We start from the raw sequence: 144,179 nt of genomic DNA, 5'->3' as shown, positions 1-144,179 counted from the left end.
CATTTGAACTATATCAGTCTGTGTGTAATGAATTAATATAATATACAAGTTTCACTTTTTGAATGGAATTAGTGAAATAAATCAACTTTTGATTATATTCTAATTATATGACAAGCACCTGTAAATGGGAAGTCGTGGCCTAATGGTTAGAGAGTCGGACTCCCAATCGAAAGGTTGTGAGTTCGAGTCCCGGGCCGGCAGGAATTGTGGTTGGGGGGAGTGCATGTACAGTTCTCTCTCCACCTTCAATACCACGACTTAGGTGCCCTTGAGCAAGGCATCGAACCCCCAACTGCTCCCCGGGCACCGCAGCATAAATGGCTGCCCACTGCTCTGGGTGTGTGCTCACAGTGTGTGTGTGTGTTCACTGCTCTGTGTGTGTGCATTTCGGATGGGTTAAATGCAGAGCACAAATTCTGAGTATGGGTCACCATACTTGGCTGAATGTCACTTCACTTTCACTTTCACTAAATCTGCTTTTGTCAACAATGTAATTTTACTGTTGTTCTGTAAAATAAAATAAAAAAAGACAATAATAATGATAATAATAATTACAACAGTAAAAAGCACATTTCATTTATGCAATGGTGAAAAAAACTAGCAAAATACATGGGGAAAAAACTCGAAAAAAAAAGTTTTCGGCCTTTGGCCCAGTGTTTCATTTTGTTCAGGCCCAGCCAAGAATTTTTATTTTGATGCATCCCTAATTTTAAAATTATAATAATTTTATTAATTAAAAAAATATTTGCATATTTTTAATAATTTGAATTGGTTGCCTTATTGATGACAAAATTAAAAAAAGCCTTTGTGAGCAAACGTTTTAATGAATTAATGATGCATTTATATAGTGCTTTAGTATGTACTACTGCGCTTCACAATCATATCAGTGGGTCTCTCCTCTGCCACCACCAATGTGCAGCATCCACTTGGATGATGCGATAATAATGAGTAATAATGGTTGAGTTTAACACTTGTGTTCATATACACATGTATTCATGAATCCTTTACCATATATTTCACATCATGTTTTTGTTCTTTTTTTTTTTTATTGTTTTTTACTTTTATAGTGTTGTGTCATGTTGTGTACATTAATAGTAAATGGCATTTATTTATTTTAGGTTCAGCTCCTGGTGACCAGTCAGGATGTGGAAAATTACAAACAGATCAAGTCAGATTTGGATCAGCTAAGGTCTATAGTAGAGAAATCAGAGCTGTGGGTGTATAAGAGGCAGGGGTCAGATTCAGGGCTGGACACAGGAGAGGTCGCCACTGAAGCGCACCATAAGGTCAGGATATGCTCCTGTTATTATTTGTCCATAATTAACTATGAAGCAATATAATTGCTCTTTTCAGAAATCTAGTGAATTATATTATGATTGTATATTGTATATTGTGTTACTATTATTATATATATTTTTCTGCTCTTAACAGGGTGTCATCAACTCAAGTAGATCAGACAAACCCAAAGTGGAGAGTACCAGCAGCTCAAACTACAGAGTTGTGAAGGAGGTGGAATGTGTTTATGTTTTATGGAATTTGTAGGTTTTGACAAGCAAGACAAATGTTCTGTGAAGTATATCTTATGTTTGTTGTTATATTTGTGTGTGTAGATCCTTCTGAGGCTGAGCAAACTGTGTGTTCTGGAGGGCATCTATGGCAAGAAGAATAAGAAACAGCAGCAGCGGCTCCTCAGGAACATGGGAGCTCACAGTGTAGTCCTGGAACTGTTGCAGATCCCTTATGAGAAGGTGTGTGTGAACCTTTGTGTAACTGAAAGGGTTAATTAATCACTGATTTATGTGTTTCCATGTTTATTTGTTGACATTTTAGGGGGAGGATGTTCAGATGCAAGAGATTATGACTTTAGCTCATCAGTTCCTTCAGAATTTTTGTGCTGGAAATCAACAGAACCAGGCACTTCTACACAAACACATTAACCTGTTCCTCAACCCTGGGGTGAGAGCATGAATACATAAACACACAGGTTTTTATCTGTGCATTTCAACTGTTAAATCCTCTGTCCCTGGCTTTCCGTTTTTAGATTCTAGAGGCGGTGACCATGCAGCATATCTTCATGAATAATTTCCAGTTGTGTAGTGAGATTAATGAGAGGGTAGTGCAGCACTTTGTGCACTGCATCGAGACGCACGGACGCAGTGTCCACTACCTCAAGTTCCTCCAGACCATCGTCAAGGCTGAGAACAAGTTCATCAAGAAATGCCAAGACATTGTCATGGCTGAGGTCTGTGGGCCAGATGAACAATTTTTGAGATTAGTGTTTTGAAATACAAGTCCCAAATTGCTACTTTTGCGTCCTATTCTCCTCAGACAAGTGAAGTCTGTTCTTATTGAAATGATTTGTGTGTACTTAGTTGGTGACAGCAGGTGAGGATGTGCTAGTGTTCTATAATGACCGGGCATCTTTTCAGTCATTGGTTCAAATGATGCGTCTTGAGAGGGAACGACTTGATGAGAGCAGTGCACTCAGGTATAGAGGTCTATTGTCCTTGTTTCCACTCTATTAATACTTCAAAATGTAAAAAACGCTATTTTAAAATGCAAATACTATAAAAAAATACAAATAGAAGAATGTAATATACTGTAATATAACCTAATATAAATAATTTGCATTTTATTTAGTAAAATTGCATTATTTATTATATAATTAAATATATAATTACATAAAAAATTTGAATAATTACTTATATACATATATAATATAATTTGCATTATATCTAGTGAAATTGTATCTATGTTTTTTTTTTTCGTACGTGTCATATGTTATGTGTGTTACACTGGAGTGGAATATATTTATTCATTTTATTTATTTTTACGTAAAATCATACAAATCATACGTTTTACAAAATCATACAAAGTTTGTAACTTTATGTTCTTTGAGCTTGAATGTTCAGTGTTGTCCATTATAGGTATTAGATTTGGTTTCACTGACTCTTGCAGGTATCATATTCACTTAGTGGAGTTGCTGGCTGTGTGCACTGAAGGGAAGAACGTTTACACTGAGATCAAATGCAACTCCCTCCTCCCCCTCGATGATATTGTACGTGTGGTCACTCATGAGGACTGCATCCCAGAGGTCTGTGCACCAAGGGAACACCAAGGGAATAAATCCCAAAGTCTTTGACGAATGTGTTGAACACTTTTAGATTTAGGTTGTTAAAAAGCCATCTGTATGCAACTTTTTAATATGTGAATGTAATACTTCATATGTAGGTGAAGATGGCCTATGTGAACTTCCTGAATCACTGCTATGTGGATACTGAGGTTGAGATGAAGGAGATCTACACCAGCAATCACATGTGGAAACTTTTTGATGATTTCCTGGTGGACATCTGCAGAGTAAGACTAAACAAACACTCACAGATATACTCAGATTATGGTATTGATGTTTAGACATTCAGCATGGCTTCCTGTAGGTGTGCAATAACACGAGTGACCGTAAGCACGCTGACACAGTTCTGGAGCGCTATGTTACTGAGACCATCATGAGCATCGTCACCACCTTTTTCAGCTCACCGTTTTCAGACCAGAGCACAAGTTTACAGGTAACAACACGGTGTCTTTCAGCAGCCTAGTACACCTCAGCATCATTTACATGTGACATCTCTCTGTGTCTCAGACCCGGCAGCCAGTGTTTGTGCAGCTGCTGCAGGGAGTTTTCCGTGTGTATCACTGCAACTGGCTGCTCCCAAGTCAGAAGGGCAATGTGGAAGCCTGCATCAAAGTGCTGAGTGACGTGGGTAAGAGCATCATTTCCACCAGCTGTTTTGAACTTTCATAATACTAGCTTTAGTTGTATAATTGTATAAAATTATAATCTTAAAATTGGTGATGGAAAAGTTCCTTGAAAAGTGGTTCTCAACCTGTTTGACTCAAAGTTCCCTGAACTACCAGTGGCACCAAACAGAATAGCAAAAAATAATAAATGCTTCCATATAGATTTTTGATATAAAATATATATATGTTGAACCTCCTTGCTTGTTTTTCATGCATAAATGCATAACCCTGAATTTATGTGTCTTTGTCTGTTTATTATTGTGCAGCTAAAGGCAGGGCCATAGCCATTCCTGTGGATCTGGACTGTCAGGTGAATAATCTGTTCATGAAGTCCAACAACATAGTGCAGAAAACAGCCCTCAGCTGGAGACAGTCCGTTCGTAACGCTACTCGAAGAGATTCTGTTCTGACCACCTCCCGAGACTACCGCAACATTATTGAAAGACTCCAGGTGAGAGAGTGATTTTGCCTCTGTTTTCAAAACCTAATAAGCCAGCTAAAGAGCATAATTTCAGCCAAATTCTAAGGCAGTGTCACACGTATCCTTTCATGGAGAATGCAGTCCCAGAATGCATTGCAGTTAGGTAATTGATTTTTAATTAATTTTATTCAGTACTAAAATGTTTCAAATATCAATTAATTGTGTGTGTGTGTGTGTGTGTGTGTGTGTGTGTCTGTCTGTAGGACATAGTGTCTGCATTGGAGGAGCGGTTGAGGCCTCTGGTTCAGGCTGAGCTGTCTGTATTGGTGGATGTTCTCCATCGTCCAGAACTGCTGTTCCCAGAGCACACTGAAGCCCACCGCAAGTGTGAGAGTGGAGGCTTCATCTGCAAGTAAGATGAACTCTTGTTGTCTCAAAAATGACCCTGCAGTATCTTTAATAATTATTTCATATATATATATATATATATATATATATCAATAAAAATTATTATTGTACAACATAATATTACACTAGTACACTTTTATCTGCTTTTTGTACAGATTGATAAAACATACCAAGCAACTTCTAGAGGAAAATGAGGAGAGGCTTTGTATCAAAGTTCTGCAGACACTCAGAGAGATGATGACTAAAGACAGAGGATATGGAGAGAAGGTATTTACCACAAAAAAAGCATTAATAAAAGGACTAATAGAAGTGTTTTATCTCTGATTACAAAAAAATATATTTTCTTAAGATGGAATACAGATGTGATAGCAAAACATCTTAGGTGTTGTGAGAGGTTGATTGTATTGTCCTCTACACGTACTGTCTTTATTTATAGTGTCTGCATGTGTGATCTTAATCACAAATGCAAGTCCAGTAAGAGCACCTTTGATGAAGTTTGTGATGATGATCACATTTCCCCTGTTATGTTTTCCTGTTAACACTCAGGTCACTAATAGTTACTGGCTTAATTTGAAGTATGTCCACTCTTTCATTAACCCTGCCCTTCGCTCCTCTTTTTCAGCTACTGGGATTTGATGATGAGATGGATGTCACTGAGGTTGTCCTCTTTTCGTCATTCATCCCATCTTCCCCTTGTTTATTTACCTTCTTTTTCTCTACTTTCATCTTCTATCCATGAGATTCCGAATATGAAAACTGACCTAAGTACACACATTTTGTTAGATGTGATATGGATGTTGATCTGTTGTGGTTTAGTGTTTCCCCTAAAACAACTTTTTACCACTAAAAAGTAGCAAGTCTTTATTTTGCCAAGCTGTGGTGAGAAAGAAAAAAGTATATATAAAAAGAGCAGGCCCTTCAATATGTATGCCCTATTTTGAATTCTGTTTCAATAAGAAACACATAAGAATTTGTTCTTTATTTTGTGGTTTTAATAGTGCTGCAGCTGCTAATACATTATGATGTTATAGCAAAATGAAAGATTGTTTTGAAAGATTTAGCAACAATCTTTTGAGTGTAGCTTAATATTTACAAAGTATTTAGGTAATAACTGAATTTTTGGATAGTTTGGGTATTAAATGTTTTGTTACAGACCATTTATTCTGACCATAACATTCTCATCTATTTATTCTGTTTACACTCTGTTCTGTTTAATCCTACTGCATATAAGGATTTGCTTACGTAAATCACTTCCATAGCATAACTAACTACTTAATTATGAACTAACCCAGCCGGCACATGACCAACCTTCAACGTTGAAATATGTTTGAAATAAGGTCAGTTGTTGTTTTAACGCTGAAACAACGTTGATACAACAGTGAATCAACATTACGATATCAACGTTGATCCAATTTGCAAAATCGAAAGGTAATTCAACGTTGATTCAACCATGGTACCAATGTTGTTTCGACCTTCAATCAACGTTGAAATGCCGGCTGGGAAACATAATTTTAGTCATTTTTTGTCCACTTATATTGTTGCAACAACAAGCATGCTGCTAGGATAGAGCTGGAGATTATTGCATGATGATACTCTACTAACTCTGTGTTAGTGTTCTGTTGTCCACTCTGCTCACTCACTCAGGTGGTGGATGTGAGTCTGCCACCCAAACAGCTGGAGGATCGGAGGAGGGTAGGTCACTAACTTCACCTAACCCTGCTTTCCAACCACACATCTGTACCTCTCAGCTGCCCTGGTTCAACTATATCTATTCCTTTAATATTTATTTACAGCCATGCGATGCACAAGTCAAAGCAACAATCAAATGCACATTGAAACACACACTCTCATACTCATCACAGGGGGAGGCCCTTCGGCAGCTGCTCGTCAATCGTTACTATGGTTTCAGGAGTGGTGGGCGAAGAGAAAGTCTGACCTCCTTCAGTAACTCCACGTTGACACCTGTAGGACTAGTCAAGAGCCAGCCTGGTGGGTTCATTCTTCACTGTAGCTTCTGGGAACATTTGTGATATAAATTAACATTTGTTTTTGTGTGTTTGTATGACTTCAGGGGGTTTGAGCAGGGCTGAGATGTCATTGATGGAGGTGCAGTGCCATCTGGACCGTGAAGGAGCATCTGACCTCGTCATTGATCTTATTATGAATGCTACCAGTGACCGTGTCTTCCATGAAAGCATCCTATTGGCTATTGCACTGTTGGAGGGCGGGAACACCGTCATACAGGTTAGAAAGGCCTGTCAGTGAAATGATAAAGCAATAGAATTGAATGTTGTGGTAATAAGTTATTTAATGTTCACTACAGTTTAAAAGTTGGGGTCAGTAATTTTTTATTTATTTTATGTTTAATTTAAATGATTTTTATTAGTTTTTTATTTTTATTATTTAAAGAAATCAATGTTTATTCAGCAAGTATGTATTACATTGATCAAAAGTGACAGTAAAGACTTTTATGGTGTTACTAAAGATATTCTATTTCAAATAAATTATGTTCTTTTGAAGTTTTTATTCGTCAAAGAATCCTAAAAAAAATTCAGATTCTTTTATGGTGTTACTAAAGATATTCTATTTCAAATAAATTATGGTCTTTTGAAGTTTTTATTCGTCAAAGAATCCTAAAAAAAAATCAGATTCTGAGCTGTCCACAAGCAAACCTCATTGAGGTTTGAAACCCCCCAGGCCTAATACAATTACTTGAATTTAACTATGCAACAGATATAAAATTCCATGCAGTAGTGATACAGGTCTGTAAATGAGACTGGACAAGATTAAGCAATGATTAGCTGATAGATTATTTCTGTAGACAAGATGCCTTTATAAGGAGGAGTTGGGGATGGAGGAGGGTAAGTGCATGTATGTGCGTCAGACTAAGGCCAGTGTGGGTACGGATGAACTTACATATCGTATCGGGAAGTCGTGGCCTAATGGTTAGAGAGTCGGACTCCCAATCGAAAGGTTGTGAGTTCGAGTCCCGGGCCGGCAGGAATTGTGGGTGGGGGGAGTGCATGTACAGTTCTCTCTCCACCTTCAATACCACGACTTAGGTGCCCTTGAGCAAGGCTTCGAACCCCCAACTGCTCCCCGGGCGCCGCAGCATAAATGGCTGCCCACTGCTCCGGGTGTGTGCTCACAGTGTGTGTGTGTGTGTTCACTGCTCTGTGTGTGTGCATTTCGGATGGGTTAAATGCAGAGCACAAATTCTGAGTATGGGTCACCATACTTGGCTGAATGTCACTTCACTTTAATTATTGTGGGAGTAGCTACAATCAGCTGAGAGTCAGCTGATGCTGGCAGTCATGCCGTGGTCTGCCTGAACTATGCTTGAGCTCCATTCGTCCCTCAAATTCCATTAGTTCTCCATAAAACATAACACAAACATAATGATAGATTTTTGTTTTTATTCTTATCTCGTTGCAGCATTCCTTCTTCAAACGTTTAATGGAAGACAAAAATTCCGAAAGGTTTTTCAGGGTGTTTTATGATAGAATGAAAGCAGCCCAGTTGGAGATCAAAGCCACTGTTACCGTCAACACCAGTGATCTGGGCAACAAGCGGCCAGACAACACACCAGACAAAGAAACACCACAACGCGGGAGAGGTTCGGGTTGTCAATACTTCATCATTCATCATATGCTATCTTTCTTTGCAATAACTATAACTTGGTTTGATACAATGACATTCATGGTTTAATGTCCAGATACTTGTTGAGATCACTGCATAATGTTATAAAGTTTGATATATCATTTTAAGAGAAGATATTTCACTATGAGATTATAAAAAATATATATATATATATATATATTTCTTCCTCTCCAGAAAAAAATTCAGGTGTCGTGGTGACTGATGATACTCGTGAGCAGTTGTTGGAGGCATCTGCTGTGACTAAGAAGGCCTACGGTTCGTATCGACGAGATGCTGATCCTGAGGAGGCTTATGGCACTGCTGATGGAGACAAAGGGGGTGGAGATAAAGGAACAGAGCAGGGCGAGATGAGCCCTGTCATCCTCATCATGCAGCCAATCCTGCGCTTCCTACAGCTGCTGTGTGAGAACCATAATCGAGACCTGCAGGTGTGTGTTTGTGTGTGTGGTTGTCTGCCTCTCCGTCTGTTACATTTATAGCTTTTTTTGTTGTTATTCTGGCCTGATTAGAGGTTCACTTTCAGACCTGAGGCGGAAGGAAGTCAACTTTAGGTTGGATTTCAGGATGGGTCTCATACTTTGACAGTAACAGTATTGGGTTGTGTCATGGGGACTTGTTTATGAGCTGATATACTGGTTTGGTCTGGTTTATATATCATCTATGTTTATACCTTTCCCTTTTCTCCTGCAGAATTTTCTGCGCTGTCAGAACAACAAGAACAACTATAACCTGGTGTGTGAGACCCTGCAGTTCCTGGACTGTATCTGTGGCAGCACAACAGGAGGCCTGGGACTGTTAGGACTATATATCAACCAGCATAATGTGGCTCTCATTAATCAGACTGTAGAGAGTCTCACTGAATACTGTCAAGGGCCCTGCCATGATAACCAGGCAAGTACACAATCATTCCAGTTATGGTTTTCCTGCAAACCTTTATTTTTCCTCTTTTTTTGCACTCATAATCTTTCCATCACTCATAAACATTTTTTCAGCATTAAATATGTTCTGTTATGCTTTTCTTTCTTTTTTTTTTTGCAGAACTGCATTGCCACCCATGAGTCTAATGGCATTGATATCATCATTGCATTGATTCTGAATGATATTAATCCACTGGGCAGAAAGAGAATGGATCTGGTTCTAGAACTTAAGGTACATCACTTCACTCTTAATTGATAAAGTAATAACCTTCTCGTTTCATGGTAACATCGAATTTGACTGTGCAAAGTGGTCAGGCCTCAAGTCCAATAAAACAGTGGTTCTCAACCTTTTTGACTTCTGGTACTTGATGACAAAGTTGGTCATTTTTAGACTTATTTACAAAAACTAGGAGCGCTATTATAATAACATAACTAATTATATTCCATAATTCCAGTTTCAATAATTGGGTGTTATTCTGGGTTTATATTTCTGATGAATTACATGACTTTTCTAGGCACTTTTTGTGATTACAGGATTTTAAAAAAATACTTTTTACTCACAAATAGCTATTTCTACCCACTAACAGATTTCTTTGAGCTTAACATAACTAGAGAAATGTATATTAATTATAAGAATTTCCTCTCATATTCTCTATAATTAATTCAATAAAGAAATACGATATTGTCACACACCTGGACTCATTTTGTGTGTTTTTGCCCCTGTGACCCAGTTTCTGTCTCTATGTGGTTTGATTAGTTCCTAGGTGTGTCTAGTCATTTCCGCATGTGTTCCATGTCCCTGTTAATTTAGTCATTCCATCCACCTGTGTTTTCCCTATTATCCCTTGTATAAAAGCCTTGTCCTTTCAGTTCTGTTTTGTCGGGTCTACTTGTTACTTGTCCACTTGTTTACTTGTCCGCTTGTTACCTGTTACTTGCCACTTGCCACCTGTTATTTGCTACTTACCTTGCCTATGTTTGATTAAATAAATCCTTGTTTCGTTTATCCCTCGGCTCCGTGTTCCTTCCAGCAGCGTAAGCCGTGACAGATATCAGCTTACATACTGATTTTTAGCTGTTTTAGCATTTTTTTATAATCTTATTTTAAATATTTTGAACACATCTTGCTGCTCCTGTTTGAAAACCACTGCTATAAAGTCAACAGAACCTTTTATGTTAATCTTTTAGAGGAAGTCGTGGCCTAGTGGTTAGAGAGCTTGACTCCTAACCCGTGGGTTCGAGTCTCGGGCTGGCAATACCATGACTTAGGTGCCCTTAAGCAAGGCACTGAATTCAACTGCTCCCTGGGCGCCGCAGCATAAATGGCTGCCCATAGCTCCGTGTGTGCGTGTGCATGATATGGACAAAAAAAAACCTATCACGATTTTTTGATAAATTTTGCGATTTCGATTTTGACACACACAGGCATGCTTTACAGTCATAAATGCATTCAGTATAAATTTTAAACATATTTCCAAAAGAAAACCAATGAGAGCTTTATCAAAAAGTTGTAACATGTCTCTAGAACAGACTTAAGTCAAAATAATCACTAAGATGTCAAACAAAATCTAGACATATGGCAAAAAATTATAATAAAAAAATAAAATAAAACCCGTAGTTCAGGGATGTTTTTTTTTTTTTTTGCCATGCATTGGTCATAAAGCTCACTGTAGCAGTGCCTCAGGTGTTAAATGTTTTGCCCAATATATTTATTGCCCAAGGTTCACACGTACTCCGTCTGCAGTGCGTATACAGTAAGTTATGTGTACACGGTTCAGAAGCAGCAACGAGAGCGCATTATTGTAACGCGAAAGCACAATAAAATAATGCACAAGCCCGAATCTATCTGCTCGCATGCAGATTTCCTTTGCTCTGTTAACAAAACCAGATAAGCGTGCTCAGATCATAGACTGTATAAGGCTCAGATACACGCTGCCTTACAACGTGTCTCCTCTCGCTCAACCATTGTCCTGTGCACTCACAACTCTCTCTGTGCTCATGCGCAAGATATTAAATCTTTTCGCACCTTTCCATTTATAACCTTTTCTGTTCTCATCTTTTACTGCGTGCAGTGTAAACATTCTGTCCCATTAACATGGGCTCGAAAAAAAAAGGCTACGCATCAAAGACAGAGTGTGTGAACCTGGAGTTAGGCATATGCCCAGTCTGCTCTGTTCTCGTGCTCCACTTAGGTGCGCTGCATCCTGATAGGTTCAGATAACCAATCAGGGCTGCGGAAAATCGCGCTATAAAGCGATTTAGAAATCACGCACTCTCAAATCGCGATTTTATTTTGATTTTGATTAATCGCACAGCCCTAGTGTGTGTGTGTGTGCGCACATTTTGGATTGGTTAAATGCAGAGCATGAATTCTGAGTGTGAGTCACCATACTTGGCTGAATGTCACGTCACTTTTTTTTTTTTTTTTTATTTTATTATGTTAACATGACAATGTTATATTTAAGTTCATTTGAAGTAGAACAGTGTGAAAATGTAATCAAGATGATCAGTAATTTTTTTGTTTAGATGTAAATGATGTGAGAGACAAGTGACAATCACATCACAGTCGTATTCTTTAATAATGTGGCCAGTTAAACTTCATGTGGCATTATTTGTCCTTTTTGCCTTAGAATAATGCATCTAAGCTACTGCTGGCCATCATGGAGAGCCGTCATGACAGTGAGAACGCAGAAAGAATCCTGTACAACATGAGACCAAAAGAACTAGTGAGTGTGTTAGTTATCCTCCCAGTACATCGTGGTTCACTCATTGCTTTAACTGTATCTTCGAGTCATTCTGTGTTGACAGATAGTAAACCATAAACATGAACCTTGTTTGGCTACAACATCTGCATAACCCCAGCTGTGTGTGTTTATGTTCAAGGTGGAGGTGATGAAAATGGCCTACCAGCAGGGTGAAGCAGAGTTTGAGGATGAGGAACTGGAGAATGGAGAGGACCATGCTGCGTCACCTCGCAATGTTGGACACAACATCTATATCCTTGCACATCAGGTACACACACACACTCCTGTACATTGTCCTGCCAGTGTATTGTATAAGGAGAACATTTGTTACTCAGAGACTGTCACTGCCTACATCAACAAGTGTATTGATGATGTAATGGTCACAAAAACCATCACTGCAGACTGAAGGACAGCTTCATCCTTTAGGCTGTAAGGAAGCTGAACTCCCTCCTGAATTTGCCCCCCTCCCCTCTTCTGCCCCAGGCACCACTGAACTATGAAACCCACCCCCCAGATCCCACATCCCCCCCCCCACTAATATACCATGACACGCACCAGTCACTTTGTGCATCATTGGTCTGCTCACTACCTCATTCAGAATGGAACTGACGTCATTCCACTACCTCCTCAGTCAGTTAAATAAAATAACTGCTCTTGAGCCCTTTGTCACTTTAATCAGACTTAATAAGTTTTTTTTTTTTTTGCACTAAAAATCTTTTATCTGCACTGTTGTTCACTTCATTGATTTGCACTCTATCTGCCATTTGCCTTGCGCTGCTTTATTTAACTTTATTTTTAATTTTATTATGTCTTTTTTTACATTCCCTTATTGTATAGTTGTATCTACATTTTATATTTGATCTAGATTTTTTAGGCTTTAATGTTAATGTTATCTGTGTGCACCCGGGTCTGAGAGTAACGCAATTTCGATTCTCTGTATGTATTTACTGTAAATGTGGAAATTGACAATAAAGCTATGGCGTTATTTCCCTGTCAAATGTCGAGAGCGCATAATTGTAGCGCGAAGGTACATTAATATAATGTGCGGAGCGCGAATCTCTCTGCTCGCTGCATCACTCTCGTTGGCCGCGGCGCTGGCAGGGGATGGACGGCCCGGCATCCTGGCCCGACGGCCGTGTAAACGGGTGCGGTTCCCATCCGGATCGCGGGTCCGGCAGCTCACGTCTCTGGTGGCGCGGGAGTCCCTCAACGCACCCTTACTGGGCCCACGATGACACCAGTGTGCATGCACGGGGAAGAGACTGGTCTCCCGAGGAGAGGCACGTTGGGCTTTTAAACAGCGGCGGTGATGACGCTACATTTCCTTCAGGTGTGCCCCTCACACGCCGCCACCTTGACTCGTCCAGCGCCCCTCCTCTCACACACCCACTCCAGTCGGGAGCCTGGTGAAGGGCGGCGATTTAGGACAGGGTGCCGGTGACAATCAGGGAGGAGGCAGCTGACTCGTCACAGTATGTGTGTGTGTGTGTAAAGACCTCTAACACTAGCTTGCTCTATTCTTTTTTTTCTATTCTGTTTTCTTTTTATTTATTATATTATTTAAAAGCCCTTGCTACGTGTACTGTGTTAACCTAAGTGAGACTTGTTATAGCACTTATATATCATTGCTCTTTTTGTTGTTTTTGATTGCTTCCACTGTCCTCATTTGTAAGTCGCTTTGGATAAAAGCGTCTGCTAAATGAATAAATGTAAATGTAATGTTCCATGATGTGCGGTTCAATATCAACCAATAAGATTCCATGTACGATGTCGCGTTTTCATTGTTCAGTCGTTGAAGCCTATTCCTGATTGGTTGTTGCCATTTTGACAGCGTTTATGCCAAGAGCAAAGAGAAAGAAATCGAAGAGTACTTGGCCATGCGCGAAGGCACAGGATGCAGTCTAAACACATACACACTTACTTTAAGCGAAGAGGAGAGATTTTCGCGATTGCACTGAACATGTTTAAAGTGCAGGCATACTCTGAGCGAGCCCAGAGAAGATTCTTACAAGAGCAACATGTATCTGAGAGCGCGCGAGCAGAGAGATTTGCGCACCGCACATTATATTCCGCACGCGAGCAGAGAGATTTGCGCTCGCGCATTATATTAATGTACTTTCGCGCTACAATTATGCGCTCTCGACATTTGACAGGGAAATAACGCCATATAAAGCAGACTTGACTTGACTTAAAACTGTATTTCGCGATAAATGATAAATTTCACACTGTGGCAAATGAAGCAACCCACAACAGATGTATAGTTTGAATTATGCACCACTTCCATCAGAGAATGTTAGATTACCATTCTGTGTTGCTGGCTGACTGATAAGCATATATAATAAAATTTTATTTAATTGGCAATTTTAACTTTTCGCAGTTGGCAAGTTTTGGGCCCTGTATCAGAATAGTTTAATTAGACTGTGGCCAACCACAACACCAAATGTATATCTCTTTATCTAAGCAATTCATTAAATCTGTAGTGTGATCTGATTTAACCTGCTATTTCAGCTGTCACGTCACAATAAGGAGTTGCAAATACTACTGAAACCAGGTGGAGAGGACCAGGCCCTAGAGTATTACACGGAACACACCGCACAGATTGAGGTAACACACACAAACACTTTTAACATATCTTTTGTATTGTTTTTAAAATCCCATCTTATGCTCTTGTATGTGTGTGTGTGTGTGTATACACAGATAGTCCGCCAGGATCGCACTATGGAACAGATTGTGTTTCCCGTACCAAATATCTGCTCTTTTCTCACAAATGAGTCCAAGCTGCGTGTGTACTATGGTACAGATAGAGATGAACAGGGCAGTAAAATAAATGACTTCTTCCTGCACGCAGACGACCTCTTCAACGAAATGAGGTGGCAGAAAAAACTAAGAGGTAGATTCATTCTCTGGTGTTTGAAAATGATTCATTTTAAATTAAATTGTGAAACTTACTTTATCATAATTTCTGGAATGTATCTCTCTTATTCTGTTTTCAGCACAGCCAGTGTTGTACTGGTGTAGCCGGAACATGTCGTTCTGGAGTAATGTGTCTTTTAACCTGGCTGTTCTCATTAATCTGTTGGTGGCGTTCTTTTACCCTCTGGACGGAATGAGTGAAAGTGAGTTCCCCCCTCTGTACTGTCTTCACAAGTCTGCCTTTCCTTCCACAATATCCCTGGCCTATGTGTGAACATTCACGTGTGGTGTGTGTGTTTCAGGTTCACTGGACCCTTCTCTTTCTCTGTTGCTGTGGGTGTGTTTGTTGGGCTCGTTGGGATTTGTGTTGATGTCACCGAGACCGAATGCAGTGCGAGTGCTGGTCATCTGCAGTGTTCTGCAGCTTGGGTTCTCAGTGGGGCTGCAGCATATGCTCACGCTCCTGGGAGCTTTTAATGTAAGGTCACACTCAAACACACATGGGAGGTTAGATTTTGAATGCATACAAGTTCACATGCAGTCATACACTGTACACACAGTTTGTTTACTAATAGTCTTACATGGTGTCAGTCTCTACTGACGATCTGATCTTGTTTGGTGTCTGCGCAGGTTTGTAATAAGATAGTGTTCATGCTGAGCTTTGTGGGTAACCGTGGGACATTTACCCGTGGTTACTGGGTGAGGGTGATGGATAGAGAGTTCCTGTTTCATCTGCTGTACCTTCTCATCTGCACTCTGGGCCTTTTTGGACACGTTTTCTTTTACAGTCTATTGGTAACCTTACACTAGCACATTTTTACAAACTTATGCCTAACAGAAAATTGTGTGTGTGTGTTTATATATATATATATATATATATATATATATATACAGGATTTGAAATGAACTCAAAATGCCAAATGCAGGTAAAAATCAGCTGTGGCGGTTAATGTTGTCAAATCACTAGCGAATTTGGCGGGTTACTTTTCTTCATAATTCAAATTCTTGGGGACGTTAATGTAAGTCAAATCAGCACAAATACTGAACTCATGAGTCATCATGATATATTAAATACAGCATAATTGCTGTTACCATGGAAATGGCTATATTCTGCTGCTCCAAGAGCGCCTCCTGCTGGCAGAGAATTGATGTGCATTTTCAATAAGCCTTTCTGCTTTTTTTGTGCAGACCACTGAGAAAATCGACCCAGATTTTTACACAACAAACACTCAGTTGTAAATGTGAACCAGTGGATATACAAGAAGCTAATGCTAGAGCATTTAAAAATTATATACAATTAAGACATTAAGATATATGTATATGTAATTAAATTAATAAAATAATTGTTTAAATTAATGTAATAATTGATACTTCTGAGTAACCCCTTTTCTCAAAAATAGTTTAAAGCCTGTTTGCTTGTGAGAAAACCCATAACTGTATGTATGGTATTAATTTTATTTATGCAAGCTTTATAAAGGTTGTAAAAATACTTAAATTTGATTTTAAAATCCTGCAGATATTCAGATGTTATAATAAATATATTAACTGTATAGTTGAATGTGATATGGTTAATCTGGTTTATTTATTGATTTATTTACAGTTTAGCTAGTAGAAGTTATGAATGGCCAGTAACATAAAAATTTTGCATCCAAAAAGGATATTTTTAAAACAAATATTGTCCTAACTTCATGATGTATTTAATCATTAAAGATAGAATCAAATAATTGTCAGTGCAAATATTCACACCTCTATTACACAGCTAATTGTACATTTGTGTGTTTGTAGTTGTTTGACCTGGTGAACAGGGAAGAGACTCTTTTGAACGTTATCAAGAGTGTGACTCGAAATGGCCGCTCTATTGTCCTGACAGCTGTTCTGGGTCTGATCTTGGTCTACCTCTTCTCCATTGTTGGATATATGTTTTTTAAGGATGACTTCATCCTGGAAGTGAATCGCATCCCCAACAGCACTCTCGGTAACGTACATTCACACAGACATATCAAAGCAAATCACAAAGTAATGTTCATACTGCTGGGTTTGAAAAATATTTTTGTTGAATTTGAAAATGTGTGTGTCAGAGGAGGGAGTAAACCTGGCTTCTAGTTTCCTGTCTGAGGGAGTCTGCAATGGAAAAAATGGGTCCTGTCCGCTTGCAGATGTTGAGGAGGGTGAGCAGTAAAATTCATCCAAACTATTGCATGATGTGCTGATTATTTAATCCAAATAATCACTTATTTTCCCCAAATTAAATTATTGTGAGCATAATTGTCATATGTCTATGGCAAGTAAAACATTGAATATATGTTTTTAGTTAAAATAAATACAAATAATGTGTTTGTAATAGCATACAGGTCAGGGGGCATGATTTAATCTGCTTTTTAAAAAGCAATTTATTATTATATTAATTGACTAATGTACTAAAATAACACAAATTATTATCAATTACTATTAAGTATTATTAATTAATTTAGTAATACTAATATGACTCTTAAACCCTAATCCAGCCCAAAGTCCAATTACTTCAGTCATGTTATCCAAATATATAAGTATTAAATTACTTTTTAGAAAATATTTTGTAGTCTGACGTTCAGTTGTACACTGGAAGTGACTGGAAGCAGAACTTCTACATGGTTTTGTGTGTTTATAGATGATGTAGAGCGAGCGTGTGATTCTCTGTGGATGTGTATGATCACTGTACTGAGTCACGGTCTCAGGAGCGGTGGCGGAGTTGGAGATGTTCTGCGCAAGCCGTCCAAAGAGGTATGGACATGCATATATTTACAATAATATTTCATTTTTTATATAACAACCTTAAGCAAAACCTGAATGTGTGCTTGCAGGAGCATCTGTTCGCTGCACGGGTTGTGTATGACCTTCTGTTCTTCTTCCTGGTGATCATCATTGTGTTGAATTTGATCTTTGGTGTTATCATTGATACGTTTGCTGATCTGAGAAGTGAGAAGCAGAGGAAAGAGGAGATCCTCAAGACCACATGTTTCATCTGCGGTGAGATGAGATGCACAGTTATACTCAAATAAACATATATGGAGAGACAGTATTAACATTAAGTGACATGGAATCTGACTTACGGAAGCCATTAGCACATGCCACTATGCTCAGTGGCACATTCGGTGACACAAATGTCAGTGGAGAGTGGCATGTGCCACTGACACTTGTGACATGTGTCAATGGATTGTGTCAGTGTCAAAACCAGAAGTGTCACCGGATGTGCCAATGAGCATACTGCCATGTCACTTAATGTTAATACCGCTACTGGATATATATGCCTTCACATGCCTTCCCCCAGGTTTGGAGAGAGATAAGTTTGATAATAAAACAGTGACATTTGAGGAGCACATCAAGGAAGAGCACAACCTGTGGCATTACCTGTACTTCATTGTGCTGGTGCGGGTCAAGGATTCCACTGAATACACAGGCCCTGAGAGCTACGTCGCTCAGATGATCAAGGTGAGAACATACATGGTGATGATTGTCTACTTTGACATTAACAGCAAGGTTTTATGAGAAGACATTTAAATATTTTCATGTGCAGTCTGTTACTTGTCAAGCTGAACCTCATAGATATATATATATATATAGTAAATCTATATTGTGTGTAAAGCATAAAGAACATTCTATGCATATATTCTTAGTGCATAAAGAATATTCTTTTTGCATAGTGCATAAAGAACCATTTAGAAATATTCATGACAATGAAACAAATACCATCCCCCTCAATTCTCATTAACCTACTACAACCTGAAAAAATATGTATTATTATTAGCAGTAGAATTTATATATTATGGTAGTACTTGGGATTTGTTTGTACTTTAATTTTGTTGTAATTTAACAGCATTACAAAGAGGATAATCTTTTTTTCACATTACAGCTCTTAGAATAGGGGAAGGAAAATCAAGATTTTATTTTTGTTTGTAAAAACAATTTTCATGATGTCACAAAGCAAAAAATCTTAATGGTCCTAGAAAATGCACTTCATAACCTTTATTCCATAGATAAATAATAAAACAAACAAATTATATTAACCTAATCTCTCTAATCATAAAAAAGAACATCCTGGTCATTTGTCGACTTGAAATCTATATATTCACCCATAGCATTTTTTTATTGCACCTTTTCCACACAAGGCAGGCTTTGATAAAATCATAACATCATGATTTATCCTTTTCATATTGTTTATCGGTAGCGTGACCTCTTTAACCCCATTCAGGAACACAATTTGGACTGGTTTCCACGTATGAGGGCCATGTCACTGGTCAGCAGCGATGGTGAGGGTGAACAAAATGAACTGCGTAGTTTGCAAGAGAAACTTGATTCCACAATGAGACTGGTCTCCAACCTGACCAATCAGCTCACAGAGCTCAAAGAACAGGTTTGTATTTGACTAGTTTTATAAAGGCGTGTGTCTACTTACTCTATCAAATTATTCTTAATAACAACTGGAATGCTTGCACTACACCTAAATTGCAGAGGTGTCATAAGCTGTCAATTTGTGGTATGAGATGTGTATAAGTTAAATGCGATTGACTGAGCTCATCCCTGTTGTCAATCTTCAGATGACTGAACAGAGGAAACACAAGCAGCGGATTGGTCTGCTGGGAAACCCCGCCCACCTCAACATCAACCCAGCCTGAGGCCTGACTAACATTATGGAGCATCATTCCAGCATATATGCAGTCATACCGTCACAGCCTTAAAACCACATGCTATTATATTATCTTACTATGGACTTGTAATATGACCATGAGGTCATGTCTGGTGATACTTCGACATGTACACTAACTAAAGGACTCCAATCATGACATTTTGAGCCTCATTGCTGTATGAGGTCTGTATGTTGTATGCTATATTAATTTTTCTAAGCACCGATGTGATCAGAAACTATCTTTGCACTGTGTATGACTGTAGTATTATGGGTTGCCTTCACAGAGTGGTTCTTAAGAGTTACGTACGTATGGATTTCTTCACACCTTTCTATCAAAATGGATTACGTTTGAGAATACTAATATAATGCGTTAAGTTTTTATATATATTTTTAAAAAATAAAGAAATTTAGATGTTCAGATATTTCGTTATTTTAGAATTTCTAAAAAACACTACATTTAAGTTTCTAGAACAAACAATGAGACTGAATTGCCTTTAAAAGATCGGTCGTTCTTCAATAATTCAGGAGAACTTGGTTGATGAAAGAATGTTTTAATGACAATACTTCCAGAATTTGTGATATTGTGCGTCAAATTTGAGAACCATGAGCTTCACAAACAAAACCATAGTCAGTCCTACCAATCACAGAGACCCACAGGACAGATTAAATCACAAATTCACAGAACTCTTCATATTCGGTTCTCAGTTCAAAAAATAAAAAAAGACAGCCCTGGTAATAAACATGAGAATAATTGAGATGAAAACGGTTCACTCTCCATAAACAGACCGTATAGACCACAAAGTAAAAAAAAAAAAAAAAAACTACCGTTGTAACAAGGCTTTAGAAACGTAAACATTTGGCTTTTTTCTGGAAACATAACAGATAATATATTAGAAATTTTCCTGCTACATTTTAAGCTTCCGAATTGACAGTTGTTTTTTTAACACCTGTCAAAATTCTGATAGGACCTCCCAACATCCAGGTGGTTTCAACACTATACAAAGTAAAGTTCATGTCTGCAGATTAATCTGTATTTATTTTTTTTAAACCAAGTCATGTATTCTGTTTTTTTACAAATCGCATTTAGTGTTAGATGACAGCCAAAGCACTTAATTTAAACTCTAGTGTGTGAATGGTTGAGACATAACATATTGCTTAAGGAAATGTGAACCCAGGAAGCAAATCAAATAAATTTAAGTTAAATAAACCGCTCTTATTATTTAGTCTCAAATACAAAATGTTAATCATTGCAGCAAATATTTTCAGTAGAAAATTATAGAAAGGAAACTTGAATTCAAGCACAGACCTACACATGTAAATACGTGCACAAACACCCACACTCGCACCCCCAACACTAGGGTTCTTAATCAATAACTGGATTCCAGTCACCTATGTGGCAATTGAGAAGAGAGAAAATACATATATGAGGCCTAAAGTTGCTCATCTTCAGGACTCAGAACTGACTTTCTGCCCAGTGTTTTCAAACACGCAGAGGAGTCACATAAAAAGGATGGAACAGCCTGATGGAGTGTTGCTGATGTACAGGATGTGAGGTCATAGGTCAGTAGTGGGGTGGAACAGTGAGAAGAGCCTCTTCTGGCAGACGGGAAATCTCCACATTCTGTCATAGTAAAAGGATGAATTTATTATATATATATATATATATATATATATATAAAAATTTAACCATTAGAATGAATGTTTATATATGTAAAAGGACTGCATGGTTTTCTCACCTCAGGTTTGTCTCTGTGAGTGTTCACTGCCTCCACATTAAGATAGACTGACTCCACTTTACAGCCTAGTGCAGGACAGAATCTAGGTTACATTCAAGTACATTTCAAGAGTTTCCAGGTAATTAAATAAGCTCTTCAACAAATAAAACACTGGTTGGAAAAGTGCGTCTTTGAACTGGTTTCATAAATCACTGCTGTAACGGAGTAAAAACCTCTTAGATTCATTTCTGGCTACATTAAACTACTACATTAAGTTCGGCACTGCTTGTTCTGTTCTTCGTTTTTAATTGCTCAGTGGTTTTTACTGTCAGTGCTGTTGTTTCACACAGAACAGGACAGTGCAGAATGACTTGTTACTTCTCATTTAGAATCAAGGTAGTCTTACAGGAACAGTACAATAAAAGACAGAAAATCAGTGAATAATGACTTGATTTCAGACTGTTCTTTACAAAAAGCTATCATACTAAGTCAGAATTATTGACTACATAATGCATGAGTAAAATTTCCGGAATTTTTTAATTCTTTGATAATTAATTGGTTGCCAAAATACCTTGTTTGCCCCCTTGCATATAACGTGCAGGGCTCTGTACACATGATCAATGTTAAGTTGAATTTTTTTGCTGAAGCACCAAGTGCACGCCGTGCACATGCTCAGCGTGTGAGAGAGATGAGTTTCTCACCATATGCCACAGGAGAAAGTTTCAGGACTGTGTGTAGGGGGCATTTCAGGTACGGCAGCTCTTCTGCAAGGCAAAAGAAAAGGTTAAAGATATAAATAACATGTTAATATTTTATAAACCACAGCATGTCCCTATCTACACACCTGCACTCTTGTCCAGAAAGTAAGCAAGCAGACAACGCATAACAGCCTGGTGACAAATAACCAAAACATTCTCCTGGCGTTCAAGCTCCATAATGACGGGCTCCAATCGCTGGACAAGATCGTCATAAGACTGTAAAGAGCAAGAATGTTAGAATTTCTCAGATTTAATGAGGTTACTTTCTAGTTAGTTTCAACACACCTCTCCTTTAGGGTATCGGTAGTGATATTTGTCCTGGTCTCTGAGGGCAAACTCCAGAGGATAATGTTCCTGGATCTCCTCATACATCATCTCCTCACAAACACCCTGCACACACATCGAAAGTCACTCACTTAGCACTATTAAATGGAATTACAAAGACAACACTGTCATATAATGCTTACAGCATCAATCTCATTGAGGGTTTTCCATTGTTCATATGGTACACCCAACGCTTCAGCGGTCTGAATGGTCCGCTTCATCTGACTCGTCCACACCTTGAGATCCTTTATATTCTGTTCCTGTATAAACCTCCCTAGACACTGAGCAAACTGAGACATGAGAAAAGAAAGAGATGGTTAAATCCAAACGACCAATGAACAATCTTTCCAAGGGGAGACCTATACAATAACGCACCTCTTTTCCACGGGATGACAGTCCTGAATCCCCTCCGATGCGACCTCTGACGTTAAGGTCGCTCTCTCCATGGCGACAGAGGTAGATGGAGCGTGGTGTAATGTGGATGTTCATCAGATAATAAACGATTCTGCTCTGAATGTGGTCCAGTACACGGTTCACCAAATACCGCTGACCCACATCCATTATTTTAATGTATGACAATTCTCTGCAAAACAACATATACAGCATTAAAGCAACTACACACACAAAATGCATAAATCATTTGATGCTAGAATTATTCTTAGATGGAATAAAAATGGAAACAAATGAAATCAGATTTCTGACCTGTCTAGGTCTTCATCCAGTGGCTGGTAACTGTTCTCATAGCATTTGATCCTCTTCATGAAGTCCTGGATGGCTTCTTCTGTGTTGCAGTCAGTGTAGTCTGGGCTACCCAGCTTCACCTGCTGCTCTCCCACACACAAGAAGGGGAGAGATTAATACTGGGATAATTTAATAAATAAATATTAATGTACTGAAAAATAATGCTTGAGGTCAAGACGTCATTGACTAGAACAAATGATTAAAACATTGGAAATCACTTGTCAATATTTGAATCACTTTCTTACCACAATGTTCTCTGCAATAACTCTGGGGTCTTCACACACAGATTCCACGAAAAACACCTAATTAAAAACATCAAGACTTGAGGATGGTGAAATCAAATGGAAATTAAAAAAAAGTGAAGAAACACTCAACTACTCAAACCTTATAGCCATTTTGTTCTGCAAATCTCATGATGGTGGCCCTCCGTTCTCTGGTTGTGTTCGTGGCGTCAAACACCTGAAAAACAAACAACATACTCATAAGTTTCAACGTTTAAAAAAAAAAAAAAAAGTCTCTTATGCTCACCAAGGCTTTATTTATTCTAACAAAAATAAAGTAAAATTTGTGATATTGTGAAATATTACTACAATTTTAAATAACTGTATTCTGTTTTAATATATTTAAAACTAATTTATTCCTGTGATGGCAGAGCTGAATGTAATTACTCCAGACTTCAGTGTCACATGATCCTTCAGAAATAATTCTAACATGCTGATTTGTTGCTCAAGAAACATATCTTATTCAGATTAATGTTGAAAACAGTTGTGCTGCTTGATATTTTTTTATGCCTTTTTTTTTTGAGTAGAACATAAAAGCAACAAATAAAGAAGAAAAAGAAAGAGCAGCATTTATTTGAAATCATTTTTTTTGTAAAATTATAATTGTCTTTACTGTCACTTTTCATCAATATAATGTTTTAGGTGCACCTTGTTCTTGATTTTATGAATGGTAATATATAAATTATAAATCAGATGGAAATGCAAAACTACTCACAGCAACATGGCCACCTTCAATACTGAGATACTGTCTGACATCATTGAGCGCTGCCAAAGCACACTGCCTGAAAACAGAAAATAAAAAAATAAAGTCATGACAACACAAAACACACAGTAACAGCAAAAATACATGAAAACAACAATACATGCAGAAATGAAATACACGCTGACTCTTACTTTCTTATCTTCAGCCCTTCCTCATTATCAGAGCGAAAGAATTCAAAGCTCTTGTAGATTTTCACACATTCTCTCCGATACTGTCCCACATTGAACTCTGCAAAAAAAAAAAAACAGATTTATCCAGTGTATACTGAATGTATAAATGTTTAGGGGTATGCGTGTATTTTAATGTACCTTTTGTTGGTACACCAATCCAGTTGAGGTAGCGTGTGAGTTTTTTAGAAATGTAGGTTTTTCCTCTCGCTGGTAGGCCCACAGTCACAATGAGAGTGGGACAGTTGGTCATACAAACTACCATGAGACAGAAAGAGACAGAGAATACAAATGTTTCTGTAAGTATCAGCTGTTCTGTGTACAGCAGAAACCAGTGAACAACTCCGTTTCATTTTCAGTCAGTATGAAAAATCTGACAGAGTAAACCATAAGACAGAGACTATTGTTGGTCGGGGGAATATATGGAATATTCAGGCCTCTGAAGGAATCTTAACTTTTTCTTATTTGATGAGAGTAAATGTATTCTGGTTATTCTGGTTATGGTGAAATATTATGAAATGGTCTTTGGAAACACGGATTTCATCAGCTTTATACTTTTGACCTTAACCAAATAGAGCAAAAAACTATATTCAACCAGATACTGGCATAAACCAAATCATTTCTGCATTCTGTTTTATCCATGTTTGTTTGAGACAAAATTATTGATTAATATACGAGATAAAAAACTTATCTAAATGCTATCTTCCATACATTTGTGTCAGTCCCCCTGATGGATATTATTCAGATTATAAGATCTTTTTATTGTCTGCATTTCAACAAATGTAATTCATGACTCATCGTGGTTATCAAGCTCTTCTCAATGTCTGCCTCATGAATCAGGTTCCTCAATACTGAGAGATCATGTGCACGGTGTACCTGATGCAGTCAATTATCTGCTGACTAATCAAATACGGATCCTACTGAGAGTGTGTTCAGCATCTGTTTTTGCTGCAAGTACAGCTCTTTCAATGTAAGTGTCATGGAGTTCAAAACAAATCTGCCAATTACACAATAATCAGCATATAATTAAGCATGTGCATCCTTGCAAGTGTAGGGAGTCTTTGAGAATCGGCCTCGCTCAGCAAACCTGCTCTTTAAAAGGCTATAAACCCTCAGCTTTTGCACACTTACCTTTCACCCGTTTGAATGGAATTTAAAGGATATCTCAAAAGACAGATCACAATCCTGAAATCGCTCCCACACCACATCATTTTTCAACCACAAAAGGAGAACATTTCATCAAAATATGATAGGATAGAATGGCATAGTAGTTTTTTTTATATATATGCTTGAGGGAATCTGAGTGGGGAAAACACATTAAAACATCTTTCAATCTAAACAAGACAGCAGGGGGGGGTGGACGCCTGCACAATTTCCACTGTGAGATATACTGAAAAATAACATACAATTTACTTCCCAGATTTTTAGTGTGGACTAGGAAATTAAAAATACATAGTCAAGAAAACTACCAGACTGTAATGAATTGTTAAAATGTGTTTATCAAAATATGAAATAAATGTAAAAAACTACGTCACATTCTCTCAAGACAGGAACAATGAACTGATCAACATGAGTTTTAGACAGGGCGAGGGTCTTCAGCTGTTCACACGCTGCACACATGGGCCGCGAGTGTTGATGCGCCATTGACCAATCAGAAAACGCCTCCGGTCAGGGCTCAGCCAATAGAACGACAGCGACGCAACACAATGCACGCGGCTAGCTACTGTACCGGTGACGAAAACAACATGCTCGAGCTGTGCGGGTATCTCACAGCACAAAATATTCAGCTGATATGCTCATGATGCAGAGTTGATATTAATAAATGAAGTAAATACGCATACGGAGGGGGAGGAGTTTAATAATGATACAGCACTTTGGGCTTAATGTGACACATTGGACACGTTATTCATAAACACTCAAGTTTTTAACATTACTCTTGCAAGCTTTTTCCTAAACAAAGCCTGAGAAGACACTGGGAGAAAAAAATATGTTGCTGAATACCACAGAGCTTAGATCAGAGATTCAAGGTAGCATACTGTACAAAACCTAACCAGGGGCTGGTGCATTCTGGTTGCATCATTCCTGTCTGCGCCTAACTTAGTCCGGGTTTACTTACATTTTCGTACTTGATGTGCTAGATGCATGCCCATAATGTTGATCATGTAATTTATATAAATATTAATAGAAAATACATGATAAATCAATCAATGAGAAAATAAACAAGCACATGTGGTCAAAATCTTCCTAAATAACCGAACATACACCATTACTTCCGCAACAGACACCACTGTATTACTCAACTCCAGATGATGACTTTAACAAACTCATAAGACGCAACACGCTCGAATTCTGCCAAGTTTGTACTTACACTAGAGGTAAACCCTAAAAGATGCGATTGTTACCCGGCAGGTATTGTGCAATTTAATAATATGAAAGCTTGGGACAGCTGCATCTAAAACAAACCACATAAACTGATACATATGACCGCATTGTCTCTGATCATGTGTTGTCGTGAAACGCTGAAATTTGCAGAAAGCAAATGTTAACGTTACCTTTCTTTTGAGAAATTTGTTTTTCCGGTAGCCCGTTCTTGCATGGCATCCATATTTTTCGCAGTGGGTTTTGTGTGAGCTCTCTGGGAATCGCCATTATAATATCTTCGGTGGAACTCATCCTGGCTGTATGATCATTACCAGGTTCTTCAGAGATGAACGCTTGTTCTCTGAGAGAACTGAGCTGGTCACGGTGGACTGTGTGTCATATCGGCTGAGCGATATCAATGACCGACTGTACCGTAAGACCAGTAAAAATCGCGCGCGCTTATATAAAATAATCGATTTATTTTAAAACAAAGTTGACAGTTTCATAATTAGACAATGCCTAAATATCGTATGAACACATTGGTTTTTAAAATCCACATTACATTAGCAAATAAAAATTAGCCACTAGTGAGATTAAAACAGTTATTAAGCGGAATACTGATTACAATGAATAATGTTTTGAAATAATAATGTTTTCTTTAAAATGACTCTAAATGGTTAATGGCTAATGATATTAATTGCACAACAATGCAAGCTCAACTGGGCTTTATATTCACCGTTTTTTGATTTATTTTTTGTTTTCACTGAATAACAAGCGGTATGCAAAAGCATAATAATTCTCCGACATCGTTAAACTCGTACAAGTGTGATTGGTAATTATAGTATTTGGAGAGGGAATGCGCTGAAAATTACACAGTTTACACTAGAAATACAACATTTTATCTAATCTACCGTAAAACTACTCAATGATGTGGCCAACCTAAAAAAAAAAAAACAACAACAAAAAAAAAGGTGAGGAAAGGGGCAAACAAGATTATTGCTCGCTCGTATTGCTCGCAGACGTTTGAGAAAAACATTGCTGCTGCTGTTCACGTGAAGTGCACATGGGTTGTAAATGTTGAAGTGTCTTTACCCAATCAAAGCCCCTCGACAGTAAAGCGTCAACCAATAGAATATCAGAGAGACTGCACGAGGAGACGTGCGCTTAGAGGAGCACAGCAAGGTAATCATCTTTAGGTTTGAGAACGTCCTGTTCTGTTTCGCCACCAAACACCCACATAATATTAATAAGACCTTGCCCTATAAATATATAAATAAGAAAGTACAGGTTCACCAATGGAAGCAGAAATGTTGTGCTTTCAACAACAACAACACATTTTCTATGGCCTTACATAGCTGTTTCAAAGTGCGAGATGCCTGCACATCAGAATCATGTTCATTTGTTTGATAATTATGAGCACATTCCTTTCTTAAAACCTGGTTTTAGGAAATACTGTAGTGCCAAGTGTGAAAACTGATATTAGATCATCATGAGCAATATTTCTGGCCATGCATATAGCTTATGTATGTTTACTAATATAATAAGGCATACTGGCTACTACATTTAACATACAATACCAGAGTCTAGATACATCTATATCCATTAGACATGTTCCCATATGTTCCTATCACTTGTTATTCTCTGCTACTTTTCCTGCATCATCCAGTCCAATTAATTTAAAAAAGGTCAATTCAAATTTGGCTTATAGTCTATAAGCCTGTTGATCAAGAGGTCAGCTGTATCCAAACATAGGTTTAGTGCTAGTAAAAGTGTATTTAAATGAGTAAAAAGGGTGTGTTTTTTTTATTTAATTTTTTTATCCCAGATGCTGCAGGGGACAAGGGATATCCTGGTTTCTCAACAGAAAATGGTTCAGCACGACAACCAGGGCAAATAGGGCCATCTTGTGGTTGAATAATGAATCATACATGTATGTAGCCGTTAAAGTGAAATCAAAGAAAGGTAGGAAAGAAATCAGTCTCATTAAATAACATAGACCCCAACTCAGGCTCTCAACCAATCCGGGAACCCAACTATAAATTCTTGGCAATATAATATAGTTATATTATCTTGGTATAATATAATTATAAATTCTTCTTAATAATAACTAAAATCAGAACTTGTTTGATCCAGGACATATTTACATTATGTGATTAAACTTTATACATTATATAATGTTTTATAACAATAACTTGCATGAATATATTACTAATGTAAATTGCATATAATGAATATATATATATATATATATATATTGTTCATAATGTTCATTATGTTTAGAGTGTTATCAACAAGTTGTTTTAGAGGGGGAAAAGTTCAGTCTTTATTTTTAGCATGATACAGATAACATTATCAAGTTCAGAAGAAACAAGTACAAGTCGTTTAACAACATCCTTCGGGAAATAACTAGAACATAAATATAACAGAATCATTGATAACTACAGGAAAACAAGCAGTGCTGTTTCCTGAATGTTATGATCTGATGGTTTTTAATATGCACATTTAGAAAAATATTATTTTTAGTTTAACAAAATTAATGTTTTCTTTGTTTCCTTAAAATTTTCTAGAAAACATATTCTGTCATAAAGCATGACTCTTAATCCCAGTACAAGCAGTTTGTTTAAAATGACAAAGGGTTCAGTTATTAACCAAATAAAATAGTTTTCAGAGTAATATCAAGCATTGTTTTTCAAAAATAGATTTTTTTTTTTCCTTTCCCCTAGATGTAAACCACCCACTTAGCAGCCTGTGACATCACAGCCTTTTAAACTCAGAAACAGATGAGAGCATGGGAGCATTCTGTGTATGTGAGTGGGCTGATATGGCATCAAGTATGCAGCTTGTAATTGCACATACAACATACAATTTCAATAGGCATGGCACATAAACTCATATACACAAACGCAGACAGATACAACAGAGCCAGACCTGAATCCTTAAATGGGATTGGAGGAATGGAGCTGAACTTCACACAGATAACCAGGGAGGGAAAGAAAGCAAGACAGGGATAGAAAGTGTGCCACACATGATCAAGAAATAATCAACATAAGGAGAAGGAAAATGAGAATGCACAGGAGGAACAGTTCTCTGTGGATATACAGCACACAGAAGAAAATAAAAATATAGAAGGAAGGAGAGAACAACTAGAAGAAGACACGGATATCTCAGGGAAGCATAGATAAACACAGAAAGAGATTAAGAAGCATGGGTCACAGAGCACAGAAAGGTTTATTAGCACTTACATAAAGGCCTGAAATATTTTGCCAGGGTGTGTTACCATAGTAACCCACCCACCAATAGGGTCATTACTGACACACCCTAATCAGATCTGCTCCGAAAACCACTGTTACCCCTTTATCTCAAACTAAATCAGCATACTAAAACAGAATATATTAAGGGGGTTGTATGCACAGTACAAAGTAACATCTGTATTGTGGTTTGGTTTTCTTTTGGGTGACAGTGCAGCTGCAACTCTGACTAAGCCAAGCAGGCATACCATGCAATTTGGTCTAAGAAAGTGACATGCACTCACTCACTCACTCACTCACACACACACACACACACATACAAACTTCCCAAAATTTCTCATCACCCACTTTAACATCCATCACTTTGACCAATTTGTCTTGCCTGCATACTAATGCTATCTGTCTTACCCCATAATAAGACCAGGACCGTCTGCATTTCATCATTGCAAATACTAAACCCACGTTGCTAAATATATTTGAACATAATATAACGTAATATAACGTTACGTTAACAAAATACATTCGTTTGTGTATTTTAAAATCAAAATAATATCAACCAATAATAATTTGTGTAATTACTCAATTTCCCTTTCATCTTCTCAGGAAGTGAATATAACGTTTGTTTACCCCATGCATTACAACAAATTAAGTGAATAGTACAATAACAACCATGCTTTCAGCTACTGAATACAGTACATGTACATTATGAGTGTTCACAAAATCATTAGTTGTAGTTGTATTATTATTTTTGTCAGTTGCCAACAATCCCATATCCACTGGCCCCGCAAAGAAGCACGGTTGCTGCAGGAGAGATGCCGTGTCTTACCTGTCCCTTCGAGGTCTTGTCCACCTCGAAAGCGGCTGGAGTTCTTCATCATCTAGGTTCTAATAAAAAGCAGCGCTGCTAACGTGTTCAGACACTGGCTTTGTAGAAGAGCTTGTGCTTGTTCCCGTTGGTTTGTGGAAACATTATTTAGTAGCGCACCGGTCCGCACTGCTTTTAAACACAGGATTTGCGTACGTGTTTATTAGATAACATACGCGCGTCTAAAAACAGCCACATGGGAGTCCCATACTTCAGAGAAACAGATTGAGGACAGAGTAACGCCTATAGCATTCGCTTTCATTATGTAATGCCAGATGAGTTGCTTTTCAAGTGTAGATTAATTAAAATGAGCTGTGGATAATGGAGAAGTACGGTGCCAACACGTTCTCTCCTTTTCTACACCCGCTTATTCTAATCCACTAACAGTAACTGTACTGTACATGTACTGTACTGTACTGTTTATCATTAATTAACAGTAATGCACACCCAGTGGGTCAACTTAAAATAAAAAACCCAAGGGCAAAATGTGATGATAATGTGGTCATTTATTGTTATAATTTATCAGTGAGGGACAAAATCTGAAAGCTGTGATTTATCAGTCACTATCACTACAAACATGATACATTTTGTTCTGTCATTGACACTGTCATCAAACCTCTAACAAAATACACTACTGATTTTACCGATGTAAATGGAGGAAGCTAAATAATATCCTAAAATAGTTGGTTAGTTAAGCCACACCTAAAATGTGTGAATGTCATTGTGCTATATAAAATATTAAACCAACTGTCAATTATTTTTTAGAGGCATAAGCGTACTCCACCAATACATGAAACTTCTGTCATCATTTACTTCCCCCCATGTTGTTCTAATCCAAAACTGCGTGACTTTTGCAGAATATCAAATATTTTGATGAATATTGGGAACCAAACAACATTGAAACACAATTACTAAAAATATATATGTTCAACAAAAAAGAAAGTAAGTCATGGAGTTTTGGAATGCAAATGATGCCAGAATTTTCTTTTTTGGGAGGAATATCCATTTACAACATAACACAATACACTTTCAAGCAAAACATTTCACAATAAAAAAAAACATGAATTTATTTAGGTATTAAATTCTAAAACGATTAAATTCTAAAACGAAAGACAAAGTATTTGGACACTTGCTTGTCCAACATAATAAAATGCATCGTAAGAACAAAATAGTTTTATAAGAATAAGTGAAATTAGATCGGAGAAGAGGTTTATCATTATTTGGTTTGATATTTTGGCCCGGTTTCACAGACAGGGCTTAGACTAAACCAGGATTAGGCCATAGTTCAATTAGGACATTTAAGTAATTTTTATTAACATGCCTTAGAAAAAAAACTTTTCTGGTGTGCATCTTAAGACAAAACGAAGGCACTGATATATTTTAAGATCAATTCTTTCAGTTGAAACAGCTCAGATTTACATTTAACTAGGTTTGAGCCTTGTCTGTAAAACAGGAGGTAAGTTTAAAGAAACAGTTTGAGCCACTGTTATGTTTTTATTAGTTTCAATTACATCATTAAACATTCTTTTAAAAAGTCTATAGTTGTTCTGTAGAAATTACTATGATTTAGTTAATAAAGAAACATATTTTCCATGTGGAAGTGTTGTGTGGGGTAACATGACCACATCAATGAACCTCAGTCATAAAGTCCCATCTGATGAAAAGTATGGAAGTTTTAAAGGTAGTCATCATAGCCAGATTCATCCTCGATCCTAGCTGCAAATATAGAAACATGTCTGACATATTTAGTATTTCTTAAAGAGAAAACTGAGTTGAACTACAATTAGACAGATGAGTTACCATTATAATGAACATTTTGCTTCATTCCAGCAGAGTAGGGATCTTTAATCTACGACAAACACATTCAGATATAATTACATTAAAAATGTATTTAAACATTTCTGTATTTCATACAATATAAGAGCACAAACTTACAGCTGAACTTGGAGGGGCTGCAGGGGCCTGGTAAGATGGAGGGGGTGGCACCAATGGTGGTTTGGGAATAGTGGAGTCAAAGTTTTGTATGCTAGCATTGGGATTAAACTTCAAGGTGGCTATTCTGGCATGAATGGGAATAGGTGGGAGGGGCCCTTTCCTCTGGGCGAGCGACATAGACTCTTCATTAACACCGGAGAGAGTCTGTGATAAGTCATGTGATTGGCTGGACATTGTGCTAGCAACTGTTGGTCTGCTCTCTGGAAATGCTGCATTTGAATCAAGACGGTGTGGAACTCTAGATGAACTTCTAAGGGAAAAACTGGGGCCAGAATTACACAAACAGAAAACACAAACAGTCAGAATCCAACTAGCCTCCACGAAAAAAAAGAAAAAGATATTTCTAGTTAATCTTACAATTTTAGAGAAACGGCAAGTAATACATTGAATTAAACATACATTTTTGAAGAATAAAGATAAACAGTTTTTTCTTGTAAAACACTCTAAAAAGCATTGTTTTATTTACAATTTAACAGAGTGTCCCTGTTTTAGTTCTCACCTCTTGTGCACTTCATTTCCTTTAAGACAATTGTTAAGTTTTTCTTTCCAGTCAGAAACACCCCCCACACTGTATCTGCGTGTAAGTCCCGAGTGAGATGCTGGAAAAGAGAGAAATATTCATTGGCACAATGTTCATTATTTTCATGCAATTTGCAAGGAGTATTCAGAGTGTCAGACCTTTGTTGTCGCTGATCTGTTTCTGCACAGCAATGTAGAACTGCTTGGCTTCATCTTCATCTGCAAAGTTTATTCCTATCTGACACTCCTGCATGCACACACAAGGTTTTTATCATGATGAAGACTTCTATTACTATTCTATAATATGTTATATCCCTAAGCCCAAAACCTCAACCTTACAAAAACTTTTTGCCAGATGTGAGATTTGATATGTGGTTGATCTCCATAATTAGAGCAAATCTCGATCCATATGCACTTATGGATGCACGGATGCACATAAACAAGCTTGCACACATACATGCAATGCAATGGATTTGTCACTCACATCACCAGGGAAGGTGTGGAAATAAGGGCAAGTTTCTGAGTACTCAAATGGTGTATACAGCTCCTGTTCCCATTGCAACTTGGCTTTCTGCAAAGAGAAAAATAAATACCATGGTCACACAGCGGAGAAGACATGGGCTAAAAATCAAAAGCAGAACCACTGCACATGAACTAGTGGTGGAAATGGGTCAAAAAACAATAGAAACTTTGTAGAATAGATTTCTGAGAATGTGCAGAATATATAAATAAAGCAAATGAGTAATCCCACTAACAAGATTGTGTGAAATAATAAAACAATAAAAGCACTATGTGTGTGTTGATATTTGCAGAGAATGTAAAGAAATGTACACAAAATCATATACGAACACTTTTAATTATATATATATATTTTCTGAAACTACTTCTGCTGATTCCAAGAAATTCTGATTCCAAGGAAAATAGCTCTTTCTGTAAAATCTGTTAGCTTCACCTTAAGACAGTAGAGTCTCATGAATGTTGAATGTACAGATTTATCTTGCGTCAGACATAAAACTCCAAAACTGTGACTTTTCCACTCATTTTTCCGAGGGACTGCCATTACCAGCTGGACAATACCACATGCTAAAACCTGTAATGTACACACACACACACACACACACACACACACACACACACACACACACACACACTAATATATATACAGTGTGTCTGTAAACTTATACTTTGAATGTATATGCGTAAGTGCATATTCACACAGACACACAATATCATTTTGTTTTAAAATTAATACACATTTAACCGCAAATACAGATCCAGACACACTGCTGACAGTGGTGTGATTGTACAATGTCTTTTTCTTTGTACAAATATGCAGTTTTGTCTGAAATATGTGGTTTGCATAAGTTTGCATAGTTGAAAAACAATTGTATGTCTGTCATATGGCTGAACTCTGCAGCTATATATATGTCTGTGAATCATTTAAATAACCACTATGTTTTCTGTCTACAAACCAGAAAAACCAGTGGTCAGTGGTTAGGATCAGGTGGTTTATTCCAGATAAATCGACAAAAGAGCATGAAGAGCATGTATGGATGTCCCAGTCACAGTTATTCTAGTATTATTCAGATACTATTATATATTTTGATATTTCTATATTCATTTCAGTTAAAATTGTACTAATGTTGTTGTTTTAGTTATGTTTGCTTAAATTTGTATATATATTTTAAATCTCCTTTGTAGCTTAAATTATTTTTGAACATCAAGTTAACTGAAAAAATAAATAGAAATGCTCCTATGACAATTAGCTGAAGCAAATAGTATAAAAAATAAAAACTTATGTCACAGAATGACACATATCTCAAACAACACACTCTACTAACAGTGAATTATGGAAGCGCAATAACAGTAATTCTTGTGCACAGTATGCTTTATTGTATGTATGGTATATAGATCTGGTGATATATAAAAAAAGAAACAGGATAAAGGGATGAGGAAAAAAAAAAGTAAACTCACACTACAGTCATGGCTTAGTAAACTGAAGAGAAGACCGTTCTCGCGCGTCGACAGGAGCGAACTCGAAATTCGTGACATCTCTTTGTCCTCCATCTTTGCTGCCTCTCGGTTACAGTGTGCTCTTTCTGGTTTTTTTTACTCACAGGTGTTCTGGTCCTGATCTATATCATCAAACTAGTCACTCTGCTTTATACTTCCTAATGCAAATACCCTGGTATCAGGAATACAGAAACAGGGCTCTATTCACACAACACACACAAGTTATTTGTACATTCACACTTCATACTGTAAAAAAAGTATAGAGAGAAATATTAGAATAATATAATATATTTATTAAATCAAACATGACTGTTTTAGTTTAATCTGTCACAGATTAGATAGAATATGTTGAGTGACAAAACCTCTAAAACACACCTATTACTTCAATGCTTGTGCATGCAAACTAATGGTAGAAATTTGCTTTTTAGAAAGTCAGAACAACAATGTCCTATTTAATACAGACATTCAATATGGTACAAGTTATTCTAGAGGGTGTACGTTTTGCGAGCTTCTATGTCTCCAGAGGTTGAGTATCCTAAATGATTTACAGGCCAGTGGCCAGGACTTGGCAAAACAGTAGTTTCGATACGCTGAAATAAAACCATTGCAGGAGAGCATGTCATTACAGGCAGGAACAAGCGCACATTATCTTCCCTTCCAGGCCAGAAAGCATTAGGGTCCGCCCAGCAAACAGGCTGCTTCTTCCTACAACACATATACAGACATAACCAAATTCAAACATTCTTATTTAAAACATACCTGGGATCTGTACGTTTTTTTAATATCTTCTTATCTGAAAGCATTTATTCGATCAAAAATACAGTACAAAAGAAAATTTTGAAATATCATTGCAGTTATTTAATATATCTTTTTTCTATTTTAATCATTTGTATTTTATTCCTATGATGGCAAAGCTGAATTTTACTCTGCTCTTCAGTGTCACATGATCCTTTAGAAATCATTTGGAAACATTCAAGATTTTTTTTATTTTATTATTATTATTATTAGCCTATTAACAATGCTGAAAACAGCTGTGCTGTTGAATATTTTTTGTGGAAACCATTATCCATCTTTTTCAGGACTCTTTGATGAAGAAAGTTCAAAAGAATATCATTTATTTGAAATATTAATCTTTTTAACAATGTAAAGTCTTTACTGACCCTTTCAATCAATTAAATATATGTTTACAGAATAAAAGCATTAATTTCTTGAAATTTTTTTAAATACATTCTTACTAACCTCAAACTTTTGAATGTCATAAAAGTTTACAAAAATAAATAAATAAAACCAGTCATAACAAATAAACCCCTCGTCCTGGCCCTGATTAGTAGATTTTTCATCATACAGTGACTTACATCTCTTTGTGGCCCTTATGTGCATCACCTTCAGCTTGATGAGTTTTGGGTGTCCCGAAGTGACCTTTCCCTCCCAATTTAAAGATGCTTGACATGCTCATGTCACCAGGGTGCAACAGGACTTGGAGAAAGATAGATTTTCAGGTTGCATTTTTATTTATAATTATTTTTACAATGGTTTAATATGCCATCTTAGTATGTGCTTGTGTGTACGTATGTGCAGTTTCTATATTTTATATATAACATACCTTTCTGTAGTGTGGCCTGGCTCACATTAAGCGCTTGTCGTTGGCATTGCTCCAGTGATTTCAGATATTCTCTGAAACAAAGTCTCCTGAAATGATCCACTTCTCTGCACATAGGTCCACTCAGAGAAGAAGGGCAGGAGGTCTTGGTGGCTGCCAGAACTCTCCGCATGATCGCTAACACCTCCACATCCTGCATGCCCTTCTAGAAATGTTTACATTCAAAGAGCTCTACTGGATCTTATGTAGCATAATTCAACAGACATAATTTGATCATGTAATTAACAAGTTATATTCAAAAACTATTAAGAATTATAATTATAACAGCTTTTATATATATATATAAAAAAGTACTTTGGTATAGGAACATGGAACTGTGACGGTCTCTGACAGTAATGCAGTGTACTTTGATATTTGTTTTTATATGTTTATGTGTTGCTGTACCTGGTCATCTTTCTCCCCTCCACGTATTGGAAGATAATGTCTTGACCCAATCCTTTTCTCACAGTCTGCATTCCAATAACCTAAACATCAAGACACTGTACCTTATGATGTTACACACTGAAAGCAATTATTGTTCATAATTATACATTTCACACAAGTTTTTGTCCCTATCTTTAACCCCGGACTAAGATATACCTGGGTTTGATTGCTGCTCTTCATTTTCCTGATGCTTTCTGCTCCAGGCCTGAATACCAGCAGCCAGGTCTTCCACAGTTACTGAGTTTCCATCTTTAGTATTCAAAGAAGACATCAGCACATTCAACCGCTCAGGTTGTATGAAGAAGCCTTCCTACAAACAAACCAAAACATATACATTCTGTGTTTTGACAATTTTCTCAATTTTAAGTCAAAAAATATATGTACTGCCAGAGATGTAAATGCACACCTTCTTAAATTGATTACAGAGGTCTACACGCTTTAATTGACCAGTCTCGTTCCAGTCCAAGAGTTTGGAGAGGTTGCAGGGTTCGCACATGCACAGAAAGCTGTTCACTTCTTCAACTTCATGTCTAAGCTCGCTCGGAGACTATAAAGACAAATTTGACAAATTTAAAAACCCTCTCAAAAGTAGTATTCGGATAAAATATTTGGTTGAAATGAATCGTGTTTTTTTTCATAATAATTTTAGTTGTGGCATTTCTAGAGGCACTACACATTTCCATCCAGTTTTCATTATCAAGTTATGTTCCTACAGTGACAGCATCTGGTGCTGATGGAGCAATGCTTGTTTCTGGAGGGACTGATGACATCCGCTGAGCTTGTCTGTCTCGTTCCATAACGAGAACCTCCGAGTCGGTAAGAATGGGTTTATTGTGGAGCCATCTGCGCAGGTCTCCCATCCTTTCAAGCGCTTCTCTGAACGCTTTCCTGTCCCGGATCCAGTCCGGGTGTTCCGCGGGTTTGCCTCCAGGGAGACGCGAGGACTCAGCAGCGCCTCTGCGGGCAGATGCAGGTATAGCAGGTTGAGCGTCAAGTTGTTTCGGCTGTGGACGAGTTGATGTTTTTATCTTATCCATCATAGGCTTCCTCAAGTCACCACCACTGCAATTCTGTTGTCCCAAAGAACCACATGCCAGTTGGAATAGGTACGTCTCTGTCAAGTCTCGTTTTTTTAACCGCCTGAATTCCTTTTCCAACGTCGGGTCACCCAGTAAGCACTCCGTTCCGAATACTGGACTTTTTGGCATTATTTAAAAAATAGCTATTCAAATAAAATTAAGCTAAATTGTAATATGGCAGGATTTTATTTCAACGCCACTCGCTTCTGTAAAATGTAGCTGTGAAATAACTAAGTCCATGGGTGGCATGTTTACATGTGTATCCATGACATCCATTCTTCTTCCTCAAAGGTCAAAGCTTCTGTTCATTTTGACTTAAGACAGTCATGGACTTTATTGAAGCATCTTTTACTTGAATTAAATTATATTATATTCTAACATAGAGAGAAAAACATTCAGTTGCATCTCAAATACTTTTTATAGCATGATACAATACCATTTGACATGTACTATTGCAACACTAGTGCCAAAAATGTATTTATAATGCTAATATTTTGCCCCCTTTGCAACTTACATTCTGAACCATTTTTAGCTTCATGGAAGCGTATTATTTTATAAACATATAAAACACACAAAAGGTTACTCCATTACTTCAAATACTTTATTAAAAACAATAGAAATTAAAACGGAGCAATTTTTCTAATTTATAAAATACAAAAGTATCTGTAAATAATGCATTAGTTCAGTGTAATCTTAGACTTTAATATATTCAACTATGTATAATTTTAAACAGTAAGCATTCCTTTGTCTAAACTGATTGAATAGAATTACTGATTTTTTATTTTTTCCTGGTTTGTGAACATTTGTTCATAGACACACATTCTGTTGGACTCAAATGCATAATCTCATATTTCAATTAGAGTTTAGTCTATCCCTGCAGTGCAAGGTCCAGAATTTGATCTTCCTGTACTGGTTTGGGCATTGTGATTTTCAGCTGATGCTGGTCCTCCATTGTACGTTGAATTAAGCACGAGCTCATAAGCACGAGGGTCGCCAGACCAGCATCTCCGTGACACCTAATGATATACATATCAGTATTTATATATAACAGTATATTCAGTGTATATATAAACACACACATAAAGTTACTCACCCCATTAGAGATATCCCAGTTTAACATTAGTTTAGCTCTTTTCCCTGCTTCTTCAGAACCATCCAGAACCAGTCCAAAACCACCATTTATAACTTCCCCCATAAAAATAAAAATAATGGTCAATAGTTTAGAAGCCGCATACATATGCTGCTCTTTTTTTTTTTTTTTGATAGATCTCACTTACATAAATCAGTAGAGCCTTGAGTGACAGAACTTTCTAGAAAGAGATCATTTACCCCAAAAATGGTCACTCCCCGTCATATAATTCCAAACCTGTAAGACTTTATTTACTCTGTCATGTGGAATACGGATGTGACACAGTAGGTTTTGAATCAAAGACTTTAACTTTCAACTTTTCTAAGTAATCTCAAACTTTTGGACCCATTATCCTCCCTTTAAATTACTTTTATACTGTTTGACTAAAGCAGCACACAATTATAAACATATATTCTTAAATGGTCAAACATTATAGTTGGTGAGTCTATAACTTTTAATCAAAATATGATCTCACATTTTAAACAAATACGTCATATGTACTCGCTCTAGTACCATGTTTGAGACGTTTGTCTCAGTAGAATTAAAATCACACACTTTTGTAACAGAGTTACAATTGGATTAAGATAATTGTAGGAAAAAAATAAAAAAAATAAAGAGAAATCACGTTATATATTTCAAGATATGACATTTAACCTGATCATTAAATATTTTGGAAAAATATACAGTCAATATTTCGTTCTGCATTTATGCAGTGTCCCGGTTTCCTTTATGTCTCATCTTAAAACAGATATAAATAGATTAAAGTAAAACAAACAAAAGTGGAATAAGAGGTGGAAGTTGGTTGCTCTCTAATTTTATCTATGGCAGCTGTGAAGGCATATCATTGGTCTCAGTGGGCAGAGAGTCAGACTCTTTGCTTGTGCTGAAGTCAGAGATGGAACGGGAGTCTTTTTTTCTGCATTTGACGGTCTGACCCAGGATTTCCACTTTGAAGGTCATCTTTGAAAATTGAAAACAATTTGAGAGTTTTTAAGTATTTATGTCAGTATTCATCCAATTACGACAAGGTCATCGCTATCACTCTAGTCTTATAGCTAGAACCATGCTTCACAGATCTTACGGACAACCAGTTATTGATGACATAAATACATTTAAATACGTTTAAAAATCCATTTCAGAAATTAACTCTGAATTACCTTACCCGTTGATTGCAGTAATTCTTTTTTGTTACACACAAATTGTAAAGGAAATTGAGCAGAAGCAAATATAATGCAGCGAGCTAATCCAGCGCTTTGTTAGCAACATCTTGCGGTATCAACTCGAAAAGTGCCCTGTCCAGCAGCAACTATTAACCGCCATCTATCCATCCTAATGTAATTAATTTGGTCATGCCGCTTTCAAATCAAATACCATGACGTAATAAACAGTAGAGAACACCAAGGAACTATGACGTCAGAATCCGGAAGAGTAATTCGCCGCGGGGTTCCTTCGAGATTTTCCTAGGGGGTTTTCCCAATTTATGAGTAAACTAAAAACCTGTGGTAAACACCTTTGGTAAACATAACTTGACGATACCTTTTCGTTTTGTTCTACAATGTAAACTGATGTAAAAACACCCCAAACATTCTTATCTAGTTACTTAACATTTTCAAAAATGAACAAAACCGCTTCAAATTTTATCCACAGCACTGCACATTTTGTATGTCTCCCCGTATCTGATAGAGTCACTTCAGGTCCTGCAGTCTCCACTGATGAGATGAATCAGGTGTAATAGATGAGGGAGACATACAGTATGTGCAGGGCTGGGGTTACTCCAGGACACGTCTGAGAACCACTGTTTTAGAGAAACTGCATAAAAAAATAAATTTCAAATTTTACCATGTTATGTGTGAAAGGAGAGAAACAGAGCCATGTTTACATACACATAAGATTGTGTTTCATGGTCTGTATTACTAAAATTCCAGTAAGCCATGCTCACAAATAAAACACAAAATAAACACAAATAAAAAATCTTACCTCCCAAAAATGAGTTATTGAGAAGGATCAGTCTTTGCTGAATATTTGTTCGCAACACTTCTTTTTACATAGTAAAAAAAAAAGAAAAAAGAAAAGGGAAAGATTTATTTTACATGGTTGCACACTGCATTAAATGTCATATATAGACACCCAATGATACAGTAATAAGGGCTTCATTTTGAAAGCAAACTGACTTCAGGTGCAACCAGTGCTGTCTGCCAACAACAATCATAAAAATAATAAAAGTGTTTTATAAGGTGTCAGCAAGTATGTGTGTGTGATCTGTGAGTGTCTTTTTTTTCTTCTTTTCTTTAGAAGAGTAGCGCTCCCATGCTGCCAACTTCACTCTGTTCCTTAACAAATATTTCAAAGTACTGATAGATGATGGTAACAGCCAATAAGATTCCTGTTCCAGAGCCGATGGCACCCAAGAAGTCAGCCATTACTGAAAGGCCTCCAATACACAGTCCACCAAATGCAGCCGCTGTGGGGATGTACCTGAGCAACAGAGAAAGTGTGAGATTAATAAAGGTCCTCACAAGCAAGTAAAAGTTAATGTGTTTTTAGCTCACCTGTTGAGTTCATGAACCATGGAGGTCTCTCTGTGTCCCCTCATCACCATCTGCTGTTCTTTCAGCTGCTTGGCCACCTAAAAACACACGGACAGCCCTTACAGCTTCTTATCAAATATCCAAAAACAATGTTGCTAACAACATGAACAAGAACTAGTGACGAACATCTTTTGCGGATGATCCAGAAACTTCAATCCAAGTCTTAGAAAAGAAGGCACAGGATCCCAGCATGAACACAATGTAGGTCACCGTATGGACTGGGTCTTCAAGCACAGAACCAAATGACTCCGGAGGAGACAGATAGTAACACAGACCGCCAACAGGGTAGGCACGAAACGGACCACCGGATGAGGTATCCTACAACACAACAGAAAATATGCTATTAGGAAGGGTTTCCCTTCCATATCTAATTCTGTTTGGTTTCTGTTCTGATTTGCAATATAAATTTAGTGGAAGATGTCTAGCACTGGTGACACTTACAGACCAAGTCCCCAGGAGGTTGACCAGGAAATTCCCACTGAAGCGAGTGGAGAGCATCTGCGAGATGACGTACACGTTAGAGACCAGAGCAGACTGCAGCATGATGGGAATGTTGGAGGTGTAGAACAGCTTGATGGGATATGTGTTGTACTGGCCACGGTAACGTGCAGATTTGATGGGCAGGTCAACTCTGAAGCCCTATACAAAACAAACAATTTCTTTTTTTTTTATTGAATTTTTTATTTATTCAATTATTCAATTTATTTTAAAGCACTTTGTTGGCATGACTGTGTTTACGAATATATTCAATGTTAACATTCAATATTAACCTAAGCATTATACACAAAAAAGTAACAACATTCAAAATATCAAATCAATATAAGTATTAAAAGTGCTAAATTATAAAAAAAATCTATCTATACACAATTTACAAAACATTATGAACAAAAATAAACCTAACATACGCACATGGATTTGTTACTAAATAAAAGTCTTGCATCTTATGGCTCTAAAAAAAAAAAAACTAACCTGAAAATATATGACCACAGCAAAGACAAAGACTGTAGAGATGAGGTTCAAGAGGTTGGGCAGGTTCTGTCTGTAGAAGGCTTCTCTCAGAGCTCGAACTTTATCAGTACGAGTGGCCAACAGGTGGAACAGAGCAATAACGGCTCCCTCAAACTCAGTACCTGTACATACACAAACAAAATTCAGTCATCGTCGTCATCTAAGTTCAAAATATGGTACAAAAGGAGATACTGTGTCCTGAAAGCATACCTCTGCCTGTGTTGACTGTGGTTGGGCTGAATGCCTTCCATACAATTGTCTCACAGATGTTGGTGGCGATGAAGAGCGAGATACCAGAGCCCAAACCATAACCTTTCTGCAGCAACTCATCCAGCAGCAACACGATCAGACCGGCCACAAACAACTACAGGAAGAGCACACAGATCTAATTAAATCTCTTATCCATTTACAAACTCTTGAATCACAAAAGACACATTGATCACTGGTCCAAACAAAATCCAGAGTTGTGTGTGCACATGATCTCTTACCTGAATGATGATCAGCAGACAGATGCCAGCACCCATCTCTGAAGGGTCTCCATACATTCCAGTCATGACGTACACAATAGCCTGGCCAATGGTGATGATCATACCAAACACTGGCAATTTTTTTTTATAAATTCCCATCAACAACATTACAATCATAACATCTAAAACTACTTAATTTTATTTAATTACATTTACATGCAATACACTCAAATCAAAAACAACAAAATCGTACATTTCTGAGCTCCGTTGAAGAGCGCTCTGTCTTTAGGTGTGTCTCCAACCTCAATGATTTTAGCTCCAGCCAGAAGCTGCATGATCAGACCAGAGGTCACAATGGGAGAGATACCCAACTCCATCAAAGTACCTGAAAAACAGGATCAATAATAAACTTCAGACCCACAATGTTTTGCTGAATAAAAGCATTATTTTTTTTTTTAAAGAACTTTAAATTACATGCTTGAATAATCTAGCAATAAATAATTAGGTGGCAGTGTAGAGAAATAATACACTCTTTGAATTAAACACTACAAACTACACCATAACACGTACAGAAACAGACTTACCTCTGTTGGATGCCATGATGACTCTCATCCAGTAGAATGGATCTGCGGAATCTGAAGACATGATCCCAAAAAGTGGGATCTGAGAGAGGGAGAGACACATTACATGATCTCTTAACCTCATTTTTATACACTGAACATAGCTGGAGCACTGAAGTACAGGCAAGTGCATTTTCATTCATTTAGAAACCAAACTTACCTGACAGCAAACAAGAAAGATGAACAATGTGATGGCGGTCCATAGCACTTTTTCTCTGAACTGGATCTGAAAGATAAACATAGATTCGAGTTTAAAATGCAGGTTTGTGTGTAAACTAACAGAAAAAAATATATATAGTTTTTTAAAACGCATGTGATATATGTGGTGTACAATGTTATACCTTTCTTTCCGGTTTATGGATTTCCGGCAAAACTGCACAAAATGGTTTTATAACCTCCAAGAACTTGACTGGAAACAAAAAATAAACAAAAAAAAATGGTCAAAAGGGGTTGGGTGGTTATATGTTAAGGAGAAATTAAACATTTGGTCCCACAAAATAAAACAAAATACAATTTGACTTAATGCAACATTACATCTACTAAACCATATACTCGCGTTTTATTTTAGCACCTCAATATGTGGAGCAAACTGTAGAGATGTTTAGAAGCTGTAATGTTTAGCAGCAAATTCAAATTTCAGACTGAGAGGAACAACTGATGGAAAGTCATTTTCTTCCCAAAACCGTGTTGAGCTACTCAGTCATAACATTAGCCAATCTAAAGCGTCGTCATCATTAAACTGATGAGCTGAAACTCTTATTTCCGACGTTTTATACAATGTAACACTCTGTCACAGGAGATCAGACATAATAATGCATCGGTTTGCCGGATTTTGTATCGTGAGTATTCATGAACTGCCAAGTAATTATCAAGTGAAACACAGATTTACATTTGATTAACTAACATGTCTGTTTTGCTACTCTCTGTGGTCTGGCAATCCAACATAATACTAAACAAGTTTTTTTGTCCCAGTATTAGCCATTAAATATGTTAAAATAAATATATGAAGTGGTCGTTTACAATTTTGTAGTAATACAAAGCGTTGCAGACGTATTAAGAAAGTAGCTAACAGGCTAATGGGCTGTCACCTCATCCTCTCAATGGCTTGCGCCGCGCAAGTACGTTTTGTTGCTGCGTCGACCAAAAGCGCAAGCGCAGCGGTGCGCATCATTTGCGTGCTCGCGCGCACGCCGCGGTCAAAGTTCAAAATAGTTCAACTTTTGCCGCTGCGCTCATATGGCGCTTTTCCATTACCAGTACCAGCTCGACTCGGCTCGCTTTTCGCTCCGTTTTCCATTGCAGATAGTACCTCCACCATAAACATATGACCTCCACAATAGTACCTGGTTGTCATAGCGACGCTGCAGGAAACTGCCGTGACGTAATCTTCTACGCGACACACACCCGCTACCCACACACACAGGACAATGGAGGAAATCGAGTGCATGTTGTTTTTGATCCTCGGGATATATTGGATATATCACGCAATCTCTGGCCAAACTTTTTAAAAATGGCGGGGTTATTCTGGATAATATCTGGATCGGATACTATTGCTGGCGCGTGTAATGATGACGCAGTGAATAGTGACTATTCTCTCTGACCAATCAGCAGTCTGCTGTGTTTTCACGTCACATTATAGTATCGCCTCAGCTCGCTTGGTTGGAACCTCGCCGGAGGTGGTGCGAAAAAAAGTACCTGGAAGCCGGTACAGGTACAACTTTTACACAGTGGAAAGCCAAACAGAGTCGAGGCGAGCTGGTAGTGTGTAGTGGAAAAGCGCCAATAGACAGTAAAAGAAGGCTGCGCTCTGTGACGATTACCAGCGCGACCAATAGAATCGGGGGATCCAAACAAGCACGGAAATCAAAATGGATGAACGGCTAGTACTGTGTGTGTCAGAATTTCCTGAGCTGTACGATACAAGTTTGAGGTCGTATAGGGACATCGTCAGGAAAGCTGTGTCATGGAGACATATCTCCATTCAAGGAACAACAGACTATGATAGAGCTCCCGCTAAAAGTTTTTAAAACTCCGCCTACGCCATAGCGCAGCGCAAATCGCGTTGTATCTGAAGGGCAACGCTGAACCCAGCGGCAAGCGCCGCGCATACCGCGTCCTGTGTGAAAGGCCCATAACGCTAGCTGTCTGAAGAATCCAATCATTAGCCAACAGAAAAGCAATGCAAATATTAATTAACAAAGAAACTAAAGAGGGACTGAAACGCATTTTATTTGCAGTAAAGTACAGAAATAAATGAAAAATAAGTCTTAATCTTACATCAGCCTCTCAGGTTTCAATAAAAGAAAGCTGTCTGGCTAGCCTGTTAATGGTGCTAACAGAACTCTAGAGTGATATAACCATTAAACACACCAGAAACGGTCCAAAATATTGCACTCACTTCCCATGGTGACGGTCTCCTGAAATCCCGGTCACTATATGAAGTCCCAGTGAGCTATAAACAGATAATCCCGCGCTGCCGGTGCGCTCCGCCGCCCGGGTGAGAGAGAGAAGCGCTGAGCTGAAGGAGGAGAGCGCTTTAGAGACACGTCAACACTACACTACACGCAAGAGGAACAGCGAGCCGCGGTTGATCTTCCGGTTCACCTCCTATAATTTGATCAAGTGGCTAAATAAATTTACCTTTAGGTACATTTCCCTCAAATGTTTCCAAGCATGTTACTTCGATTTTACTGATGTTATGTACAACGTGAAAGTAATGTGACGTGTAAACCTAAAAAAAGTGATATAAACGTAAATAAATATATAATTTATAAGATATGTTAACTTATCTTACCGTTAAAGTGGTTAAAATAGTATTTATGATTTATTATTAGGATTTATTTTTATGTAATGTAATTACATAAATTACAAGGTTATTATAAGGCAATTATAAGGTTTTGTTATAGTAATAGAATCACTAGACACTCAAGTTTAATAAAGAAAGTTGAAAGCGGAAACTAAAAACAATCAAATAAATACAATATACTTCCGGGTAAAATATACTTACGCATTGATCTATCCAGAGAATGTCTAATATGGCGAGAAGTTTCACTCTCACTACACTTCCGGCTTCTGAACTGGTTGCAGTTCCACTCTGATTCCATATGAGGGCGCTCACAGGACGAGTGCAGAATGAATGGAGGTCAATGGCGGTATACCCCTCAAAATCCACTTTCTCAAGATATAATTTTTTGTCTAGTAATTTGAATGTTGTATTCGAAAGGAGATGCAAAGAAATTACACATTGCTGGGTGATAGATTTTTTTAGAGTCACTTATTTGCTTTAAAAAGTCTTTTAAAATGTCAATGACGTCATACACATTCACATTCATTAGCAGAATGCTAGCGTGTTATGGGCAACAACAACTCAACCTGTAAGAAATCGAAAAGGACATAAGTACTCGTTCATTCAACTTTCGACCTATAACCCATGTTGAACTTGCAAAACCTACAATCAGATCTGAGATTTCTCAACGGCAATCGGGTGAAAGGGACACATTTAGCCGTCTAGCCCCATAGACTCCCATTCATTTTGCACTCATGGCGATCGCTCCCAGTAAAATTCGGTAAATTCGGTACAATAGGACTTAATAGGGAGTGGGAAGGCTCTCCGTAGACAGGCTCTTTTTTTTAACTTCTCTTTTTTATTATTATTATTAATGCTGAACACAAGAGCATACAAAAGTATAAACATACATCACATAATATCAGCCATATAAAAAGAATGAATTAAAAAAAACAAAGAATAAAATAGAAATAAAGAAAAAAAAGAGAAAGATAAAGAGAGCCAAAATGTAAACAAAATTACACAAGGAGATTAAAGGCAGAGCAAATTCTAACAGTCCTTATAGCTTTCTTATTAGGTGATACTGAGATTAAATTCAAATAGTTTTCCATTTCTTTTAGGAAAACAGAGAAGACAGGTTTACATTTGGAGAATATACATTTGTGGATGTGAAATTTGCTAAGGAAAAAAATTAAATTGATAACAAAACTGACATTTTCGTTTGTGGGGTTGGAGTCATAATACCCAAATATAATGTTTTTAATATGTAATGAGAAACCTGGCAAAATCTTACGCTTGACAAACACACTGATATCATCCCACAGTTTCTGAGTGTAATGACATGACCAAAATAAGTGTACCATAGTTTCTTCAGAACACAAACAAAAAGAGCATGTAAGATCAATGTCAAATTTAAATCTTTGTAAAAACTTCTTTACAGGGTAGAACCGGTGTATGAGCTTAAAAGAAATTTCTTTTACTTTGTTAGTGAGAAAGAATTTTTGTGGTAGAGACCAGATCTTCTTCCAATTAAGGTTACCAAACAAATTATTCCAAAAGGAGATCACAGGTGGAACAGAAATCAGATTCTTAAGAAATAGAGACCGTATTTTATAATTTTTGGCTTTCGACTCAGAGAAACAAATATGACCAACAGGAGTATCACAAGGTTTGGGCAAGGATGCAGTAGATACTGAGGAACCATTACAGTTTTTAAAAAGCATGCATAAACCAGAGGGGATGGCTCCCAAAACTGTAGCAAATTCTTTTGGGGTTATTGGTATTTGGTATTTGGAAAGAAATTCAGAGTACCTGAACAAAAGACCTAGCTCATTAAACAATTGCTCCACCAAAATTAAACCGTTACTGAACCAACTATCATAAAACAAAGACTTATTCTTGAATAAAATGTTCTTATTGTTCCAAATAAAACATCTTTGTGGTGAAAAGTTGTTAGTTGTTAAATGCTTATAAATTAGTGCCCATGCTAAGAGAACCTGTCGATGAAAGTTGGAAAGTTTGATCGGGAGTTTGGATATATCATAATCACACATTAAGAGAAAATTAAGGCCACCAAGTTGTGAAAACACTAATTGAGGAAAAACATTCCAAATAGAAGATGGTTGGGCTAGATATTGGTTCAGACAATTAATTTTGAAAGTATTGTTGAGAGAATCAAAATCAATAAAGTTCAGACCACCATTATTATACCCATTTAATATGACTGATTTTCTCAAGTAATGAGATTTATTTTTCCATAGGAATTTTATTAGAACCTCATTAATTAATTTAGATGTGGGCCTATCCACAAAAAGAGATTGAGCTGCATAGGCCAAACGAGACAAACCTTCTGCCTTAGCGAGCAGTGTTCTGCCTTTTAGTGACAGATCCCTTTGTAACCAACAATTAAATTTTTTTTTGTGTTTTGGTAATAATAGGTTTGAAGTTTGCTGAACACCTACATTCATCTTTAGTAATTAATATACCAAGATATGTTACCCTATTTTTGACAGCAATATCCTCAATAGAAGTAAGGGAGCAATCTTTAATTGGAAGCAAGTCGCATTTATTAAGGTTTAAAGTTAATCCCGAAGCTTTAGAAGAAGTCTGAAGAATACTCAAAGCCAATTTAATTTGTGATGAATCATTCAAGAATAAAGCTGTATCATCTGCTAATTGGCTAATTTTAATTTTAGTGTTACCAATTGTGATACCCTTTAATTGACTATTGTTTATATGTGTGCTAAGGAACTGTGTTGCAATAAGAAACAGGTAAGGGGACACTGGACATCCTTGCCGAACTCCTCGTTTTTAAAAAAATCTAGGTGAAGTACAACTCGAATTCCGGAAAAGTTGGGACGTTTTTTAAATTTTAATAAAATGAAAACTAAAGGAATTTCAAATCACATGAGCCAATATTTTATTCACAATAGAACATAGATAACGTAGCAAATGTTTAAACTGAGAAATTTGACACTTTTATCCACTTAATTAGCTCATTTAAAATTTAATGCCTGCTACAAGTCTCAAAAAAGTTGGCACGGGGACAACAAATGGCTAAAAAAGCAAGCAGTTTTGAAAAGATTCAGCTGGAAGAACATCTAGTGATTAATTAAGTTAATTGATATCAGGTCTGTAACATGATTAGCTATAAAAGCTTTGTCTTAGAGAAGCAGAGTCTCTCAGAAGTAAAGATGGGCAGAGGCTCTCCAATCTGTGAAAGACTTCGTAAAAAAATTGTGGAAAACTTTAAAAACAATGTTCCTCAACGTCAAATTGCAAAGGCTTTGCAAATCTCATCATCTACAGTGCAAAAGATTCAGAGAAACTGGAGAAATCTCTGTGCGTAAGGGACATGGCCGGAGACCTTTATTGGATGCCCGTGGTCTTGATTGTGTCAATGACATTACTAAATGGGCCCAGGAATACTTTCAGAAACCACTGTCGGTAAACACAATCCGCCGTGCCATCAGCAGATGCCAACTAAAGCTCTATCATGCAAAAAGGAAGCCATATGTGAACATGGTCCAGAAGCACCGTCGTGTCCTGTGGGTCAAGGCTCATTTAAAATGGACTATTTCAAAGTGGAATAGTGTTTTATGGTCAGACGAGTCCAAATTTGACATTCTTGTTGGAAATCATGGACGCCGTGTCCTCCGGGCTAAAGAGGAGGGAGACCTTCCAGCATGTTATCAGCGTTCAGTTCAAAAGCCAGCATCTCTGATGGTATGGGGGTGCATAAGTGCATATGGTATGGGCAGCTTGCATGTTTTGGAAGGCTCTGTGAATGCTGAAAGGTATATAAAGGTTTTAGAGCAACATATGCTTCCCTCCAAACAACGTCTATTTCAGGGAAGGCCTTGTTTATTTCAGCAGGACAATGCAAAACCACATACTGCAGCTATAACAACAGCATGGCTTCGTCGTAGAAGAGTCCGGGTGCTAACCTGGCCTGCCTGCAGTCCAGATCTTTCACCTATAGAGAACATTTGGCGCATCATTAAACGAAAAATACGTCAAAGACGACCACGAACTCTTCAGCAGCTGGAAATCTATATAAGGCAAGAATGGGACCAAATTCCAACAGCAAAACTCCAGCAACTCATAGCCTCAATGCCCAGACGTCTTCAAACTGTTTTGAAAAGAAAAGGAGATGCTACACCATGGTAAACATGCCCCGTCCCAACTATTTTGAGACCTGTAGCAGAAATCAAAATTGAAATGAGCTCATTTTGTGCATAAAATTGTAAACTTTCTCAGTTTAAACATTTGCTATGTTATCTATGTTCTATTGTGAATAAAATATTGGCTCATGTGATTTGAAAGTCTTTTAGTTTTAATTTTATTAAAATTTTAAAAATGTCCCAACTTTTTCCGGAATTCGGGTTGTACCATTACTTAATTTGATAGAACTGTTTCCGTTTATGTAAAGCATTTGGACCATCCTGCAAAAAGCATCACCAAAGCCAATTGTTAGTAGAGCCTGAAATAAAAATTCATGTTCCAATGTGTCAAAAGCTTTGTAATAATCTAAAAAGAAAATGAAACCATCACTGTCTATTAAATCTGAATAATCTAACACATCTAAAACTAACCGTATATTATTATAAATGTGCCTTTTCTGCATAAATCCCGATTGTGTTTCGTCAATTATGGAGTGCAAAACAGATTTCAATCTTTTTGCTAAAACTAAAGCTATCATTTTATAATCATTATTTAATAATGTAATTGGACGCCAGTTATCTATTAAAAGGGGATCTTTATTTAATTTTGGGATAAGTGTTATTAAACCTTGACATAATGTGGCTGGAAGCAGTGTTTTCTCTATACTTTCCTCATAAACCTTTAATAAGAATGGTGCTATACTACAACTAAACAGCTTGTAAAATTCTGAGCTGAGACCATCTGTTCCGGGAGATTTGTTAGCTTTTAAAGTATTAATAGCTTCCACTATCTCTTTCAGTGTAATAGAGGCATCACAAAATTTTTTATCTAAGTCACTTAGCTGGTTTATATTAGGTAAAGATTTAAAGAAGTCATTCATGTGTTGTTGGGATAATTTAGAAGTATACAAATCACTATAAAATTTGACACAAAACTTTGCAATATTTTTCGGGTCATCACTAATATTACCATTAATCATTAATTTTTGAATTTGATTGTTTTTAGCTTGCTGCCTTTCCAGTCTGAAAAAGTATGCAGAGTTCTGTTCACCCTCTTCAATCCATTTTCTACATGATCTAATAAATGCCCCTTCTGCTTTCTGTTTATATATTTTGTCTAATTTGCACTGTAATTCAGCCAGTTCAGCTTTTTCACAGTCAAGTAAATCATCCATATTTTTAGATAAAAGATTAGTGATTTTGTATATAACAATATTTTCATCAGTTTTTTTCTTCTTTGCCACATCACTACTAAATTTTCTAAGATATTTGCCAATTTCATATTTAGTAAATTCCCAATTTTTACTGTAACTGTTCTCATCTTTTGCTTTATTCCAATTTTTGTGAATTATCTTTTTGATTTCATCTTTTACTTCATTATAAGAGAGAATAGAATTGTTAAGTTTCCAGTAAGAACAAAACCCACGCACATCATCAGAAGCAAGGAAATGGGCACGAATAAAGATACTCTTGTGATCAGAAAAGAGAGATGGTAAAATATCAGAAGAGGTATTGTAAAATTCCTTAGAAACAAGCCACATGTCAATTCGGGACTGGGAGGAGAGAGCGTTATTACTCCATGTGAACATCTTTTGAGAGGGATGTAACTCCCTCCAACTATCAATCAAAGAGAATCTTTGCATAAACATTTTCAAGTATAAACTACTATTGTCAGACAGTTTTGGAGGCCATCGGTCTATGCTGCTATCTAAAGCCACATTAAAATCACCACCAAAAATAAGCATGGAATTTGGGTACTTAGTCAATAATTTCAATACATGTTCCTCTAAGCGATTAATAAAGGCTTCATTTTCTTTCTTCTGATTATAACCGTAAACACAAACAAGGATACAAGTCAAATTTGAAATTTCAGTCAGGAGACTGATAAAGTGTCCATCTACGTCACTTTCACTGAGTAACACCTTCCCTTTAAAATGATTTTTTTAAAATGCATACACCGGCTGAATGTGACGTGCCATGAGACATCCATATGTCCAGACCCCATTGTGATCTCCAGAAATTAAGATCCTCTACAGATGAGTGACATTCTTGGAGGAAACAAAAGTCAGTTTTAAATTGTTTGAGATATAAGAAAACCACAACTCAAACAGTAGAAGATATATTAAGATGCAGTATGAAATTCTTAAGTAATACATTAAATGAAATTTAAGAACATAAGTATAACACCAGAGCTTATACGTTATGAGGAGATTGTGTTGTAATATACAAACTAGACAACACACACCTCAGAAGCCTTCGAACACAGCTCAATAACTGTATTATATGACCCACCAAACTACAACACGTTCTAAAATAGAACTATTTAAATCTTGTGAAAAGGCAGCGTTGTCTTACATAGTAGGTAATCAAAAGTGTAGTACCGTCAGACAGGTGTCTTCAGTGTCTTGAGAAGAACTGTAGACTGGTAATGGTCCAGAACAAGTCAAAATGGTGGAAGCAGTATTTAAGTTAAGAGATAATACGAATGAACAAGAAACATTCTAATCATTCAGTAGGGAAAATCTCAGCTCCCTCAACAAATGCCCTTCCACCCACAAAATAAACACGCTTATTTTCTTTTCTGGCCTTTACCACAACGGGCCACAGCTTGTTTCTTCGTTCTCTATCTGCTTGCAACAAATCCAGTAGACAGGCTCTGATCTATCCAAATGGCCGCTTGTGACGTTTGAATAATTTATTTGGTCTGTTGTAAATTATTTTCCATATTAGTTAATTGTAAAATCAAATTTTGCTCTTGTATAGTTGAGTTGATTTTAGTAAAGCGCCGTAGACAGATTTTAAATGTAATCAGGTCTGCCGTTAGATCTTGTTTACAGTTGTTATGCTGTTATGTTGGCATTTGTGACTAGAAGAGGCTTCATTTCAATATAAAAATAAATAAAATCTATAACCTTCGGTTAAACACAGGTCAGAGTTTCCTGTAGGCTATATTTAATGATATTAAATTAATTAAAATACAATTATTAACGATTAATTAAACAAATTAAACGATAAACATTCTTTTTTGGCCAGTGGGTGTCAGGACCATAAGTTAGAAGTTTAAATAAATTAATGTTTCTCTGTTCCATTATTTATTTCTCAAACCGACAGAGGGCTCCCGGTACTTGGCAAATAAATGTTTGTCTAGTATTTTCTATCATTTTTTTGTGGATGTTCACTAAGTCACACTGTTGGTTATGTTTTATTAAGAGGTAATGTTTGCCCTTGCCTTGGAATTGATTTCAGAAGCATTTCATCCTGCATGTATGTTCATTATCAATAAACATACATTTTCTAGCTGCTATTAAATCAGATTAAAAAAAATCTAAATATTTAGCTCTTATAAAGCTATCGTCAAAGCAGCTGATATCTGCAGAGGATCTAAACTCATTCTAAACCTATAGTTTGTTAGGCCTAAATTTGAATATTAAACACACACTAATTTTAAATTCTCTGCTATTTATTACCCCATCTGTGGCATATTATGCTCAATTTCTGGCCCTGGTTGTTATATAATGGAAACAGGGACTGTTGTAAATATTATTTGCTTTTTACCTATTAATAGTGTTTGTGTGTGATTGTTCATGGTGTTTTAATGTGGAATTGATCCTAATAATATATGATACAAAGTACTTTAGCAAGGAAAATTTGCTCTCACACAGATGCACAGGGTTTTATCTATTTTTGGAAACAGCCATGAGGATTTTATCCACTGCAATTCTGCACACTGCTTTCTGGCTGCATTTTCTGGATAATGCAGACTCCCTGTTGTCAGTACACACACACAGACAGTGACTGCTGAACAGTGGACAGTTTTGTCCATTGCGGTTACATCATTTGGGGGGAAGTCATGGCCTAATGGTTAGAGAGTCTGACTCGCAAACGAAAGGTTGTGAATTGAGTCTCGGGCCGGCAGGAATTGTGGGTGGGAGGAGTGCATGTACAGTGCTCTCTCCACCCTCAATACCACGACTTAGGTGCCCTTGAGCAAGGCATCGAACTCCCAACTGCTCCCCGGGTGCCGCAGCATAAATGGCTGCCCACTGCTCCGGGTGTGTGTGTGTGTGTTCACTGCTCTGTGTTTGTGCACTTTGGATGGGTTAAATGCAGAGCATGAATTCTGAGTATGGGTCACCATACTTGGCTGAATGTCACTTTCACTTATTAATTTGCCCTTAGAGGACAACATGCCAATGTATCTGTCTTTTCTGCATCCCTTTTCCCTTTATTTTGTCTATCTTTCACACAATCAGAATTTATCACATTCCAGACAGACACATTATAACACAGTGAAATTGAATATACCTGCCAGACAATTTCAGACTTTATTTGGTCAGTCCTACTGTCTTAAAATGTCTAAGGTCATTATAAGATGTTGTCATCGGTATAGTCTCAGCCTGAAGTTCTAAAGGGCAGACAGGCACTTGTGCTTTCTATAAACTGCTTAAATGGTTATTCCACCCCAAAATGAATATTTTGTCATTAATATTTGACACTTACCCCCATGTCGTTCCAAACCTGCAAAAGCTTCGTTCATCTTCGGAACACAATTTAAGATATTTTGGATGAAAACCTGGAGGCTTGAGACTGTCCCATAGACTGCCAAGTAAATAAAGCCCCTTTCATGCTGCGATTCCGGAAATGCACGGGTAATGTGTCCTGGCAATTGTTCCCGGGTCACTAGATTTTGCTCCTTTCACACTGCCAGTGATTTCCTGGAATATGTCGGTGCATTCACACAACCCATAAAGGTCCCGTAATGACACATGACATCAGGAGTCGAAAACGCTAGGCACGTTAACTTTCACTTAAGCTGGTGAACTGATCTCTGCTTCATTACAGTTTGCACCCAGCAATTTTCCAGCAATCCGGGACCAACATGCAGTGTGAAAGGGGCTTCACAATGTCAAGGTCCATAAAAGGTATGAAAAGTCGTCGTCACAATACTCCATCTGCCATCAGACGTGCAATATGGGTTATATGAAGCATCGGGAACATTTTTTGTAAGCGAAGAAAACAAAAATAATGACTTTATTCAATAATTCCTTTGTCAATGGTCTCCTCTGTGTCACTCCATATCACCGTGAAATTCCAGTTAATCTTCTCAGAGAAGTGGGGAGGTTGTGATGTCATGGGAGTTGTGATGTCATATAATTAGCAACAGTGATGACATCAGTATCATGTGAGAAGAAGTCCTATTAATAGGGTCTTGTAAACACCTACACCCCTATACATATATTGATATACACACACACACACACACACACACACAGCAGTTTCTGGGAAACGCATAGTATTCAAAGTACTAAATCTCAAATGTCAGTTATTGTTCCTTTAAACAATCTACAACCTCTATAATTGTTCTAAAATTAAAAATATCAGATAACAATTAAGTAGTGTGGAGACCACAAATGTCTTTTGCCACCAGTTCTGCTTGGAACACTTGTCCGAGTAAACAGATTTGGATTATACCAGATTATACTGCATCTGTTGTCTTACATGACACTCACACAGCAGTCTCTGTGGGACATGCTGCGTGTGATGATGCATTAGCGGAAAATTTGAACATTATTTTGAGATAGTGAATTGAGTTAGTCATGAATCACAATTATAAATCAAAGTTTAATTTAAATAGTTTGTAACTTCATGGTAAAAAGAGAATCAGTTGTACACATAATGAAACAAACCTACCAGGCCTAAACAAGCTCAATCTCAAACATGTTATCTGGGGGGGGGGGGGGGGGGGTAAAGTAAAGTAAATTTAAGTAAAATGAAATATGGTATTGGAGAATATTTGCTCAACTTCAGGGATGACCATAGCAAAATATATTGGAAAACTAATATACATATGTCTGATCTCTGCCCTGCTGGCAATATACACTTTGCTCATAATATTTGTCAGCACTTTAATGAACTTTGACCAGTAGAACTGAACATTCGTCATCTCTGCAAGGTTAAACAAATGTCTCTCTTGCTCTATTCTGCTATCCTTCTCACTACCAACTGTAATATATTTTTGTCTCCCTCCCATTTTATTCATAACTCTAATGCTATCATTCCATCTTTATGCCTTTTTATTATTTTATTTCCATTAGTGGAAAGGATGAGGCAATGAACACCTGATAGCTGTTCTGTTTAATCATTACCTTAGAGTGTCCAGCTAAATGTACTGTGAATAAAAAAAGTGTTAAACAAAAAACTCTTATACAGTAAGTACTTAATACACATAAGGAACAACTTTAAAATATAACCTTTTATGGGACACAGAAAATGGGAGTGTGTAGGATGGAAGTGTAGCTAAATTAAAAGTGCTTCACTATTTCTGAGGCCTTGTAGATAAGGGTGGACATGCTAATTAACTAGAAAATCATATGATAAACATGTTGTGTAAGCTTTGTAATAGCACATAACAAGGTCCCAAAAGAATGACTAGAGGAAACCAAACCGTTGCAAGACTCCACGATCAGCTCATATTTCGGCCTAATGAGGTTTCATGATGTCAATTAAAGGAACAGTACACCCCAAAAAATCTGTCTTTATTTACTAATTACATTCAACTTGGGAAATGTTATTTTTAATACATATCATATACAAACCCGATTCCAAAAAAGTTGGGACACTGTACAAATTGTGAATAAAAACAGAATGCAATGATGTTGAAGTTTCAAATTTCTATATTTTATTCAGAATACAACATAGATGACATATCAAATGTTTAAACTGAGAAAATGTATAATTTTAAGGGGAAAATAAGTTGATTTTAAACTTCATGGCATTGTAGGGGAATTTACAGTTATAACCCAAGGACCAGATATGTCGCAATGAAGACCAGGAGTCAGAGATGAGTTCAATTAATAATAATAATTTTACTTGAAGAAAATAGTTAGCAATTTCATCAGCAGAAGTCAGCTTCAATACTCGCGACGGAGTTCGTAGGCCGCTCTTGTACAACTCAAAATCAACCACAGTTACAGTATACCCTGACAGAGGATACTAATTGCGTCAATACATAAGTCAACAAAATTTTGATTGGTTCCAAAACCTAAATAAACTTTCTAAAGATTTATATCTGTTACGTTGGACACTGGCAGTTGATCGTTTGTCCTGGGACTGTCTGAGCTTCTCCCTGTACAGACAGATACTAACACACATACACAGAGAACTTATCTAAAATTCAAGGCTTTCTAGCACTGGCGAGTGTCTTATCATTACGGTTGGATACACACACATAATATGTGGCCATTAATCTTGAGGAAAAGAAATACAGGGTAGAACAGGATTCTTTAATATCTCATAAGCACACATAAGGTTACACATTTCACTCTTGCCATAACTTGATTAATAGTCAAACAAGAAATCATGTAATAATATAATTAATGTCAGTATGAAGGATATGACAACTCGGCATCCTCTCCTTCAGCATCAACACATCTCGAAAAAGTTGGGACAAGGCCATGTTTACCACTGTGTGGCATCCCCTCTTCTTTTTATAACAGTCTGCAAACGTCTGGGGACTGAGGAGACAAGTTGCTCAAGTTTAGGAATAGGAAGGTTGTCCCATTCTTGTCTAATACAGGCTTGTAGTTGCTCAACTGTCTTAGGTCTTCTTTGTCGCGTCTTCCTCTTTATGATGCGCCATGTTTTCTATGGGTGAAAGATCTGGACTCAAGGCTGGCCATTTCAGTACCCAGATCCTTCTTCTACGCAGCCATGATGTTGTAATTGATGCAGTATGTGGTCTGGCATTGTCATGTTGGAAAACGCAAGGACTTCCCTGAAAGAGACGATGTCTGGATGGGAGCATATGTTGTTCTAGAACTTGGATATACCATTCAGCATTGATAGTGCCTGAATAGTGAACTGAGCGCTGATAACAATTTGTGTTGTCCTTGTCCTCTTTAGTCCGGATGACATGGCGTCCCAGTTTTCCAAAAGAACTTCAAATTTTGATTCGTCTGACTACAGAACAGTTTTCCACATTGCCACAGTACATTTTAAATGAGCCTTGGCCCAGAGAAAACGCCTGCGCTTCTGGATCATGTTTAGATATGGCTTCTTTTTTGACCTATAAAGTTTTAGGTGGCAACGGCCAATGGCACGGTGCATTGTGTTCACAGACAATGTTTTCTAGAGGTATTTCTGAGCCCATTTTGTGATTTCCATTACAGTAGCTTTCCTGTATGTGATGCAGTGCCGTCTAAGGGCCCGAAGATCACTGGCATCCAGTATGGTTTTCTGGCCTTGACCCTTACGCACAGAAATTGTTCCAGATTCTCTGAATCTCTGGATGATATTATGCACTGTAGATGATGTTAACTTCAAACTCTTTGCATTGTTTCTCTGAGAAACTCCTTTCTGATATTGCTCCACTATTTTTCGTCGCAGCATTGGGGGAATTGGTGATCCTCTGCCCATCTTGACTTCTGAGAGACACTGCCACTCTGAGAGGCTCTTTTTATACCCAATCATGTTGCCAATTGACCTAATAAGTTGCAAATTGGTCCTCCAGCTGTTCCTTTTATGTACATTTAACCTTTCCGGCCTCTTATTGCTACCTGTCCCAACTTTTTTGGAATGTGTAGCTCTCATGAAATCCAAAATATTTGGCATGACATTTCTCACAAATGTCTCACTTTCAACATATGATATGTTATCTATATTCTATTGTGAATAAAATATAAGTTTATGAGATTTTGTAAATTATTCAATTCCTTTTTTAGCTTTTTTATTTTGTACAGTGTCCCAACTTTTTTGGAATCAGGTTTGTACTTCTCTTTTTGGTTATGGTCATTTGATAGCCCTTGGTCACTCTTAACTGCCTTTTTGTGCTAAGAGCTTAGTATTTTTTATTTTTATAGATTAATGTATTATAATAATTTCTGAAGGATCATGTATCACTGCAGATTGGAATAATTGGTCCTGAAAAGTCAGCACTGCCATCACAGGAATAAATCACATTTTTAAATACATTACAGTTGAAAACAGCTATTTTAAATGGATGAGCATAGTAGACTTTTGAGAGTTTGAAAACAAAACAATCTTGTTAAATCAAACCATAAATCAGTGCTACATATGTAAGTGCTACTCTATTCATATCAGCATTACATAACAGTAAAGAAATTGCCTCTTATCTTCTAGTGTATTTGTACATTTTTCATCTTATGCCCCCCAAAAGATTTCTGGGTTTATGGAACAACTACCTTTTCTCCTATCACATTATGCATCTTGCTAAAAATACAGAGATGGTTGCCATAGTAATCCGTCATTATTACAAAACCCCTTCTCACAGAAACATATGAGGAAAGGGAATGTCATGGGAGCTGTAAAAAGACAACATTCATACAGACAGCACACAAATGTTCAAATAAATCTCTAGATCTAACCACTTTAGTCAAGGCCAACATGATATTACACCCTAATGACAACAATTAAAATGAGACTAAATTATACTAAAAGGGCCTAATTGTCATACATCAAGACTGTAAAGAAGTCTAGAGGTTTTCAATCACCACATTCATGTGAAGAAAAATGTATATATGAATGTGGAAAAAAGTAGACCATATTATTTAAGGCATTCTAAGTAACAATACATATTATTTAAGGCATTCTAAGTAACAATACATTTCCTTTCTTGAGGGAAAATGTCCCATCCATCTGTGCTGTTTGGACAGCATTCCATGAATATTTTCCACTTAATGTTTGTTACCTGGTAACATTTTGAAATTTCAAACCATTTGTTCTCTTCCAGAAAGCTTTCATATGTTGACTTGATTCAGAATGTGCCCATGGTATTTCCCTCTTACAAGTAGTTTTCCGGCATTTGGAAAGTAATCCAGAGCTTAACTTGGTAATGTGAGTACTAATACAGCTGAGACAGGAACAGACTGCGCCAAGGACACAACAGGACAAACATATATGGTGAATGACTTGTAAAACATGATATCTACAAACAAATTATTCCATATCCATACACAACATCCTCACTCAAGAGAGGTCACACGAGGAAACACACAAACAAGCCACTACAGTCTGCATGTATGGAGTTCAAACATACAATCCAGCTCAAATCCCTCGCACTCCTGCGCAAATACACCCACAAATAACAGGCTTAGAGAGTGCATGTGGAAAGCTTTTAGTGAAAGGTTTAGCAACTCCGTAATAGGCCTGCTGGGGCTCGGCCAAAGCAGCAGAGTTGTATGTCTGGTGTCCGAATCCAGTGTCCTCTGGCAAATGAAAGCGATGTAGCTTATTTATAGTTTACAAAGGCTTTTGCTGCATTATATCTTGTATCAAGAGCATACAGCCTACATTTGAACAAAGTGGCATCAGCAGTGCAAAGGGGTGTGGTTTCAATTCCCAGGGAACACACGTACTGATAAAATAAAATAAATGTATAGCCTGAATGCACTGGAAGTCATTTTGGATAAAAGTGTCTGCTATTTGCGTAATTGTACACTGATTAGAATTGAATCTGCCTTTAGAGTACTTGCTGCATGGCTATTTGTTTCAAGTACACAAACTAACCGGATTGCTATTATTAGTTTGCCTTTGGTAACTGTAGTTGTCATAGCCGTAAGTCTGATGTCAAAATAGTAAATCTGATGTCAAAGAGGACATGCTGTGCTTATGCCTTAATCTCTTTTTTTTTTGTACAAAACAAAACAAATCGAGAAATGAAAGTTTCAGAATGTACCACAACAACAAATTTATTTTATTTTATTTTATTTTGTTTCATATTGTCAAAAACAGAGAAAACCATGACATAAAAATAATTTCTCTACCTATATCACTTACATCATCCAGTAGAACTAGGGATGGAATGTCACATTTCCTTTCACATTTGATAGAAATATTCTTATAAATAAATAGGGTTCTAAGTCTCTGGAGTTAAGATGCTAATCTTCAACACGTGGCTATGGAATGAAGAGTATCCAATATAATGAAATAGATTAAAATGTCCAAGAGGGAAAAGTCTTTTATATAAGGAATGTGGAAAGGACTATGCAAATTCCCTTTTCCACACACTCATCATTCCCTAAAAAGTCTCTTCCCGTGAGACCTGCAGGGTCCTGCTTAGTGTTTCTAAAGCACCTTCATGTATGTTGCTTAGTTGCTTGCCATATTAATTTATGATTGTGCTACCGTTGCTACAAATCCACCTCTTCAAAAGGTTCATTTTGTAAATGTCTCTTTTAATGCAAGCATCAACTTATTTTTCCCTTATCTTTCACAGATGAAGAGAACAAATGAAGATACAAGAGCAGATGTGATGTCACAGTAACTCATCCACTGCCGCCCCCTGCGATTCAGAGCGAGCAGAAATAACAGACACGGAGAGGGACCGCAGTTCTTCACCTCAGTGAGAAATTACAAAAGAGTTCATCCCCTCAGCTCCGGTGGGTTTCTGGATTTTCCTTAGGACCTCACCTACGTAACCGCTCCCTGCTAGGACTATGAAAAAGCATAGCAGTGTGAGCTAAGCGTGAACTTTAAACCCTGATGGCATGGTCAAGATGCCCACGGTAAGCCTCGGCATGGCAAATGTTTAGTCGTTGGTGTGCTCTTCAAGCTCTGACAGAATGCTGATGAGATTCTGCAGGCCGAAGATGTAGCCGCTGTCTCCACCTTCATGGACAATGGCATCCTCTCCATAATCACGACATGTCGTGTGAGCGAAATCAATCATTCGGACATCCACCATTGGTGAAATGCTGCTAGAGTGACCGTGACGTCCTCCGTAGGCTCCCTCCTCATCGTCGTTCTCATCTTCATCATCGTCCTCCTCATCTTCCTCTTCTCCTCCACGAGAGGGCCGCGATCTAGATGGGGCAGGGGGTGGAGCCCCGTCGTAGATGACGAGAAGAGACGAGGAGAAGAAACGATAGCTCTCACAAGCCTCCAGCACCGCTCTCATCTCTCTCAGTCTTTGCAGCACTGGGGTCAGAAGTTCTCTGCGCAGAACTCGGCCATCACTGAAGAACTGCCACAGAACCTCTTTGAACCCGGGCAGACTCAACTTACGCCCGTGATACTTATTCATGAATATCAGCTGCCCTGTAGTGCTGTGATACACCTATTAGGAGAAATATAGATCGGAATTACACTTACGGTTGTATTAATCACTAAAACAAATACACCCAATGTAAAATCTTTTGGCACACACGTGCATATAGAATTTTTAGAAGATGTGTAGTTACCTGCATGCCACAGAGGCGTACTCCAATAGAAGAGGAAGTGCTTTGCTGGCATTTGCGAATCTGATTTGCTTTCTTTTCCTCAGAGGCATCGTCCCCATGCTGACGTGTTCCCATCTTCAGATCAAGAACACATGGAACCCCGTACCGCCATGTAAGATTTTCCAGCAGAATAAATTCTAAGAGAGGTCATGGGTCAAGGGAAAAAGTACTACAAAGATGAATATTTAATTGTATAAATGAACCTACATGTCTTACAAGATTTTCTGCCAGTGTCATTATTATACAGTGGTAATTTATAAGTGCGTCCACTTGTTATAAAGGATACTGTGCTGGTTTCTGTGTTTGGAGTTCTCCTTCATCCTCTGTAGGTGCTGCTGGTGACACTGCAGACTCCAAGGGTTGTGTTTGATCTGAGAAACCACATTTCCTTTCTCCAGACTGTAGTACAAAACCTCTGCCTTATCATCCCGATTACTGCAGAGATCAGAGGAGAAAGGCTTAACAAATGAGTGTCATCATGTGCACGTGTGTGTGCCAACCATTGAACTATATGATAAGGATGTGCATATAACCTTCAAGAGTCTGGGGTCTGTAAAATTTTGAAAAGTTTTTAAATAAAAATTTTAAAATGTAATTTACACCTCTGATGGAAAATCTAAATGTTCATAACCTCAGTGACATGATCCTTCAAAAATCAATACGCTCATCTGCTACTCAATAAACTTTTTTTTTTTTTTTATCCATCTTGAAAAAAATCACCCCTTATATTTTGTGTCACCTAATAAAATCACCCAATGTTTTCAAAATGTTTTTGTAAGAATTTTCAAGTATTAACTGGTATTTTTCATGTATGTGTGATTTAAGAGTATTATTTTCTTAAAAAATAAAACTAAAATTCACAATGACCCTAAACTTTTGAATGCTAGTTTATCAGCCATGTATGCTCCATTACCTTTTGCCCTTCTCCTCTTTGCGGCTCTGTCTGGCTCTCTCATTTTCTGGTAGGAGGCCTGATGGTTTCTTTTTCCCCCATTTAAAAAGCTTATTCTTGGGCTCCCCATCAACAGAGGGCTCCTTGTTTTCCAAATCAGGTGGATCACTGTGGAGTGGGTATGCTATCAAACACAGATTCCCCACCTCATCTTCCTCAAAACTCACCGACACCACACCTGGAAAGAACAGGAGGGAAAGAAAGAAAAAGAGAGAGACAATGAGTACACTGCACGTTGTATTGACACATTAACAACATATGATTCAGATATGATGAATCATATGATTATAAAATGTAGTTCTTACCCAATCCGGCTTACAATGTACTTTAATAAGCACAAAACATAAAAGAGAAGCAGAGGATTGAGAAGGGACTTAATGTGTGTACAGTGAATAGTTGAGAAGGGAATTAATGTGTGTAGACCGTGAATATTTAACACCGTCGTATAATTGTGAGAGTGTGGGAGAGAGTTTTGCATGCCTTCTAGTGCTAAGCAGAAAAAGACACACAAAAAACACGGGAGTCAAGAAAGTACAATTCAATGAGCTCTTTTATTACCCCTCTTTGGACAAACCATCTGCAAGATTCCCACATTAGATATCAAATACAAAAAAGAAACATATGACAACTTTACAGAAACTGTTTCACTGAAATTTACAGACAGCAACAATTTGAAAAATTGCATTTGTACATTCAGAATACAGATGAATACATAACATACAAAGCAAAAATACACATATACAGTGTCATGTGGCCTAAGCTCTGATTTGGTGGTGGTGGTATCTCATGATAACCATAGATGGAACTAATCATCACAAGGGGATTATGGGTAGCTGAGTGGGGTAGGGGGGTAAAGACAGAGAAAAAAAGAGAACAGCAAAAACTTTTCAACATTGAATGGCATAAGCATTAAAAAACTAATGATTCTTATCACAAAACACAAACTTTTTGTTTGTGTGTAAGTATACGGTGCAAGTTTCAGACACTAGGACCTTGAAACCTCAACCTCTGCAGTCATGATAGAATGATGACATCAATAACAGTGATGTCACATCTCTGCACCAACGCTCATACACACTTTGGCTCATACTTGCTGAGTCAGAGAACATGCGTGGTTAGTTTCTTTCAGTGTGTGTCAGGCTTTAGGGTGAGTAAGAAAAACACAACTGACCCTTATAATTGTGTAAGAGACGAGCACGTTACAATATAAGCATTGTAAGTATGCACAAGCATGTGAGAGTGTGTCCACATTCTTTCCTATATGTCATATCCTCTCCCTGCCTGAGCTTTTTTTAGCCCTAAACTCTTGCCCAGTCAAAGACACCGCAAGACATGCCAGTGTGTCTGTGTGCGAGAGTGTTTAAATATATCAGACTAAAAGAACTGAACATGATATTCCATCTGATGCCATTAACATAGATCTGTGAGTGCCCAAAAGTGTTATGAGTGTGTAAGAGCGTGCATGTCTTATAACTCTAAGTATATATGTATCTATGTATGTATCTATCCAAATTTCTTTTCATCTGTTTATATCTATCTATAATTTAAATGTCATTCAAAAAGGGTCACCCAATCAGTTACCGCATATAGAAGTGTGTGACCTTATTATAGGAGTCACACTGCACTGTTGGAAATAAGTCAGTGTAACTTATTCATAAAAATACTTCATAACAATGATTTAAAGCACTCCTTATGAAATTTTATGCACAGATAAGAGTGAAAAAGAAAGCAAGAGAAATGAAGGAATACATCACGCACACAAGAGCTCATAAACAAGAAAGTAGCCGATTGGATGTAATGGTTATGTTCTGTTAAGTGTCCACTTACCTTTGTACTGTGGCGTGAATTTGCGGATCTCAGGTGGCAGGCTCTTATAAAACTGGTGTTCTCTGGGTATAAGTGGTTTACAGATGGCCTGTTCCCCAAACCGCAGTACACAAGAGTGGCCGCCGACTTGATGGACAAATGGTTCCAACATCACTCCTCCCTTCATTTCTCCTTTCCCCGGGTATCTACACCCCTCCATCAGCGCTTCTAAAGCTGGACTCATCTTCCGTACACATCCGTCTCTCTCAGGCTGATCTATAGCTTTCTATTTGTCTGTCTGTCTTCTCCTCCTCTGTTCCCGTTTCCTTGGTGGCAGTTCAGGCACAAAAGGCTGAGAAAATCAAACAAAAGAAAAATATTCCTGTTTTTTTCCTGTTAAAGGAATATAAAAATAGTATTCCAGAAAGAGTTATGTTATAATGATGTTTTTGTCCTAAGCGTAGAAAGGTTAACTATGTGGACAGACTGTGAAAGTGTGTCTGTCCTGATCTCTGCTGTAACTGAGAGATCTGTTCTAAGCAGGCAGGAAAAATATTACAACAGGTCACATGGTTCCACCCCCCTCCTGAAACAACCAATCAGAGCACAGCAGCTGTTGTTGGGTTGGACATGAAAAAAGGGAAACTGATCAAACAAAGGGAAAGGTGAGAGAGAGAGAGAGAGAGAGAGAGAGAGAGAGAGAGAGTTAAGTGGGTGTTGTTAGAGTTTAAGACCAAAACAAAGAGATATGAGGAATGAGGAGGAAAGGAAAGGAAAGGAAAGGAAAGGAAAGGAAAGGAAAGGAAAGGAAAGGAAAGGAAAGGAAAGCTCTCTGACAACATCTCCAGGACACTTCGCTCCATGTGACTAGTAAGACAATTCTCAAATAACTATTATGATGACTTTTGTTCCACCCGCTTAAATGATAAAAGTACTTGCGCTGTACAATCTATTAAGACTGTGTCTGTTCCCCGAATAGTCAGGTCAAAATATAAATTTAATGTAGGATCTAGAAAAAATCTTATCGTGATTAAACCAGAAACATGTAAAGTAAATGAACAAAAACAACTTTACAGTTTGGGCTCATAAATATTAGATCACTCACACCCAAAGCAGTTATTGTAAATGAAATGATCACAGAAAATAGTTTTGATGTACTCTGCTTGACTGAAACCTGGCTAAAACCAAATGATTATTTTGGTCTAAATGAGTCAACTCCACCAAACTACTGTTATAAGCATGAGCCCCATCAGACTGGTCGTGGCGGAGGTCTTGCAACAATATATAGTGATATTCTCAATGTTACCCAGAAAACGGCATACAGGTTTAACTCAGGTTACACTGTCAGACATGCAAAAGAAATCTAATGTATCTCTTGCTCTGGCTACTGTGTATAGACCACCAGGGCCGTATACAGAATTCCTAAAAGAATTTGCAGATTTCCTCTCAGACCTTCTGGTTACAGTTGATAAGGCGCTAATCATGGGAGATTTTAATATTCATGTTGATAATACAAATGATGCATTAGGACTTGCGTTTACTGACCTAATAAACTCTTTTGGAGTCAAGCAAAATGTCACCATGCCCACTCATCGTTTTAATCATACACTAGATCTAATTATATCGCATGGAATCGATCTTACTGCTATAGATATCGTACCTCAATGTGATGATATTACAGACCATTTCCTTGTATCGTGCATGCTGCATATCACTGATATTAACTATATGTCTCAGCGTTACCGTCTGGGCAGAAATATTGTTCCAGTCACCAAAGACAGATTCGCAAATAACCTGCCTGATCTATCTCAACTGCTATTTGTACCCAAAAATACACATGAATTAGACGAAATGACTGACAACATGGGCACTATTTTCTCTAATACATTAGAAGCTGTTGCCCCCATCAAATTGAAAAAGGTTAGAGAAAAACGTACTGTGCCATGGTATAACAGTAATACTCACTCTCTTAAGAAAGTAACTCGTAGTCTTGAACACAAATGGAGAAAAACTAACTTGGATGTTTTTAGAATTGCATGGAAATACAGTATGTCCAGCTATAGACAGACTCTAAAAACTGCAAGGGCATAGCATATCCACAAACTCATAGAAAATAACCAAAACAATCCAATGTTTTTCATTTAGCACAGTGGCTAAATTAAGAAATTACCAGATGCCACCTGATTCAAATATTCCACCAAAGTTAAATAGTAATGACTTTATGAATTTCTTCACTGATAAAATAGATAAAATTAGAAATACAATAGCGAATGTAGATTCTACAGCGTCTAACACTTCAGTTTCATCCATCGCACCCAAAGATAAACTGCAGTGCTTTACAAATATAGGACAGGGAGAGCTAAATAAACTTATCACTGTATCTAAACCAACAACATGTTTATTAGATCCTGTACCCACTAAATTACTGAAAGAGTTGTTACCTGTAGCCGAAGAACTGCTTCTCAATATTATTAACTTGTCGTTATCTTTAGGTCACGTCCCAAAACCATTCAAGTTGGCGGTTATTAAGCCTCTTATTAAGAAACCAAAACTAGATCCTAGTGAACTGGCAAATTATAGGCCTATTTCAAATCTTCCATTTATGTCTAAAATTTTAGAAAAAGTTGTGTCTGCTCAATTGAGCACCTTCCTGCACAAAAATGATCTGTATGAAGAATTTCATTACAAATGACCTGCTTCTTGCGTCAGATCAAGGCTGCATCTCATTTCTAGTTTTACTTGATCTTAGTGCTGCGTTCGACACCATAGATCATGACATACTCATAGATCGATTACAAAACTATACAGGTATTCAAGGGCAGGCTCTAAGATGGTTTAGATCCTACCTGTCCGATCGTTACCATTTTGTTTACTAAAATGGGGAGTCATCTCATTTATCATCAGTAAAATATGGAGTGCCACAAAGATCCGTCCTAGGTCCCCTTCTATTTTCAATATACATGTTGCCCCTTGGTAATATTATTAGAAAATACGGAATTAGCTTCCACTGTTATGCTGATGATACTCAGCTATATATCTCAACGAGACCAGATGAAACCTCTAAATTATCTAAGCTAACAGAGTGTTTTAAAAATGTAAAAGATTGGATGACCAATAATTTTCTCCAGTTAAATTCGGATAAGACAGAGATATTAATTATTGGATCAAAAAAAACACTACACAGAATCTTGTAGATTACAATCTGCAACTAGACGGATGTACTGTTACTTCTTCTACAGTCAAAAATCTGGGTGTTATATTAGACAGCAACCTATCTTTAGAAAATCATATTTCCCATGTTACAAAAACTGCATTCTTCCATCTTAGAAACATTGCCAAGCTACGAAACATGTTGTCTGTTTCTGATGCAGAAAAGCTAGTTCATGCATTCATGACCTCTAGACTGGACTATTGTAATGCACTTCTAGGTGGTTGTCCTGCTTTCGTCAATAAACAAGCTACAGGTAGTCCAAAATGCAGCGGCTAGAGTCCTTACCAGGTCAAGAAAATATGATCATATTACCCCAATTTTACAGTCTCTGCACTGGCTACCTATTAAGTTCCGTATCAGTTACAAATGATCATTACTTACCTATAAGGCCCTAAATGGTTTAGCTCCTGCGTACCTAACTAGCATTCTACCACGCTACAATCCATCACGCTCCCTAAGGTCACAAAACGCTGGACTTTTGGTAGTTCCTAGGATAGCAAAGTCCACTAAAGGAGGTAGAGCTTTTTCACATTTGGCTCCCAAACTCTGGAATAGCCTTCCTGATAATGTTCGGGGTTCAGACACACTCTCTCTGTTTAAATCTAGATTAAAAACGCATCTCTTTCGCCAAGCATTCGAATAATGTATCTAAAATTGTGAGTATAGTTGTATCTGATCAAATGTGCATTCTTATTCTTTAGCTTGGGTTAAACTAATTAATTTTACTTTGTTGGAACAGCAGCAATGCTAATGATGTCTCTATTTGTTTCTATGTTTAGGATTTACACAAGCTCCAGTCTGGATCCAGAACACCTGAGAAGAGATGATGCTGACCCTCAGAGGACCTCAGATGATGCTAACCCTGATTCAACAACAGAACTAACAAATATTGCTACAAGTGTGACTGCATCATATAATAATTATAAATTATTAATAATATTAATAATGTTCATCATCTGGCTGACTACGACTTGTTTACATTTTTCTACAAATCCTGTCATACGTGCACAAACTGACAGTCACCACTTACAAGCTATTACTAAATAATAACATAACATAATTTTCTGTAAAGTTGCTTTGTAACGATTTGTATTGTAAAAAGTGCTATACAAATAAACTTGAATTGAAAGGAAAGGAAAGGAAAGGAAAGAGAAGCACAGTTTTCTCCTGCTTGATTAGGAAACTGAAAGACAGCTGAAAAATAGAAAGTATAACCAGACATTCCAAGTCTGCATTCATAACGCACAGTGAAGGGGATGCAGTCCACTAGTCTTCAGGATAGCAGTCAATCAATACGAATTTCTCAATGAGTAATTCATAAAATTTTCCCTTTGGTTCCCTCAATCTTAAATATTTTGGTTACATCCTTGGAATTCACCATGTTTTAAAGCTCAATACTTACTTTTTTACGTGTACACTGTACACTAGGGTGTTCCTACAGTGTTTGTGACTTAAATATTGTCATCTGAATAGTACGTGCGCAGCATGGACTTATTCTGACTGAAATATAATTTTCAAAGTGCATGTAAACACGTTTACACGATGTTTACACCTCGTTGTCTTGTTGTATATCAAACTTGGAAAGTTTTTTAACTTCTGAAAAACTACTAGGTACACACACACTCGACACAGTTCTCGATAAAGTCGCTTGATAATAAAAGCTCAGCAATGAGCAGTATTGTAATTTAGTTTAAGAATCAGGCAGCAGGCAAGGATGACGCTCATAATAACATATAACACACACACATACAAACACATTAAATCATCCCTGAGCCCTGACACAACAATGGGACAGAGACAACCATGCCTTTGCACACAGATCTCTGTGTACACACACACACACACACACACACACAATTTTACTTTGTGCTACTTTCCCAGACTGGGATTAGTGTGTGTGTGTGATAAATGAGCACCGGGTGAGGACTCAATCCTAATCCAGAGCCATAGACACAGATTATAATCTTTTCATCTAGAGGCAATCTTTGGGGTAAATAAACAGCCTTTTAAAATCACATAATTCAGTTTAAAGTTTTTTATACTTTAAACCCTGCCTTGATCTACCCTCACAAAATCTATAGCATATATTGTATATTTATTGTTATTTTTCTATATATAATTTCACTGTTTTGCGTTTGCAATTGATTTCCTTGTTATAATAAACAAACAAATATTATTACAAATAAATTACTTCCAAAAGAAGTAAAATAACCAAACTTTTTACTTTGACAAGCACTGCATATACTGTAATCACTTTTTGGAATGCGGCTTGATATTAGAGTACTTGAACTAAATGTAATATAAAAATATTTCAGTTTCAGGTCAAGCTCAGTCTTACAATTGGATGAGATGGAGTAAGGCTTCAACCTAATACTTATGGAGACCTCTATGAGCTGCAGATACCATTCAAGCAGCTGATGGAGTCTTTTGGTGACTGTTGGACTGTGTGATTGATGTTAGATCCAAATACAGAATGTGACACCTTTGATAATGACGCATTATATTCATTATAATTATGAGAGCAGGCTGCTGTGTCTAAATGTGATTATGAAACATTTTGAGACAAGGTCTTTTGTGTTCTTCAGTTCTGCCAAACCATAATCCACAGACAATGAGAAATTAGGTCATTGAGCATAAACCAGTTTGTGCATGACTGACAGCAAGGGGATTTTTGGTAAGGGTCATGGTGAATGTGCGTATTTGTGCTATGTTACTGGATATCAGCCTGGCACCCACTGTGGGGTTCACACACTGCTGTGTGCACAGACAATATAAGCTGGCATGGAAGGAAACCAGCTTATGCAACCAGGAAATGTCCACATGGACAAAACTAGATCTTCTTACGCTACCAATTCCTGCCCTGGATTCATCTGTAAATCTGTCTTAAATATTTAAGATGTTTAAGACAGTTCTGATGTCTGGGTTTGTGCATTTGAATGATAAAGAGATACCTTGTGTAACATCAACAGACAGTTATTGAAAAACCCAAGGAGATCTTTAGGAGACACCTACACAAAAATAAAGCAGCTCCTTGACACATTATAGTACCATGGTACTTCCATAGTGTTGGATTTGTTTCTCAAATTAAAAACTGGAAATATATATGTGATCTGTACTTCACTGTCAAAAACAGAAAAGAGGCCGCTGTTGTAAATAGGAGTGCACCTAAATAGAAATTCTGTTTTTTTTTTGTTTAATTCAGCCACCAATAATCTTCAATTATTTTATTGTTATGACTGATAATCTACATATAGCAGAAAAGGTACTTTAAAAATTAGCTCTTGGGAAACTTCAAAGGGGCCCCGAGACAACCTAAAATTATTTTAAAATAAAAAAATAAAATAAAAAAAGAGATAACAATAATTCTGAAGTATAATTTATAGATCTGGAAATGTAAATGAAAAAAATCTCCATGGGCATTTTTCTAGCCAGGCCAAACACTAAATTATTTTATTATTATTTATTTATCAAATAAAAATTGAGCAAAAAAATTATTTTTTTAAATCCTTATCCCTATGCCCACTTTTCCAATTCACCATGAACAAATGGAGAAATCACAAATATTGTTGTGGACAATGTGGGGTCTTGGAGTCAAAAAGCTTGAAAACCACTGCTCTAAAATGTAAAAAATAGGCGAAATTCCATTAATAATTAAATACCCAACATCATCAGATATCAATAACTAATATGGTCTTGATATGTCATGCATCCCTAGATATAATTTAAAATTAGGCATCAAAAACTGCTGCTCCTTCACACAAAAAATGCTTGAGAAACTTGTAATGCTGAGATTGCTTAAGAATGACAGCGAGCAACATAGACACCTATCGTGTGTGTGTGTGTGTGTGCGCGCATGCTGGATTACATGACCCAGACAGTGCTAAAATTATTAATGTGGATGGTGGCTTACATTTCCTGCCAATTATATTTTCAATAAACGTGTGTCTTTGTGACAGAAATAAGGATGTGACAGGGCACACTGACCAACCCATTCAAACCTCTTCTGTGGTATAATATAGACATGTTGATTGTGTGATGGGGTGAGAGGAGGGTACTGACGCTCTGAAATAACCCACATGCTCTCACATTGACACAAACAATCAGACCCAAGCCACTGCTACAGAAGTTTATGTCCTCTTTCTCCACACTACATACAACCGAGAGCCAAATGTTTAACACCAAAGGTAATGACCAGTACTTTAGACGTTTAAATTAATGCATGAGATAAAGACTGCAGTTGATGGCTTAGTAAAATCTATTTTATTCCTCCTCCCTGGTGACCACCATAATAAGATCAAATAACCAGCTTAATGCTACTTCCTTTTGAATGAATCATGTGTCCATAAACACCTGCACACACACACAGATATTTGGAAATTTTAAGTGTTTTACAAACATAAGTGGAAAAAGTTATTACAATACAGATATTTTTCATTGTGGAAACAGATAGGACAGATTTCATTGATAAAGAAACACTCAAGGATAACACACACTTTGAGTTTTACACACTCGCACACACATACACATTATAGTAATGTTCTAACAAAGATATGAACATTTTTCATAGTTAATCATATTTTATTATGATGAAACGTGATGACTGGAACAAAATCGTTTGAAAACTGTTTGTTGCTTTAGCGATGAACTGTGAAAAACTGTATTTACACTCATCATGTCCACTATTTCCATACAACACAGCGTGTAAGCATGTGCTTCTTTTGGACAAAAACAACGTATCATATTTCAACATAAAACGGAGGAAATAGTGATAAAGATTGCAAGGAAGAAAAAGAGAGAGTGAAACATGTTTCATTTTGTTTTCAAAATGCATTATGTGGACTGGAGGCATTATGGGATTTAAGACCTAGACACGGACAGTTTATGACAGACATTACAATAAAAGGTCAAGTCAGGCTGGATCAGACACACGCCTCTGCCAAACATTTAAATATTCAGTGAACATAAATACTTTAAGCAAAAAATTTGCAGGCATTTTCAAACTGTTGAAGCTTTTGAACCCAAAAGCCTGAGCTCTGTGTGCAGCCATCAATCATATCAAGTACACATAATTCCTTCACTTACTAGGCTACAGCTCCATTTTTTTTTGTACATGTACCAAGGTGTTCTTTGAAGTGATAGTTTCCTCTTGAAATTAGGTATAGCGACACTGCTAATGTTATTGGGCCATTTTATGTCATTTTCGATAAGAAAACATAAAACTTAAATGGATGTACCCTGGGGTACCATAGAATTTAAATGTGGAAAATATTAATTTCCATGGTAAATATCAGTAATGTCAAATAGTTAAACACATTTCTTTTGTGAAACTTATTTTAAATGCACAAATACCTTTAAACACATGTTTCTAATTTAGATTTCAATTCTAGATTTCAGTTTTTCAATTTCAGTTATTCTTTATACTTTGAAAAATGACACCAGTGATTCACTTTCATTCAGTGTCTGATTTAAAAGTTCTCACATAACCATGGACTGAATACACACGGCATCTAGAATCAAGCTGTGAGATGCTGTGATCGATCTGTGTTGATGCACATCAAAAAGTTATGCGTGTGCATTGTTGTGTCAGGCTTTTGACCCATTTTCAAGCCCTCCTGCATCAATGCCTTTAGCTCTATCATCAAAAAAACACTGCAGAGATACCAATGATAAAGTTGGAGGTAGATTTTGACCTATGTTTCACGGTGACATATGTCTGCAGGGAAAGTAAATTAAGCACGAGGTCAGCATGCATGCCAAATCTGTCTCAATGCTAGTGAACGGTGCTCAGTACTATGATAAGATGGTACAAAGTCACTGCTCTGTGGTGACATTTCTGACAAGGGTCTATAAATACACCCCCAACCTCATATATCCCCAAGACACTGTTGACATACTTTCCCACACACAGAGACAAACAAATCCACCAGCTCGCTCTGCACAATATCAGACTTTCTCTCGTTGTTTTTTATTATGGTGACTGCCATTAAATTCTATTGCTAATGATATTTCTATCCCTAAACCCCACAACAAACGTAAAACATAACCCATTAATATAAGTATATTAATAATATATAAGCCATTTGGCATTGACTGTTGGTTGGTGTTCATAATAGGCTTTACACAAATAATTGCTTTTTAAGGTCTGGAAAAGGTTCAGTACTATCCAATACAAGATCACTGAACACCTCTTATACTTTAAATCTTGGACTTCATCCATTAACACCATTAAACACACCCCTGCGTTCCTGCCCCACTTCCAGTGAAGTTGAAGGTTACGACCATAGTTTCAGTTATAGTGGAGATTCCACACAGACCCCCGTGACCCTCCCTCTGTATTGGGCTCTGACGTAGTGCTGACGTATATTTTGCACAAGCTCACCAAAATTGGACAGTTGAAGACTGGAAAAATGTTGCCTGGTCTGATGAGTCTCGATTTCTGTTGAGACATTCAGATGGTTGAGTCAGAATTTGGCGTAAACAGAATGAGAGCATGGATCCATCATGCCTTGTTACCACTGTGCAGGCTGGTGGTGGTGGTGTAATGGTGTGGGAGATGTTTTCTTGGCACACTTTAGGCCCCTTAGTGCCAATTGGGCATCGTTTAGATTGGAGTTGGATTGGAGACTGGAGTTAACCTGTGGCAAATTCAGTTGATTGGACATGATTTGGAAAGGCACACACACCTGTCTATATAAAGTTTAACAGATAAAATGGATGTCAGAGCAAAAACTAAGCCATGAGGTCAAAGAAATGGCCTGCATGATCTACGAGACACGATTGTGTTGAGATAGATCTGGAGAACACTACAAAAAAATTCTGCTGCGTTGAAGGTTCACAGGAGCATTTTGCCTCCATAATCCTTAATGGATGAAGTTTGAATTAATCAGGACTCTTCAAGCCTCCTAGCCAAACTGAGCAATCTAAGGAAAAGGGTCTTGGTTAGAGAGGTGACCAAGACACCAGTCCCTCTGTTTGAGCTCCATGATCTTATATGGAGATGGGAGAAACTTACACTGCGACGCTCCACCGATTTGGGCTTGATGGCAAAGTGACCAATCTCAAGCTTCTCCTCAGTAAAGAAAACCTGATTAGAATTTATAAAAATACATCTAAACTCTCAGACTATGACAAAAATATTCTCTGATCTGATGAACGTTGATTCCTTATTCATGTCTGAGGGAAACCAAGCACTGATTATAATATTACAATCACCCTACGCACACAGCCAAGACAATGACTCTATAAATGTCCACAAGTGACCCAAATAGAGCTGGGACTTGAAACCAATCAGACATCTTTGGAGAAACCTGTAAATGACTGTCCACTGATGGTCCCCAGTCAACCTGACAGAGCTTGAGATGATCTAAAGACAAGAATGGCAAAAAAAAAAACAACAACAAAAAAACAAAAACAAATGCAGGTGTGCAAAGCTTGTTGCAAAGACCTGAAGCTGTAAATGTTGCCAAATGTTGTTAACAAAACTAAGTTTTGAGTTAAGGGTATGAAGACCTGTGCAATGTCATTTTTTCAGTGCTTCCTTTTTAATAAATCCGTTTTCTGCTTCGTCATTATGGTGAGTGGGGTGTAGATTTATGTGGAAAAAAGGGGGGGGGGGGTAAATTTAAAGCAGTTTAACATAACGCAACATAAAATGTGAAAAAAAAGTTGCAAAAAAAATAAAATACACACGCATTTCTATAGGCAATGCATGTGTATATGTATTTGTTTTTATTGATTTTCAGTTTTTGATTTAAAATACAGAATTTATGAGTGAACACTAAAATTGGTAAAATATATGCTAAAAATGCCATGCATAAACATATGCACTTATATCAACATAAGTATGTTTAGATAATAAAAAAGAGATACATTTACGAAGCAGATTAAATCAAACAACAAACAGAAGTATTAAAAGAAAAATTTAAATGCATATAGACACCAAGCAAGATTTTCCTAAAACAAAATATTAAAAAGAAGGGGAAAAAACTGTCAAATACAATATATCAGTTGTAGAGAATATAAAGGAATGAGCCAAAAGTTCATAAAGTCACACATACATACACTCTGATTGGCTTTAAAATCAGCGAGCGCATTGCCATTAGATGTTTGAGGTTTTTAATGTTCCTGGACTTCTAGGAGTTCCCAAGATAAGGGCATGCCTTGGCCTACACTTGTGGTTTTGTGTGTACATATGTTTGTGTTATCTTGCAGCTGTGAATGGTAAAAGCAAGACATTATTTATCTGAGTGTTCCCATGTTATGCAAGTTGCTTCAAAGAAATAAGAAAAGTTCACATTTAACCACGAGTTGAGTACAAAACATTCAGGCCAAAGGTCACTTGGCCACACATAAAAAAACATACGCAAATGTGCAGGGATCAGCAAATGACACAAATGCAGGACAATCAACAACAGGTCATCTTAAAGTCAACTCCCAAAAGACATTGACAAGAAAAACAGCTGTGCTGCCTGCTTGTTCTAAGAACTACAACATGGCAATGAGATTTTTTGGACAACACCAATGTTGATAAATGGATATAAATACAAAAATATTAATTGGGAACAAGTTGTGCATTGGCTCTCATAACCAAAAGGTTTTGACTATAATGATCTTTTTCAATATAATGATAAGTATTTTTAAGTTTATGCACAAACAGCTTTAGTATTTTTGTTTGCAACATATTTGAGACAGCCAATAAAAATAAAAAATGCAGAATTAAAAGAATACATTTTGAACTATTAGGGACCTTAACAAAGAGAATACATTTACATAGTTATGAGTCACAACCACATAGGCCAAACTATTATTGAGTCATGTAGCAGCATCGACAGTCTTGGCATTTCAGATTACAGCATACATTAAAAGAGTGACATATACCATTTTAAAACTATATAGGAGTACATTTTGAACCAGAAGATATTTATATGAGAAGCAGTCATGGCCATATTTGGAAAGTCCGGCCTGAGCACACTAGAGTGGGGCTTTTAGATTACAGTATAAAGCTAGAGAGAGTTCAAATCAGGAGAGGATACAACTACTGAGAGCTGCACTACATGAACAAAGTGAACACAAAAACATTCTAAGTCCTAAATCTCAAAAGAGGTTTATAGATTGCAGCAGCCTCAATGTAAGGAAGCAGTGTGCGATAGAACCTCATGAGCCAAACAGTTGCCATACATTGTGCATGATGGATGGGCAGTAAGTACAATAAGGCCATCCTTAAAAATATTCTTGTTTGTCATAACTCGACCGACCCTGTCAATTTAGGACAGACTCATATCTTTTGTTTTTTTTTCTTTTGCTTTTAGTCCGACCGACTTCCCGGTTGTAAATTTGCGATAAGACCAATTTTTTTTTACTCTTCAAACAACTAATACAAAAGCAATAAAATAATAATAATTATATTTGAGTAAGTATTGTAAATATATAAATTGTCTAGGCCTACATACAAACGAAGGCTACGTTCTTTCTTTTAAAAAAAACCCTGTGACGTCATTTATGTTTACACGGATGTTACACTATGGCCTGTGCATTTGCTTCGTCTCATACTCTCATTCACTGTCACAGTCAACGGTTCGCGCTTGGTAATGATGGCTGCGGCTGCAGTAAACAAAATGTTCGCGGTCATTGTTCAAAGTCATACGGGTTTGGGCACCATAATAAATCAAAAAAATTCATTAAAACAGCTCGACATCGCCTTAACTTGGCACGAAGTTCTGGAAAAACTGTGCCCAGATCTTTTCCCATCACCTTCTCCCGGTCTAGTCTAAAACCGTGACTGTGTTGACTGTCACTTTATGTTCGAAAATCTATTGCACGAATCGATTGGTCCAACCACAAGTTTCGAAAATGAAAATAGGAAATTGATTTTAAAGACCTTCTCTCGGAGCACTACCAGGTTTTTTTTTTTTTTTGGAACACGCGTCACAAAGCAACTGCAGCTTCGAACACACACGCATAACAGCAAATAATACTTCTGTACAGTGTTTCTCTTTTTACAACAGAAATCTGAATTCTACCGGTATTCAGACAGTCTCATGCATACAGATTCGGGCTAGAATCGCCTATGCGATTTTTTGTTGTTGAAATTTCTAATCGTAAACACAGCCAGGTTGAAACCTGCAGTAAATGTTTTGCATTATGGCAGTCTACTCTGCTTATTGTCTTTCGAGAATGTTGCACTCCTGTTTGTCATCGTGCATGAAACTTCACGCCAATAAATCAGAAATATTGGTCTTTACCAATATATTGAATCTTTACATTCGTCCTGCCTGTTGTCCGTGGATTTACCTATATTTGGTGTTATTTTTACTGTTACTGCAAACCAAAATATTTTTAAGGATGGCCTAAAGCTCTGTGACCAAGTACTGTACATCTAATGTACCAATAAGGAAACAGCTTACAAAAATGGAGACAACATCATTGAAAATATCTAAATGTCTTTCTTTATTATAATTTGATTTAAAAGGAGCACTACCGTATTTTCCGGACTAGAAGTCGCACTTTTTTCATAGTTTGGCTGGTCCTGCAACTTATAGTCAGGTGCGACTTATTTATCAAAATTAATTTGACATGAACCAAGAGAAATGAACTAAGAGAAATGAACCAAGAGAAAATATTACTGTCTCCAGCCGCGAGAGGGCGCTCTATGCTGCCAGAGATGCTGCTCAGTGCTCCTGTAGTCTACATTGAAGACATAGAGCGCCCTCTCGCGGCTCTAGACGGTAATGTTTTCTCTTGGTTCTTGGTTCTAAATAAATGCGACTTATAGTCCAGTGCGACTTATATATGTTTTTTTCCTCATCATGATGTATTTTTGGACTGATGCGAAGAATAACAGAATTCGCCTACAAAAAAAGACCCGTTTGGACTACATCCCTCTTGTTCCTGCAGTAATGACGTCACTAAAACAGTTTTTTGACTAACCTCCGCCCACATGAATACACAAAAAGGGGGGCGTGGTCTTGTTGCGCTCTGACGGAGAAGAGGAAAAGCTGCGTTTGTGTTTGTCGCCATGTCGTCGAAACACTGTTATTTTCACCTCGGAGTCCAATCACCTTTGTTTGGCCTTCCCAGGGACGCTGTACTTGGAGATTAATGGTTACAATTTATGTTTAACTCGGTTCCCGAAAATTATAATCCATATGTAAAACTATGTGCAGCACATTTTGCTGAGGACAGCTTGCTGAGGACAGCTTCCTCAATCTCAATCAGTTTAATACCGGATTCGCACAAAGATTATTCCTGAAAGATGGAGCAGTTCCCTCTTTGTCTGGAGAAGGCGTTGTTTATGGACCACAACCAGTAAGTGTATTTTATTTTTTAAGCTGGTGCGTTTAACAGTTTCTGTAACTTATTACACAAAGGGCAATGCTGTTTACCTTTTTGTTAACTAGATGTTAGGGCTGTGCAAAAAAATCAAATGCGATTTTCATTTGCATCTCGTCAGTAAAAATGCTCCTGTGATTATAAGTACATCTCCAGCACATGCTCCTGCCCACTTGCTTCTCAAAACTAGTCCAATCGCGTTTCCAGGAGGGCAGCGTGCGCTAAGCTGGTGTCGAATCACAACAAAGGAACGGCTGGCCCAATCAGAACTCGTCACGTATTTCTGAAGGAGGGACTTCATAGAACGAGGAAGTCATCGGCCCGTTTTTATGACAGTGAAAACAGCGGTATACAGATAAGTGAATTGTGTGAAAAATACTGGTTTTTTTTACATGTGAAACATGAACACGTTATATTGCACACTGTAAACACAATCAAAGCTTCAAAAAAGCATGAAAAACGGGACCTTTAAGCAATATCACATTCACAATTGTGCTGTTGTATTGAATATCAGTATAGAAGTGATTCAGTCACAGATCTACAATTTAGGTTTCAGACTAAATTTGGCCACTTAGCTCATTTATTGTTCTTAGCTAAAACATTTGTCACCAACAAGTGCACAGGATAAAAGCTGTGTGGAACAGAGTACAAAATTACAGGATTCTTTTGTTGTTTTTGAAAGATGATAATTTTTTTTATTTATTTTTTTTATATATGAAGTAATATAGTGAAATGTTATTACAATTTTAAAAAAAAACTATTTGCATTTTAATATATCGTAAAATGTAACATTCTTGTGATGGCAAAGCTGAATTTTTATTCACATTATACATTATCCCAATCATTCTAAATGCAGTTACACACCGGACGAGAAGCGCAGCACTGCTCCACGTCACATCTAGAACAATTTGTACAAAAAGCACAGCACAACGTAGGTAGGCACCGCAAACGCTAAACGGTGCTGCTGGTGTGCGTTCACTCATAGAAAACAATGTGTTTGAATTTTAAAGACGTGGGGTGAAGCCACGCTTCTCTTCTGTTGTGTGACTGCCTTGCTGTTCAAGAAACATTTATTATCAAAGTCGAGAAATAGTTTTGGTGCCTTTTTGTTTTTTGAGGGTTTAGTATTCTTTGAAGAACAGAAAGTTCAGAATTTCAGCATTTTAATGAAACAGATATCTTTAACATCATATGTCTGTACTGTCACTTCAATTAGAAGTGATGTTATTACATAAGGATTTTTTTTTTTTTTTTTTTTTGAGAACAACTGCCTGGCAATCCTATAACAGAATTTTAAAGTCTTGGTAAAGTTTCATATTAATTTATCATTAACAACCTACAGCAGAAACATTATGAAAAATACCTTGACATCAAGGTGCTGTATTAAACCACAATGCAATGCTTTACAGGAAACAGTATTTTAAACAGAGACTGGAATGAAAGCTAAGTCTCTCTGACACCCCACAGAAGTTTTCAGACTGTCTGAGCCAGAAATTTACTTAGCAGATGCCATCCCTATCACACTCCTCTGATTCCACTCCTCAGAACCACCTAGTCATGACAGTAATGTCAAGGATAAAGAAGGGATGATGAATCAGCAAACACATGCTCAGACACACACACACAAGCCCTTCAAACTGGTGCTCAGAGAGTAAATAGGGAGCCAAAAATAGCTTCAAACTGCAGTCACCCCACAGCTTTATCGCTCTTTCAGTAAATAGATCTCTCTCCCCCTCTTGATTTTTCAGCGTCCCCATCTACACTCTCTCACAAACAAACTATTAGACACCCTTATAACCACCAACAAAAGACTTGTGTTCATCAACATGTGATGTCCAAGAAAACGATTTGCTTACAGTTAACAAACACCAAAACCACAGAGAATTTATTTAGAAAAGTCCAGTTTTCTAGAACTCCGAAAACTCCAGAACTTTGAAAGACTACAATTCCAGTGCAAATACAAAGTAGTACATTTTTAAACAGTCATTATATATATGCAGATATCCCAATCACTAATGTTTGGCAGAATGAGTATTTTTATTTTTATTTATATAATCTTCTTAAAACTCTTAAGAGGTTTATGTAACATCTTCCTAAAGGAACACTCTTCAACAACAACAACAACAACAAAAGGTTTACAAAGGGACTAATGAAAGAAAACAGAAGTAAACAATCGGTGAGTACAAAAGAAGCCTGTCAAATAATAGTACAATAACAGAAAAAAAATACAAAAATTGTAATCGCTTTCACAAATAGTAATTGATTTTGTTTTTGTACTTAATATCCATTTGAGGACAGTGCTAAAAACAGGTGTAAACATAGCCCATAACATTTCACAACAGAAAGACAGCTATTCTAACCATGCACATACAGATACTATCTAGCAAAAATAATCTATGTAACATTAGAAATTATAACAGTATCATAGATTGTGTTTCTAAAGATCATATTATTCAACACTACAGTATTTTTCAGTCAGATCCAGCTAAAGCACAAACACGTTCTAATGATTCTCAAACTCTTCTCCTGGAGGGCCACTGTCCTGCAGAGTTTAGCTTTCCAACCCTAATTAAACACACCTAAACCAGTTAATCAAAGACTTAAAGAGTACTAGAAACTTCCAGGCAGGTGTGTTCGAGCTAAATTCTGCAGGATGGAGGCCCTCCAGAGCTGAGTGTGACGCATGCTCTAGAGTAGGGGGTCACTAAACTTGATCCTGGAGGGCCGGAGTCTAGCAGAGTTTAGCTCCAACTTGCCTCAACACACCTGCCTGCATACCTAGTAAGAGCCTGATTAGCTGGTTCAGATGGGTTTAATTAGGGTTGGAGCTAAACTCTGCAGGACACCGGCACTCCAGGACTGAATCTGGTGACCCCTGCTCTAAAGTAAGCAAACACACCATTGGCCTCTTTTAACTGTAAGGTGTAACTATATCTATAATTTTTTACATGATTTCTTCCTTATTTCTGACACGCCTGTTAATAAACATGGAAAGCAATCCCAAACACTGTGTCATAGAGCAGTTGCTGGTAATAAGTGAAAGACACAGAAACACAGTGAGCAAGTCTGTGAGTAACAGTCTCTGCCGAAATTTCTAGAAGTGTCCAGCCTTACAGCTGGATGAGTAGTCTGCTCTCACTTAGATTCTCATTTCATTTATGGATAACACTTCACAATAAGGTCCCATTACATTACAGTAATTTTAGCAACCAGAAATACATATGGTGTAGTATTTATTAAACTTTATTACTGTTAGTTAATACAAAAAAAAGGTTCATTGTTAGCTCATTTTTGCTCAGGTCCATTAAACAACATTAACAGATACATCTTTTGATCTTAACAATGTTTTAATAATGTATGTATTAAAATCAATGTTGAAATCAACATTGTTAGTTCATGTATATAACTAATGAAACCTTAATACAAAATGTTAATTTCTGTGTGTCTCTATCACTTTATAATATTGATCGACCAATACAGATTTTTTTATAATCGATATCGATACCAATTATTTGCACGTTTATGTGCCCGATAACCGATATGCGGAACCGATATTTATTTACTGTTATAAGGTAAATAAATGACTGAGTGAAGTAAGAACATACTTCACTTCGGTTTTTCCTCTTTTCATAAGACTATCGATGAGCATAGACAGCAGAGAGAGAATTAAATTAGCTTTTATTTCCAACATGCGCTCATTCATGGCAGCATATTATTTAATTCAGGCAAAGTCTTTATTAGGACAGGACTTAATGGATTATTTAACATGGCTCTAAGAAATAAAGACCAACTCATGGAGTCAAGCTGCATAAACTACATATCAGGCATTTATATAATGCATCTAATTTGTGCATAACTGGCTGTTATGTTAAATAAAGTTTACTAACTACAGCAAATCAAGTACTTGCACGCTGTTGTTGTGGTCTCGTCTCCCCTCAGACGTGCTTGATCCAGTGTGTTGATCCAGCGCGCAATTCTCAAAACACCCAGCAGATGCCGGCATGTATCGGTGAATCTGATATTACAAAACCGATACCCGATTTTGGTAAAATGCTTAAATATCGGGGAAATATCGGTAAATCGATATATCGGTCGATCTCTACTTTATAAGTCCAATTAAATCTCTTGCCATGTATCGAAAAATAGAGGAAAGAAATAATCTACTTTTCAGTACAGTTGCTGCCTTTGGCATGTGTTTCTCGTGCACGTGGACACCCAACACATCCATCCAACCAAATATGATGTACTGAGATTGTGTGCAAATATGCCCACATGCTGCGATGGGTTAATCAATTTCATTCTCTAATCAATTGCATATATGATAGTATGAGGAGTATCAGGAGCAGCTTTTTAATGTGATTGCCAGGTTGTGTCTTTATGTGTGTGTTCCACAATGTTCTAATATCCTCTCCCAAAGCTAGTCTCTCTGCTCTACAAATCGGCCACTTTGTTAAATGAGAGCATAGTGCAGGTCTGCAGGGGTTTTATGTGGGTCACTGTAGACTAGGAATGGAGGATATGTAGTTTCTCTCAGATACTCTGACTGGGCAAAAGCTGCAATATGCCAGATCAAATTAACAAAATGAATTATTTTTTTAGACCCCCTTAAATTAGTTGATGGTAGATGCACTCTTATAGATGCCCAAAAGGGTAATTTGCTTTTGTATGAGTTATGAGCTTTGAGGTTCGGGTTCAATTTAATGAACCTCCACACAAACATTAAATAACCATACCCTCAATCTCTCCTATTATAACCTGATAGGTTGATAGCAGTAACATTAGTGATTGACAGCAAAAATAACTCATGAAGCATGCACCTCATGCATCACACGTCAGCGATGTGACTGAAAAGGAGTTATGGATTGTGGTTCCATAAACCAACGTCAGCACACAGTCGCCAAATTTTCAAAATTCAGTTTTGAGTCCTAAGAATTTAAGGAAATCTAAGAAACCCTTTTCATTTTACAGAATGAGTTCAATCAATCACTTTCCAACCGAACTTTGTTTGAACAACACACTGAGCGCTCAAAATGTGACTGACAATCTCATTCTGTCACAGACACAGTGTGGCAGCTCGTCAGCAAAATTCTCTGGAGAAATGCTGATAAAACAAAATGACAATCCTGCAGAGACTGTGTGTGTCTTAGAGAATACAGTTGGATATGGGTTGATACCAGAGGGATGAGTGAGTCAGTATCGGTATTGGAGGGGTACTGCAGAATTTTTAAAATCACTGCTGCATGTGAGCAGAGCAGCACGTGTTTCTGCAGAGACCCCACAAGCACACATATTTACTTCTGGTACAAAAAAGTAGCAGTTCCCCTCTATCCTCTTATTATGTACTCAATCTATTTGCTTTTTGCTCATCTGTCTCTCTGTAGCCTGTAGCTACCTCTTACAGGCTGAACACTTCTTTTTTTTATCTTTTTAACATGTTCAAATGCCTGTTCTTTCTCTGCAAAAACATCCACTGATATACAATTAATCCATAATGCCTCCAATGACTAAACTGTCAAATGGTCAACTGATATGGATTTTTGATATTAGTGCCAATATCTTGACAGCATGGCAGCCATTTGCCGATATAATTGCAATAGGCCTACCTATAGTTTAATAATGAGACGTTTACTGAATTGCTGAAACTACACATACTTGTACACAATATTTAGTCAAAATCCACAAAATAAATTGATATGTTCTGATACATGAAGTGACGTGGATAATTTAGTCAGCCAAGCAGACAAAGATATAAGCTCAAAACTGACAAATTGTCACAAAAAGGGCAATCTTGAACAATCGCTCATTACCTGATTGTCACATCAAATACTTTCCAAAACATCCAAATCTACATTTTATTATTACTGCCTACCAATGTTGTCAATATTACATTTATGAATGAACATCAACTACATCCTTATTATCAAAAAACAATTATCTAAAAAAATACATAACTATTGAGCGCAATAATTGTGAATGCATATTCAAATCCATTTTTGCTGTTTGAGAATTAGTTGCAAAACAGATTCGCCTAGTTGATTTAATGAGGTAAGCATAAAGCCTGGAGTCAGCATAATCTTTGGACAGTAAATCAAAGAGCAAGTATGCTGTTCAGCCTGGCACTGATGTTGATTACTCAGACTACGGAAATTTCCATACGGAAATGGAAATTGTAAAAGCCGATAATAGGCCAAAACTTTTTAAGATTTTTAATGAGAATGCTAAGGGAACAATAAGAAAATATGGGGGATCATAAATTGTTAAGTGCAAACTTAAACCTCAAAATAGCTTATTGACATTTAATCAGGAAGTATTTGGCTGTTACTGCCGGAATGTTTAACAAATTATCTTTAGCTGCTCTGGCAAAGCAGCAGACTGCAAAAGACCCAAAAAGCTGTTAAGCAATGTATAGAGAGTCTGCGGAATTTGACAAGGCTAATGAAGATGAAGGAAAACTTGAAAATTTCTCTCTTAACTCTTAGGTTACCTATTTACATTTGACTTATTTGGACCCTTGTAACGACATACAAAAGGAAGGTAGATTTAATAAATAAATAAATAAAAAGGCTTTTGTGATTTAAGTTATATTTTACCAGCAGAAGAAACTTTTCTAGTCATGCATGACTTGAGTTATAAAGGATTTTCATCATCAATTTATTCAGAAATCGCAATATCTAGTTGATAAACTGAGCAGAGCACTGAAGAAAAAAAAAATAACAAAATTAAAAATTTTAATCACTCAAGATTTTCTGACTTAAGGCACTTTCCCTGTGAAATTCATTCTGTGTGGTTGTTTCCAGAGCTTTCCATTCAGATTATGTGCGTTAAATTAGAAATAAGGGTCGATATGGTCCTCTTCACACCATGGCATGATCTAATCTCATCTCATGACACTCTTCCTGTCCTCCTCACACCTCACACTTGTCTCAAACATTCTCTCCATTACGTCTCTCATCTTCACTCTACTCTTCAAGGATGCAGCATGGAATATTTCAAGCAGAAAGCAGCAATATATGTGACCAGTTATGACGAAAGAGCTCCGGACACAAAGAGGAAGCAGAAGTGGAAAAATAACAGCTGACACAGAGACGCACACAACAAACTTCAACACAACACCTGCACATTCGCTTCTTTTTTAGTATGAGGTAAGGTACACATCCTATAAAACTCTATTACCTAGTTTTCTTTCTTTTCTAGCTGGTAACAAAACACCTTTTTAAATTGTAATGCTACAAGCTCTCACATCTTTTTCACGTGTTGCTTAACGAAAACATATCTGATAGTTTTTGACTTGTTTGGTTGTTTTAGATAAATAACCAGTAACCTAGTTTTATTTCGTTTCTTACAACTTTAACAACGTTTTTACACTTTTCCAACTACGAAAACGATCATTACATTGTTTCCATTTCTGTTTGTGTTTATAACCTTTTTCTTGAAATGCACTGTGTACTTAAAACCTTAATAAAATCTTCCCTTACACCATTTTCATGATTTCGCCCTTTTCAGAGTTTTAAAAAAAGCACATAGCTTCCCAACACTTCTCCCTCCCTCCGAAATTCCTTCTTAGGTTCATAAGTTCATATTTAGGTCACTGGGGTGTACAGGGAGGGGAGGGGGGTGTACAAACAGGTGTCCATAACAGATGGCTTTTATGCCCCTCATCAATCAAATTTTTGGAGACAAGGCAGCCTTTACCCTCTCTACTGGCAATTGAACAGGAGGCACATTTAACACAGACGACACGTAGCCGTTCACCTGTATTTACTGTCTGTCACGCTGTTTTTCTTCATACACATGCTTCCTTTATATCAAAACATGTTTATTCAAAACAAACTCACACAAGCATGACACAACAATAACATTGAGCATATAAAATCTGACCTTAAAGAAGTGAAACTAGATACTTTGCATTCTGTATAGATGAAGGAAAATTAAAGGTTTTGTTTAAATATTAAGATACATTCTCCTATGACAGTTTAATGTGCAGAAACAACTAATCTGTTCATATATTCTATAAATTAGATTATTAACCTTTAAAATTCACTCACTTGCAAGCTTCACTAATAATTCTATTCATCAACTGGAATGAGACTTTCATGTACGCACGTTAGCAGAAGCTAGAGATTACCATTTATAAAGTTTTAAATACGTATATTTCTCTTACAAAAACACAGATTCCTTATTAACCCTTATTAACCCTTATTAACCCTCCCTTATTAACCCCCCGGAGCTATGTGGGCACTTTTTAGGATGTATTTTATTGAAAAATAAAGTAAAAAAGTTGTGACATTTGCCAAGTATGGTAACCCATAATCAGAATTGGTGCTCTGCATTTAACCCATTCAAGTTCACACAAACAGCAGTGTGTAGGGAACACACACACACACACACAGTGAAGACACCCTGGAACAGTGGGCAACTATTTCCTCCGTTGCCCGGGGAGCAACTGGGGGTTCAGTGCCTTGCTCAAGGGCACTTCATGGGTATTGAGGGTGCGCTGTTAATTCACTTTGCCCACCTAAAACTCCTGCCGGCACTGAGACTCGAACCTACGACCTTCGGGTTACAAGTCCAACTCTCTAACCATTAGGTCACAGCTGCCCCATAAAACCCACTCACTATATAACTCCAATTGGATTCGTCTGAGAGAAGAAAGTTTTTGGGTGAACTATCCCTTTAAGTGTGTCTTTAAGTTTATTCAGACAGATTCATTGATAAATGACTGATTAATAAAAAGGTTCGACTGATGTTTTGAAAGGAACAGAGCCAGAAGAATGAATTATCAGCAAAAAAATTATCACTCTAAGCTCGTCTGTCTTGGGAACACTAGCGGGTCTCCGACATATTCCTATTCACTTCAAATGGTAATATTCCAGAAACATTCATACAGTTTTTATACAAAATTACATTTTGTGTTCTGCAGAAGTCCTTCAGTCATACAGGTTTGTGAAATTATGTTGGAAATTCTGACAGATTTCCCATATTTGGGTGAACTATCCCTTTAAGGGCAGAAAAAAAATTATGCTAATACACTGAAAAAAAAAAAAAAACTGCTTCACCAGATTGAGTCAGCATCCTCTAAACGGCCTTAAACGGACGAATCATATAGATTAGTGGTCCCAAACCACGTTCCTGGAGACCCCCAACACTGCATGTTTTCCATGACACCTTAATCAAACACACCTGATTCAGGTCATCAGCTCATTACTAGAGACTCTAAGACCTGAATTGAATCAGACGGAGAGGTGCAAAATGTGCAGTGTTATGGGGCCTCCAGGAACGAGGTTGGGAACCACTGATATAGACGGTTTCAATGGCAAAAACAAACGTTACTGCGCATGCACGCTTTTGTGGCCCTAACTTGACTTATGGTAGACTTCCAAATAGAATCAATAACAACAGCTAAGTAGCCTCTCTAGAGTAGATTATTTTTGATAAGCAAAATATGTTTGCTGTGTAAATCAGACTTACTGATAATGCAAATCCATTGTCTGCCAGCAGAAGGTGCTTTAAATCGGTTTCCCCAGCAACTGCTGTACAGCACTGAGCTCACAAACGCTGCTTTATCAGGCATATAACAAGCAAGATTAAAAGAAAATGACTTCGAAAATGTAATATACTAATTAAAGAGAGTCTTCCTTCAGAAATACAGTAATATAAAAACACCCGTGCCTCGTTTTGATTTTTAAACTTGCAGTAACTTACGTGCTCATGTTTATTCAAGGAGCCTTTTGGAAAATCGGTCAGTTTTGAAATTATTAGCACCACAAATAAATAAATGTATGGGAAACATATCCCACAGCACAACCACCTGAGCCCAACTTCAGTCTACTCATCACTTTAACTGCATTTGTAGACAGCGAAATAGCCAGACAGATAAACCCGATGAAACAGTAAATTCTGAAATTCATTCTGCAACCTCTTGCCAATGTTATCATAAAGTATGTGTGTCCGTATAGTGTCACGCAGTGCTGACGCTGCCGTTTTGACAGTTTATTGTTCAGTATACACAGTGTAATTGTGCAGGCGTGGCTGTGATTGGACTGTCATTTCACCTCAGGGGTGACTAGTGTTTGTGACGTCTGTACAAAAGCGAGAAGTGACGCAGTTTCAGCTGAGAATGTGGAGGCATGATTCAGACTGCAGGCTTTCAGAAACAGAAATGAGGAGAAGAGGAATCTTAGACAGCAATGTGATAACTGAGCTGCAGTCCAACAGATAAAACTGAGTTCCCACACAGACGGCTGGCTGTATAATCACTAGATCTCTTACCTGGACAATGTGTTTGTGTGTGTTGTTATAAAGATGACAGCTGGGTGATGATATTCAGCCCTGTTGCTGCAGCGGTCATCACTCCTCCATCTGCACATCATTCCTCCTCTCTGTTATTCTTTTATGTCTTATGCTTAGCCAGCCCCTGTAAAACAAAAAAAATATTTTTTATAGGACACAATAACACTCCCAAGAACCCGAGGTGCCACACTTCACGCAGTGAAACTTCAGGCAGTGTGTCCAGGCTTCATGCATAAGAGAGTGAATGTTATTGAGTTATTGACATTTTGTATGGATCACAGTGTGTTACATAATGTTTAGCGCTGACCTACTAAGACTAGAAATTAAAGAGAAAGAACAACAACAAAAGGACAACTTCAGGTTTATCTGTATATATTGCATTTTACAACACGTATTCTTTCAGGGTAGCTTCACAGAAAATTTATGTTTCAATGTTACAATCAGGTTGCTCTGTTATTTGTCAAAGATGTATAGAAGCTTGTTTCCACCACTGAATAAAAAAGCCAATTGTGACTATTTCAGATTTTTTTCCCCTCACAAGTTTGAGTTTACATTAGCAACTGTGCATAATAAAGTCAAAACTGCATCAAATAAACTACTAGGTTTTTTTTTTTAGCACACTGATGTGCAGTTGCAAGGCAGCTCTTGTAAATTTCCTGATACTTTAGTAGAGATGCACAATATAGGTACTGCATTGGATGCTCTGATATTGAAATCTTTGTACATTAACACGGTTGATATTGGACATTTAATAGTGCATGCTTATTTCCCTTGTGCCATCATCTAACAGTCACTTAAAATTAATATTTAAAACACTAATAATTTAAAAACAGTGTTAAATGTATTTTTTATAGCAAATCTTAAAATATCGCTTTTGTTGATTTTCAAATTCACTTATAACTTTTTAAACAATCTATTTTAGTGTACAACCATTTAAATACCATTTTGTTGATAATTGGTCATAACATTGGCTTATTATCAAGTTTTAAAATCAGTATGTCCTTAATACCAAGTAAAAAGAGCCTATGTCCACATCCAAAGATAGCATCTGTGCACTGACACACACATAATGAAGTCCCTGTAGTGTGAGATGATGAAATTCTCATCTGTGGTTGATGCTCAACAACAACATTAATCACTGACTTCTTGTGTGGTAACAAATTACAAAAGATTTCACTGGAGCTCATTAGGCAGCGGCCCACCAATTCCCCCTCTCACACATCACAGTTAATGCAGGGCACAGAAATCTGCAGTTTCTTCAATAGAAGCAGAACATCTCTTGGGACACCATGCAAATTGTGAGAAAAATAGCGATTATATTAGCTATTACAGCTCTAAACATAGATTGTGTAATCAGCAGAGGTGAGTGCATGTTGCCATTTTTGATCAGGGGTTTAATAGTCTTCACTATTCTGTCTGTCACCATTCAAGGCTCCCAAGACTGTCTGTGTGTACTAAGGCCCAATCCCAATTCTACCCCTTAGCCCTCCCCCTTAGCCCTTTATTTAATAAAAGTCGTGGGGCAGCGTTGACAAGTTTATTTTGTCCTGGATGTGTGAGCTGCGCGATTTCTGATATGTGTGTGTGTCAGTAAGCAGTGCTTTAATACAGAACGATAATTAAAGGCTCTAATGCACACCAGTACACCAGTATATATGTGTGTATTGTTTTATTCTGTGCTTTAAGTGGGTCGGTACGCACCGGTACTCAGTACCGCCACTTCTAAATATAGCTCTTGAGTGTACCGCCACCTCTCCGTGCGCCCAGAATGTGCTTTTAGCGTACCGGTACGCTCATTTGGACATCTGTTTTAATAGAGGTTTTAATCCTTTGACTGTGCTGCCGCTTTTCAGAGCACCCTTCACAATACACGTTTCCTAATTCGTCCCACCGAGAGCAGAGACTACATTACCCAAACTTTTGCCGTTGTCAGTGTCGATAACTCAACGTGGCCGGAGATTGTTTGTGAAACGCACACACTCGGCTCTGTAAAAATACAAATACAATGAAAAACACTTAATATGCTCTCCTGGCTTCAGACTCTGAGTACTAAAAGAACACGGTCAGAATCAGATGACTCGCTGGCTCTATGGTTATGTCATGTTTTATCATTTATTTTATGTACATTTTGTAAAAAAAAAATGCACATTTGCACATTTTATTTATGTTCAGTAGCTCTTTCTAAGGGTATTTTTTTCAAAATCCTTTTGCACATTTTATTTATGTTCAGTAGCTCTTTCTAGCTCAAGCAAATCCACAAACTAATAAAAGGATTTATTATTTTTTTACAAGGTCGTCTGTTAACTGCTGTATATAAAACCCCTTCAATATAGTTGTTGTTACCTCAGGGGATGAGGGGAGTCATAAAAAAAAATATATATATATATATATATATATATATATATATATATATATATATATATATATATATATATATAGGCTATAATAGAGTACCGGCACCTCTTTTGGGCCACTTAAAGCACTGCAGCCAGCATTTTCCAATGCACGTGCAAACACACACCTCAGTAATCAAGTAAGATCTATGGAAATGTGTTGTACCATGTGTGTAATGAAGCTGCTGATCCTCATTAGCATATTTGTCATGATGGTGGAGCTGAGATGCCATGATTCCTGCTGCCGAGAGACAGAGTATCTCTCTTATATAACCACCCATGCAAAGACACACTCAAAAGCATACACTTAGGTCAGGGAAACTCTAGCTAATGGGTCTCCTTTCCCTACATGATAGGTTCATAGTGCAGAGAGATCAAATGATATTCAATAAACATCTGGACCTATCATCCATAATAATAACCTTACAGAAATAAGCAGCTTATTTTACATCCACATCATTTTACATTATGGTATTGCATAAAAGAGTTTACAATTTTTCAGACATTTTTGTCCATTCACATTTTCTCTAGAATGAGAAACTCCTCCTAGTACATATTTTCAAATACAAAATTTTCAGCAGTCATTACTCCCATCTTCAGTATCACATGATCCTTCAGAAATGAATTTAATACACTGATTTGGTTCTCAAGAAACATTAATCACTTAGTCAATAATAAAGGTTTAATTAATGTTTAAAAAATTTATGTAAAATCTTTTTTTGCTGTCAAATAGTTTTGTGATGCATTTTTTTCAGGATTCTTTGATGAATCGAAAATTCAATAGAATAGTATTTATTTGAAGATTTTGTAACATTATAAACATCTTTACTGTCACAGTCATCTTTACTGAAGTATATTCATTTTTTATATATTTTTTAAATTTTACTAACCCCAAACTTTTCTTTATTGACTATGTCAGTGGTTCCCAAACTGGGGGGCGTATTGGTTCCCAAACTGGGCGGAGGTATTGCAGGGGGGGCGCGGCACGGCTACGGCTTCCCGGGTTAGTTACAATGCTAGCATAACAGCATGGACAAGTTTGTGACAGCGCTCCCAGCTAAACGCAAACCAGATGATGAATCTTCACCAAATGTAGCAACTTCAAAAGCAAAGACAAGAAAATATGACGAGGCATATCTCGCACTCGGCTTCACCAGCACAACAGTGGGTAAGGAGGAAAGACCACAGTGTGTTGTGTGTCTAAAAATACTAGCTTGCGACAGTCTGAAGCCGAACAAACTAAAACGCCACTTGGAGACAACACATCCCGAGCACAAAGACAAGCCGGTGGAGTTCTTCAGAAAAAAACTCACACAGTGTCGTGCACAGCAGAGTCGCTTTACTAAAGCAGCATCCCTGCCTGCAAATGCTCAACTCGCATCCTACAAAGTTGCCTACAGAGTTGCTCAGTGTAAAAAGCCACACACTATAGCCGAGGAATTAATACTTCCCTCTGCGATCGACATGGTCTCAACTATGATCGACGAAGCCACTGCCAGCAAGCTAAAGGCCATTCCTCTCTCAAACAATACTATCTCAAGACGTATTTATGATATGTCAAAAGACATAGAAGAGCAGCTAAATGACAAGATACGGGACCGACGCTTTGCTCTGCAGATGGATGAGGCGACTGACAGTAATAAAGACTGCTTATTGATAACATACGTCAGATTCATTGATGCCGATGATTTGAGGGAGGATTTGCTTTTCTGCAAACAAGTGACGAGCAGAGCCACTGCAGACGAACTGTTTAAAATAATTGACACTTACTTGAGAGAGGCCGATCTGAAATGGGAGGACTGTGTGGGGATCTGCACAGACGGGGCTCAGGCCATGGCTGGGAGAAGAGGGGGGCTGCAAGCGCTCATCAAGCGCATCTCCCCTGACGTGCAGTGGACACACTGTATGATACACCGAGAGGCGCTGGCGTCTAAACAGCTGAGTCATGAAACTTGCGTACCTCAGTGACAGGTTTCAAAAACTCAATGAGCTAAATCTGCAGATGCAGGGCAGCAACACACACCTTCCACATCTGGCAGATAAAATCACATCATTCACAAGAAAGCTTGAGATGTGGGAGCAGCGAGTTACAGAGGGAAATATAGACTCGTTTGAGAACCTGAAGTCATTCATTGAGGTCAACAAGCTGCAGAACACAGTGATCCCATGCATGAAAGCTCACATCTCTGCCCTCCAAAAGCATTTCCAGAGGTACTTCCCAGTGCAGGATCCTACACAATATGACTGGATCCGAGACCCCTTCAGTGCAACACCACCTGCCGAATTCAGCACTACAGAGAATGAACAGTTCATTGATGTCACCTCTGATTCAACAATGAGGCTTGAGTTTAAGTCTAAGACACTAGCTGCATTTTGGATTGGAGTGGAGAAAGATTTCCCACTGCTAGGTAAAAGAGCTCTGGCCACACTCCTTCCATTTGCCACTTCTTACCTATGTGAGATAGGTTTTTCTGCTGTGGCCTCCATCAAGACTAAATACAGATCAAAGCTGGACATTGAAAATGAACTAAGAGTAGCAGTCTCACAGCTGCAACCCCGATTTGAGAAGATCTGCAGCATGAAGCAAGCCCACACCAGTCACTGAAAAGATGTGGACATTAAGGTGCAGTTTTTGCAGAGTTAAATGTTAAGGATTTTGTTATTTTCTTCAGAGAGCTGGTAAAGTGTAAAAGGCCACTTTCATGCAGGAATGGAGTTTATAAGAAGATGTGTTGAAAGCCATGAACACCATTACATGGTAAAATTTTATGATACATGATGCAGTGTCACTTTTAATAATTGTGAAGGTGATTTGTCTTTTTTTTTTTTAGTTTTGTTCAGGAAGAAGTTGCCATTTTGTATGACTTACAATGTTAAGTAAAGTCCAGTGGAGTTTAGAAACAAAGGATTTGTATGTTTGTGTCAGTGTGGGGGGGCTCGAAAATATTCTTATCTTCAGAAAGGGGGGCCCTGCAGAAAAAGTTTGGGAACCACTGGACTATGTGAATGTTTGAATGCAACCTTCTATTGATCGAATATGGAACTACTATTTAATTTATCTAAGGATGTAATGAGCCTCCCTTTGAAGGGATCAATATGCTTAAAATGTACAAAAAGTTTTGAGAATTACATAAATATTGGAAATTGGAAAAGTTGCTGCTTAAGTTTTTATAATAGCAATTTGCATATACTCCAGAATGTTATGAAGAGTGATCAGATGAATTGCATAGTCCTTCTTTGCCATGAAAATTAACTTAATCCCAAAAAAACTTTCCACTGCATTTCATTGCTGTCATCAAAGGACCTGCTGAGATCATTTCAGTAATCGTCTTGTTAACTCAGGTGAGAATGTTGACGAGCACAAGGCTGGAGATCATTATGTCAGGCTGATTGGGTTAGAATGGCAGACTTGACATGTTAAAAGGAGGGTGATGCTTGAAATCATTGTTCTTCCATTGTTAACCATGGTGACCTGCAAAGAAACGCGTGCAGCCATCATTGAGTTGCATAAAAATGGCTTCACAGGCAAGGATATTGTGGCTACTAAGATTCAACCTAAATCAACAATTTATAGGATCATCAAGAACTTCAAGGAAAGAGGTTCAATTCTTGTAAAGAAAGAAAGGCTTCAGGGCGTCCAAAAAAAAAGTCTAGCAAGCGCCAGGATCGTCTCCTAAAGAGGATTCAGCTGCGGGATCAGAGTGCCACCAGTGCAGAGCTTGCTCAGGAATGGCAGCAGGCAGGTGTGAGCGCATCCGCACGCACAGTGAGGCGAAGACTTTTGGAAGATGGCCTGGTGTCAAGAAGGGCAGCAAAGAAGCCACTTCTCTCCAAAAAAAAACATCAGGGACAGATTGATCTTCTGCAGAAAGTATAGTGAATGGACTGCTGAGGACTGGGGCAAAGTCATATTCTCCGATGAAGCCCCTTTCCGATTGTTTGGGGCATCTGGAAAAAGGCTTGTCCGGAGAAGAAAAGGTGAGTGCTACCATCAGTCCTGTGTCATGCCAACAGTAAAGCATCCTGACACCATTCATGTGTGGGGTTGCTTCTCATCCAAGAGAGTGGGCTCACTCACAATTCTGCCCAAAAACATAGCCATGAATAAAGAATGGTACCAAAACCCCCTCCAACAGCAACTTCTTCCAACAATCCAACAACAGTTTGGTGAAGAACAATGCATTTTCCAGCACGATGGCGCACCGTGCCATAAGGCAAAAGTGATAACTAAGTGGCTCGGGGACCAGAATGTTGAAATTTTGGGTCCATGGCCTGGAAACTCCCCAGATCTTAATCCCATTGAGAACTTGTGGTCAATCCTCAAGAGGCGGGTGGACAAACAAAAACCCACTAATTCTGACAATCTCCAAGAAGTGATTATGAAAGAATGGGTTGCTATCAGTCAGGATTTGGCCCAGAAGTTGATTGAGAGCATGCCCAGTCGAATTGCAGAGGTCCTGAAAAAGAAGGGCCAACACTGCAAATACTGACTCTTTGCATAAATGTCATGTAATTGTCGATAAAAGCCTTTGAAACATATGAAGTGCTTGTAATTATATTTCAGTACATCACAGAAACAACTGAAACAAAGATCTAAAAGCAGTTTAGCAGCAAACTTTTTGAAAACTAATATTTATGTAATTCTCAAAACTTTTGGCCACGACTGTAATATTTTCACTCAAAGTGCCCTTGTAAATTTAAGATATTACAAACAAGGATTTTGTATGTTGAAAGACAATCAATTTCATAGCGTTCTTTTTGAATGAATAAGTGGGAGAGCACAAGATAACCTAAAATTAACAAGCATGCAGGGGTCATGCAGACGTCCTGTGGAAACTCCACAGACTCCAAGACGCACAAACATTCTTTGCACATTACGCTAAGCTAAAAGAGAAACCACCTGATACTCCATTTGCTATTGTGAATAAGCTGTCTCCATGACACCAGTTGCATTCCAGTTACATAATCTATGATAAATAAGAAGTTAAATACATTCTGATGGTGACTCGCAAGGTAATGTAATTTTTCAGACACACAAGCCCTAATATTGACTAAAGTGGCCTAAAACTATTTTTTCCCCTCACGTGTGACATGGATGACTTTTTTTTTTTTGGACAGTGTGAAAAAAAAAATCATAATTATAATGACACCGAATATGAATTTTATATTACAATCTCTGCCAGTTCCATACTTAAAAGTAATTCTGATGTCAAAAATCTTGCCTAATGGCCTACTTGGTATGAATAATAATTTATGTAATTCCACTACAGAAAGGTCCAAAAAATGAAATAAACAACAATAATGATTATTTTTATATTCATTTATTAATAAAATATACTCTTTTTTGGCCCCTTTCTGGGCAATACTTCCTATAGTGGAATATTTATTCTATGCATTATATATTCTCAAGCGTGACACTTTTTTTTTGACAAGTGATAACCTCAGATGTTGTAACAAAATATGATGACATATTAAATTTGCTCATAATACTGGTCTAAGAGTGTTACCTGTTTAGAACAGTGTCTGATAAGGCCCACATTTAAAAGTCATGAACAACCTCTAACAGACATAGGCTTCTGTTGGCAAAGCAAAATATCTCTTACACGGAAGGACATTCCTCTAATACTTCTGGCAAAGCCAAGATTTATGTGCAAACAAGTTTGGCTTTGTTTTGGCAACACGTGCAGAGTCAGACATTCAAATACTTTTGCCAAACTCGTGCATGGGTCATATCAAACCACTGACATTTGATCTATATCATCTACTGTAACACAGTAAATCAAGCCCAGAGCATCACATTCTGGAGTATAAGTTAACCAACAAGACCAGACAGAACAGAGCAATGACACTGTAGTCACAAGTGAAAGTTGTATGTGATGGATAGCGAGAGATAGCACCTGTTAATATTAGCTGTATTATTTGAGCTTTTAGTGGCTTTATTAATTGAAATTAAAAGAAGCAACAGTCAAAGCCTGATTTGTTCACGTTTGTGTAGCTGCACAAACCTTTTTCCTTTCTGCTGAAGCCTGATTTGTTCACGTTTGTGTAGCTGCATAAACCAGTGGTGCTTCGTCCCGATCGAAGGGGCAGTCCTGACCTCTATAAGTCGGCTCGTAGTCGCCATTATAAGTCGCCATTCATCAGATCAATTCTCCTTCAGCAACGAGGATCATCTCTTCGCTGACTAAACTGCAAAGAAGCAGCTGTGGAAGAAGCTCCAGCTCTGCTCACCGCCATAGAAGAAGACGAGGCAGTGACGCGATGTGATCTCTGCAGGCATCTGGCATCAGGAGCGTAAGAGCAAATTTCTAGAGCAGATCATGCAAGGAGCTCTTGCATGATGAAGACGGACACAGCGAGTGCGCCACCTGCCTTGGCCTCGCCCACACAGGTTGCACTCACAAATGGTTTGTGCTCTTTCTGTGAGAGCATGAGCCTCTAGTCTACACTCGCGGGTCACCTTGATTCATCAAGGCGGTGCCCCCCTCCAGGCCCTCCCATCCTTCTCCTCTCCTAAGAAGAAACAGCAGGGCAGCGGATCTCTCTCAGTGGGTCCAAGCGGTGTCACATCGGCTCAGTGCCCACATGCCCAGCCCTCCTTGTGTCCTCTCATATCGGTGTGCTTAACAAGTGAGGACCAGTGCTCCTCTTCAGCTGCGAGTGGACTGGTCTCATTCGGCCCATTCAGCCGCCGAAGCTGTCCTGAGGCGCTAGAGAGGAAAAGGAGGGCTTCCATTCTCGCCTCAGCCGAAAAAACAGCTCACTTTCACTCCTCACCTCTTCGAATACCTCTGAGAGACAGAATCTCATTTTCAGTGGGTCACGTCCTGCAGGTGCATCACACCACTGTGATAACAATAGAGCTGCAACTAACAATTATTTTTTCTGTCGACTAATCTAACGATAATTTTTTCGATTAGTCGACTACTCTAACGATTATTTTTATTAAAATAAATTATTAATCTAATGTTCTTTTTTGATTAGCTAATGAATCCTTTGGATAATTTTACAAAAAAAATATAAGTCGACTTCTAATATAATATTTCAACCTTTTATTCATTTTTTTTTCAAAAAATACTTCAATGTGGTTGAAGTTTTTACAGTGTAAAAAAATAAAGAGGCAAAGAAAATTATTTTACTATGGTAAATATGAGTTAACGATAGCGTTTATAATTAAACCACAGTAGCCACAAATTTACAGTTTTCTGAGACGTCATGAAATGTTCTTTAGCATCACAAACCATAAAATGTAGTCAGGGTTCATGGTTTATTTCCATAATAGGTAAACACAGGTCAAGTTAACACAATCACATTTACTTGATTCAGCAGCTGCACGATGTGACGCCGAGAGTCCTGTCTTGAATCCAGAGATCTGGAGCTGATTCGGTGTAGATCGGTAGCTTGGTGGTTCATGACTGTTGTCTCGCGGCGCGCAGTCTTTTAACACTTGTTCGAAACCTGCACCAACATAGACTTACTTTATTTATTTATTTTTTTAGTTTATCCTACTTACTTCAGCCGTTACGGGTGATCATACCAATAACTTGTAGTTTATACAAGAATATCAGAATTATGCAATGAGCAAGTCTGCGTTTATTAGACACTTAATAATATCACATCAGTTTGTGCTTTTAGAATCACCGAATCTGCTGCGGTCGTTCCATCACATCTGCAGCAGAGACCTGAATCAGGAAGTTGGTCACCAGATAACACGGTAACCATTTAAGGGAAGTTGTGGCCTAATGGTTAGAGAGATCGGACTCCCAATTGAAAGGTTGTGAGTTCGAGTCCCGGGCCGGCAGGAATTGTGGGTGGGGGGAGTGCATGTACAGTTCTCTCTCCACCTTCAATACCATGACTTAGGGGCCCTTGAGCAAGGCATCGAACCCCCAACTGCTCCCTGGGTGCCGCAGCATAAATGGCTGCCCACTGCTCTGGGTGTGAGCTCACAGTGTGTGTGTTCACTGCTCTGTGTGTGTGCACTTCGGATGGGTCAAATGCAGAGCACAAATTCTGAGTATGGGTCACCATACTTGGCTGAATGTCATGTCACTTTCACTTTCACATTTCACATTTAAACCGTAACACCGGCAAGTGCCAGTATGTTTTCCTCGGAGGTGCTCGTGCATCACAGTTGTGCTGCCGTGGTACACCATAATCGTTTCTGCAAAGGGAACAAAGGACCATTTTATTTGGCCTCTGTTTAAAGTATTCCTATACTTTTGATAACCGTGGTCTCTGTTTTTGTGATAGAATGCAACTTTCTCCATTCCCAGGAGCAGAAGCCGCCATTACGCAAGATGTAAACAGTGTGACGCATCAACGCATTTCACGCACGCCAACGTATTTTTGTAGTCGACGTAATCGATGACGTTGACGCGTTGTTGCAGCACTAGATAACGGACCCAAATACTTTAAAGAGCAAAATTCCTCATCCTCTCACAAGCACAAACACATGAACACAGACTCCCGCTCGGGGCGCCGGACTGGGGGTAAAACCAGTACTGATTACCAGGGCCCCAAAGGAAGAGAGGGCCCTTGAAAAGTCTGGAATATGTATTTTCGGGGGGGGGGGGGGGCATTAGGACTGCCTATGCATAGGGCCCGGGATCTTGTGCAGCGCCCCTGTCCCCGCTTTTTCAAGGCGAGCTCTTGTTTGAGAAAATAAAGCCTCTCGCCTCCCATTATACATAACGACGGCCCCATGGCCCATCCCGTTGAGAAGGGACCTTCTCTTGCAGGCGAAAGGCATGAGCTGTGGAGCCTTCATGTCTGGTGCCTCAACTGGAGTCTGGTAGGCTCCCAGCGAGAGTAAGTAACACCATTCTTGAGGAAAGAGCGCCGTCTACGAGACGGCTCTATGTCCAGAACAGTATGTGTTTGCCTTCGGTTAAGCAAGTGGGTGACTTGCAAGTGCTGTCAGTCAGCGCTTTGTGTCTTGAGTTTGGGCTTAATGACCGTAAGGTCTCACTGGATTGTTCATGCTATAGCTTTGGCTTACGCATCTGAAGGATTGGAATGCTCTATTGGTGTGAGAGTCCACTCCACAAGGGGAATGGCCTCCTCATGGGTGTGGTCCAGCGGGATATCTATAAGTGATATCTGTGGTCGCCGGCTGGTCCACTTTTGCCAGATTCTACAAATTAGACATTCCCGCCCTGCAGGCACAGATTCTATCTGTCTAACCTCCCTTGTGGGAAGTAGTTTCCCAAGCCCTCAGCTAAGCTCAGGGCAAGATAATGTCCAGGTCCCTTAGGGCCCTTATTATTGCTTTAACACTGGGCTCGCAGAGCAGCATGTGATTAGTGCTCATAGTTCCCTTATCTCAGGGAACCGAGGTTACGTCAAGTAACCGAAAGCGATTCAAGCGATATCTTCTCCAGCAATGCTGTAAGATCAGAATGCTAGTAATACCACTTGTCGAAATATGTTTACTTTATTACTGGAAAAGTGCTTGATGATCCATTAAGCATATGCACAAACAAACCATACACAAACTACTATAGAGTTTGGCATTTCCCATAATGTATGTGTTTGTGTGATCACTGTGACATTTGTCTACAGGCTACAGTTTGTTTGAATTCAAAAGGTGGATCTAACGTGATGAAAGGGCTTTGCTGAAATACCGGACTCATTCAACAACACTGTCAGTACGAGGGATTAAAGAAGTCTTCAATGTGAGAACTACCAGAAACTACCCTCTTTTTTTCCAGTTAAAATATGAATGCCAGCTCTTGTTGAGTCAACAACTCTGCCTGGCATCCAGTGGTATGCTCATTATGGCCTGAGAGCACCATTAAAAGTGTGATGCTGAGCCTCAAAATAAATTGAGTTTGGCTGCCTTTGGGCAATCTTCAGGGAAAGCTAAATATAGAACATGATTTATCTCATTGCCTATTAAGTGTTTCAAATACATTTTGTCTATTATATGGGAATATAAAAAAAAACAGATATTGTAACATAGAAGTTTCATTAACATTCTTTGAGGTAAAGGCATATTTTTAATGATGCTTTACTAATATATATAAGCCATTTACTTAGCCGATCAATGAAAGCAGTGCCAAACACATATGAGCTACATTTCGGTATTCCTTGAAATGCAAGCAGACACAGAGAGAAAGAGCAGGAATGGAAGAACAGGATGAGTGCTGATCACTTTTGCTAACACCATTCCTTCAATTACCTCCACTTCCTGAGGCTGTGTCTATGAAAAGACAATAGCTCATGTCACAAAAGTATAGCCTAACATGAACCACGTTCCTTAGCTATGGTATCTGCTATGGTAAATCACCAATTCCCGCTATTCTTAGGTCAGCCATCTATCAGTGCTGAAAACATTTGGTTGGTTGTAAGTAGAACACGTTAAGACAGATGGCCCCTGCAGCCAGTCTGGATCTCTGCCAGTGAAGACATTATAATTCAGACAAGGCATCAAATAAAGAGGACCTGGACATGCTCACACACACAAAATACAAAAACAGCAGGGTGACAGGTCACCTTGATGTGCATTAAATCACACTGAAACACACAAGGACAAACCACTAAATTTTCATATCACTGTAAGTAAAAAATAAATAAAAAAAACTGTAAAGAAAGTCATATGGTACTCCCTAAATGAAAAGACAAATTACATTTTTGCAACCATTGCTGTATAAATTATTTTCTTTACTGTATTATAGTAATTAACATTGATTACATTGAATATTTCACCAAAAGTTACAATTTGCTGAAATCATGAACATTATGGTTTGAAGCTAAAAACACTTTTAATGATGGATTTGTTTCTTACAGACATGCAGCAGCTTTTCACTACACAATACAATAATTGATGCACTGGAGTCATGTGGATTACTATTGGATCAATAATGTTTTTATATACTGTTTGAACTCTCATCATGATGACACCCATTCACTGCAGAGGATCTATTGGTGAGCAAGTGATGTAATGCAAAATTTCTTCTAAAGTAGAAAAAGCTCTTTTTATAAGGCCTGAGAGTTTCCTCAAATTAGAAATTTAGTGAATTATTTCTTTAAAATGTGATTTTCTTTGCGGGGGGTGGGGGGGGGGGTGGGAGTGATTAACTCATGAAAATTATGGAAAAATGCAAAAAAAGAAATTGTAATAATTTAAGATAAACATATATTTTTATTTGATTTTGGTGATAAAACAATATCCCCATTTCTTCATGTGATTCACACGGAAGTAATTCCAAGCACTGTGAGACTAGACAGACCTTTCATTAGAATATTCTTCTGCAAGACTAAAGGACAGTCTTTATCTCCGTCTCGCAGTCCTGTCAGCATCTTTCCATGTGTTATTATGCGTGTCCTGTCTGAGCGACTCACCCAGGAAAAGCATACAAACTGTGAAAAATCAAGATTTCAGTCCCTCCAGGATTTCACGATCGCTGGATTTATTGCAAAATCAAGCAAACTCCACAATTTTCATTAGAGTTATTGACAGTTAACCAGACAGTTATTGAAGTACACAGTACAGACTCAATGATGGCTGAGTAGAACTGTTTCAGCAGCTCCTGTGGCAGGTTTAACTTCCTCAGCTGGCGAAGGAAGTACAACCTTTGTTGGGCCTTTTTCACAATGGAGTCAATGTGATTGTCCCACTTCAGGTCCTGAGATATGGTGGTTCCCAGGAATCTGAATGACTCCACTGCAGTCACAGTGCTGTTCATGATGGTGAGTGGGGAAAGTGCAGGGGGGTTTCTCCTAAAGTCCACGATCATCTCCACTGTTTTGAGCGTGTTCAGCTCCAGGTTGTTAAGACTGCACCAGACAGCCAGCTGCTCAACCTCTTGTCTGTAAGCAGACTCATCACCATCCTGGATGAGGCCGATGACTGTAGTGTCGTCTGCAAACTTCAGGAGCTTGACTGAGGGGTCTTTAGAGGTGCAGTCGTTGGTGTACAGGGAGAAGAGCAGAGGGGAGAGAACACATCCCTGAGGGGCACCAGTGTTGGTGGAGCAGCTGTTTGACACGAATTTCCCCAGTCTCACTAACTGTTGCCTATCTGTCAGAAAGCTGGTGATCCACTGACAGATAGAGCTAGGAACAGAGAGCTGGGTCAGTTTGGTCTGAAGGGCTGTTGGGATGATGGTGTTGAAAGCCGAACTAAAGTCCACAAACAGGATCCTCACATAAGTCCCTGTTTTGTCTAGATGTTGCAGGATGAAGTGCAATCCCATGTTGATTGCATCATCCACGGACCTGTTTGCTCGGTAAGCAAACTGCAGGGGGTCCATTAAGGGTCCAGTGATGTCCTTCAGATAAGCCAGAACCAGTTTTTCAAACGACTTCATGACGACAGACGTTAGAGCCACAGGTCTGTAGTCGTTAAGTCCGGTTATATTGGGTTTCTTTGGAATGGGGATTATGGTGGAGCGTTTGAAGCAGGAAGGCACTTCACACAACTCCAGGGATCTGTTGAAGATCTGTGAAAAGATGGGGGCCAGCTGGTCAGCACAGATTTTCAGACAGGCTGGTGTAACGCCATCTGGGCCTGGTGCTTTTCTTCTTTTGTTCTTCTTGAAGATTTGGCGCACACAATCTTCACAGATTTGAAGAGCAGGAGGTATGGAGAGGGGGATTGCAGGAGGTGTTAACGGATGTGTAGGGAGATGGTCAGAATGGGTGTTGGGGGTTTCAAATCTACAATAAAACTCATTCAGGTCATTAGCAAGTCGTTGATTAGCCTCAGTGCAAGGGGATTGTGTCTTGTAGTTAGTGATGGCTCTCAGTCCTCTCCAAACTGAAGTTGAGTCGTTGGAAGTAAACTGGTCTTCCAACTTTTTAGCGTAGGTCTTTTTCGCCACTCTTATCTCTTTGTTCAGTGTGTTCCTGGCCTGATTGTACAAGACCCTGTCCCCATTTCTGTAGGCATCCTCTTTGGCCTGACAAAGGTGTCTGAGTTTTACTGTAAACCATGGCTTATCATTCTTGAATGTTAAATAAGTCCTGGTAGGAATGCATATATTCTCACAGAAACTGATATATGATGTTACAGTCTCTGTGAGTTCGTCCAGATCGGTGGTAGCAGCTTCAAAAAGACTCCAATCAGTGAGGTCAAAACAAGCTTGTAAATCCTGCTCTGTTTCGCTGGTCCATCTCTTCACAGTCTACTACAGGTTTAGCAGGTTTTAGTTTCTGCCTGTAGGTCAGTATAAGATGAACCAGACAGTGATCAGAACGTCCCAAAGCTGCTCGTGGAACAGAGTGATATGCATCCTTTATTGTGGTGTAACAGTGATCCAATATATTACTGTCTCTGGTGGGACATGTAACATGCTGTCTGTATTTTGGAAGTTCACGGGAGAGATTGGCTTTATTAAAGTCCCCAAGAATGATTAAAACAGAGTCTGGGTGTTGTTGTTCTGTGTCTGTGATCTGATCAGCGAGTTTCTGTTAAGCTGAGCTCACGTACGCTTGCGGAGAAATGTAAACACTCACCAGAATGAACGAGTGAAACTCCAGCCGTGAATAGAACGGCTTGCAGTTGACAAACTGCATTTCTAGATCAGGACAACACATCTTCTTTAACATAGTTACATCTGTACACCACCGTTCATTGACGTAAAAGAATGTCCCGCCGCCGCGCAATTTCCCCGTTGATCCGCTCTAAACAGCTGAAAGGCCGGAAGATGGAGCGCGCTGTCCGCTATGGCGTCATTCAGCCAGGTTTCCGTGAAACACAGAGCAGCAGAGTGTGAGAAATCCTTATTTGTCTGAGAGAGCAGAAGGAGTTCGTCCGTTTTGTTGGATAGAGAGCGGAGATTTGCCAGATGGATGCTAGGCAACAGCGTTCGAAATCCGCGCTTCCTGACGAGCGCTCCCGCTCGATTTCCCCGCCTGCGCGTCCTGAAGCGTTTGATCAGCGCCGCTGCTCCTCCGATAACAATGTTCAGTAAAACGTCTGTATAATTGAAATCCGGAAAAATATCCTGTGGTGTGTTCTGCCGAATGTTCAGCAGTTCATCCCAGATGAAACTGATCGTGTTTGTTAAAAAACAGGAAAAACGAACAAAAACAGTACAAACACTGGAGAGCCAAGCACTGAAGCAGCCATGTGCGGCGCCATCGAGTCACCATCGAGTCAAAGATATAATATGGATCGGTTTCTACTTCCAAGTAGAAATAAACTACAATATATTTCATTTAATTGTGTCCTGCATTCTCCTAACAACCAACAACCAAACAACCAAAATTCTAACCACCAAAATTCCTTATGTAGACGCCAAACACTATATCTAGAAGATGGGACATTAGAGAACAGAAACTTGGAAGTAGAAACCGATTCACGTGTTAAATTAACAGTTCATGGGGTTCAGTGACCTCCAGAGATTATGAGTAAAAATTAGGAAGCAGCTTCAATAAGAAAAAAGGAATATATTACAGAATTTCAAATATGAGAGCGTGACTGACAAGAATGTAATGACCGATTTAACAAGACCTGTTAAGATAAAGTTGTTTGAAGATGATATTTGAAGATGTTTTAGTTGAAGAGGTTTCTGTGTATTTGGTATGTGTGTGATAGAGACTCCGTGGAGATGAAGCAGTAGCTTTGGGATTTGGCTTACTGGTCTTTAGTTACGCAATATCAGTTCCCAAAATGTGTGTGCTAAATGTGAATCATTAGACTCTAAAGATATGTTTGCACGTGTTGCACAAAAGGGGGTCAATTCTATAAAAAGTGAAACTACACTGACACACTACAAATACTAGATCTATCTTGTAAAGGTCACTATTCTGCTGAGCTATAATGATGCATTTCACAAAACTGATCCAATTCAAAGATTATCATCACAATAACATCAGAGACAACATATACACATATCCGTACATAATGAAAACCGAAGAAAATAAGAAAATAATGGAATTTAAAAAAATAGTTCACCCAAAAATGAAAATTTGCTTTAAATTTACTCACAAATATATAGTATTACATTTTGTATTTTGGTAGAATAAAGGGTTTAAAGTTAAAACACATTAATGAAACACAGATTTTTGCTTTGGATGTACTGGAGTTGTGTGGATTACTTGTTGATAATTTTACCAGCAGTTTGGACTTTCATTCTGACGGCACCCATTCACTGCAGAGGATCCACTGGTGAGAAAGTTTCCAAATCAGTGTGCAGATTAATAAAAAAAAATTAAACTACATCTTGGATGGCCTGAGGATGAGTAAATCCTAAGAAAATTTTACGTTTTCGGTGAACTACTCCTTTAACTCCTAATAAATATTAAATGTATTGTTAGTAAATAGGAGAAAAACAAATATACAAAAATACATAGTGGTTAATTTATAAATACACATTATAAATGGGATTGAGATATTATAGATATAGGCTACTTCACGTTATTTCATCGAGATGTTGGTTCTGTACCGTGAAGTCATCCCGCAGTCCAGCGACTTTCATGCTTTTCTGGTCAGCACAAGTTCCATGTCTCGCGGGTTCCACGAGGTAAGACTGCTGAATTATTGACCAACATCGCCCTCTGGAGCAATTAGAGCAAAATTGCAGGGGCGAATAAATAAAACTAAAACTAGAGCGACATCATCAGGTTATTATATGTACTCCACAACTCATAACCGGAAAGAGAGGTAGAGCACCACTTGCAGTATTTTAGTTTAATCCGATTTGCCTTTTCTATTATACAACTTTTCTTCATGCATTTCGAGCATAACATTTGCCTGTTGACGTAATGTTACTTCTAGATAATCTGAAGTGAGGAAAAAGCTTTGCCGAAACCCGGGATCGAACCAGGGACCTTTAGATCTTCAGTCTAACGCTCTCCCAACTGAGCTATTTCGGCTTGCTATGTAACTGTTTTTTTTGCAGGGTAATTTAGGCTGTAACGCTAAATGATGATGATGATAAAGAAATAATTTATTAATTTATTCTTTCTCTAGATTTCCTGATTCATAATGACCTTATTGTACTATATTTAAAAAATTTACTATGTTTAGGTACTGAATCTGAGAAACACACGGAAATGTGTACTTGCCGCTTGATTAGTCAACATTTTTTTTTAAACACAATTTACAAAATCTCTCATTGGGAGACTTATGGGCAGAACATATATAAACACAATTAAATGAAAATTGATTAGTCAACATGGGATCATGGGATTCAGCTTTCTGCTAGTTATTCCGCCCACACGAATCTCTCTCTCTCTTTTCTCTCTCTCTCGCTCTCTCTCTCCTTCCAAGGTGACTTTCCCCTTGCCAAGGCAGTTCTTCTTTGTTCTTATGTAAGTCTACAGAAGGGAGGACTGAGGACAGAACGAAGGGAGTGAAAGCAAGGCACAGTCAGTGATGAAAAGAAGATGATGGCAGTGAGTGGAACAGATAAGATTAAAAAAGATCCATGTGAGAGAGAGAATTGATAGAGAAAGCCAGAAAGATATTTTAATGAATACACGACAGTGTTTTAATGTTGCATACAGTAAAAAAAAATATTTTCCACCAACCTTCTCTCTTTCTCCTTTTCTATCCTTGCTCACGAAAGCTCACAAACAGAAGGCATCCATACTAATCAGCACTTGAGTTTTCCAAATTAAAAAAGGGAGAGTGTCAGACAGAAACAAGGAAGGTGATGGGGATAATACGCTGATAATGCTACTTAATATAAAAAAAATTGATTAAGTACATTGATTTTCCTCATTTGGAAATAAATGAACAATTCCAAATAGTCCATTTGAATGCAACCATAATAATAGCCTTAATTCGATATTTGTATAGGCATGTTCACGTGCATGTGCATTATACTGAATCATATAAAATGTGCTTAATAAAATAAAATAGCTGTGACTATGCGAATTAAGCATATTTAGCATAACCTCTGATACATTAGTGTCAAAAGTATGTATGCGCAAATACCAAGTACCTTGTAATAAAGTGTACACTACTGTTCGGCAGTTTGAGGTCATACAATTATTTATTTATTTTTAAACGTGACATTTTACAAGAAAAAAAATGCGATTCTTTTGAAATACCTATAAATCAAAGAATGCTGAAAAAAAAACACACACAAACAAAACACGTATCATGGTTTCCAAAAAAACATTAAGCAGCACAACGGTTTTAAACTGTAAAAATAACAATACATGTCGCTTGAGCAGCAAATAAGCATATTAGAATAATTTCTGAAGGGTCGGTTGGCAATGAAGACTGAAATAGTGGCTTTGTCATCATAGGAAGAAATGACATAAAAAACAGTTATTTTAAACTGTAATAATATTTCAGAACATTACTGTTTTTACTGTATTATTGATCAATAAAAGTGCAACCTTGGCAAGAATAAGAGACTTCTTTCAAAAAGATTTTAAAATCTTACCGACCCTAAACTATTAAATTGTTGTGTGTATGTATACATGTATAAATATGGTACAGACAGTAACATAGTACTTGTCATGATCCATTCCCTGCTCACCACCAGAGGTTGCCACACAAGCCACTCAGACATTAACCCTGGACTCCATTTCCCAAGATCCCCCCTGATTACACACTCACCTGTTTCCAATAACCCAGACACTATAAAAGTTGCACTCACTTACATACAGATGCTCAGTATTGATTAGCCTATAGCTGCCATACCAAGTGCTTGTATTCTGCTTCCTAGTCTTGTTGTTCTGACTAGCCTGTTTATCTCACCTCTGATCATTTGCTGCTTGCCTTTATCTATTGCCTGTGTTGGATTATTCTCTTGCCTTGCCCTCTGGACACTATTTGCTGGTGTACAGTATGATTTTTGCCTGTCTGACTATGCTCTTTTTTTATTTATAAAAAGCCACAATTGGACCTTGCCTACACGACCCTCATTGTTACAGTACTATCACAATATTTTTAAAGTAAACCTTACACATTGAAATTTTTAGATAGCAGCAAATCACACAGTATGTCCACTAAATCAATATTAGAAAAGCACACATTACAATTTCTTGTTTGCGGTGGTAGGGTGATGTGAAATAATTGTAAATCAATTATGGAAAAGTAGAAGCAAGGTGTTATAGACCTGCATTAACCTGTGTGGTCAAAGTTATGTCTGTGTCCATTAAGTCAGGCATCCACATCTGTGTGCAGGGCCCCATCCCCATTATCGGCCCTCCAATTATTAGGCTCCTGCAAATGTCAGCGTATGTCATCAAACATTAATAAGTGTTAATACGTTCAGACTTCACAAGTGGAGTGCAAGTGGGCAGCTTCTGCACTCCACTAATGAGGAATGAATGTCTCCCACTCTCTACACACATATTGGCTAAACCGCAACAAAGTCTTTAAAGATTAATAACATTTAAGGTCTCTGAATCAGAGAGACTTTGAAAGGCTACCATTTCACTGATTGAACAGGTACTTTATTGAGTATCCCTCAAATGGCATTTGATCTTCTGTGTGAGACTGCAAACACTGACGGAGACAGGAGGTTCTTAATTGCCTGTTTGACTTATCAACTGGGATGAAGTCAGTCAACCTTTCTCAGCATGGACTAATTGTATATATTAAAGCAGTCTGCACTTCTTAATACATTCACATAATGAAATGACACTACCATACACCAATTAACTATCAGAGCAAGTGGCTCAGACTGATTTTTAATCAGTCAAAATATACAGATTAGTATTTACATATTCACACTGCACTAACAAACAGCAACTTCCTTTCAGAAAGAGCAGGAGAATTCAGAGTGGAGTCAGAATGGTGTGATTTTAAAACAGTTTGATTTCACTTGCGTTAAAATGATTTTCAATTGCAGAGAAAAGAAACAATAACACAAACTGACCAAATTTGAAAATATGAAGCAAGTTATATTAACTTCAGTATATTGTATACATTTTAGAAATGTAACACATCTGCCATTATAAAAACTAAAATTAAATAAAAAAAAATAGAATAAAAGATGTATATGTGAAATTTTATGTTTTTCTGTCAGAGGTATGAATTTTGACAGCTACTGTAAGGTTGGGAACAAACAAAGCAAACAAGCAAAGAGGCTGAATCTTTTTTATTACTTTAATTCAGACTTATTGCTCCACTATTATAAATTAATACAATAACCATCTCAATCTGAAATAATATACAGCACTGACAAGATATACATTCAGTATAAGGGACACAAATAAAATAAATTAATTTTGACTTTGTAAAAGTTGTTTTGTCAGTATTCTGAAACTGAATGAACCAGTACACATGCCCTTGGTAGAGCAGAGTTCAAATTGGCTGCAGTTTCAAACCACAGAAATATTAGTGACTATTTACATCCCTGATCATATACATTAATAAACACAATGATATATCTGTTGCTCTCTAGACTATCAGTGAGAAGGACAATGTAAAATATGTGTACATGTATGTGTCCTGGTGGATAGACGGTTACTTTTTACACCACACAATAAATGCAAATATATTAGTACTAATTTATATGGATCTCATGCGATGCATAACCTGGATTTGCTATTTATTGCACATGGCCTCTGGCAGACTCACACCTGTAGGAACGCTCTCTCAATCTCGCTATTTTTCCCTAGCACCATGGGAATATTTGTGCTCTACTTGTTAATTAGACAGTGCCCTGTTGACCTCAAGAGTCCAGTGTGCTTTAGAAACCCTATGCTGATTATTTGCCAATGATACAAAAAGCTGGTGGATAATAGAGACCTACCAACATCTTTTAATTTCCTTTATAGAGGTGAGCTAGTCACACATATCATCTAACACATCTAACACATTAATGGTTTCTAGCACACACCTTTTACCTACAGTCATAAACAGGCCCAGACGGAATCTGCTGACTTTCTCTTTTTCTTTGACATTCTCTACACAGATTTGTGGGGGAAATCTGAGGAATAGATTTAACCAGGCCTGTAACCACAAGCCCCCTCAATAATTAGATATGGGCAAATTGTTAACCTCAGTATTTGATATCCTGTTCAATTGATGTTGTTCTGCTGCGCTCCATTACCACTCCTCTGTTTGTTGGTAGGATAACAAAAAGTTTTTAGACTAGTCTGCATCAGTGGGCTAATAGCGCTTGTCAATGTCCAAATAATTGACATGGCCAATCAAATCAAAGAAGGCTTCATTGTTCAAAGAAGATGAAAGCGAATTAAAGCATGATGCTTCTGGTTTAGGGGTGAAAGAGTGTGAAGACATAAGTAGCTAAACATATTAACTTTTCTTTTTTTCTTAACTTTTCTGTTTTATGACAGAAATATTAATTTCACTGTTTTGAATTTATTCATGTAATTCATAACTTAATGTTGACGATACAAGAAATATTAATGGAGCTGTTTTCAGCATATTAGGCAGACAATTTAGCCTAAAGTATACTTGTGCGTTTTTGCAACACAATCTCATTCGTAACTATTTAAAAAAAAATCATAACTATTTTACATTTTGTTAACTCATATGAGCTCCTTTTGGCATTTTGCAATTTTCGTCATTAACACAGTTCAGTGATGTCCATGATCAGCCTGATTTTTCTGTTCACACGGACTTTGTGAGGACAGCAGCACATGTCAAATGATTGAATATATGCAAGCACTTGAAAAGAATATGTCTGTCTGTTGCACGCTCAACTGTACCTCAGCCTTAAGTGAATGTGTGCATATTTTAATATAAAAATATTATTTGCAAATAGCACAAATTGATTACAATAAATTCTAGTTCTTTCTTTTTCTTTGTTCCCTTACCCAAAGAAAAAAAAATGGTTTGGTCCCTTCCCCAATGTTCAAAATACAGTTACGGCCTTTGATTTAAACATGGTTAAATATGTTAAATGGATCTAAAAAATATTGATATTACCAGTTGAAAGCATAATGAAATCATCCTAAATCTCGAATAAACCAAAACAAAAGGGAATGACAGACGAATACATACATGTAGGAATGCACAGATTCAGATTCCGTGTGAGCCTAGTTATAAGTCACAGACATACAAACACTCACTCTTTAACAGCCTCTGTCAGGCAGTGGTCAGTAGCATCGCTGCAATCTGCCCTTTGCTTGCGGCCGATCCTGGTATTAGTGCGAATACGAGTCTGTACGTTTTGCGACCTCAGCCTGCGCAGACGGGTATGCAGAACTTTGCGCAGTTTTTGCCGCGTGAATGCATACAGCAGCGGATGTAGCACTACTGTCCAATATCCAAGCACAAGGAAGCAGAGTCTCAGACGTTCTATCCAATCAGAGGGCCCGATGGCCAGCATGAGAAGGGGCATGATGGAGAGAGGTGCCCAGCATAGCAGAAATGAGAGGATGATGATGACAGACATGCGAAAGACTCGCCTTTGACGTTCCCTCCTATCACGGTGGCGCCGAACCGCTCGACGCAGAGCCAAAATGGCAGATACTGACGCTCCCACGCCCATGCTGGGCGGACCTTGGATGGGGGCGGGGCTTAGCTGAGTGGTTACCGTAGACACAGTGGGCATAGGGCTCAAAGGCATGGTCACTGATGATGTAGCAGGTGTAGGGACGTGGGGGCTCGTTATGATGGACATAGATGTGGCAGGACTCAAAGGCATGGTTACCACTGAAACAGTGGGGGTGGGGCTTAAGGGCGAGGTTATCACAGATACAGTAGGGGTGGGGCTAAGTGGTGTGGTGAGTGAGGGAGTGTTCGTCTCAGTGTTGATGGTTACTGTTGTAACTGTATCCGAGGCGATAAGCGGCCCAGTCGAAAGCGGCGGTGGGGAGATGGGTGTGTTTCTCGTTGTGTGATCCGGCGACCTTGTTGACCTTTTACGGCGTAACCAGAGGCGTTGTACAGGCTGCTTGCTGTCTCGATGGTGCCTGGGTGTGCGTCCGATGCGGATGTGCAGCGCCTGAAGAATTCGCAAGTATGTAAACAGCATCACAGCAAGAGAGAAGAGGAACACAGGAACCTGTAGTAACAGATGAGCCTGTAGAGATCCCCCCCACTCTGAACAAAGCACAGTGCTATTGGAGTGCACAAACAACCCCTCCCCTTGCCCTGAAACAAACCCCGCCTCCACAAACGGTAGGAGGGGTACGGCTAAAGAAACCGTCCATACTCCAACAAGTAAAATGGTTGCCCTTCGAGGTGTCAGCAGGCGATTGGCTGGTCGGACACTGATATCATAGCGGTCTAAGCTGATGAGCAGAAGGTTAAGGGCGGTGCCCACACTGGCGAAACTGGCTGCCGATTCGTGGAGACAGCAGAGAAGGGCGTGGTGAGGAACCGAGGCTCCACCCAGGATGAGGAGCGTGGCAGTTACTGGCAGGCAAAGGAGACAGAGCAGCAGGTCAAGGGTGTGCAGGCTGAGTGTGACGGCATGACTGACAGACTCCAACAGGCTGCAGTGACCACAGTATAACACCAGCACGGTCAGATTGCCACCAACCCCCAGGAGCAGCTCCAGCAGCAGCACAGCACTCACTGTAGCCCGGAAGCCGAGCCATGCCCCCTCCTGTTGTGGAAGTCCAGGCCCCACGTTATCTTCAGTCTGTAAGAGGGACAGACCGTGGCCCCCAGTGAAGCTGCCATCTGTCTCCATGGACACCATCGCCACGCGCCTTCAGGCATAGTAACGCCAGCCACTCCCACTGGCCATGATCCACCTGCTCAGGTGTTTTCTTGAGACGTTGATAAATGATTGACAGCTCTATGATGGGAAGACAAAAACAGAATGAACCACGTTCTGTTGTTTAATGAACAGCCCAAATTTTATAGTATTTACAGAAACTGGGCACACTTGAGAGCCACTGTGACCCCTTTTCCATTGACAGGGTGCCAGATGTTTGTTATGCATTATGTCTTTATTAAAAACATGTATGTTTATAAATAATAATAAATATAAAAGACATTTAAATACATTTAAAATGACTTATTTCTTTATTTATTTTAAAATGATTAACTTTCAATATCTATAAATCTATCTATCTATCTAGTATATAAAATGTAAAAATAACATTTAAAAGGTTAATTCACCTAAAAAAAATTTATTAAGCCATAAATTACTAAAGTCATCCTAGGTGTATATGACTTTTTTCTTTCAGACGAGTTATTTTAAAAATTGTCTTTGATCTTTCAAGCTTTGTGATCCCACTCAGCGGGTGTTGCACTGCATAGGTCCTTGAGAAGTTTAATAAAAAGTGCATCCATTAAAAAAAGTGTCTCAAACGGCTCCGGGGGGTGAACAAAGGCCTTCTGTAGCAAATCGATGCGTTTTTGTAAGAAGAATATCTATATTTAAAACTAAATAATCACTTTAATCTAGCTTGCAATCACAGTTCTGGGGGAATTACGTATGAGATCAGCTTTGCGCATGTGGCGCTCAGAAGTGACGCACGCGGAAATGCAGCAGAGCGATCCAAACAAAACAGTAATTAGAAGTACAAAACAAGGATTTGTAAAAAAAAAAAAAAGAATGTCGGAGGATTTCGGTATAAGCAAAGAGAAGACTGGTTTTCCTTTGCTAAATTAAGGAAACGTTGCTTCCTTTGCTCTTGTTAACAAACGCTGGTTTTCACGAGACACACTGGTGCATGCGCAACACTGGCCTCATACGTCATTCCTCCAGAACTGCATCCGTTTTACAACAGTGCGCACAAGCTAGATTAATGTGATTATTACGTTTTGAATATGGATATTTTTCTTACAAAACACATCCATTCACTACAGGAGGCCTTTATTCACCCCCTGGAGCTGTGTGAGACTTTTTTTTAATGGATGCACTTTTTATTAAGCTTCTCATGGACAGATGCAGTGCGACACCCACTTATTTTCATTTTTTCATCTTTAATAAATTGTATTTAAAAGCATTTTTGGCATTTATTTTTAGTGCTTTATTTTTTATTTTTTTTTACAAAAATAAAATTCAAATGTAATATCTGTCTATCTATCTATCTATCTATCTATCTATCTATCTATCTATCTATCTATCTATCTATCTATCTATTTTTTTGAATACATTTATATATAAATACATTTGTAAAGTATTTTTATAATTAAAAAAACTTTTTAATGTTTTATTTGAAATTTATTTTGATCATTTCAAAGTTGAATATCTGGCAGTTGAATATCTGGATATTAATATTGGTGCATCCCTAGTAGTACAATAGTCAGTTACATCATCGTCACTCATTCAAGCCTCATTCAAATGCAGGCTGGGACTAAGAGAGATTCAGAACTGCAATCAACCAAGCACTGGCATCATTTTGGTGGAAGAGGGGTGTGACTTGTCTTTCTGAATTGTAATAAGGTATTGATCTTGCAGGGCAGGACAGTAAAGAGGAGTATGATGTACATGTGAGCGATTGTGTATGTGTAATTCTGCAGTCCTGCACACATCTAAGTTTTTGTGTCCAACAAGAGAAGTACTATCACAGTAGAATTACAGCACACAACGATCTCTCAAACAAGACCAAGGACACAAATGATTGCTGAAACCTTGATGAATTTGGCTATGGACATGGCAGTGTATAAGGACTGATTTATCATGTTAAAGAAATGGTTATTGTTCTAATAAACTCAAAATATAAAATACATGCCATCAAAACAAGCAGATCTGAAATTATAGGTTGCGCAATCACAGCAGGCTGTCATTCCACCAAAAAACTAAAAACACATAAATATATAAATAAATAAATAACTGAGTTCGACTTGAGACTGATCCCATTTCTAGGATGGTTGTTACTATGGCAACTGGTCTACAGTTTAAGGGTGGTCAAAATCCAAAATTTTTGACTTTCTGCATCTGTGGCTGTTCAAGTGGGGCTCAGACTTTGCCTTTTGAGCACATCTGTGATAATGACCGCAGGAAGAAAGTTTTGATGTTTAACACAATGAGACTTTTGAGTGACAGAGGAAGACAAAGATTTAGGGCTTGGATTCTGTAGTACGAATAACTGAAGCTCAAAATCTAATGCTCACAGCAGTGAGACAAAAATAAGTAAGACTGACTTTTGTCAGAAATGGCAGATCACGGCATTGTATGTAAAAAAAAAAAAGGAATGGTGAAAGAGAGAATGAGAGATTAATGGAACGTGCAGGTGCACAATGTGTTGTGAAATCGCTGGAGGAGTTTGTTTCTACCTCCTACCCTCTATCCATCATTACGCTATGCTAGACATCCATCCATCTTTCTTTAGACTAATGCTGTCTCAGCTCTTTCTGCCATTTATCAGACTCTATTTCATTACCATTGTTTTCCAAGCCAATTTGGTCTGTCCATGCTAGTTTGCAGCCTGTTAAATGAATAATTCACCTGAAAATTAAAATTCTTATTTACTCTTTTTTTGTTTTGTAATTTTTATTATAGTTATGTTATTATAGTTATTTTATTATAGTATAGTTATTTTTATTATATATATATGTTTATAGTTTATTAGCTATTTTTTATTTCAGTTTTAGTTATTAGTACATCAAGTTAAATCAAAGAAATGTTGCTTTGGCTGCTGAATTTGTTACATTTTGTTATGGTTTTAGTTCTAGTTTTGGATGACTAATAGCTTGTTCCTTATTCTGCATATAAAATTGCCACATTAAGATGATCACATGATGATATCAAACCTGTAAAGCCTCGTCAAGTTTTTTCCAGATTTCTCCTTTGTGTTCCATAGAAAAAAACAGTTTGAAATGACACTCGTGTGAGTAAACAATCACAAAATGTTCTTATTCCTTATATAAGAGCAGAGGCATTCAAACCACACATTTATGCAACAAATTGCACATATGCATGTTATAATGAATCTGTTGGTATATCTCTGTGCACAAAAGGGTGCTACTGTTGCGTAGAGTCAAAAATTATTTATAATGAGCTATATTAAAAGTGGAATGAAAATGCAAATGCATTACATTTGTTTACAGACTCTTTGGAAATGAAAGAGCGTGACAACACGTGAAACTACAGTCGCTACAGAGAGAAGAACCAAAATAACTCCATATCTAGGAGCTAAAATAGCTGATGAACTAGATTCCTCTTTCCTTCCATTCTTAACACATCAGGGCCACTTATACCTGCGCCACACTCCATTGTTCCTCACTGTTGCTTCATGTCCTAAAAACAAGCTGTAGCTTTTAATCTTAAGAGAATTTTAAACACACCGTCTCATACACCCTCTTCTTATTTTCCTTCCTTCAACTGGCATCTTGCCACCTGATCTTAACTGCATCTGAAAATCCCTTTGACTGTAATCTTTGAGAATGTGTGTGCATGTGGGAGCAATATGATAATGGGTGTGATGAATGTCAAATGCTTGACGCAGGCATATTTAACTATTTTTCCCTAAATAATTTGCTGGAGTCACGTGTCTCTGAGCATGTGCATGTGCCCAGTTGTGTTTGAAAGCATCAGTGTGAGAGGATGATACCCTCATGCAAACTGAACTCTCATAAGCCTAAGAGTGCAAAGTGACTGATAATAATGGCTATACAAACTAATGAAAAAAATGTGCAATATAGCCATTCAAATGACATTGAATTCCATATGGCTGACTGCAGATTACAGGCAACACATGGATTAGCTCGTACACAAATCGTCCGTAGTGTCGACATAACCCGCATATGACATTGCTGCCAATTCTTTTTGAAGTGTTAGGAATATTAGTAGTCGAGTCCAGATCAAAAGACACTGCTGATTTTCGGTTATCATTTCTATTCCCAGGCGCGCTCTGCCCAAATGTATCACTTAACAGCCAAAAATGAATGAAGAGTGGTGGTAAAATGGAACCGAATGGCAATTAAGTGAAAAGATCAATAGCCTTGTGAGTAGTGGGAAGATGCATCTAGGAGGTTTTTACTCACCTTGTCCCGCGCGCCGGGAAACCCCGCTACATTCCACTGCGGTCCGTGGAGCGCGCGCTCTGCTCTGTCTCTCACTCAACTAGAGCGCGAGATTCCTAGGGGCTTCAGGACAGTCCGCTGTCAGGTACGTGCCCGGAATAAATGTCGCACCTTCAGTGGTGCTAAACGGTGATAGAAGTCGCCACTGTGCTTCTGTGAGTACCCATGAGTGCCGCTATCCTGTGTACCAGACGTACGTAGCCTACTGAACCCGCTCCCTCGCGCATCCACACACATATACACACACACACACAAACAAACTGCAGTCTTCAGCTGTCCGCGCGATTCTTAGAAACCTATTTATAAGATACGGTTTATGTGTGGACAACATTGTATAACTATGTTCTATTACTAGCCTATATATATTTTTTATTTCATAATCCGCATTACACTAAGCATGCGAGCTGTAAACATTATGTAAATATTAGTTTAACCCTATAAAAGGCAAGACCATAAAGAGAAATCAGGAAATGAATTTATTGCTATTTTCCATCGTCTTAGGACATCGTCTTTTTTTTTAACATGAATTTTATTTTAGCTGTTAATGTGTGTATACCCCAGGATACGTCGCCCATTTGGGGGTATAAACTGACTGAAAAAAAGAATGCTTGTTAGGCAATGCGTGTTACAACATTTTAAACAAATAAAAAACAACAACAACAAAAGACAAAAAACAACAACAACCACATTTATTCTCTCATAACTAAAGATTATTTGAACAATTCTGTTGAACAATAATGCCATTTATGAAATCATATGTATTACGCAAATTACTATGGCCTATAAATTATCAATAAGACCAAAATGTTTCTGAAAAACTTCAAAAGTACACAATCTACTTCATGCCTTATGTCTTCTGACTGATAGTTTATAATAGTTTAAAATTAAAAACGGTGTATGAATAATCAAGTAAACCCAAGTTGCTTCAGTCCAGTAAATATTAATCTAACATTTATTTTATAAAAATCTAAGATATATGAGCAATAAATAAATAAATAATTATAACATTTTTGCTTAAATGTTGTAACATGCATTGCCAAACGGCATTCTTTTTGTTAATTTATACCCTCAAATGTGCGATGTATCCTGGGGTATTAGCGATTAATCGCATTGTTATGCGCAAAACTAATAATGCATTCAAAAATGGTGTACTGTGCATTTTAACATTTAAAAGTAGCTACTGCAATATGAACAAAAGTTTAATAACATGGTTTGCAAACACTTTAAACAAATAAGGTGCTTTTTACAGCAGTATTCCTTTTTAACGCATTCTCATCCCAAGGCGTCATATACTGACCCTCTTGACATTTCGTCAACATCCTACGCATATGGCACCCTCTAGCGTCAATATGAGACACAGATTATGGGTTAAGGTTAGGGTTAGGGTTAGGGTTAGACCGCTAGGAGGCGCCTTCTGGCCCATTTTTATCTGCTTCTAATATTGACGCTAGAGGGTGCCATGTGCGTAGGATGTTGACGAAATGTCAAAAGGGTCAGTATATGACGCCTCGGGATGAGAACGGTCTGTCCTTTTACATAGTAGCAGTTAAATATTTATGGTAAATCTCAATTTATTAAATTAAATATAATTATATAAATGCAGGATGGAGGAGAACAATTAGAGTGTGCTTACACTAAAGCCCCTTTCACACTGCCATTCCAGCAAATACACGGGTAAAGTGTTCCGGCAATTGTTCCCTCGCTAGACTTTGCACTTTCACACTGCCAGTGATTACCCGGGATATGTGCGTGCTTTCACACACAACCCATAAAGATCCCGTAACGACAGGTGACATCAAGGAGTGACGTGTAATGTACGAGTCGAAAACGTTAGGCATGTTACACTTTCACTGAAGCAAGCGAACGATCTCTGCGTCAGCGCGGAAAGTGAGGAACTAACTGATCTCTGCTTCATTACAGTTTGCACATATCTTTTCGTCGCGAACGTTGATCTTCCTTCAAAACAGCCGGTAAAAGAGTCGCGCGATAACGTGCATCATCACTTCGACACGGCATTAGATCTGGCTTCTGTTCACACAGCGCTCGTCCCGGGTTGAACCAGGCAATGTTACTAGGTCCCCGACCCGGGTTCAATGCTGGAATCAATCCCGGGACGTGGTTGCTTTCACACAGAAGGCGACCCGGCAATGTTCCGGCAATATGCCGGGTCCGACGTGCAGTGTGAAAGGGGCTTAAGCAGTCTTAACCCCCAAAGCCTGGTTCGTCTAGTGGGCCAAAGCGAGTTCAGTTCTATGTAGATCAGTGAGTGTGAACGCTATCTGCACCGGAGCGCAGATCTTCTGATACGTGCTGCATGATTGCCTGGATATTTCTGAGCGGCAAAAGCGATAGATATGTACAGCAATATATTGTGAGAAGGCCGTGCGTTATCGTGTCCCATACAACTCAAAATAATAAACCACGATTAACAAAACGATTCACTCCACTGTGCTGAGCGAGAGCGCTTCTCTACTGTCTTCATGTGCTATCGAAACGTCCTATTTCCCATTTATGAAGTTGTGATTACGAGCTCCTTGCGTTCTTTTCTGTTAAAAATAACAGTGGATAGTGGTTTGTGAATGTTGATGCTTAGCCTAAACAATCTGATCAGGAGCATCCCCTCCTGTGACCCATGATTTGTATGTGTAGGCCTATTCAGAGCCAGTGAGCAACGGACTTTAATAATAATAATAATAATAATAATAATAATAATAATAATACAATAATAATAAAATAATTATCGGCATCAATCAATTAATGCGTTAACGCAATAATAACGCGTTAACTTGCCCAGCCAAGAACAGTGTTGACAGGGCTCCAGGGCCAAATCCTGACTGATGGCCATCCATTCTTGCCTTATTAGTTCTCGGAGTTGATCACAATTTTAGAGCTTCTGTTTGACCACTCGCCTTCTGAAGACTGACCACAGGTTCTCTATGGGATTGAGATCCGGGGAGTTGCCTGGCCACAAATCCAAAATTTCAATGTAATAATCTCTGAGCCACTTCTTCATCTCTCTTTCTTTGTGACATGGTGGTCCATCATCCTGGAAAATGCATGGATCATCACCAAATTGCTCATGGATCATTGGAAGAAGTCACTCTTGCAGGACGTTTTGATACCATTCTTTATTCACGGCAGTATTTTTGGGCAGAATTATGAGAGAGCCCACTCCCTTGGTTTAAAAGCAACCACACACATTGATGGTCTCAGGTCTTCACTGTTGGCACGTCACAGGACTCATGGTAGTGTTCACCTCCAAAAAGTCGTCAGGGAGCTTTATCAGAGAAAATAACTTTGTCTTCTGCAGTACAGTCCTTGTAATTCCTGCAGAATTTCAGTCTGTCCTTCATGTTTTTATTGGAGAGAAGTGGCTTCTTTGCTGCACTTCTTGACCCCAGGCCCTTTCCAAAAGTCTTGGCCTCACTCTGTGTGCAGATGCTCTCAAACCAACCTGCTGCTATTCCTGAGCAAGCTCTGCGCTGCTGATGACAAGATTTTGCAGCTGACTCATCAGTAGGAGACCGTCCTGGCACTTGCTGGACATTCTGGGACTTCCTGAAGTCTTCTTCACTGCAATCGAAACTCTCTCCTTGACGTTCCTTATGATCTGGTAAATGGTTCTTTTAGGTGTTATATTCTTTGTAGCAATGTGAAGCCTTTTCGATTTAAAGCGATGACTGCTGCACACGTTTCTTTGAAGGTAACCATTGCTAACAAGAACACAATGATTGGAAGCACTTTTCCCCTCCTTTCATAGCAAGCAGTCTGCTCTCACAATCTAGTATGATAGTGATTTCACCTGACTAGTACTCATTCACACTTTCACATGTGCTGTTGATAGATTAGTCAATTAAATGTTAGCTGGTCATTTCGTGTCGGGATCAAAAAACTGTGACATTTTTGTGTGTGTGTGTGTGTGTGTGTGAAAAGTTCATTTTTTGACCAATGAAGCTTTTAGCAATTATTTAAATACATCTGATCACTCTACACAATAATCTAGAAACAATGAAAATGAACACCACAAAAGCTTCAGCAGCAAACTTTGCAAAACACAAAATTAATGTCACTTCCAAAACTTTTGGCCATGACTGTACAAGTGTCATAATTTTTTAGATTATGAAAAATGTAAAAATCTAATTAATAAAATTGCAACATAAATGTAATAAGCTTACCCTTAACAATTACTTTTTAAATATCCAAATCCCCTCCAAATATATAAGATATGTGAAATATATAAACTTTTATCTGAAGATCTGTAGATTTCTCACTACAGATGGTCATGTTGTTTTAAAATGCTGCCTGTGAGCTAAACAAAGAATGTATGAACGAGATGACGAGACCTAAATATTCACAACAAACACCATTTCAATGTGAAACCCAGAAATGAGACCTACAATTTCCCTCCCTCTCCCTACAGCCCCTCAGGATACGTTGCCCTTTTTAGGGTTAAGTACACTGTAAAAATATTTTTGAAGTTGTAAATAAAACATTTTATTGGAGTATGTCTTACAAGAAAATACTACTTCAGTCTTTCTACTTCAAAATTTCACATATAATTCAATGTTTACTTGCTGATTCTTTTCGAGCAATTTCTAAATGAAAATGATTTCTACCCATTCTTTTCCAGTATATACGTTTCCTCTATGAACTCTAATGCTCAGCACAATAATGATAAAAGCAAAGACTGCTTTTCAATGTCAAATTCAATGTCACCTAATCTTTTAAAATGCAATTTGCAACTCCTTCCTTCCCAAAGATATTTAGTAGATCCGAAAAGGGCCCTTTAAAAGGCATATGCAATGATCTGAGAGAATGAGGAATGCATCTACACGAAAGCTATTTTTTTTTAAATAATCAGTGCACCCAAGGCTTGATTAAAACATGATATAGATTAAGACATGGTTGACCTCTGTAAGCACTTCAGTGAATTCGATGCAGTTGTCAGTGACTGACATTACAATAAACTCATTAAAAGGCACAACGAAAGAATAATCTCAAGAACGAACAGAATAAAAACATGTTATTAAGCAGGCATGAGAGAGAGTATAGAACAAAATACCCTAACAGATGGACTGGCTAAAATGCAGTCAATGAATAAATATGAGTAGAAATGAATATGAAAACCGTGTTTGAGTGACAGCCCTGGAGGAGTAGTAATGAGTGTACACTGGCATCTTAACAAGATGGTCCAGGATCATTAATGAATCATCACAAGTGTGACTAGGATTGATGCACAAACAACGCCCCCCACCCCACCCACCTCCCAAAAAGACAACACAACATAGTGTAACACCAAATTTAGAGAGAGAGAGAGAGAGAGAGAGAGAGAGAGAGAGAGAGAAAGAGAGAGAGAGAGAGAGAATGAAAAGACTGCAGTTCTGGTCTAAATAAACTACAGGTGGTTACTGACCTTTTTGATAAGGCTCTAGTTGACATAAAAGGCTAGTCAAATGTAGATCTGCACTTGTTAGTATTCATTGTTAAAATGAGAGCTCCAACACTCCAACACATTCAATTCAGACTTGTTCATCACATTTAAATATTGATTTATGTCTTGTTTCATGTTATTCTTTTGCCTTTAAAATGGTTATTTCAAGCAAATAAGGAACACATGCAGAAAAGATCACTTTACAATATATGAATGTATATTTAGAAAATGACTACTTTTATTGTGCTATTAAAAATGTGCAAAGAAAACTGTAAATTGCTCCAACATCACTTAAAATGAACATGACTGTAAAATCCTTATACTATAATGGAAATAAACACATAATATAATGAGGGTAATACATGAAAACATTCAAATCAGTCAAAAATATAAAAATAGCACCATTTGTCCAAGTAAACATGCAGCATCTAATAATACAAGAACATTCATTCTCATTTTCAAGCAGATAAAAATACAGATCAACATTTACAGTACAATTTTGTACAGCACAGACTTATTCTACGAAAAAGAGTAGAATATCACAATGCGTGTTTTAGTTTCTGTTTTTAGCACCTGAGAGAATGTCACTGGGTGTAAATGTGCGACATTAAGGAGAAAAAAATGAAAGATAGTATTGAATGCATTTACTGACTGGACTAATGTACATGTGTTAAAGCAAATAATGTGTGTGTGTGTGAGTGTGTGTGTGTATATATATATATATGTATAACAATGTATCCAGTTTGGCAGGAAGATTAACAGATGTTTGGCAGCTCAACAGACACAAAATAAATAAACCTTAAAGACCTGATCAATATTCAAAATTTGCTTGTCCCGTTGAGGAAAATGTGTTGACATCAATCTTTACTTTGATCTCTTGTGCATGATGGCAGTGTTAAACACTACAGTTTCAATTTTTTTTATTGCTGACGAGTTTGTGATCCTCCATTTATAGTCAACTCTTGTCTTCAAGCTAAAAAACATTCTGTAACATAGATAGGATTGTGAGAAAAACTCTTACAGATACAGTGCAGAAATCACACCTATCCCATGCAATTAATAATTCATTTACATGATCATTATATGCATTATTGCACCATTTGATACCTTCAGCCTTTTGTATTAATCAGTGCCTGTTAATGTACCTTCTTACTCTTGTAGACAGAGTTCCTCACATTCTTCCTTTTGTAAAAAGTGGTTAGCATTTCCTCCACAGCCGCTGTAAATAAAAGGTCTACAGACGCCCACTTCAGAGTTAAAGTACCAGCGCAGAGTATAATGGGAACAATTACCCTCTTCCATGGGCAAGATGCAGGAGTCTAAAAACACACATTAAACAAAAATAATTAAATGTCTGAATGGTAAAGAATACACACCAATTCTTATTTTGTTCCACAGAAAACACAACTAAATTCTATCCTGAATTAATGCAAATTGGACAATATGGCGAAAGCCATTGCTGAAGTGCACAAATGCACACAAGGCAGATTCAACTTTTAATTTTGTCATTATGGCATGTCTCTAAAGTTCATAGCACCACAGAGATCTGTAGAAATGTCCAGCTAGTTTCTGTGGCAGGACAGCTGCTTACAATCTCATACTAAGAGCTGTTATACAGATGAGTCAGCGGGTTGACAGCATAGAGATGACACAGAGAAACAACAGGAAGTGAGCACAGCAAAGAACAATAGTTTGCAGCAATTACACAGTGCAAAATTATGATAATCCATCATCATAGAGTTCACATCAACAAAAGTTTAATACATTCCTACAGATAGCATTTCTAAGCACTTTATTCCCAACAAAGACATGGAAAAGCAGTAAAATGTGGAGAATAAAATATGCACCATCAACACTGTTTGGTATACTGCGTAAAGATGATTGAAAGGAGACCTTAATCTCCATAATGAATAAGAGGTTTTGGCTCACCTTCACCTTTCACCTCAAATTTTGTCCTTTCAGCTTTTAATGTATCAAAAGAGATGGTTTGACCTGCCAAAATATCCATATATTATACTATGTCTACACAGAAAGCTACAGACAAACTTTTTTTCTACAGGAAAAAAATTGGCATACCCTGGCTTTTATTGACCGTGGTGTCATAGTCAGCAATCTCCTCTACTGGAGCATCATCATCATAGGTCTCTATAGAGTAAATGTGCTCATAGTCTGGATCGTTTGTGTTCATCACAACACGCAGCTTATGACCTGCAAAAAAATGTGCATGGATGCACAAAGAATGTGAGGGCTACTGGAAATCAGTTAAGAATGCTGGGATATTGTAGTTTGAAAGCAATCAATGTACATGTGCAAGTAGATAATGTTAAATACAACCATGTATTTAACATATCCCACTTATGTTTAAGGCAGAAACATAGTTTTTGTTAAAAGGGGTAGCTTAAAGAGAAAAAGTTTAATTCTGTTATAATTTACTCATCCTTGTTTCAAACCTGTATGATTTACTTCCACAGAACATGATAATGAGATGTATTGTAAATGTCGATACTGTATTTTTAAATAACGCAGAGTGACTACCATTGTTGTTCCAAACCCGTAAAAGCTTTGTTCATCTTCGGAACACAATTTTAGATATTTTGCATGAAAACCGGGAGGCTTGCGACTTTCCCATTAACTGCCTAGTAAATTACACTGTCAAGGTCCAGAAAAGTATGAAAGACGTCGTCAGAATAGTCCATCTGCCTTCAGTGGTTCAACCGTAACATTATGAAGCGACAAGAATACTTTTTGTACTTGAAAAATACAAAAATAACAACTTTATTCAACAATTCGTCTCTTCTGTGTCTCTCCGCATCACTGTAGCACCAGTTTGGAGAATATCCGATGAACGCAAGCAGCGTACGCTCTTCTGTGTCTGCCACGCTGCACGGATGCGCTGTTTTCATTCAAATAAAAGCATAAATACACGCAGAAAACGTATTCTTGTGTTGTGGCTAATAATATATTATAAATATATATATAAATATATTGAATCATCTTTCCTGATTTAACGTGTTAATTTGACAGCACTAATAGAAATATATTGGTAATTACACATTTGCAATGAAGAAGATTAGAAGAAGAATGAATTTAGTACATTTAAAACATTAATGTAATATTGAATAACAAACTACAGTTAAAATGTATGTGCTTTTTGTAATCCAAAACACATCAAAAAGTGTAATTCTTTAAAGCACATCAAAAAATATGCTATGAATGCTATATGTATGTTACAGCTGCACATTCAATAGAGTTTAGCACACTTTTTGTTTCCACAAGGGCAAGAGATAGATAGGTTAGTTATACTTGGCACATAAGTGATATAGGCTTTCGTGGTATGGCAAACATCAGTGAGCACGTTTACATGCAGACCAGTAAGCTGATAACTCACAAATATCAGCTTATTAAAATAATCAGTTTTCCCTGTTTACATGGACATCAGTAACATGACAATACAAGCAAGCGGCTTTTACATGATTTCATTAATAAATCAGGTTATTTCCCTATAGTGACATCAAAATATAATCATTTGCGTATCTGCGTTTTCCATACATTTGTCAGTTGTGATGTTAGATTAAGCTTGCAACATCTCTGGAAACTTACAGCTTGTGTATTAACATCTCATGTAGTTATAAATGCAGCACTGTGAGCTTCTGAGTCATGAAAAAGTCCGCTTTTTTTATATATATTTCCTTCTTTCTTTACTGCAAGATGTTAGCCGATAGAAAGTGGGTTAATGCATTTACATGCCATGCAAAATCAGAGTAAAACTACCTGTTGCAACGGGTTTATGCTTACACTGTTTATGACCTTACTCCAGTAAAAAAAAACGGGTTACTTCGTTTACATGACCAAGTGTGTTTTCGGCTTATTAAGCATAATCGGCTTAAGAACCTGCATGCAAACAGCTCAGTGTGAACATTCTTCAAAATATCTTCTTTTGTGTTCCACGTATAAGTAAAAGTATGACAGAATTTAATTTTTATTTTCTTTAAACTAGCCCTTTAAAAAAATGTAATAAATAGAGGACAGAGTGACAAAAGTTTTCAGTTTAGAAGAGAGGAGGATAAACAGAAAATAAAGGATGAGCTGAGGATAGAACTCACCCTCCTCGTCCCCTTGGATTAGTGATCGCTCTGGGGATGTGGAGGAGCTTCGGTAAGCCTGCACTTGTACAGGTTTCTCAACTTCCTGAACACCTGAGAACAAGGCCATAACGAATCACACAAAAGTAAGATAGTAAAACCCGTCAGTGAACACAAGCATCCATGCATGTAAAGATGTACTCAAAGTTCATGCACTACATCAACAATTTAGCATGCACAAATCCTAGTAATTCTCACGAACATATTCAACAACAAGGTTTATACAGACTGAAATCACACAAGCCTACTGTTAGTGTATTGTGTGCACATGAGTTACCGATTCAATGATAGGAAAATATCTACTGGCTATATTGAGGCTATAATAGTCAAAACTTACCTCCACAAGCTTAGGGGAAAAGAGAGAAAGAGAGACAATTGATTGATACAAGAGAAATCAACATCAATCAGCATACTACTGTAAAATGTATTCTCAAGTGAAAAAAAATATACAATGGAAAAAAAAGTAGGCAAGGTTGATTTCATCCCATATTTCATTTATCTTGATTCTTTCGTATGACATTGAAGTCAGAACATAAATTAAATTTGCCATTCAAAACAATGCCAAAATAATGGCAATTGGTTAATATTATTTTTCTTTCAGTGTAGCTTATAGCTCAAAAAATGAAAGTTGCTGTCAAGGATTTGTTTTGATTTCTGGTCTGTAAAATGTGAAACAAAATGTGAAATGATCATTGATGATGATGGAAAATTGTTGCCGATGGAGATAAATGACGGTTATCCACTCACCACAATGCAGGTTCATCTCACTTCGAACATAAGCCCGAATCTCATCCTCCTTTAAGAGCAAAGAGAGATGCAAGCAGTCTTTGTGTCACTGTCACTTATCTTGAGGATTCAAGGAGACTCGAGTAGCAGAATAAAATATGCATGATGACATTACAATAAATCATGAATCATAAACATCTATTTGTTTCTGACCGTCATGCCTGGTTGTCCTCTGTCTCCTTTAGGTCCATCAGTGCCAATCTCACCCTGATACAAAAACACAGAGAGACACATTTACTGATGACAGATGTACAGTATGGAGAGAAAATGCAGAGGAGAAGAAGGTGTATAGAGTAACCTGTTCTCCTCTTTCTCCTGGGATCCCAGGTATGCCACGTGGGCCAACCATAGAAGGGCCTGGAGGACCTCTTTCTCCCTACAACAAATATTCAACATCTCAGACGTGATGAACTAACCATGGCTTCTTCTGCATGACTCAGTGTTTCCTGAAGTGCTATTCAGGAGCAGCATTGCACTGCTGCTCAAAATCAATACAAAACATATCACAAAAAAAAAGAAAAAAAAAAGAAATAATTAGATAAAATAAATAGAATTGTACTGTATGTGATGAGATAAAAAAAAGACTGTAATGAACCTGTCAAACTAACTGACAAATCAGTCTGAAAAGAGTAAATGGTCTGAATCATGGATTAAACTCACATCCTCACTGAATCAGCTATAATTACTTAATTGTTTGCTGAACCACAGGTTATGTCAAAATGAGCCCAGAATGTTACTGTGCTGTGTGTATTTTTTGAAAATGCAGAAAATTCACATTCATAATGTCAGTGAAAGTTCAGTAACTCACTGGATATCAATATGAATTAAGAGATACAGTTGCAGACATATATTCACATCAGAGTTTTGTTGTTATTTACTGTATTCTGATTTAAAATTATAATCTTAAAAAGCATGCTATGTGGTCCAATGTCGATGACACCCCTCCTGCTGAAAAAAATGAATGTATAGAAACACAGACATGAATAGCAATAGCTATAATTATGTAAATGTCCCTTTGCGCATATACAATACTGTAAAGTAAGTTTGATACCTTTTGCCCCTGCAGGCCCTCTGGACCTTTACCTCCAGCAGGTCCTTGAGGGCCTGTTAGACCAAGGGGTCCATCTGTTCCTCTTAGTCCAGGGGGACCAGGGATACCAGGTTGGCCCTAAAAAAAGCAGGAGTAAGAGTGGAAAGAGGAGTAGGTGGAACATTTGATAAGCCACTTCACTGAGATCAGCAGTTTTAGTCTTAAACAGCAGGGGAGCTAAAGATGTTGGTATACTCACCCGTTCACCTTTCTCTCCTTGTGATCCCTTCGGCCCCAAAACTCCATCAAACCCTCTGTCACCCTAGACATCAACCGATGAACGTTATACGATTTGTTTATTGTTCCTTTTCAACTTTATTCTTTGAAATTGGAAGGATTGCAGAATATGTAGTACTATGTTGCAATAAAATAGTTCATTTTGTTGTCCACTGGCTTATTCAGAAAGGATTTTAAAAGAATTGGTAAATTGGTACCAATCAATCTTAAAATAATAATAAATTATAGTATTATTAGTACAGATTCAATTCGAGCCAACTGTGATGAAAATGTTGATATGTACTATGAATAAATTCACAGTTTTTTTTTTACATTGTAATAAAATACAAATTATTCCTTCTTTAATAATATACACTACAGGTCAAAGGTTTGGGGTTGGTAAAGATTTTTTGAAAAGAAGTCTTTCAAGGCTGCATTTATCTGATGAAAATACAGTCAAACTTATAATACTGTGATATATATTAATGTATGTTATATTGCATTTTATTCCTGTGATGCAAAGCTGAATTTTTAGAGGCATCACATTCCAGTCATCAGTGTCACGTGATCCTTCAGATATTTCATTCAGCATTTATGCAGCATTTTTGGGAAACCATGATCCACTTTTTTAGGATTCTTTGATGAATAGAAAGTTCCAAACAAGGGCATTTATTTGAAAGAAACCCTTTGTAACATTATGAATGTCTTCATTGTCATTCTTGGTGAAAAGAAAAAAAAATCCTAATGACCACACTTTTGAACAGTAGTGTACATAATACACATTATAATAACTTGGAAAAATCTGAAACACTAAGGCAACATGGAATTGTTTTAATTTTTTCTATTAATATTTAGATTTTTTTTTTTTACTTGTTCAGTGGCATATGTGCTCCATCAATTAAATCAACAATTACTGTACAATTGTGAAATGATGTATCGTGACATCACTATTATAAAATATATTCTCAGACCAATATGTTTCCAAAGAAATATGCTCTTACCTTGACTCCAATCAGTCCCTCCTTCCCTGGACTTCCTGTGAGACCTGGAGACCCGACTTCACCCTAAAATAAAATTTGCCATCAAAGCAAAATAACGACAGGAACCGCATACATGCCTCACACATAATTTTATTTATTTATTTATTTCAAGCAAATAGTGTGACAACAGAAGAATACACAATAATAATAATAATAACTTACACTTAATTAAATACATACCTGCTCGCCTTTCCTCCCTGGCAATCCCGGTCTGCCATTAATCCCAGCATCCCCCTACGAACAGACACAATTCATCACTTCCAGCAAAACATCGCCACACAACAAAAACTTTCCTTGAGCTCTCCTTATTACTCACCTTGTCTCCCTTTGGTCCGCTTGGTCCACATGCTCCCTTGGATCCTCGTTCTCCCTGTAAACCATTAAAGCTCAGTCAAACTGTCAATCACTCAATGTTACAGGGAGTAATGTCACAGGAGAAATTACTATCTAGAAAGAATAAAGCACCATTCATGTGTCAGTCATACAAACAAGCACACAAACTCACACACACCCTTCAATTACTGTCTTTCTCATTAGTGACAACAGATAGAGGTCTATCTGGGATGTTGAATCCAGATAAAAGTTCTTATCTGCAATGTGAATGTGCGTGTCTATGTTGCCGCTGGCTGAAGGGCACTGTCTGCAGCGGCCCATGTATCCCTGAGAGGAATGATTCATACACATGAGTCTTTCATGTGCCTCACTGCACTCGACAAATCAATTTCTCCACACATGCACGCAAGCGCACACATATTCACACACAAAAACTTTAATACAATGGCTCTGAGGTACATATGCAGATGAATGTCAGACACAATGGCCTGGAATCCAAACTGTGGTGGAATTATAAGCAGTGTGATCATCTGGTCTGAAGGGCTACTCAAGGTTAGCGATAATAACCTATAAATAGTCAGTTTGAGTTTTAATCAAAGAGACAACCATTAAAATGCACACACATATAAACACACCTTGAGGCCTCGATGACCTACGGGCCCGACCTCTCCCTTCTCTCCTCTCATGCCAGACAGACCATCTTTACCAGGTGTTCCCTGTAGATAAAAAAAATAAGTAGTCATGAGGAAATGGCTGAGTCTGGGGACTATATGTGCCAGTCATGCGCTGATGTTATAGGCATCTGAATAAGAATACGTACTGCTTCTCCTGGGATACCTGGCTGCCCTGCTTCTCCCTGGAAATGATAAGCAAATGTTTGATCAATATGGCCTTCACACACATCTATGTGCATATGCAAACATTCCCAAATGTATTCAGATATATACATATGTTTATTCTTGTTCATTTGTGAAGAAAGGGAAAGTATTTTTCACCTTCTGACCACCAGGACCACGCGCTCCCTGGAAGCCAGTTGAACCTCTCTCTCCCGGCTCCCCTCTCAGACCCTGGAAATATGATAGAAAAATCACAAATGAGATCTCTTCAATATCTTTGCCATTTCTCCCGAACAGCAATGAGATTAAAGGGGGAACAAATTGAGGAACCTGAGGAATTTTATAAGACATCTGAGACATAAATAAAAATAAATGGGTTCTGAAAGAGCAAACTTGGAATAGCCAATTTATTTAGGGATGCACCAGTATTAAAATTGCGGCTAATAGCAATATTATATTTTTATTAATGTTAAGACTGATAACTGATAAATAGCCCATATTAAATTTTATACTATTTTGTCCCCCCAAAAATATAAAATATAAATATAAAAGTGATTTAGGCATGACAACATTTTATTGTAATTGTATATTATTAAAATATTATAAACAAGAAAAAACATTCTTACTTGTTCTCCTGGTGGTCCTTCCTGTCCCTTTGCACCCTTTTCACCCTGTGCACCTTTAGTTCCTCTCTCCCCCTGAGTCGAGCAGTGATCAATACAATTGATTAGTTTACATCGACCCAATAGATCTGCCTTTATCCTGTTGCTTACTTACTCATTAACAACCTATAGATCCTGAGGCAGACACACATGAATACTTTATGACCGTTTCATAAAGTGACCCAAAATCATTAAACACCTGACACACTTAATCAAAACAATCTGACTCACAGTTTCTCCTTTCACTCCTTTGTCTCCTGGAGGTCCCCCCACCAGCAGAGTATCTCCCTTAAAGATTCAAAATCAAATACAGCAATATACAATCCATTAAATATGTATGCGAAATATATGCAAAAGAAACCTTCTTTTAGGGTGATACAAAACCCTGCTACTTTGCATCATAATAATCTTCTGGTTTTTAATTTGCGATAATACATGATTCTGTACATGATTCTGCTTATTATATGTCTACAAATAAATAAATGCACTTGAAATATTTATTTGCATTTCAATAATTGTATTACTTAAGAATCAAGTTAATCTGTGAAATCCACCATCACTGAAAAATACTGTAATGACCAATCAGAATCAAGTATTATAGGAAGCTGTGTAATAAAGAAAGATGATCAAAGCATATACAAAAATAATAATAATTACCTTTTCGCCTTTGATTCCCGGAGAACCTTGTTCACCCTGTGAAGAATTGGTAGTTTATAAAACGTGTATATAAAGGAATGTATTTTAGCAAAGTAACAGACCAGCCTGAGACAGATTATAGAAGTTGATGAAAAGTTATACACACCTTATCTCCTCTGTTTCCTTTGCTGCCAGGAGGACCCTATCAGTGGGACAGACAGATGAGTAAAGGATAAATCTTATTTGCTTGAGCATTTGTATGAATTTGTAGATAGAAGAAGTGCAGCACTGCAAGAGGCCTTGACTCATAATGCTTTTGAAATTGCAGCGAGTGGGAGACAAACACATCATAGCCCCTGAATATAAAGTGTGATGAATACAGCGTATTCGTACAGCTACCTCTCTGCCTGCATCAGCCTTTCCACATCTAGACGAGGGCTCAGATCAGTGACACCAATCAAGAGAGACTGACTGTTACTGCCTGACTGACATCAATATGTGCAAAAGACAGGATGTGGTGGGGTAAAGAATGATTGAATGCTGAATGTTGTGAAGGGAAAGTAGGAGTATATTTACAGTAGGGCCTCTCTCTCCATCAGTTCCAGCTCGACCTTCTTCTCCCTATAAAAAATAAGACAGATACACACACCATAACAATCTGCATACAAAGAAATGAACAAAAGATGGGGTCATTGTGAACATTACCCTAGGCCCTGCGTCTCCTCGCTCTCCTCTTGAACCTGGCACTCCTACACCAATTTCACCCTGAATGTGGAGGAAAAAGTGAGAGAGAAAGGGTAATGACTCTGTGTGTGAGGCAGTTCACTTCATTTTTGTCCAGAACCTTACTGAAGTGGCTCTAACTGCAGAGAGACAAGCTGTTATCAGTTTGAGCTTTTTAGACCTGTTCCCTTAATTCCAAAATAAACACAATTAAATTGGTCCTAAAAGTCTAAAACCACTTTCAAAAATGCTTTTATTTTGTATTTTTCTACTTTTAATTGCAAATTATATAATCAGTATAACACATTTAAGTAAAAAGGTTAATCAGCATGAATTTCAAAATGTCTTACTATTTCTGTATTTTGCTGTAATGGCAATAAGCACTTGAGCACAATATGCATTTGTTTTCAGGTTAAAATGGGAAAAAACAATTTTTTCAGATTTCTGAACTTTATACTATATATAATATGATGAAACATGACTGAACAGCCCTAAAAATACACAACAAGCCTGGGCTCTACAGTGCGAACATTAGTCACCTTTGCAACTGTAAATGTCTGTGAAAAAAATTAGATGCACTGGTGCAACTGAGCAGATTGAAGCTCATGAATAAATTAACACTCAGTAGGTGGCAAATGCCAGTAAAGACTGCAAAGACTACGACTGAATTATGTACATTTATAGCCTAACGTGCTGCATCGTTCAGAGTAAAGCTTTAGGTCACCGTGGGGGTTTCCACAAAAATTTAAGCTCTGTTCTTTAATGATTGAATGCAAAGAAATGTAGACAGCCCTAAATAATAGTATTGTAATTATATTGTTGTAAATTAAAGTTTTTTTTTATTTTTGCAGCTGGTCAAATTAACTCAAAATACTGTTATTTGGTTTATCAAAAGGTAAACTTCTTTGTCACGACTCACACAATGTTCCTCATTTTTGTCATAAAAGCTACATTCTCTCATGGTTACTTGTTCATGACTTCAACTGTTCTTAAATTTTTGAATGAGCTCTTAAATTTTTTAAATTAGGAGTGCTCCTAAAAATTGTAAGCCCTGCAAGCAACACATCACTTGCCTTTTCGCCCTTAAGTCCTGGAAGGCCTGCAGTACCCTAAATATGAAGATAAAGACATCAATGAATACCACTGAGGGTCACACACACACACAGTTTTACTTGTTCTAAGAAACACCTTAATGCAAATGTTTATATGCAATTATTTGATTTTAACACGTCTGTGACTTACAGGGAGTCCTGGGGGCCCACCAGCTCCCGGTGTTCCTGGGTTTCCGGCTTTGCCAATAAATCCTTGTAGACCCTTACAAGCACCAAGTGGAATTGCGATCATTGGATGTAGCCAAATTCAGTAAATGTTTTTGTCTATGATGGTATTTAATAGGGCTGGGTATCGAATCAGATGTCCCGATTCTATTTTAATTTTGATTCACAAGTTCTCGATTCAATTCGATTCTCGATTCTTTTATATTATTTTTTTCATTACATTCAGTGAATGTAGTTTTTATACTAATGCTACTGAAATAATAAAAAAAATAACAGTAAACATCAGTTTACAAATGGTGAATTTATAAAAAGAAATGAAGAGCCACAGGCCTGTATTTAATTTTTTTTTCACAATTTTAAATAGGGTCCTTTTATTAAACAATAATAGTGTCACGATCATTAGCTGTGCCCATGAACTTCAGTAGAGGGCATTCCACTCAGGACCATTCCACCCATCAACCACTAGATGTCACCATATCATTACTTGGACACTAGCACCTCTCATACTGTTGCACCACACCCGAACTACATCTCCCGTGAGCCACTGCATCACAATCACCTTGCCACACCTGCAGCTCATTCATCAGCCCATTTCCTTGCCACACCTGCACCTCATTTACACACACATATAAGCACCACAATCACTCTCACTCTCTGCGAAGTCTTGTTTAGCCTGTCTAGCATTTCCGAGCGTTTTCCCTTGTGTTTGTTCTGCCCGTGTCTGATCTTGGATTGTGTATTTCGACTCTGATTCTCTGCTGCCTGCCCCGATCTCTGCTTGGTTCGGTTTTCGATTCTGGTTACCCCTAACATACCTGACGCCATTCCTGATTTCTGAAAGTGAAAGTTGAAAGTGAAGTGCAAAAAATCGGCCTGGGCATTTTTGCCCAGACCGGCCCACTATATGATCATAAACACCACCCATCTTTGCACGCCCTTAATTATATGCATACCAACTCCTATTCATTAAAACCACTAATGCCATGTAATGAGTGAGTATAGGAACGAGTGAGAGTTAACAGATGAAATAAGTCAAAATGTTATATTTATTAATACAGTTGAACTATACTCCACAGCGGTGAATCCTAAAACAAGTTATAAGCGGCTCTGGCATAGCAATACCAGTGTTTCTTACAGGATTTTTGTTAAAACTATGGTGGTGTGTCCTCGGTCCTTCTAGGGGGGTTGGGGGGCATGACCCCCCCCCCCCCCCCCCCCGTGAGAAAGTTTTGTGCATTTTAATGTTAAATTCATTAATCTGGTGCACTTTGAGAGTTCAAAATTAAAAGCTCCAACCCATATTCAGTGTGCAAATTAAACAAAGAAAAATTCAAACCTCTTTTAGTTACAGTGTCTATTTACATTACACCTATACATAATAATAGTTATAATATTAATCCGATGACAGTAATAGCCATATTTTGTAAAACAAATGCACAAAAAAATAAAGATATATTTTGACACAGTTTACAGTGTCTGCTTTAAGGGCCTGGTTCTATTTTTTCACGCTATTTATCTGCACATTCCTTGCGTTTCTTCTCCATCTTTTTTTACAGATACACACTGACACTGCTGCCGCTCGCTCACTCGTTTAAAGTTGTGATTGGGCCAGCCCAGTGTCAATCAAGAAAAGAGCCAATGGGCCGCTGATCTACGTGTTTCATGGGCTGGTCTGTCAGAAAAAAAAAATACACTGACTTTGACCAATGCATTACACCGGCACAAACCCAGCGCCGCCAATTAAGCAAAACAAAACAAAACGAATGGGCAGCCGATGTACACATTTTATGTACATTTTATGTACAAATGCCCGGTATGCCCAATGGCCAGTCCAGCCATGGTGAAGTGACATTCAGCCAAGTATGGTGACCCATACTCAGAATTTGTGCTCTGCATTTAACCCATCCGAAATGCACACACACAGAGCAGTGAACACACAAACACACACACTGTGAGCACACACCCGGAGCAGTGGGCAGCCATTTATGCTGCGGCGCCCGGGGAGCAGTTGGGGGTTCAATGCCTTGCTCAAGGGCACCTAAGTCGTGGTATTGAGGGTGGAGAGAGAACTGTATATGCACTCCCCCCACCCACAATTCCTGCCGGCCCAGGACTCGAACTCACAACCTTTCGATTGGGAGTCCGACTCTCTAACCATTAGGCCACGACTTCCCCCCTGCCTGTCTGACCATTCTCTGAATAAAGTTGTGAACATGGATCCGAACGCCTCTTTATTTAGAACCAAGAGAAAACATTACCGTCTACAGCCACGAGAGGGCGCTCTATGTTTTCAGTGGTAGACTACAGGAGCACTGAGCAGCATTAGAGCGCCCTCTTGCAGCTGTACACGGTAATGTTTTCTCTTGGTTCATTTCTCTCAGTTCATGTCAAATTAATTTCAGATAAATGAGTCGTACCTGACTATAAGTCGCAGGACCAGCCAAACTATGAAAAAAAGTGCGACTTATAGTACGGAAAATACGGTAATATATTTTTGACAGTTTATTCATGTTTAAATAAACGTTAATTTTGATGGTTTGGCGTGAGGAACTTGCAGCCGCTGTATGTTATATGACGGTAGTTTTGTCAAATTAAACAATAAAATGCTAATGAAGTGACTTTCAGAGTAGCTGGGGATGAAATTGTATTCATATCATCATAGTGAGACAACAGACGTTGAAAACACCGTGAGCATCATCCGCGCTTGTGTAAACAAAACAGTGTGTTGTGCTATCCGCCATTCATTTATTTATTGCAGAAATTATGGTGCCTTTACACGTGATGTCAAATGCTTCCAGATTTGTTGTGTTACTATAGAATTTTACCTGAGCATTGCAAATCACACTTTGTTCTTGCTTCTTTTCAACAGTTTCTCTGCCATGATAAGCACTGAATGAGTGACAGGCTTTCTGTTGTGACATTGCACAAGGTAAATAGCAAGGTGACATCTAGTGGACAAGACTAATGACAAGATTCACATTAATCAAATCTTTAAAATGTTTGCTGAAATAAATATCGGAAAAGATTGATTCATGGCTTTTAAGAATCAATATCAAATCGACTTCATTTAAAAAACAATTAATCAAAAACTAATTTTTTTGCCCAGCCCTAGTATAAAACATATTACTTTATGTAATGATAGTTCTCCTAAACATGTGTTGTTTTCAGGGTGCTTTCACACTAGCACTTTTGGTGCGCACCCGGGTTCGATTGATGTCAGAGTTCGGTTCGTTTGGATGATGTGAATGCTGTCTTCCGTACTCGGATGCGCACCCGCGAACCGTACCCGAGTCCGCTTAAAGGAACACTCCGACTTTTTTGGACTTTAGCTTATTCACAGTATCCCCCAGAGTTAGAAAAGTCCATACATACCTTTTTCATTTCTGTGCGTTCTGTAAGTGTTATTTGACGCACCCACCGCTAGCCTAGCTTAGCACAAAGACTGGATGTAAATGGATACTGGTAGCATAGTAATCCCAATAAGTGACAAAATAATGCAAACATTTTCCTATTTACATGTTGTGATCTGTATAGTCACAGCGTGTACAAATAACAAGGCTATATGAGACAGAGACCATTTTTAATCGTATAAATACTGGGAACTATATTCTCACTAGGTGTAGGAGCACAGCTAACGTTACTTTGGCGGAGTGGCTACTTGGGCGGAGTGATTAGCGCAGCACCAGAGACACGCCGTGGTGAGGAGAAGAGAGTTCGCTCAGAGTTGGAGTAATAGAGTCAGCAATTACTAGATAGTAGATTTATAGTGTACAATCATGGGTGTTCGCTGTATTGTAAAGAACTGCGACAATAAACAGGGGAGACCAGGTAATACTATGATGTTTCATAGAATTCCAACCAAAAACACTCATAAACGATATAGATCCAAACACACCTGCAAACACCATCACGAAGTATTTCGTTTGCTCTGAACATTTTACTGTAGACGACTATTTTGAAAAAATGCAAGTTGCCACACGGACCATGAAACGTGTGCTAAAGGATACAGCCATCCCATCGATAATAAAGACAGGACAAATTGGATCACCTGTTACTGCGGTAAGTGTTCCGTTATGTTTTGATATGACTAACATTAGCCATGCTGTAACAGTGCCATGCTAATGTAATATAACCTTAGTAGTGACACTATTACGTGAATAGGGGCTCCGTGTATCTGTGTATCCCCTTTATTGTTATTATTGTGACACACTGTATGCAATGGCTATACTACAATTTCATTGAACTATGAATGATCATTATAACAAAATCACTTAACTTACTTGGTGGATAGCTGACCATTAGGTTCACTCGGCATGGGGCGTTTCTTCCAGTTGATCTTGTCACAATGGGAAAAAAAAGACAACTGCCGGGTGTATTAGGGCAGAGAAATCTTCCGTGGTAGTGACTCAAATATTTTGATTGTCATCAAGCCTTGACATTGATGGCAATACCCAGGTCCCATTCATTACAACAAAGGCACTCGGTTTCTGTCGGCATAGGTTGTCATGTTCCACATTTACACCACCAGTCCGTGTTCATTCTGATTCTCCCTTCGTCTTACAGCTTCCAAAGTTTGTAACTCCTCGTCTGTGTATTCTGGCTCAAAACTATATGGTTCTGGATCTTGGTTTGATACACAGTAAAATTCCTCTGAGTCTGACAATTCCTCAAAGTCAGCCATGATCACGAGTCACGTCTAGCTAGTTAGTCACATTTGTTTTGTTTATGGAACTATCAACAGGGCGTCTCGTGTGTTGCGCTTATCACTCCGCCCAAGTAGCCACTCCGCCCAAGTAACGTTAGCTGTGCTCCTACGCCTAGTGAGAATATAGTTCCCAGTATTTATACGATTAAAAATGGTCTCTGTCTCATATAGCCTTGTTATTTGTTCACGCTGTGACTATACAGATCACAAAATGTAAATAGGAAAATGTTTGCATTATTTTGTCACTTATTGGGATTACTATGCTACCAGTATCCATTTACATCCAGTCTTTGTGCTAAGCTAGGCTAGCGGTGGGTGCGTCAAATAACACTTACAGAACGCACAGAAATGAAAAAGGTATGTATGGACTTATCTAACTCTGGGGGATACTGTGAATAAGCTAAAGTCCCAAAAAGTCGGAGTGTTCCTTTAAAAACGGTGGTCTGGAGTACACTTCATGTGAACTCTGGTACGGTTTGCTGCTTATGTGAACGCAATCGTACCAAATCGCGGAAGTGAACCGCTTTTAATGACAAATTATTTGATGAAAATGTGTGTTTGTTTGTGTGTTTCACTCACTTTCCTGATGAGCGTGACTGACGCGCTGCAAGCAGAGAGCTGTACATCTCATTTATGTTCACTTTCAACGTTCTTTAGAGCATTTTCAGTACATTCGTAAGACAGACGCAAGTGCCGTTATGTACCGAAGCAGACTCTGGTACGGTTGGCGGGTGCGCATCCGAGTACAGAAGACAGCGTTCACATCATCTCTGACATCAATCGATCCCGGGTGCGCACCAAAAATGCTAGTGTGAAAGCACCCTCAGAGTACATTTGTTTCTATATGTACGGCGACTTTACTAACCCTCTCTCCTGGTGGTCCAGGGGTTCCTGGCTGACCTGTTTCACCTCTCTGCCCTGCCAGTCCTGGCGTGCCATCCAATCCGCGTGGTCCAGGAGGGCCTGGAGGACCTGGTAAGCCAGGGTCACCCTTCAACAGAATAAAGAATTTAATTCAATATTCAAACTAGATTTTTAAATTTTCTGTGGTTGATTATGCAGCTGGTAAGGCATTGCTATGTGGTCTTTCTGAGGTATCTTTCATGTTTTTTACAGAAACTATATGGGATAAGTTAATCCTAAAGTATACTTCGGCCATCCGCGTTCCGTAATGGTCCGTGCACTTTCCTTGTGACATGATTTTTGTCTGCGGACGTTGGCATACAACAGTGTAGACGCAAGGTAAATGTTAAGACAGAATGATTCAAGTTAGAGGTACTGCACATGTGTCGAGCTTATCCATCCAAGTTCATCTGTGGTTGAAAGCTGTGCGGACACGGCTGTGCATGAAATGGAACAGAATGCGGAAAGTGAAGTATACCTTGGCCTTTATGTGCCAAAGTTTACACTTAGGGTTGGAGGTCTGTTAGCAACAGTTCAATAACAACTCTAAAATAAAATTAATTACTGACCTTTAATCCGATGGGTCCAGATTGTCCTGGAGGCCCAGGCATCCCCACACCTGCCTCTCCTTTGACTCCTTTGGGCCCAGATGGTCCTCTCATTCCCTGAACAATGAGTGTGAAAAACTCTTTAAATGAAGCATTATAGTGGAGATGAAATGGATGATGGTTGCTGGAAGTTCTGCCTCTGAAGTGACTGCAGGTACTCACATTCTCACCAGGATCTCCAGGATCACCCGCAGCACCCTGTGAGTAAATAATACTTTAAATTCTATCTCCACACATTGTACATTACCTTGTTAGTTGACACTCTTTTCATAATAATGTTACTCACTCTTTCTCCTTTGATCCCCGCTGGCCCTTTGTCTCCTTTTGAGCCCTAAAACACAAAAACACAAAACAGGCACACAAAAAAACTCAATACAGAGTATGAAATAAGAATTCAGAATTACTTATACACATGACATTAATGATGAAGGATGGCTGATAGAATATGATGGCAAACTGTGGGAACAAATGAGGCATAAAGAAACATAAATATCCAGTACAACACATATAAACCTATATAACACATATATACACAGACTGTATATACACATATAAAATAAATTAATT

At 37.9% G+C, this 144,179-nt stretch overlaps 8 protein-coding genes and 1 non-coding gene across 16 annotated transcripts in view; 1 reads left to right on the top strand and 8 right to left on the bottom strand.

Annotated features, from left to right (window-relative positions):
• LOC132151738 (inositol 1,4,5-trisphosphate receptor type 1-like) overlaps nt 1-19,939 on the top strand; it is a 36,782-nt gene extending 16,843 nt beyond the window's left edge. For 3 of the 6 annotated variants that reach the window (XM_059560072.1, XM_059560070.1, XM_059560071.1), the window contains 35 exons: nt 1,119-1,286; nt 1,432-1,509; nt 1,611-1,748; nt 1,831-1,956; nt 2,042-2,242; nt 2,373-2,488; nt 2,959-3,094; nt 3,232-3,357; nt 3,435-3,563; nt 3,638-3,758; nt 4,062-4,246; nt 4,480-4,628; nt 4,780-4,891; nt 5,247-5,282; nt 6,269-6,316; nt 6,487-6,613; nt 6,696-6,868; nt 8,060-8,240; nt 8,459-8,712; nt 8,975-9,175; nt 9,323-9,433; nt 11,832-11,927; nt 12,085-12,213; nt 14,454-14,549; nt 14,643-14,835; nt 14,939-15,061; nt 15,161-15,336; nt 15,489-15,653; nt 16,644-16,833; nt 16,937-17,026; nt 17,506-17,618; nt 17,699-17,864; nt 18,166-18,326; nt 19,087-19,248; nt 19,433-19,939. In XM_059560072.1, coding sequence (XP_059416055.1) covers nt 1,119-1,286; nt 1,432-1,509; nt 1,611-1,748; nt 1,831-1,956; nt 2,042-2,242; nt 2,373-2,488; nt 2,959-3,094; nt 3,232-3,357; nt 3,435-3,563; nt 3,638-3,758; nt 4,062-4,246; nt 4,480-4,628; nt 4,780-4,891; nt 5,247-5,282; nt 6,269-6,316; nt 6,487-6,613; nt 6,696-6,868; nt 8,060-8,240; nt 8,459-8,712; nt 8,975-9,175; nt 9,323-9,433; nt 11,832-11,927; nt 12,085-12,213; nt 14,454-14,549; nt 14,643-14,835; nt 14,939-15,061; nt 15,161-15,336; nt 15,489-15,653; nt 16,644-16,833; nt 16,937-17,026; nt 17,506-17,618; nt 17,699-17,864; nt 18,166-18,326; nt 19,087-19,248; nt 19,433-19,510 — 4,854 coding nt within the window. In that variant the 3' untranslated portion in view covers nt 19,511-19,939. The remainder of the gene's footprint in view (nt 1-1,118; nt 1,287-1,431; nt 1,510-1,610; nt 1,749-1,830; nt 1,957-2,041; nt 2,243-2,372; nt 2,489-2,958; nt 3,095-3,231; nt 3,358-3,434; nt 3,564-3,637; nt 3,759-4,061; nt 4,247-4,479; nt 4,629-4,779; nt 4,892-5,246; nt 5,283-6,268; nt 6,317-6,486; nt 6,614-6,695; nt 6,869-8,059; nt 8,241-8,458; nt 8,713-8,974; nt 9,176-9,322; nt 9,434-11,831; nt 11,928-12,084; nt 12,214-14,453; nt 14,550-14,642; nt 14,836-14,938; nt 15,062-15,160; nt 15,337-15,488; nt 15,654-16,643; nt 16,834-16,936; nt 17,027-17,505; nt 17,619-17,698; nt 17,865-18,165; nt 18,327-19,086; nt 19,249-19,432) is intronic. The other 3 variants (XM_059560075.1, XM_059560074.1, XM_059560073.1) reach the window with 2 other exon arrangements.
• An 870-nt stretch (nt 19,940-20,809) lies between these two features.
• LOC132151739 (6-phosphofructo-2-kinase/fructose-2,6-bisphosphatase 4-like) lies at nt 20,810-27,046 on the bottom strand. Its single transcript, XM_059560077.1, has 14 exons — nt 26,823-27,046; nt 24,412-24,528; nt 24,235-24,331; nt 24,056-24,122; nt 23,444-23,518; nt 23,305-23,361; nt 23,021-23,142; nt 22,694-22,901; nt 22,462-22,608; nt 22,280-22,384; nt 22,081-22,210; nt 21,938-22,000; nt 21,258-21,322; nt 20,810-21,142 (listed from the first exon to the last, which is right to left on the bottom strand). Exons 1-14 carry the CDS (start codon nt 26,941-26,943, stop codon nt 21,083-21,085), a joined length of 1,434 nt encoding a protein of 477 aa, XP_059416060.1. The 5' UTR covers nt 26,944-27,046; the 3' UTR covers nt 20,810-21,082.
• Nucleotides 27,047-32,273: 5,227 nt separating this feature from the next.
• Nucleotides 32,274-35,427, bottom strand: LOC132151275 (actin nucleation-promoting factor WASL-like). Its single transcript, XM_059559384.1, has 8 exons — nt 35,233-35,427; nt 34,211-34,348; nt 33,743-33,829; nt 33,418-33,505; nt 33,239-33,338; nt 32,680-33,001; nt 32,545-32,593; nt 32,274-32,460 (listed from the first exon to the last, which is right to left on the bottom strand). Exons 1-8 carry the CDS (start codon nt 35,323-35,325, stop codon nt 32,420-32,422), a joined length of 918 nt encoding a protein of 305 aa, XP_059415367.1. The 5' UTR covers nt 35,326-35,427; the 3' UTR covers nt 32,274-32,419.
• Nucleotides 35,428-35,553: 126 nt separating this feature from the next.
• si:dkey-197j19.5 (EF-hand calcium-binding domain-containing protein 12) lies at nt 35,554-38,622 on the bottom strand. The gene is made up of 7 exons (XM_059559383.1): nt 38,068-38,622; nt 37,761-37,901; nt 37,511-37,664; nt 37,316-37,395; nt 36,875-37,076; nt 36,627-36,747; nt 35,554-35,976 (listed from the first exon to the last, which is right to left on the bottom strand). Exons 1-7 carry the CDS (start codon nt 38,560-38,562, stop codon nt 35,757-35,759), a joined length of 1,413 nt encoding a protein of 470 aa, XP_059415366.1. The 5' UTR covers nt 38,563-38,622; the 3' UTR covers nt 35,554-35,756.
• A 3,148-nt stretch (nt 38,623-41,770) lies between these two features.
• Nucleotides 41,771-46,813, bottom strand: LOC132151737 (protein transport protein Sec61 subunit alpha-like 1). Its single transcript, XM_059560069.1, has 12 exons — nt 46,644-46,813; nt 44,587-44,654; nt 44,406-44,471; nt 44,210-44,288; nt 43,879-44,010; nt 43,647-43,756; nt 43,369-43,522; nt 43,120-43,280; nt 42,592-42,789; nt 42,277-42,468; nt 42,112-42,188; nt 41,771-42,037 (listed from the first exon to the last, which is right to left on the bottom strand). Exons 1-12 carry the CDS (start codon nt 46,648-46,650, stop codon nt 41,851-41,853), a joined length of 1,431 nt encoding a protein of 476 aa, XP_059416052.1. The 5' UTR covers nt 46,651-46,813; the 3' UTR covers nt 41,771-41,850.
• Nucleotides 46,814-61,902: 15,089 nt separating this feature from the next.
• On the bottom strand, nt 61,903-108,899 carry LOC132151736 (inositol hexakisphosphate kinase 2-like). 3 transcript variants are annotated; one of them, XM_059560067.1, is made up of 7 exons: nt 108,805-108,899; nt 90,996-91,140; nt 66,209-66,539; nt 64,343-64,559; nt 63,716-63,864; nt 63,391-63,566; nt 61,903-63,266 (listed from the first exon to the last, which is right to left on the bottom strand). In XM_059560067.1, the coding sequence occupies exons 3-7, from the start codon at nt 66,429-66,431 to the stop codon at nt 62,739-62,741; spliced, it is 1,293 nt and encodes a 430-aa protein (XP_059416050.1). In that variant the 5' UTR covers nt 66,432-66,539; nt 90,996-91,140; nt 108,805-108,899; the 3' UTR covers nt 61,903-62,738. The 3 variants fall into 3 exon arrangements, with proteins under 3 accessions (XP_059416050.1, XP_059416051.1, XP_059416048.1); XM_059560068.1 differs by lacking the exon at nt 90,996-91,140 and having other exon boundaries at nt 108,805-108,823; XM_059560065.1 differs by lacking the exons at nt 90,996-91,140; nt 108,805-108,899 and having other exon boundaries at nt 66,209-66,716.
• Nucleotides 108,900-109,161: 262 nt separating this feature from the next.
• Nucleotides 109,162-109,234, bottom strand: trnaf-gaa (transfer RNA phenylalanine (anticodon GAA)). Its single transcript has one exon. It is a non-coding gene; the product is annotated as a tRNA-Phe (tRNA).
• Nucleotides 109,235-112,416: 3,182 nt separating this feature from the next.
• On the bottom strand, nt 112,417-120,551 carry LOC132151735 (G-protein coupled receptor 22-like). The gene is made up of 2 exons (XM_059560064.1): nt 120,186-120,551; nt 112,417-116,043 (listed from the first exon to the last, which is right to left on the bottom strand). The coding sequence occupies exon 2, from the start codon at nt 115,942-115,944 to the stop codon at nt 114,361-114,363; it is 1,584 nt and encodes a 527-aa protein (XP_059416047.1). The 5' UTR covers nt 115,945-116,043; nt 120,186-120,551; the 3' UTR covers nt 112,417-114,360.
• Nucleotides 120,552-125,814: 5,263 nt separating this feature from the next.
• Nucleotides 125,815-144,179, bottom strand: part of LOC132152286 (collagen alpha-1(VII) chain-like) — an 81,908-nt gene continuing 63,543 nt past the window's right edge. Inside the window, exons 92-118 of the mRNA XM_059561088.1 lie at nt 143,899-143,943; nt 143,775-143,810; nt 143,574-143,669; nt 142,967-143,092; nt 137,362-137,433; nt 137,193-137,228; nt 136,102-136,161; nt 135,973-136,017; nt 135,563-135,598; nt 135,418-135,453; nt 134,992-135,048; nt 134,725-134,796; nt 134,258-134,329; nt 134,083-134,118; nt 133,898-133,978; nt 133,246-133,299; nt 133,110-133,163; nt 132,891-132,953; nt 131,873-131,935; nt 131,635-131,751; nt 130,882-130,959; nt 130,737-130,790; nt 130,545-130,593; nt 129,759-129,851; nt 127,732-127,863; nt 127,585-127,647; nt 125,815-126,974 (exon numbers count right to left, since the gene is read on the bottom strand). Of these exons, the coding sequence (XP_059417071.1) occupies nt 126,805-126,974; nt 127,585-127,647; nt 127,732-127,863; nt 129,759-129,851; nt 130,545-130,593; nt 130,737-130,790; nt 130,882-130,959; nt 131,635-131,751; nt 131,873-131,935; nt 132,891-132,953; nt 133,110-133,163; nt 133,246-133,299; nt 133,898-133,978; nt 134,083-134,118; nt 134,258-134,329; nt 134,725-134,796; nt 134,992-135,048; nt 135,418-135,453; nt 135,563-135,598; nt 135,973-136,017; nt 136,102-136,161; nt 137,193-137,228; nt 137,362-137,433; nt 142,967-143,092; nt 143,574-143,669; nt 143,775-143,810; nt 143,899-143,943 (1,896 nt within the window). The 3' untranslated portion in view covers nt 125,815-126,804. The remainder of the gene's footprint in view (nt 126,975-127,584; nt 127,648-127,731; nt 127,864-129,758; nt 129,852-130,544; nt 130,594-130,736; nt 130,791-130,881; nt 130,960-131,634; nt 131,752-131,872; nt 131,936-132,890; nt 132,954-133,109; nt 133,164-133,245; nt 133,300-133,897; nt 133,979-134,082; nt 134,119-134,257; nt 134,330-134,724; nt 134,797-134,991; nt 135,049-135,417; nt 135,454-135,562; nt 135,599-135,972; nt 136,018-136,101; nt 136,162-137,192; nt 137,229-137,361; nt 137,434-142,966; nt 143,093-143,573; nt 143,670-143,774; nt 143,811-143,898; nt 143,944-144,179) is intronic.

This window comes from Carassius carassius, chromosome 10 (assembly GCF_963082965.1).
Source record: "Carassius carassius chromosome 10, fCarCar2.1, whole genome shotgun sequence".
In the NCBI taxonomy this organism is placed as follows: Eukaryota; Metazoa; Chordata; class Actinopteri; order Cypriniformes; family Cyprinidae; genus Carassius; species Carassius carassius.
The sequence above is the reverse complement of the archived record's forward strand: the minus strand, read 5'-3'. Positions and strand labels throughout refer to the sequence as shown.

Excerpts from the sequence above, each read along its gene's own strand:
- LOC132151739 (XM_059560077.1), bottom strand. The coding sequence starts at position 26,943 with ATGAGTTCCACCGAAGATATTATAATGGCGATTCCCAGAGAGCTCACA. Across the intron at positions 22,902-23,020 it reads CTGGATGAAGACCTAGACAG|AGAATTGTCATACATTAAAA; the intron begins GTCAGAAATCTG and ends GTTGTTTTGCAG. Across the intron at positions 21,323-21,937 it reads ACTTTCTCCTGTGGCATATG|GCTGTAAAGTGGAGTCAGTC; the intron begins GTGAGAAACTCA and ends GTCCTGCACTAG.
- LOC132151275 (XM_059559384.1), bottom strand. The coding sequence starts at position 35,325 with ATGGAGGACAAAGAGATGTCACGAATTTCGAGTTCGCTCCTGTCGACG. Across the intron at positions 32,594-32,679 it reads CAGCCCCTCCAAGTTCAGCT|ATTAAAGATCCCTACTCTGC; the intron begins GTAAGTTTGTGC and ends TGTTTGTCGTAG. Across the intron at positions 32,461-32,544 it reads GCAAAATGTTCATTATAATG|CTAGGATCGAGGATGAATCT; the intron begins GTAACTCATCTG and ends CTATATTTGCAG.
- si:dkey-197j19.5 (XM_059559383.1), bottom strand. The coding sequence starts at position 38,562 with ATGCCAAAAAGTCCAGTATTCGGAACGGAGTGCTTACTGGGTGACCCG. Across the intron at positions 36,748-36,874 it reads CCAGGCCACACTACAGAAAG|TCCTGTTGCACCCTGGTGAC; the intron begins GTATGTTATATA and ends TCTTTCTCCAAG. Across the intron at positions 35,977-36,626 it reads CATAAGGGCCACAAAGAGAT|GAAGAAGCAGCCTGTTTGCT; the intron begins GTAAGTCACTGT and ends TATGTGTTGTAG.
- LOC132151737 (XM_059560069.1), bottom strand. Across the intron at positions 44,011-44,209 it reads CATCATGGCATCCAACAGAG|GTACTTTGATGGAGTTGGGT; the intron begins GTAAGTCTGTTT and ends CCTGTTTTTCAG. Across the intron at positions 43,523-43,646 it reads GTCTGCTGATCATCATTCAG|TTGTTTGTGGCCGGTCTGAT; the intron begins GTAAGAGATCAT and ends CTCTTCCTGTAG.
- LOC132151736 (XM_059560067.1), bottom strand. The coding sequence starts at position 66,431 with ATGAGTCCAGCTTTAGAAGCGCTGATGGAGGGGTGTAGATACCCGGGG. Across the intron at positions 63,865-64,342 it reads AAAGAGGAGAAGGGCAAAAG|TAATCGGGATGATAAGGCAG; the intron begins GTAATGGAGCAT and ends TGATCTCTGCAG. Across the intron at positions 63,267-63,390 it reads TACGCCTCTGTGGCATGCAG|GTGTATCACAGCACTACAGG; the intron begins GTAACTACACAT and ends TTCTCCTAATAG.
- LOC132151735 (XM_059560064.1), bottom strand. The coding sequence starts at position 115,944 with ATGGTGTCCATGGAGACAGATGGCAGCTTCACTGGGGGCCACGGTCTG.